We start from the raw sequence: 126,058 nt of genomic DNA on the forward strand, positions 1-126,058 counted from the left end.
GCTGGTAAGTGTTTACATTGGATTACCAGCGCTGGATCACCAGCGCTGGATCCTCTACACCCGAGACAAAACGGGAGTACGGCCAGCGCTGCAAACAGGGAGTTGCAGCGCTGGTGATGCCCTGCAGATGTGTACACCTTCAAAGTTGCAGCGCTGTAACTCCCTCACCAGCGCTGCAACTTTCTGATGTAGACAAGCCCTTAGTCTCTAAGGTGCCACAAGTACTCCTGTTGTTTTTGCAGATACAGACTAACAGGACTGCAACTCTGAAACCCATAAAAGAGAGAACGTCAAATAATGTTTATTGAGATAAAAACCATAGAACTATGTTTAAAACGTCTTGATTGTGTTAATGTGAAATCCCACTGTTACTAATTACGGCTTATTTCTGATGGATAAAGTTTTAAAATCAAATTTTACTTTTTATCATTTTTTTAATGCTAGTACTGGGTGAAAACAGACTCCTCGGTTTCACTTCTGTTTGATCTGGTTCCTCTCTTTTGCTTCTCAGGTGTCCCTAACACGGTTCTGTCCTGTGAGTGTGTCTGGCACTTTAGAGAATAAATGTGACAACCCGGAAGATTTGGGGTATCAAAGGGACCCTAAAATGTAGTGGCTAAACTAGAAGTCACTCTAAGCAGCTTTCCAGGAAGGATAATGTTAACCATGAATACTTTCTTGAAGAATTATTTGAAGGAAGCACTCATACAAGAAGCAACAATTCAGTATTGGAAGGATACACCTGGTAAAACTGGTTTAAAAGCCAAGCTTTGCTACCCTTCTCAGTTTCACAACTCATGATGCTAGGATCAGAGTAGAGTCTTTTCTGACTAAGCTTTCCCCTTAAGCCCATCCAGCTAAAAATTATGGAAGTCAAATCTTTTTAGTACTTTATCTCAAAGCCTTAATCCTACAGTTTTTCTTTAGAAATATTTACTGTAACTAAATTTTTAGTATACCAGTAACTAAAAGAAGCATTGTCTAGTTAGAGCAAGAGACCTGAGTCAGAAGTCTTGGGTTTTGTTCCTCTAGCACTGACTGACTATCTAGCCTTACACAACTCACTAAGAGTCTGATTTTCAGAAATGCTGAGTACCTACAATTCCCATCAAAGTCAATGGAAGCTGCAGATACTCAGCATCTTTGAAACTTTGTTTACTCAAGGTACAAAGTAGGAATAACAAGACTTCCCAAGCTCACAGGGGTGCTGTCAGGTTTAATTAATTAGAATTTACAAAGCACCTTGAGAACCTGTGATAAAATTCAAAAGGTTGTGACTATTGTAGAAAACAAATGTATACACAAACAAAATTAAAAGCATGCAAATATTACTAATATGCACTTATATACTCCCTTTCATCTGACATTTTTTCCAATTGCTATACAAACAATTAATTAAGCAACACAAACCCCCTGTGAGATGAGTGGTTAGTAATGGTTTTATCTGACTGATGGAGAAACACACAGAGAGAAGTTAAGTGATTTTTCCACAGTTGCACCATAGGTCAATGAGAAAGCGAGGGCTTCTTTCCTAGTATTCCTGCTTTAATCACTGCCAAACTCCCTTGTAATTAGAAATAAGCTACAACCCACAATTCCTATAAAAAGGAATTATTTTACCTTTCTTAAGAGGAAAAAAAAAGAAAAAATAGTTAAAGGACAGTGATCTTACTGACTACTATACTTGTCAAGGAAAGAAATGAATCACAAAGTGATTCAAACATACTGAGATGGTTATACTATCTAGCCATTGTTTCTCTGAAAATTGCTTATTGCTCATCTCAGTTGTGGGAGCCTGACATAAGAACTTTTCAATAAATATAAGTTTTCTTCTTTAGCCATCTCTGTAGGTTGGATTCTGATTGCAGTGGTTTCTTTCCTTGGAAGGTGTACTAGTCACCTTGTTTTTGACAAATATTAAAGTGCTTTGTCATCTATTTTTTCACAGTAGGCATGGAAGTACTGTTTATTATATTTTTATAGGCTTTGGAGGGCTCATAATTTATGGCCATCTTCTAATTGCAAATATAAGGAGGGGCAATTAAACCAGATTCTATCCAGTTTATTCTTCTCATCCTGCCTTTAATCCTTTTTGTTTCCTTCCTCAGTGGGCTAGGGGTTATCCTTCATACTAGCTAAGCTGAGAATGACAGCATAGTCTTTTTGTGACACAGACTGTGATGCTACCAAAAGGTAGCTACCGAGGCAGAGTAAGCAACCAGCTTGACCTGAAACTAGCTATGAGGTATCCTCTGGTTCCTTTGGTGAATGATTTGACCTTTCCTCTTCTCTTTTTTTGGTTTTGTTTGCCATTTGGGTTGTTGTTGATCCTACTGATTATCTGGCTTCACCTTTTACTCAAAGAAGGTAAGTTTTACGGTCAGATGGATAAATGCTTTTGTATAAAGGCTTTAAGTATTAGCTTTCCTTTTACAGCACTCTGCTAGCTATTTTTAGGCTAATGCAGCTTGTCTCCTAAAGAAACTAAAGGCTTTCTCAGTGCAGCAGGTTGTATGTGGAAAATCAAGCTCAATATAAGATGTTTTATCAGTCAAGAATGTCTAGCTAGAAGGACCTGTTATTAATGGTGGATTCTCTTTGTTAATCTTTGTTTCAAAAGCATGGTTTAACTTAACAAAGTTGTGGAAGAGTGTTTTGTGGATTTTAAATGAAGATCCCCTCCTTTTTTTGAGGTAAAACCTCAAATATTATGAAGTTATCTCATAACTATTGGGTATTTACTCTTCTCCTCAGTCACTTATGATATTATTTAGGAGTGCCAGCACTGATGCCTTTTCAAATAGTACAGGGACTGAAAGGAAGCTTTTGTAAGGGAGAAAAGTGTTTGTTTTCATTTATTGATGTGTTTCCCTTCTCTTTGGGATTTCCCCTCTTGGTATTTTTCCACCTTCGCATATATCAGTGGCTAACAACAGGCTTGCTGATGTCCCTGAAGGAATAAGGCATTGTTAGTTCTAACCTTGGAGTGTAATTGACTGGATTAGAGCACAGGAATCAATTCTAGGCTCAGAAAGAGCATTTCTCCCTTGAAGGCACTGCCTTCAAAGAGAATAAAGTCTAATGTAAAGCATGTCTTCAGCTCAAATTGATGCAATTTGCTTTTCTTTCAGTTGTGTAAGGCCCAGTCCTGTACTGTGTTCTGTGGGAATAGTGAGAATGGACTTTACTGTACTGTGTGGCAGCAGCAGAATGAGAAATACTGGTATCTAATGAGGATGATAGTCTCCAACCATCCTTTAGCCCCTTGTGTGTGTGCACAGACACCCACATGTTATATTTTTACTTTGAGTCCCCCTTTGCAGAAACTGAGATTCACCACTTTATTGTCCTGTAGATACAGATTTGCTGAGGGAGGAACCTGGGAATTTTTGGATCCCATTGCTAGACTGCTGTGGGACAAAGACTACAACTGGTATTGTCTTGGTCAAATCAGGGCAGATGACAACCATATTTCAGTGCCCACTGGTTAGTTACCATGTAAGTAAAGTCCTGTTACATGTGCCCTGAAGCTTACTGTTATGGATAATATAACTGAACTGTGGAAGTGATTGAAAGGTTCAGGGCTTAGGGGTGATGGTAGCACAAAGTTACCTGGGTGGAATGGAAATGCTGCTGAGGGCATGGCCTACCTGTGTGCATATATGTGTATTTATATAATGGTCTGGATATGGCTATACATACATGTTCAGTTCATTGCCATTTCAAATTATTCTGTGTGGAGGAGTGGGTATGCATAAGCTGCCCCAGGACAAGTGACAGTTTTCATTGGTACAATGCATCTAGTGGGTTGCACTGGTATAGCTACATTGATGAAGCTACACCACCAGTATAAATCTCAGGGCAGGTCTATGCTACAGCTGGGATTGATGCTCTGATATCGATCCACTGGCGGTCGATTTAGAGGGTCTAGGGAAGATCTGCCAATCAATAGCAGATCACTCTCCAGTAATCATATTAGTTTAACTAGCGTGGTGTGGAATGTTTCGTATTATTTTTCAGCAGTTAACTTTGGAGTCAGCACAACTGTGGGAGAGTGAGATGGATTCTACTCATACCTCAAGAGAATTGCTCATTAAACTCTAGGGTTACATTTGTTCAGTCTCATAGTAAAGTACAAGTGTGTAAGAGCCTAGATTGGCTTCCAAAACCTCAACTATGGGTGGTGATATGCTAGAGGTAAGAAACCCCACTTGACTCTCAGACCCCAAGTTGAGCTTGTAGGACTAGCACTTAGAGAGGGAAAACACATCTCTAACTTGTAACCTGAACACATTTGAAATTGTAGAGTAATTTTTCACAGCAGAGCCATACTTTAAATGCAGCTGCGGTACCCTAATACTTAACACTTCTGTTCTTTTTTTTTCCCACCCCAACCCCATACAGTTACTTTACATTTAACTAAAAAAAATTGTTTTCAGCCCAATTGCCCTGTGCCAAAGAAATAAAGAAGCCATCTTCTGATCAGTCTGATGACAATGCAGACCCTAAATCTGAGAATGAGTCCACAGGGAATAAAAGCTGGAGTGAGATGCCTGCTGTGGAGTTCCAAAAGGAGATGTGGATGAAGGCCCCTATGGGGCCCAGGCCGGCTTATCTGAGTTCAAAACCAAGAGTCCAAACAAAAGGCCTCTTTACTGCAATCTCAGATAGCCTTGTCCCCTGGGCCCATGACAGACTATGTCGCTTTGAGAAGAATGCCCTGTATAACACCACAACGGTGAGTGGACCGGCCATACCAGCTCTTTATGCAAGGGCTGTTTTTGTGTGTGTCTTCTGGCTGTCTCTTCCTCCCCACCACTTCAATCAAACTCAGATTCTGATTGTTTAATCAGCAGGGCAGAAAATAGCATTTATTTGTGTCTGTCCCATACCAAACTCTTCTCCATTTCCAATGGTTCTTGTTCTGGGTAGTAGTTAAAGGTGCTATGTAAGGACACACATGAGTGCCTTTATATATTAAAAAATATATCCTGAGCATTGCAGAGCTGCTGTAGTTCAAAAGACAGACACAACACGTAAACAGTAGCTTTCATTGTTTTAGTTTTCTCAGTGATTTGATTCAGCTAAAAGACTACATTTGTGTATACAAACTCCCTTTGATATAACATCAGCATGTAACTTTTGAATGTATTAATATAGTTTGTAAAGCTGTTCTAGACTCCAAATAATGAAATACATGTAAGTCTAAAAATGACAGATACAGACTCTTCCTTCAAAAATTATTTTGCCCTCTTCACTTACTTGACAAGACCTGAATTCAGGATTCTCCAATTTCCTTGCTAATATTGAAGTCCCAAGCATCTAACTCAGAGCACTTGATGCAGTGCTACCTGTTCTCTAAGTATTTATGATGTCATCCACTCCTATGGGGTCTTGGCATGTCAGCAAAGTAGGAAATATCTTTCAAATGCTATAAAAGCCTGTTATAAAGTACATGAATATAAATCTTCTGTTTATCTTGTTTTATGTGTGTTGATCCTGCAGTTGGATATCCACTGACCTCAGTGGGGCTCTTCAGGGGTCTGTGCACGTGGAGTAGCATGGGGACTGGGGATTTAGATCAGTTCTTTGTTATGTGATTTAGAGCAGTTCCTTGCTATGTGCCAGGTCTGCTGGGGGAATGTGGGGAGAGAACCAGATGCTCATTGTGGTCTTAGACTTTTTATATCCCATTGGAAATGCCATCAGTTTAAAGAATGTCTTCACCAGGAAAAATCTCTTTCCCCCTTTTTCCTGCTAGCTACTGTGCACCCTGCTTCTTTCTCTCATCTGGAACTTTGGCTGCCAGTTGCTCGAGATCTCTAATGTCCTGACAATTCAGCGGCTGCTATCATCTCTGGTTATCTGGACAGCTCAGCTTTTCACCCTGCTGAGAGAAAAGGTGGTGAAAATCTTGGATTCCCTGAGACTAGAAATCAGAGGGCTGTCCGCTTCATTCACTGGGAGGAGATACGAGAAAACTGAAGCAAAGTGATGCAGCAATATGCATGGTGGTTCCAAACTGGAGAACTACATTGGCGTGCAAATAAAACAAGTGGGGATGTTGCCACTAGCAGTAACCTATTCAATGTCCTTGAGAGCTGTTAGTGTGGAGCAGACACATAGGAATTCTCTAATCTTGACTATGTGTTCCTTTGTTTTTTTCTTTTCTTTTAATCTACACACAGCATCCACACACATATCACAACTGGCTTCCATGTGGATAATATCAAAAAACCAAGTACTGTCAGTTGAGCTGATGCCTTTTGCCAGCACCAAGCTCTCATTTCAAACATGTAAGGCAAGGAACGTTCATTGATTGTTCAAGCACAATTACGCTCCAGTGACAGAAAATAATGGTTCATATTTCAATCAGCCCATTGTTTTTCTGGTTTCCAATTTGTAAGATCCCAAATGTTAGAGATTAGCAGATTTTTCAGTTCCCAGCTCCTGAGAAATGGAACAAATCTACCTTAGATTGCTAATGGGTTCATTGCTGCACAATATACAGAGACAGTGGACACAAGACTTCTCCATTCCTGCCCAGTGTTCCTGGTGCATTCTTTTTAAGCACTTAGCATCTTGTGTATATGATGTCAGGTTGTGCCCCAAAGAGGTACATTTGTACTCAGAAATTTAGGTGCAGGGACTGGAGGGCTGATGAAAATGGGGAGAGACACTAATTTGTGCCCTTAGGGAATACCTGATAGACACATTATAAGCAGAAGGGACATGACTTTGCACTGAGGTCAATAAGTTCTTGACAAATCTTTGAAAGGGCAGCAGATTACAACCACACACAAGCTGTATCATTGTTCAGCAATCAAAGCATTCACAGAGTTTGAAAGAACCTTTGTTTTTCCTAGAGAAGTTCTGTAAATAAGTTGCCTTGCATAGAAGTACATGAAAAGACTGCAGAATTATTGTATTAACCTATGCTGTTGATGCAGCATGTCTTGAGTGTATGTTGTCGTCTCCTAAGACACTCATAAAAAACAGCTATTACATTTCCTGGGACTTCTCTGGTTGCTAAATTCTAAATAAAGCATGTGGAAAACTACACAAGATTGAATAAATAGTTTATTTAAGAAGAGTTTACTTGTCATTCCTCAGATGGCTGCGGCTAGTTAAAGTATCCATGCCTGGAAGGTGAATATAGGGCTGGGATGGTTCTCCTTTTAGAACACTCCAATGAAGATGAGTAAAAGATTTTGCCTCACAGTTTGACCATGCTAAATCAGTGCAGTCACAGTGGGAAAGTGACTGGAAGAAGGTCTGTTCTCTCTCCCCAGTTCACAGTGGTGTGTATGTACCAATCACTGGCTTGGCAGGTGTTTGACACCACAGTCTCAGGAAGATGGGCCAGCTTAAATATTTAAGATAGGTGCCAGTGGAGTGGAACGGTAGTTAGAACCTGCTACTATTTTTAATGTGAGCTGTAGCTTCTAGGTACAACAGGGGGTTGTCTGAGCTTTCCTGATCTTTAAATGACTGACATTTCTCACTCCTTGAAGTAGTAAGTGAAACTTACAAAACAGATTAGGCAATCAAAGGTACCCATACAGATTTGAGCTCTAATGGTTCACAGAAGACTAAAGCAACATTTATGTCCATTTCATTGGGATTTCACCCTTATTCTTCAGAAGAGCTCAGAACCAGTAATTACTCTTCTGTCTGTTCCAGTGGAACATGAAACAGTAAGAAGGAGAAGGAATGGAAGGAAATATTCCCCTTGTTTCTGTCAACTTAATTTTTTTGTATTCTTCTATTCTAACTAGTTCATGTTCCACTGAAGCAGCAGAAAAGTAAATATTGGTAGTGAGCTCTTCTCTATTGCCAGTATATACCCGAGTCCTGCATGCCCCTAGTTATTTGAGCAGTAGCTTCATCTGACCACAGAACCACTCCCTCTCACAGCGGGCTAGCTGTGAAACAATCAGATGAATAGGAGTCCCCAAGACCACGGTACGATTTGCATTGAGCTGGTTTTGAACCTTACTGCAGATGCTTTCCAGTAGTAGAAGAAACATAGATTTAGAGTAGTGGGTTTGCATAGGTCTTTATTATAAAGATGATCCTAGTGCCCTCAGTTTCCTTTATTGCATTTTTCAAAATTAATGTGTATACACCTCACTGCTGCAACTTTCAAGTGAGCTGAGCCCCTTTCATGCAGTATTTCACCATTAGACATCTAAGTCCTTTCCCTTATCCCAAGCACTATTGAGCTGCTCCTCCCACAAAACATTAAATTTGCAACAGGAACAAAAAAGAAAATAGAAAATACACAAGAGGCAGAGCACTTATCCTATACATTAATTATCTCATCTCAGATTGGCATAGGAATGAAGGATAGTTGGTAAGACTGTTTCTCCTAAATTCTCATGCACCAGTGCAAGTCACTGAAGAAAACAAATGATGTCTTTGCACACTGAAGGCCTTCATCCGGCAAACACTGAAACGGGCTTAAGCGGCTGCCGGCTCACCTTGAATATTTCTGCAGTAGCAATCACATATTCAAGTCCCGAGAAACTGCTGGGTGCGAGGCGGCCCGGGCCAGCCCCCAGAAGCAGCAATCAGCAACATCCCCAGGTGCCAGAGCCTAAAAAAGGTTCGTAGTTAGCGAGCTCGCTGTGTTTGAAGATAGCGAAGGGAATTCGTCGCTTTACACGAAGAAGTAGTTTCTTCTGCAATAAGGCTAGTTTTGCAGGACCTGATCTCCTTCCAGTTTCACTGAATTGCACTTTTTTTTTTAAACCCAAAGCAAGGCAATAGCTACCCAGCCCCTGTTCCAAGCTACTCTCTCTGACCAAGCGTATTTCCCTAACAGCCAGGAAGAGAAATGGGAAACGCCGTGTTTCAAGTGGGGGATAGAGAGCAGCTTTTCCTTGACCCTGCCCAGGCTTCTCCGTCTCGCTACTCTTCCCTCTCTTGCATGGATCGTGCCTTGAACTCTCTCTGCCTGACTCCACCCCTTCTCCCTGCAGCCCGGCTCCTTTCAAACCCGCCCAAGCCCCTCCTCTCCTGCCCAGCGCCTGCAATTAGAAGCCGTGGGGGAGCCCAGCCGGACCCGCGGATTCTGACGTCGCTGGTTCTTGCCGAGCCGGGGGTTCGCTCCCTTCCTACGCAGGGTTGCAGGCCAGGTTCCCTACAGAGGCAGAGCAGGTAGGAGGGAGGACCCCTGGAGAAGCGATTCCTTTGTGTCCCTAGCAGCCGCTGGTTCCTAAGGCTCCCGGGGAGGGGAGCGCAGCTGCAGGGTCCCTTGGCGGGGCTCGGACGGGTCGCTGCGCCCCTCGCCTGGGCATTGCAAGCGAGGTAGGGAGGCTGTGGGCGCCGGGGATTGCTCTCGCTGTCCAGGGGACCTAGCAGTGAGAGGTTTGCTTTATCCCCGTGGCTATGACCGAGGGTGGGTGTGGGACCCTCTGGGTGACAGCCCCCATTAGTGATTGGGGGTTTTGCAACACCCGAAAATCCCCAGTGCGAGCCTGCCCCTTCTTAGGGTGACCAGATAGCAAATGTGAAAAATCGGGACGGGGTGGGAAGTAATAGGTGTCTATGTAAGAAAAAAAATACCAGGATTGTCCCTATAAAATCAGGGCATCTGGTCACCTTACCCCCGCCCTATGGTCCAGGCTTGTTCTGTGAAGGGCTGTAGCGCTGGCTGGGGACATGGCAATGGTGCGAACAGGTGTGTGTGGAAGACATCTAGGAGTGGGAATGCTTAGTTCAGCCCTTTCGGGCGAGTGAAAAGTTGTGGGAACAGTGGGATAGGGGACACCTCCCATTTTTACTCTCTCCCCTACGCACCAGGCTTGCATATTTATAGGATCTGTCTAATCGTCCGTGTTGATGGTGTTGCATAAGTGGTTGTGCGGTGCAGCTGGACCGTTACACTGCTGCGTGCCCTGGAGATTCAGCTTCTCTTGTCATGTTGGCCAGCGAGCCCTGTTCCTGTTTGCTCTGAAGCCCCCTGGTGTTCCCGGAATGTTCGCTTCCCTCGGCCAGCAGGAAGAGCGTTTCCTGGCCTGGGCATACAGCGTGTGTGCACCCACACGTGTGTTAGCAAGGATCCTGCAGTTGGATTCTTGCCCAGAAGCTCCTGGCTCACCCACGTGGAGATCCCTTGACTCGGGATCATTTGCCTGGATCTAATTGCCGTATCTGAGCCTAAGTTAGTAAGTCTTGCTTTGGGTCATGGTAATTTCTAGCAGTTGCCAGTGCCACCACAGTGATTTATTTTTAGTGATCTTGGCAAAGCACGTTTATAATGAATGGATGGATAAACTATTGCTGGTTAAAGGGCTCCTGAAATATTATCTCATAGTTGGGTATTTAATATCTGCTGCATTGGATTGCTATATTCTGTTTTTTAAGGTTGGTGGGCAAATAAGTGTGTGTGTGTGTGTTTGTTTGTTTCCTGGTCACTGAATCAAAGATGTGCAGAAATACCTGAATATAATGATGTGCCACCACCTGGCTCTACTAGAAAGACAGAGGATATTTAGGCTCAGGCTTGGATTTGAAGCTTATTTTCGTAAGATTTCTGGCTGCATTCAAACAAGGTCCAGAGAATTGGTCCTTCTGGCTTTGGATTCAGCCAAGAACCAAAACTGTTGGCATGAAGATTCAAATCTGAACCCTTTTCTCTGTGAAACATCAAGAGTCTTGATATTTTGGCTTTGGCCCAGCTGCATTTCCTACTGGAAGTGAAGTATTGTGACTCCATCTTATCAGTTATTTCCTCTCTCTTTCCAAATATTGCATTTAGTTCTTAAATTTTTTCCTTCCATCCTAATAACTCCAGTGCCTGCCTCTGCTACTGCCTATAGCTTTGCCAGACAGTTACACGCTGTTGATGCAAGTGTCAAGATTCTTTCTAGTTTCACTGCTTCCCACAGGTACCTGAACAGTAGTATGTTATAATTTTACTCTGTTGCTGCATGCAAGGGCTACTTTATAAGCAGAGACACTGCAGCTGTCTGTGCAGACTCAGGAACTGATGCAGAACCTCTTCGGATCTGGAAGGTTATTTCTGCATTCCTGGGGAATAGAAACTTTTTTTTTTTTTTAAATAAAAGCTGCAGACATTTTTGGCTTGAGCTCCATTACTCAACAGGGTATTCTATTCATCTCTGGCAAGTCAGTGGATTGTTTTTAAGCCCTTTGTATTGTAATACCTAGGATGTTCTCCAAACTGAAAAGTTTGAATCTCTGTTCAGGTCTGCCGTTTGGGGATCAGTTTGGAGTAAAGGTTAGTATATGGTGGTATATGAGATGAAGGCTGCTCTTGAGCCTAAAGCATAGGACTAGGAATTGTGAGACATGAATTGTGTTCCTATATCTACCACAGGTGCTATGTGTGACCTTGGACAAGTCACTTAAGTTCTCTGTACCTTGGTTTTCTTATCTGCAAAACCAACACTTCACAGGCATGTTATGAGGCTTAGTTCATGTTTGTGAAGTGTTTTGAGATTCTCTTCTAGAAGGTACTATTGGTTTTGGGATGAACAGATCTTTAAAGGTGTCCTTGGAGCTCGGGTAACTGGAAAAATTGGAAAATGGTCTCCTGGATCACTCTACTTCTATCAAGGAAGAAATTAAAATGGCATAATACACAGTGCATGTGTGGGGAGAAGGAGTGTGAATAGATTGTATAAGTAATTTCTGTTTGTTCTTATAAAAGCTAAGATGGTATTTTATATAGGAAAATTGTGATCTGAAAATGTTATTGACTTACCACCAAATGCTATAGATAGATAGAGCAGAGCATTCATGAAAGCTGAGAAATCTAGCTGTAGTAGTATCACCTTATAACCCATTGAATTAAGATGGGGGCTGATTAATTATGATTTTCAAAAGTAATTTAGATCCCTTAATTTTTGGCTACTTTACTTAACACTTTTTTAAGGAACTTGGTTCTTAAACTTCTGAGCAGATGCTTTGTGAAAACAAGATCCTTTTAAGGTGTCTCAAGTCTGACACCAAAATCACTGATCAATTAGAAAATCTTAGGCATTGCCTTTATTTGCATAAGGATTCTCAGCCTTTGAAAACAAGAGCATGCAATTATTTTTTGTGGTTTGCTTTTAAAAATACCTCAACCCCCCTCACACTCTTGTACCCAGTTGGCCTTTAAAGAGGCATAACTTGTTGCTAGATGCATATTCTATTGTATCAGTGGATAACTTAATTCTTTTTCTAACTGACTTTTTCACATGGTATAGTCCTCAAGGACACTCCAGGGTGCTTAAAAAAAAAAGTTATAATGAAACAACTAGGGCTGTCAAGTGATTAATAGTGAAATTAATTGCGATTAATTTTTTAAAACAATATTAGAATACCATTTATTTAAATGTTTTCTACATTTTAAAATATATTGATATCAATTACAACATCAAATACAAAGTGTACAGTGCTCACTTTATATTTTTGATTACAAATATTTGCACTGTAAAAAACAATAGTGTTTTTCAATTCACCTCATACAAGTACTGTAGTGCTTTTATCATAAAAGTTGAATTTTATTTACAAATGTAGAATTATGTAAAAAACAAAACTGCATTCAAAACAAAACAATGTAAAACTTTAGAGCCTACAAGTCCACTCAGTCCTATTTCTTGTTCAGCCAATTGCTCAGACAAACTTGTTTGTCTACATTTGTAGGAGATAATGCTGATAGCTTCTAGTTTACAGTGTGACCTGAAAGTGAGAACAGGCATTCGCATGGCACTGTTGCAGCCAGTGTTGCAAGATAGTTACATGCCAAATGTGCTAAAGAGTCATATTCCCTTCATGCTTCATCCACTATTCCAGAGGACATGCATCCATGCTGATGACAGGTCCTGTTAGATAACAATCCAAAGCAGTGCAGACCGAAGCATGTTCATTTTCATAATCTGAGTAAGATGCCACCAGCAGAAGCTTTATTTCTTTATTTTTTTTGTGTGGTTTGGGTTCTGTAGTTTCTGCATTGAACTATTGCTCTTTTAAGACTTCTGAAAGCATGCTACATACCTCCTCCCTCTCAGATTTTGGTAGGCACTTCAGATCCTTAAACCCTGGGTTGAGTGCTGTAGCTGTCTTTAGAAATCTCACATTGGTACCATCTTTATGTTTTGTCAAATGTGCAGCGAAAATGCTCTTAAAAAGAATAACGTGCTGAATGGTCATCCAAGACTGCTATAACATGAATGGCAGAATGCAAGTAAAACAGAGCCGGAGACATACAGTTCTCCCCCAAGGAGTTCAGTCACAAATTTAATGAACACATTATTTTTTTAAAGAGCATCATCAGCATGGAAGCATGTCCTCTGGAATAGTGGCCAAAGAATGAAGGGGCATACGAATGTTGAGCATATCTGGCACATAAATATCTTGCAATGCTGGCTACAAAAGTTCAGTGCAAATACTTGTTCTCTCTTTCTGATGACATTGTAAATAAGAAGTGGGCAGCATTATCTCCCATAAATGTAAACAAATTTGTTTGTCTTAGCGACTGACTGAATGAGAAGGACTAAGTGGACTTGTAGGCTCTAACATTCTGCATTGTTTTATTTTGAGTGCAGTTATTTTTTTACATAATTCTACATTTGTAAATTCAACTTTCATGATAAAGAGATTGCACTATAGTGCTTGTATGAAGTGAACTGAAAAACATTCTTTTTAATGTTTTCACTGTAAAAATGATTGTAATACAAATATATAAAGTGAACACTGAACACTTGGTATTCTGTGTTGTAATCAATATCAATATATTTGAAAATATAGAAAAAGTCCAAAATATTTAATAAATTTCAATTGGTATTCTATTGTTTAACAGTATGCTGTGATTAATTGTGATTGATTTTTTTTAAATCACAATTTTTTTTTTTAGTTAATCGCATGAGTTAACTGCGATTAATTGACAGCCCTAGAAACAACATAATCTCCATTTGAGTTGTGTGGTAATTGTCACTATGCTATGCATGTGTCTGTTTATAGAGTATAACTTATATATATAATTAGTTTATTATGCAGAGAAAACCCAAACTTTGCATCCTTGAAGGGCAACTTTGTTTCAATTTATGGTATTTTAGGATCGGAATGAATTCATTAAGTCTTTACCTGCTGAGACTAGTGATGTAAACGGTTAACCAAAGTTAACTGTTAACCCCAGCAGCCCTGCGTTGGGCTGGCAGGAGCGGCCCCAGCCCCCACTGGGCTGGAGTGGGCCGCTGGCAGGACCCCACCCCCAGCTGCGCCAGCTGGACCCCAGCCAGATTGCCTACAGCCTCCACCATGCCAAGACCTTCCATCTACCTCAGTTAATGATTAACTGGTTAAACAAAATCGTTTAACTGGTTAACTTTTTAAACGGATATTTACATCCCTAGCTGAGACTGCAATTTGTTGAGACACTTAGTGCCCTCAACTGAAAGTGAAGGAGAGTGCGTCATCATCAAACATGCATAATCTACTGAGGATCCTTGCACCATCAGGAGTGACCATTGTTGAAGGAAGGTATAGCTCAGCATTTTACATGCTCATGTTCAGTCTTGCTTCATTTGGTGTTTGTGGTAGTTTTGCCACTGAGTCCAGTGGAAACAACATGTTTCTCTGCTTAGCAATATTTTGAAATGCAAGATGGGTTTTCATCTCTTGCTCCGAAGTTAATTTTTAGGTCCACAAGTCTTCACTGGCATGACAAATGCAGGTTATAAGTTGCTAAAAGTGTGTGGTTGAGAAAAAATATAAACAAACAAAAAACCAATTCCCATCAGCTATCTGGTATCTGCTGGAGATAAGTATATCCTACTCAGGCTATGGCTACACACTGTGTGATTGAGGATCTATCTCTTGTGTAACTTTACATTGGTGTCTGTTCCTGAACGTAGTGGCAGGATATGATGTAGCACAGTTATTTGCATCCTTATCCTAAAGGAGTTGTGGAATAACTTCAGCTGCAAATGCTTGTGGTAACATCTGTGCTTAATGAAAAGCAGCCATCATTATTAGGCTCTTTGGACCAGCCCATTTTCAACTGTAAATTACACCCAAGACTTTTTGGTAGTATTCACTTTGCCACCAGGAGGTGCAGTGACAGCAGCACAGTTTACACTTCAGTCAGGAAGATTTTTGGCAGTGACGCTTTGATTGTAAATCTTATTTTCCAGGTTTTTGATGGCTTGGATTAACTGGCTGGAGAAAATTGCAACAGGTTGAAACAGCAGACATGGATTCATGCTGGGAGCAGTCCTTATTTTGGCTAACCTAAAATCATAAATAATTGTTTGGTCTTTGTTAGATGTTTACTGTGAGATGTACTGTTGCTTTTCTGTTTTGGCCAGATATAACTCAGAACAAAAGAATGCAAATACAAAACCACAGATTCACACTTCTTTTTTTTTCTTTTTTAATTTTGAGATTGGAAAGGCCTAGTGCTTGACCATAAATTCAGTGTATTATGGTTCCAAATGAAACATAGGTCTCTTATTTAACAAAGCACATATTTAATAGGGGTGAGATTATCCATGTGCTCATAGTTCAAACGTGTGCCTATGTGGTTGATTGAGTTGAAGTCCTAAAAATGTTTTAGTAATGATACCCTGTATGAGCCATGTTACTAAAAACACCTTAATAAATCAATATGACATCACTTTTTAACTATCTTACTCACTGTTGGGTTTTTTTTGGTTTTCTATGTTACTTGAATTCATAGCTATTTAGAAAAATTCTATCTTCAAAAAAAGAAAGCTGAGATTTTAACTGGTCTATCTTTTTTTTAAAGTGACGTCTGCCTAGGATACTTTTTTCCACATCATAGTATATAAAACATCTTTCTTCTTAACTCTTTTTTTCTAAGGATTTTGTATCCAAATTAATAACTGCTCGAGTTATTCTAATCTGTCAGGAGCATAAACATGGTTTAATTTTCTGTAATAGCCTTTGTTACGTTAATTTAGTTCTCCCTTTTTACCACGAGCATAGCTTACAAAAGAGAAGAAGCTTTGTTAACTTAAATGTTTATTTTTCTACTTAACAGAGCCATTACAAAGCATGGTAAGACTGCTAGCTAATTAAATCTGAGCAATATGAAGTATGGAAATGATCAATTAAGCTAATGATTAGTCTGTGTATAGTAATATACTTCCTTTTACAGTTCATAGATGATTTTAGGAATAATCTATGCATTGGCTTTGGTATTGAATTGTACATGACTAAAGGCAGGTCATAACTGCATACTTGACAAACTGTAGCTGCAAAGTTCTTGGGGAAGAGCTGGTCCATGTTGCCTGGAATAGTATTAACTATTGGCAGATCTAATAAGTTCTCATAGTTGTTATTGACTAGTATAAAGATTCTTTCTTTCTTTCTTTCTTTCTTTCTTTCTTTCTTTCTTTCTTTCTTTTACGTTGGCTTTCAGACTGGCAGGGTTATGGTGGATGCTTGTGAAGACAAAGGAAATTGAAAGCTAGCATAGTTTACAGAAGAGTCCAATCCCCAGGGTAGGTTACTCCACGAGTGTGGAATGTTTTCAATTTTTTCTTCTTCTGAAATTTTGCTTTATCAGCATAGGAGTTCTTTTCTCTCCAAGATAATTGTTTCCATCTGAATAGCATTTCTGTCAGCTATTCAGCACTGGAAGCTTAGAAATCAAGCAGTGAGGCAGTTAAACTTGGGTCTGCTTCATGGCAGTGGAGAACACTGTCTCCAAAGTAATATTGGAAGACGTACATGTAACACATCTGTGAAGCGTGTTATGCATCCCTTTGTGGCTGGCTCACAGAGAAATAGTTGCCCTGCTGCTCCTTTTAGTTAATGGATTTAGTGCTTCACCTCGAGTTGGAAAGACCCATGTTTTGATGTTGGGGGATCATTATACGCACATCAAAAACATTCATGCAACAAGTTGACTGTCAACTGCAGTACTCGGTGATGTCTTTCCTCTTCTTGACAAAATTCATGTCAAATTCCCCCAGTCAAGGGAATTTTAGTTGCAGTGAAAACAACCCTTCTCCTCCAATATGTTACAGGAATTTTTCTAGCCTTGCCTCATGGTGTGCTGTGAAACAATTCCTGTAATGTGAAAGTCCAGCATGATGGATGGTTTTTCTTGCTCAGAGATGGGAACTGTTCCTGGCCTACTCATAGACTCTAGGACTGGAAGGGACCTCGAGAGGTCATCGAGTCCAGTCCCCTGCCCTCATGGCAGGACCAAATACTGTCTAGACCATCCCTGATAGACATTTATCTAACCTACTCTTAAATATCTCCAGCGATGGAGATTCCACAACTTCCCTAGGCAATCTATTCCAGTGTTTAACTACCCTGACAGTTAGGAACTTTTTCCTAATGTCCAACCTAAATCTCCCTTGCTGCAGTTTAAGCCCATTGCTTCTTGTTCTATCATTGGAGGCTAAGGTGAACAAGTTTTCTCCCTCCTCCTGATGACACCCTTTTAGATACCTGAAAACTGCTATCATATCCCCTCTCAGTCTTCTCTTTTCCAAACTAAACAAACCCAATTCCTTCAGCCTTCCTTCATAGGTCATGTTCTCAAGACCTTTAATCATTCTTGTTGCTCTTCTCTGGACCCTCTCCAATTTCTCCACATCTTTCTTGAAATGCGGTGCCCAGAACTGGACACAATACTCCAGTTGAGGCCTAACCAGCGCAGAGTAAAGCGGAAGAATGACTTCTCGTGTCTTGTTTACAACACACCTGTTAATGCATCCCAGAATCATGTTTGCTTTTTTTGCAACAGTATCACACTGTTCACTCATATTAAGCTTGTGGTCCACTATGACCCCTAGATCTCTTTCTGCCATACTCCTTCCTAGACAGTCTCTTCCCATTCTGTATGTGTGAAACTGATTGTTCCTTCCTAAGTGGAGCACTTTGCATTTATCTTTATTGAACTTCATCCTGTTTACCTCAGACCATTTCTCCAATTTGTCCAGATCATTTTGGATTTTGACCCTGTCCTCCAGAGCAGTTGCAATCCCTCCCAGTTTGGTATCGTCCGCAAACTTAATAAGCGTACTTTCTATGCCAACATCTAAATCGTTGATGAAGATATTGAACAGAACTGGTCCCAAATACTGTCGTGAATTCTGCACTGAGACAAAGAAGAAATAAAACTTGGGCTATTAATTAGCGAGATGGCAATGGCTATTTTCACTTCCCTTCTTGCTCTCGTTTCCTCAGTTCATCCTTTGCTTGCTGTCTGTGTATTTCTTATGGAAAACGCCTACAGAAACTGAGAGAATAATTTCTATAAAACCCTGGAATTTAATGGTGGTATCTTTTCTCTGGATTGGGAGGAATGTACAGCAGTCAGGGGAAGGTCCTCTGTCAGGGTTTCCTCCCCACTCTGAACTCTGGGGTACAGATGTGGGGACCCACATGAAACCCCCTCTAAGTTTTTTATTTCTACCAGCTTAAATTTAAAACTTCCCCAAGTCACAAATTCCTTCCTTCCCCTTGGTATCACTGCCACCACCACGTGATTTAAACAAACATTCACGGAGGGCCACTTGGAGCCCTACCTCCCCCAAAATATCCCCCCAAGTCCTTACACCCCCTTTCCTGGGGAGGCTTGAGAATAATATCCTAACCAATTGGTTACAAAGTGAGCACAGATCAATCCCCCCCATGGGTCTCAGGGAGATGTATTTTCCCTGCCCTGGTTCTTCACTGACCCAGAGAGAACAACGGAACCCAAAACAAAAACCTTCCCCCACAGATTTGAAAGCGTCTTCTCCCCTTATTGGTCCTTTTGGTCAGGTGCCAACCAGGTTATCTGAGTTCCTTAACCCTTTACATGGTAAGGAGGGATTTTATGCTACCCTTAGCTGTATGTTTAAAAGACAGGAAACAAAGGGTAGGAATAAACTGTCCGTTCTCACAATGGAGAGAGATAAACAGCAGGGTACCCCAGTGTTCTGTTCTAGGATCTGAGTTGTTACTTTGGTGTTTTGTTTTGTTTTTTAGTAGTATTCCCCCTCCAAGGATGTTAAATGTAATAACATTAGAGTCGTCATTATCAAGCGAGTCAGCTATAGTTACCTCTTGGTCCAGATCCTGTGCTCCACTTAAGACTAAATCAAGAATTGCCGCTCCCTTTGTGGGTTCCAAGACTAGCTGCTCTAAGAAGCAGTCATTTATGGTGTCTAGAAATTTTATCTCTGCATCACACCCTGAGGTGACGCATACCAGTAAATATGAGGATAGTTGAAATCATTATTATTGCACTTTCTACTTTAGTAGCCTCTCTAACGTCTCTCGGCATTTCACAGTCATTGCTGCCATCCTGGTCAGGTGGTCAGTAATATATTCCAACTGCCATATTATTTTTATTCAAGCTTGGAGTACATAAGATGCCATGGTAATCTGTGGGGCCTGAACCTAAGACTAGTGTAGGGCAAAAAATGGGTTATTTTGCATAGAAAAAATTCAAGTTTTCAGTGAAAAATCAAACAGAATACTTTATCTGAAAACAGAAACATTTAGATTCTGAAATTCCACTGCAGTGCCTCATGGGAGTTGTAGTTTGAGTGCCTTGTCCTTTTTTTCTCCTCTACAGGCTGGGCTCGCTGATTGGACAACATCTCCCAAGATGCACCAACGTCTCCTTTGTGAAGGAAGGTTGTGCATCATGGTGGTTGGAAGGCCACGATGCCTCATGGGAGATGTAGTCCAGTTACGGAGCCCAGCCTATAGAGGCGAAAAGGACCATGAGGCACTCAAACTACAACTACCACAAGAAACTGCAGTGGCATTTCTGAATTTAAATATTTAGCTTAGCTGAAAATCCCTAATTTCTGACAGAACAGTTTCAACCAGCCACACCCAGACATTAAGCCTCAGGCCTGGTCTACACTGCATGTTTAAACCGATTTTAGCAGCGTTAAACCACTTTAACACTGCACCCGTCCACACAACGAGGCCATTTATATCGATATAAAGGGCTCTTTAAACCAGTTTCTGTACTCCTCCACAACAAGAGGAGTAGCGCTGAAATCGGTATTACCATATCGAATTAGGGTTAGTGTGCCTCAAATCAACAGTATTGGTCTCGGGGCGGTATCCCACAGTGCACCATTGTGACTGCTCTGGACAGAAATCTGAACTCGGATGCACTGGCCAAGTAAACAGGAAAAGCCCCGCAAACTTTTGAATTTCATTTCCTGTTTGCCCAGCGTGGAGCTTTGATCAGGACGGGTGGCGATGCAGCCCAAATCCAAAAAGAGTTCCAGCATGGGCCGTACGGGAGATATTGGATCTGATCACTGTATGGGGAGACAAATCATTTGAAAAAAATCTCCAGGCTATGATAGACAGAGGCCACTGCAGGGACTCAGCACAGTGCTGCGTGACAGGCATAATGGAAAGCCAAAGAATCAAATGGACGCTCATGGAGAGTGGGAGGGGGTACTGAGGACTCCAGCTATCCCACAGTCCCCGCAGTCTCCGAAAAGCATTTGCATTCTTGGCTGAGCTCCCAATGCCTGTCGGGTCAAACACATTGTTCGGGGTGTTTTAGGGTATATGTCATCAATTTACACACACACACACCCCCGGGAAAGAAAAGGGGGAAAATCGTTTCTTGATTTTTTTTATATGTCACCCTATGTCTACTGCATGCCGCTGGTAGACGCGGTGCTGCGGCAATGAATAGCAGCATCCTCTCCCCTCCCCGGTGGCAGATGGTACAATATGACTGCTATCCATCATCATCATCAGCAGCAGCCCATGAGTGCTCCTGGCTGGCCTCAGATGAGGTCGGCCGGGGGCGCCTGGGTAAAAATAAGAATGACTCCCAGTCGTTCCCGGTAGATGGTACAGAAGGGCTGGTAGCCGTCCTCATCATAGCAACTGGGGGCTGAGTTCCATCAGCCCCCCCCTTCATGTCTAAAGAAAAGATTCTGTACTGCCTGACTCTCATAGCAGCGGGATGCTGGGCTCCTCTCCCTCGCCACCCTTTAATGTCCTGCCTGGACTATCATAGCAGCTGCCTCCCCCTCATTTTATCTCACTAAAAAGTCAGTGTTTCTTATTCCTGCATTCTTTTTTACTTCATCACACAAATGGGGGGGGGGAACACTGCCACGGTAGCCCAGAAAGGTTGGGGGAGTAGGGAATCAACGGGTGGAGTTGTTGCAGGGGCACCCCCCGTGAATGGCATGCAGCTCATCATTTCTGTGGGATCTGACACGGAGTGGCTGTGCTCTCTGGTTCTCTGATATATACTGGTTCTCTAGTACACTTGCCCCATATTCTAGGCAAGATTGACTCTGGTTTTAGATACAACATAAAGGAGCCCCCATTTTTGTCTTTGCGCCCCCAGCCGACCTCAGCAAAGGTCAGCCAGGAGCACCCATGACAGCAGCAGACGGTACAGAACAACTGATAACCTTCATCTCATCGCCAATTTACAATAGCACAGTAAACGGTACAGAACGACTGATACCCATCTCTGCTACCTTGCAAAGGCAAATGAGTGCTGCTGTGTAGCGCTGCAGTACTGCCTCTGTCAGCGGCATCCAGTACACATACGGTGACAGTGACAAAAGGCAAAACGGGCTCCATGGTTGCCATGCTATGGCGTCTGCCAGGGCAATCCAGGGAAAAAGGGTGCAAAATGATTGTCTGCCGTTGCTTTCATGGAGGAAGGAATGAGTGATGACATTTACCCAGAATCACCTGCAACACTGTTTTTGCACCATCATGCATTGGGATCTCAACCCAGAATTCCAATGGGCAAGGGCGACTGCGGGAACTATGGGATAGCTACGAGATAGCTACCCGCAGTGCAGTGCTCCAGAAATCGATGCTAGCCTGGGTACATGGACGCACACCACCAAATTATTGTGCTTTGTGTGGCCGCATGCGTTTGACTTTATACAATCTGTTTTACAAAACCGGTTTATGTAAAATTGGAATAATCCTGTAGTGTAGACGTACCCTCAGAAGAACAAGCCGCTGCCAGTAGATATAAATGACTAGCTATTTTGTTTCAGTAAGAGGCTTCTATAGTTGTGGGACTTGCTGTACTTGTCTGTCTAGCCCAGAGTGGGCAAACTACGGCCCGCGGGCCACATGCAGCCCATGGGACTGTCCTGCCGGTCCCCAAGCTTCTGGCCTGGGAGGTTGGCCCCCAGCCCCTCCCCTGCTGTCTCCCTCCCCCGCAGCCTCAGCTCGCCCCACCGCCAGCACAATGCTCTGGGTTGTGGGGCTGTAAGCTCCTGGGGCAGCACAGCTGCAGAGCCCAGCCTGACCCGGTCTCTGAGCCGCATGGGAGCGGCAGCATGGCCCAGCTCCAGCCAGGCAGCGCGGCTGTAGCGCTGCCAGCCACTGATGCTACAGGCAGCGCGGTAAGGGAGCAAGGAGTGGGGGGGTTGGATAGAGGGCAGGGGAGTTCAGGGTGGTGGTCAGGGGGTGTGGATGATGATGGTGGGGGGGGAAACAGGGTTGAATGGGGGCAGGGGTCCCAGGGCGCTGTCAGGAATGAGAGGAGGGCTGGGATGGGGCGGCAGGGGTTGGGGACAGGGAGTGGGAGTGTGTGGATGGGGTAGGGGTCCCAGAGGGGCCATTGGGGAGCAGGGGTGGATGGGGCAGGAGTCCCGTGGGGGGTGCAAGATAGGAGGTGGGGGCTGGGCCACGAACCCCTCCCCTAACCAGCCCTCCATACAATTTACGAAACCCAGTGCGGCCCTCAGGCCAAAAAGTTTGCCCGCCCCTGGTCTAGCCGCTGCTCTCTGTTGCAAAAATGACCATTTCACTGGTGCTGGGTGTACATAGTCTGTGAAACACTTGCAGATGAAAGATGCAACATAACTATCATCACTTGGATATTAATTTTTGTGATCTGAAAGAGTTTGTGGGTTCAAACAAGTGGATCCGTATGAGACAGTCCTTTCTGATACGTAGTATTCTGGGTGTGTCTGTGGTTTCCTTAGGCCAACATAGCATTGCAAATACCAGTTTGGTTCATCCTGACAGTGAAATCAGAAGCAGCCCACTGAGAGGCCTCGGTATGCGGAACAAATTCTTTCCGATACAGAGAGCTTTTATTTTTGGTATGTCTGCATCTTTATGAAGTAAAAGTAAATTCTCTAAGAATGGGGATGTGAGCCTTTTAAAATAGTAACATTTGTTTCAGATGTGGTGTGACTTACCAAAACCGTCCTTTCATTGTTGACACGCTAAACAGTATGAGGAGCTTAGACCTAAGGGTCCTGATCTAGATTAACAAATTCTAAGGCCAGAAGGGACCACTGTGATCCTCTAATCTGACCTCCTGTAAAATACAGGTCAGAGAACTTCCTCAAAATAATTCCTAATGATATCTTTTTAGAAGAACATTCAATCTTGATTTAAAAATTGTCAGCGATGGAACTATTTAAAAAGAATTCCAGTGGCTAAGCACCTTCACAGTTTAAAAATTTTGCCTTATTTCCAGTCTGATTTTTGTCTACTTTGAACTTCCAGCCATTAGATTGTATTCTACTTTTCTCTGCTTGACTGAAGAGCCCAGTATAAATATTTATTCCCCATTCTGTTGCCCACTGAAGTCAACGGACTGCCTCGAATGGCTGTGGATCAGGTCCTTATTGTGTAAGGGAACCAGGAGGCTTTTTGTTTTAACTTGTGTCCTGGGTAACCTTCAGTTCTGGGGGCTGCAATATTCTCACAGGGCCATTTGTCTGTGAAGACCTAGTGTGTCTTTCAGCTCCCCCTCCCCACCCCAGCCTCTGAAAATCAGCCCCTAAAGTTATGTCTACACTGCTATAAAAAACCCACAGCACCACGTCTCAGAGCCCAGGTCAGTTGGCGTAGGCTTGCAGAGCTCGGGCTGCAGGGCTAAACATTTCAGTGTAGACATTTAGGCTTAGGCTGAGGCCCAGGCTCTGAAACACCCCCACCCTCTTGTGGGGTTTTGGAGCCTGGGGACCAGTCCAAGCCTGAGTGTCTACAAAGCAATTTTTAGCCCCATAGCCTAAGCCCCATCAACCTGAGTCAACGGGCCTGGGCCAGCTGCGGCCATGCTGTGGGGGTCTTTTGCAGTGAAGATGTACCCTAAGTGACTAGCTTTAAGCCACAGAGAAGTTAATGGCAGAGCAAGAACAGAATTCCACTTAATTCCAACCTGCCTCACCATGTATTCAATCTTTAGTTATAATCCAGGAGGTCTTCTAGGGAGAAACCAACAAGACAACTTTATGCAGAAAAATCAGGGGAAGGATGCCTTTCACCTCTCTCGGTACAGCTATTACGTGCCGGCCACAAGGTTCCTAGTCCAGTGCCATGTCATGAGTTTGGGGATAGATGGCTGTGCTGCTTGAGTAATATCTGTATTGAATTAATGGGAATTAACTACCAGAGAAGTCTTAGAAACAAAGAAGCCTGCCATAAGTACATGGCAAGGAAAAATGATCAAAGTTTTTTATTTGCTGATTGGTTTGAAATGTCTTGAGTTAGGAACATGATCCTCCCTCCACATGTGCCAATGCAGTATTCATCTTGTATGTATCTGCACACTGTAGCCTAATTTTGTTATACAGATTGACATCTAAAAATAAAAAAAGAAAGTAAATATACTAGTGTCCAAGAAAACCTGGAATATAATTTCTGCATTGTAAAAGTTGAAATATAGCATTGTGGCACTATACAAGTTAATTTTCTGAGGTGGAGGATGGATCATTATAGATAGATAGATCTGTGAAGAAGCTGTCAATTAGCTAATCAAGATTTTGTTTAGAGCTGCGAGAAGCTGATTTGTAATGCTCTGTAGTGAATAGGGATCAGTTTATTCCAAGCACCGCTAGCTCAGTAACAGATGGCCACTGTATAATGGAATTGGAAGGATATCCTTTTTGGGCAACAGATAAACAAATACGCTGATGAAGGTTGTTTTTCTCCGCCAACGTAAATCTCAGACAATGTTAATGTTTGAAATCACAGCTAGCAAGTGGAAGGAAATCCCTGACTACCTTGTGGTGGAAGGTAGGCATGAGATTGCTGCATATACATCCCGCAGCTGATCTGAAATGCAGCTGCTTGGCTAAAGCTCCATAATCTCTGGACTTGTTCCAGTGTGTACACATGAATGTTAAAAACAAGGAAGTAATGGTAACCGCTCTGTTTCAAAGGCAGCATTTCCTCTGTAACTAGCAGGAGAGATGGGTGACTTTTGGGAGCAGTAGAGGAGATAATTGATGCCTTTAATTCAAGAGTCTCAGGGCTCAATTCATTGGTGCCCCCGGTTTCTTTCTGCCAAAGTAATGGAGCTATAAAGTGGTCAGATGATTCCAGCACAGGGAAATACCTCAGCACCTATAGAGTTGGTGTAAACAGCTCTATGCCAGCCCAAGCTCAGGAAGTATATTGGGAGACAGTGTGGGTGCTCAGGCTTCTGGTTTCCAGAACAGCCCCTAGTCTGGAGCCAAGTACAACTAGTGCATACCTCAATACTGATCTTAACCTGTAACAGGAGCCTAACCAATTCTCAGCACAGAAGAGGCTCGAGTGGTATTAAAACGTCTGCTAAGTGTGACCCCTTCCCCCCTGCCCATTTGATGTAATGGAGTTCTCCTGACTTTGAACAGTACGGTAACATTGTCCAAAATATAGTGTGACAGAATCAAAAACATTCTGATCTGCAGCAGGAATAAGAACTTCTCTGATTTTGGTTTAGTGTGTTACAACTCTGGGTTTTATTTTCTAACCGCAGTAAAAGCAGATGGTCCTTAGCATCGATCTTTGCTTTGGTAATTTCTGTTCATTGCAAAACTACTTTCTGTAAAGAATTGTAAAACAAAATTGGAGCCAAACCCTGCAGTGGTACTAAAGAGTGCTTAGCAGAATCCCCAGCAGCTTGGTTTGAGAGAGATGGTTTTAGCTTTTCAGACCTGAAACATGACACTCAAGTTCTAGCCTGAAAGCAGGTGGGGGAAAAAAGCTGCAAAAATAGCATCACGCTGAATGCATATTTCACTCATTTTGGGTTTGTCCACACATCCCTCTGCTTTAAGGCAGGTTAGGAGCCAGAGACAGGAGTGATTAAGTGTCTGAGTTTGCATAGAAGTCATGAGTGGAATGGGGTGTGTGCTAACACATGCATCCTATAACCCTTTGCCTTTAAACCCTTTGGTGGAATGTCCCTCCGTTGGTCTGACATGCAGAGGGCTAGCAAGGTGTGACTTATGGATTTTGGAGGAGACAAGATCAGAGTGTAGAAACTGTACCTAGTACTCTTCTGGCAACAATTTTCCCAGCACATGGCTGGATGAAGCTTGTAAAGCATCCTTCGCTACATGTGAACTCTTCAGAGCGGGGGCCACATCTTCAGTATACAGCACCTAGTACAATGATTGTGATTGGAGCCTCAGGATACTACCACATTGTAAATATGAAATAATAATGAAGGGCCTGATTCTCTTTTCACTTATGCTAGTGTGACTTTGTTGACTTCAATTCTGTTCTTATGTCAGTAGTAATATAATCGGGCCTGAAGTGTTAAGATGGATCCAGAACATAACACTTACACACACATTGTAATAATTTGACATAAGTATATACAATAGGGAAGTGCCAGGGAGATGCTTCACTAAAAGATTTTTAAAGGGGGAGGTAACAAACTCAACTGTTTGTTCCCTAAACTATTTTTAAATTGAGCCACATAAAAATCCCCAAGAACTTTCTTACCCTCGATGGTAGAAAGAAATGGACTTGGACTTGGATTAAAGCTGTTTTTTTTTTGTTAAATAAAGCCAGTGAGCAATCAGGCCTTCCCCTACCTTCTGTGTCTAGATGTTCTGTAACGTGTGTGTGTGTGTGTGTGTGTGTGTGTGTGTGTGTGTGTGTGTGTGTTTTGGATGGGTCACAATCTGCAGAAATCATTGTAAGTTGTTTGTGAATGGTTGGATGAATGGTTGCTCATGGTTACGTTGTAACCCTTGCATCAGGATTTAGAATCTTGAAAACATGTGACAGGGCAGTTGATGGGTCACAAGAAGACATGATGCTCAAGAGAGAACACTCTGTTCACTAGGAGTTGCACACACAACTTCCCCAAACTACTGCCCAGGCTCAAGTTTGCACCACCAAATGACAGTCATTGCTGTGGGCTCTTCTTAAGTAGCAATTATATTTAGTCAGGGGCAGGTTGTCTGAGTGTGAAGCAAAATTGGGTGTTTTTCTGCTGTATGAGTGAGTGGTGGATGCATAGCTTTGGGCAGAGGTACTTCTGTATACCATAGAGTGCTGTGAGTAGCATGTGTTTTAGGAGGACCAAAGGGATGAGGCTTGAGGATTCTTTGTTATGTAGATTTTGTTCCTGTACCTGGTGCATTTTGGGGTTGTTGAAACACTGTGGGGTAGGTGCTTCAGCACTTTAGCTGAGAACAGGGATTCTGGATAAGACCAAACAGGAGGCAAGGCATTGCAGGGTAGAATTAGGAGGGCTGGCTGAACTGGTGTGGCTATAATGCCTGTGATTTCCTATCTGCACCATGGAGAAACAGTTGCAGAGTACAAATGTCCATCTGGGACCTGAGCTAAAGGCATTCCCCTGGGTGTTACTAGCAACACTTCTAAGACTGTTGGGACAAACTTTGTTTGCGGATGTATGGTGAAGTACAGGTGTTGTAAGCTAAAAATACTCCAGCCAATGGCTGGCTGCACTGTCTTATTTTGTCTACTGTAGGATTTGTAATGTCTCCTGATTTTGTGAATAAATTGGCACCAAGAATGATCTGTATGGATACATTAGTCTTGTAGAAGCTATTTTCAATCCATGTGAAGTTCTAGGGCTCAATATATGGAAATGTGACCCAATTCACAAAGCTGTCCAATAGCCTTTGTAGGTGCCACTTGCACAGCACCATTGTCTCTAATAACTGTGGACCTCATCCTGCAAACATTTATTACTGTAAACAGTCCCTTTGTCTTCAATTAATGTTGTCTTCTGACACACTAGTAAGGGAGAGATTATTTCTGCTGCTACAGGTTCTGTGCAGCTCTGTGCTGGTGTACAGGGACTGGGGGAGCATTCCAATATAGGCGGAGCTCCTGGCCAGTCCTAGTGTGCGGGAATGTGCTAGGGGTGAGGCTGTGGGCAGAAGAGGCTTGTAGGAGGCATGAGGGAATGGAGTCCTAGCACAGAGCTCTGTTTCCATTCTGAATAGCAGAATTATGCCGGGGCCACACCAGTTCCCAACTAATCCCGAATCCCAGAGCCACAAAAATGGCTTAATGCCACATTTATGCTGTCCCTTCCACACCCAGCTGTGCCTGAGTGTGCTGCATTTCCAGTAGGGGAGTAATCACACCCTAAGTGTCTGAAGTTTTGCACCCTAGATCTCTTTAAAAATCATTTTGAGTAAGCACGTTATGCCACTACATCACTCATTGCTGGTAAAATAAATACGTGAACTACTTAAAGTCACTAGTGCAGAAGAACTTGAGGTTTTACTAAACTCCAGTACATACTAAAAAAGCCTTTTGTCAATGGGGGCGTAAAAAAAGAGCGAGAGAGAGAGAACTTGGCTATTACTAGTACATGATATGGTGCCTTGCCAGAAAAAACAATAACAGGGGGGTCACACAAAACACTGGTAACATTAAACATGACCAAATAATTGCTTCTCCAAGGTTACTGTTTGTAAACTTGGCATGTAAGTCACAAGTGCAGTCCTACAGCAGAAATGAGCATCCCATTGCGGTCAATGCAGAGGGCAAGGAAAGGGAAGACATTGTAAGGTAAAGGAAACACCACTTGGCTGCTGGAGGAGACATCTGTGAACGTAGATTTAAAAGATTTGTAACCTTTGAGCACAACACAAAGTTCACAATAACATTTGAACACAATAAAACATCCGAATGGAGTCACGCACATGTAGAGGAAATATCCATTGTGAAGGACATGCTTTGCTGCTTAGAACTGATGGAGTATAACGCTTACTAGAGCTGACCTGAAGTTCAGATAGTACAATTATGATAACATGCAGGATTTGTGAACCAAGAAACCAAATCACTGCTATAGCATATCTATCTGTGTAATGGATGTGTGCTCATTTAAATTTAATCTAGAGATACCTGAAATTCAGGGTGTGGCGGGGGGGGGGGGAAGAAGGTTTAGGAGGAGGGGGGAAAATTGTAAAATGATGCTAAATTGTATGGGATGGAATTCTGTCCCCTTGTCCATCTCTAGTACTTCATACAATGTCTTTCATCAGAGAATCTTAAACAAATTAAGCTGCAAAACACCACTGTCAAGCAAGTATTTATTTCCATATTGCACACTGGGTACAAACTGAAGTCTAGGAAGCTCAAGTAACTTTGCAACACCACACAGCCAGTCAGCAACAGAACAAGGAGTTGTGGCTTCCAGTTCCTTGCTCTAACCTGTAAACATGTGAGGGATGCAGGATGATGCACGTTATGCGACTGTGGACAAGAAAGTAAAGATATGTGGGTTCTAGTCCAGCCTCTACCATTGACCACCTTCTGTGTAGCCGTGAGCAATCATTTCACCACTCTGTATCAGTTTTCCAACCTGTAAATTGGGACTAATAGTACTTGTTCTCCATTGTAAAACACTTTGGGATTTATTGATGAAAATAGCTATATCAGATCTTACTATTATGTCGTCTCTCTTTAAGGTCTTCACTTCACTTCAAAAACTAAATTCTGTATTTCCTCAGATCACCTATGCAATGTGCCCATCTTGACTTTCATTAAGATCAATGTAATTCCATTTATCATTTCCCCTAAAATATCTTGAAAAATAAAACTAGAAATTCCACTGAGTGATGTTTTTGGATTGTTGAGGTGGGATTATAAAGATGCTCGGTTATTACGAAGTGATTTGTATCTGATGTCATCTTTCATAGCCCCCTCATGAAACTGGTAGCTGTATTGTGAAAACCACTGTTGCATTCTTATTGCAGGTACCGAGAGCGAGCTTGTTCCAGCTGTCATCCTAGCAGCTTCTTTTTGTGCATGATGCAAGGATCTGTCTGGTTTTATTGAAGACCTAGTGTGGTCTTTAAACTGAGGCAACCAAGTTGTCTTTAACTGCACAGTTTTCAAAGGAAAAGGGTCAATATGCTAAATATGATGCTGTCCTAGGTCAGTCCCAAATCGCTATTGACATGAATGGCAAATGAGGAAAATGAGTGTAAATCTCAGTCACATGACTTTTGCCATAAAAAAAGAGTTGTATGACTAAGAAAACAACTGAATTCCTCCTCAGGGGCCTGCTCTGGCTCCCACTGGATGAATGGCAAAATTCTTGTGGCAAGGAAGCAGGCTGCAAGTTTAGACATGTAGCCTATGCTACACCAATGCAACAGTAATTGTGCCTTTGTGTACAAAAATTGGCTGATATTACTTGGAGAGGGTTTCCCCAGCAAGCTTCTAATTTGCAGGCAGAGGACAAGTGATGCAGTTAATAAGGCAGCAGAAATAAATAGACTTCTTTTTTGGGGGTGAGACTATGGGCATCAGTGCCCTGGTGAAACTGGGAATATTGTCAGGAGATGAAAGTGCCTCCAGCTCCTCTGAATTGGAAACAAAACCCTCCCTTGCTTTTGCAGCACAATGTCCTTTTAAAGCTCTGTTCTTTACTGCAGAAGGAGGGAATTTGCAAGAGCTCTCAGAGGACAAGCTCTGGGGGTGAGTGGCGAGGGAGTTAAAGTTGTCTGCACGTACCAGTTTATCTGCTTTTCAGTAGACGGAGGACCCTGTTGACAATGTTAGTAGATGAATGTATTCTCTCTCTTGTTTGGCACTCCTGTCATAGTTTGCTCAGCAAAGAGAGGCTGGCTGGTATCCAAAACCCCAAACCAGTGCAACAGCATTTTCTTCAAAAAACAAACTAGAGAGAAAAATAAAACAAAGTCTGTGTCCACAAATACTGAGAGCTGGAGGTAACCTTGGCCATGATAATGTCTGGGTGCTTGCCTGGGAGCTAATTTTCTGTGAGTCCTGAGAGAAACAACATTGCTCTGGAGAAGCAAATTCAATTTATATTATCTCTTTGTGCATTATTACAAAGCAGAATGATGGCAAACGAAACCAGCGGCTGGTTTGGAACAAATGAACAAGCTGCAAGCTGTTCTGAATTGCAGAAGGGATTTTGGCACCTAGATAAATTTGTTTTAAAAAATGCAGAAAGTGGTAAGATTGAAGAAGGGTACAATACACTGAGTTTGTAAGAAGTAGCATTTGCTTTTTAAAAGAAGTATCCTGACTTGAAAGTTTGTGCTAGTTCTTGTGTCTGGGCAGTGCTCACAATGAAATATCTCACTATAGTCTTGTTGAGAGATTCAGCCCTCCTCTCTGTGGTTAGATTCTCTTTATAATCCCTGTCTGAATATTTCAAATAAAATACAGTCACTAGTTGTTGCTTGGCTGGCTCATTTTGGACAATACACAACCTTGCCAACCCTAGAGCAACTGATCCCACATTTATGCAAAAAAGTGAAGCTACGTGTGCAGCTGTGCTCCTTCAGAGTGGTCATGGTTAGCTCTTATTGAATTGTTAACCCTATGGGATGTTTGGAAAATGCATTTACTCACAGTAAGTTGAGCTCATGGTCACCATCCAGCTGTTGCTGAGATCCTTGTAATTACTGGGTAGGAAGTAAACAAAATGTCTGCCTTAAATTTCTGTGGTTCATGCTGAGAAGCAGGGCAGCAGGAGAAGAAATAGTGGGTCCATGTATAGCATTGCCCCTCCCTACTGCTCTCTACATCTGGGTACCCCTAGTGTCTCAAGTCTTATAGCGAGGGGGGGAAATGGAATGAGGGTTTAGAATGTGCTGAGTTGAGAGCTGGAGCGCGAGTTCTGCAGGCTCTCTATCCAGGGAAATGAGTAGTGGGCAGCCAAGAGTAGTGCAAGCTTTCAACACCACACTATGTGAGTGAGTCCTAAACCTGGTGTGGAGGGGGTGGCCTCTAGGGAGAGAGGGTAGCTTGGTCAGTTCTTGGCTACTCTGCAGAGGTGACCAATTATGTTGGCATATTTTGTGATGTGGACTCTTGTCCAATATGAACTGTACTGAGGCTGCTGCACGGAAATTGGATATTCGGTCATTATGGTAAGGGGCTGAACGTAAAGGGTGGAAGGTGCTCTGACCAAGTACCAACACCATCCTTGTATTCTATCTTCAGAAGTTACAGGCAGCATTTCATGTCATCGGGGGGGGGGGGGGGTGGTGTTCAAAGGGCCACCATCTATTTGTACCAGTATTGAAAGCTACCTGACAGACTGCTAAAAATATGTTTAGCATGTTAGATTGGTGGCGCTCATTCCACTCTGCCATCAGGTTTGTATCTGTCTTGAAGGTACAGCTGGAAGGATGTAACCTGATACAAGATATTGTATGCCATTAACTTCTTTACTGTTGTCTGTTCTTAGTTCCCTACGGGGCCGAGTGGGGTGTGTGTTCAACAGCTAGGTAAACAAAGTCATAACTTGAAATCTATTTAAGAGCTGCAGTTTTTTACAGACTTTGAAAAATGCCCTAGAGGCAGAAACTTGTGCAACTAGGTTAGTAAATAACTTCATTCATCAAAGCAATAGTGGCTTTTATGTATTCGAGCTTCCTTCTATTGTTACAGCTTTTCCTTGGGCAGTGGAAATGGTTTGGGTGGCTTAAATCTCATCATTTACAGTAGTGACTAGACATGCATTTGTTTAGATAAACTTTATTGTAGAGCTGCTTACAACTGAATGGAGAGTTTTGGCCTGAGTGTGAAATGATGTCATTAATGGGGCCCAAGAATGATGATTGCAGAAATGCATTCTCTTAAATGGCGTATGAAAAATGCAGGAATAATAAAATTTGGTGTTGTTTCCTAACAGCTGTTTTGCAAGTGTTCTGGTTCCTAGAATGGATGACTGAAACAGGAAAGTAACTAATTTTGAGTACAAACTTCCAAGCAAATGTGCATTCGTGCACAAGTTCATCAATTTTTGGTGGCCTGAAGTGTCACCAGAAATGAATGCTCAGTACAAACAGGATTGAATCAAATTCAAGAGTGCAGAATGTTTTAAAATAAATGTACAAAGTTGGGTCTGAACTACTCGCATCAGAATTTAAATAAGCTCTAGTGGCAAAATATTATAGTGAATGATACATCAGCCCAATACAAGGTATGGGGCCGGAAGTGTATGACTCCAGTGGATTTTTGGTGTAGTATGAGAGAAGACATTTGGGGAAAAAAATTTTCTTTTAGGTCCTGATAATTGTTTCTGTGTAACACCCCCTCCCAGTACAGCTGCGCCCACCGTAGCCTCTAGCATATATACTCTCTTCTACTTACACACACTCGTACCTCTTTGAATGCCCCACCCCGAACCGTATTGTATTTGGAAAGTTGCGTGTGATTAAGAAATAGAAATACAGGTTGCAATTCTACCTTGGGTAGCAGCAATCATGGAAAGCTTTAACTCAAAAGGAGAATGTTTTGTTTGACAAAGGTCTGAGTAAGTCAACACGGTGGGTTGTAAAGGAAAAGGTTCTTCAACTTTATATCTCTCAAGCCTGGTGATGGCTATGTTAGGGCCAAAGGTACTTTTATTACTGAAATATCATTGATGTTGTATGCTAAATCTGAATACAATATTTGAAATTCTGGGCTTTTGTGTACAGATTTTCTGCATTTTTTTCTTCACTATTAACTCTTTAGTTCTCATGTGACACTTTAGAGCAGGGGTAGGCAACCTATGGCACGGGTACCGAAGGCAGCACACGAGCTGATTTTCAGTGGCACTCACACTGCCCAGGTGCTAGCCACCGGTCTAGGGGGCTCTGCATTTTAATTTAATTTTAAATGAAACCTCTTAAACATTCTGAAACCTTATTTACTTTAGATACAACAATAGTTTAGTTATATATTACAGATTCATAGAAAGAGACCTTCTAAAAATGTTAAAATGTATTACGGGCACACGAAACCTTAAATTAGAGTGAATAAATGAAGACTCAGCACAGCACTTCTGAAAGGTTGCCAACCCCTGCTTTAGAGGCACACTGGGGAATAGCAGAAGAGGTGAGATAGTTGGTCAGATACTGCTGAGATCACTTGGAAATGCAGAGCCTGCTCTGCAATGCCTCTTCCTGCCCTCTTCTCCATTTCCCTATCCTGCAAATTTTCTTTTCCCCTCTGCCCACCTCCTATGGTATGCAATCTAATCCTGCTGTGTGCAGGCAGCTCCCAGCTTCTGCTCTACTTTCAGCTGAACAGCACAGCTACAACTGCTGATAGTGTGGTGAATGGACAGAAGTAATTTTGGGTTCCACTGCTTGTCTGTAGCTCTCACTCCACCCCATTTTCCCCAGTTGCTAGTGTATTCCCTGACCATCATGCCTTTTAAAAAAATAATAATAATCAATTGCAAGATTAAAGTTTATTTGCATGAAAACAGAATCTGCGCTGCTTTTCTGAGTCATCTGCTCCTGCTATTTATTCTTACTTGAAGTTCTGATCCTCTGTTTGTCACATAACAACATGTAGGTGCTTTAAAGCAGATTATGAATCCACAAATGGAGGATTATGCCCTCTGATTTACAGTCTTAGGCTGGGATCAGATTGGGTTTTATATGTGTCATTGAGCAGGCTCTCACCTGCTCAGTATTTGGATTGAATCCTCTGACTAAAAGCCAGGTGGCTACATGATGTAAAGTAAGGTTGGCGACTCACTGAAGGTGATGCTTTCCCCTCTGGGTCAGCACTGAACTGATGCCCCAGCATAGCATGGGGCTGCGTGAGGTGCCATTTTCCAGATAAAAAGTAAAACCAAGATCCTGACTCTTGGAGGTGCTATAGAACCACAAACCTGGGAGCTCTGTTGGGTCCAAAAATATCTCTGTAGCTGCTTTACTGCTGCTGGTTGGTTACCAATAAATAAACCTCACTGTTACTTTACACTACCCCAAATCACAACTATGCCTCTGTATCTAGAGCCCTGCAAATCTGCGGATATCTGCGGATATCCTCATCTGCATGTTTGCAGATTGTGGATTGGATGCAGGTACAAATTTTGTATCTGTGCAGGTCTCTATCTGTAGCATCACTCTGAGAACAAGCAGAGACTCGGATAATCTTATCTATCCATCACACAGGCTCATCTCATTAGGGACTACAAAAACTATAATTACTTCTTAATCTTAATAAGGATGTGTAGATGGATAGATAGTGTAGCTTGAGGTTTCTCCTGATCTCTGATGAGGAGCAAGGGGAAGAGCTAAAATTACTTTGACTTACGAAAATGTTAAGTCCCTAGTGTGTGTTAATGGGCACTCTGTAAAATGTAAATAGGAGCCTTAGCTTGGAATTTCCAGGCTTTCTAACTTTCATGCTTTTTTGAGCAAAGGACCTCATTCTCTTATGGGATTTCAGATAACGTGACAGACTTTCACCCTTCGCTCCAGGTAAACACTGTCTTTCACTTGGGAGCATATATGAAGTCTGAATGGTTAAAAGGTGCTCTACAATATCTGCTGTTGCTTCTAATGGCTTGTCTTCACTGCCAAGTTAACTGGAGTGGTGCCCTTAACTTGAGTCCCATGTCCACGCATACTCTTAACTGAAATATGGTGGTGGTTTTTGACTCAAGTTGGCTGTCCCAAATAGTGGTATAGGCTACCGCTCAAGTTAGTGCAGCCCGTCAGCTTCTAACATGACTAATCAGCAGTGTGGGTGCAGGCTAACACCACGTACCCAGAAAGGTGTTGGACCATCTGAAACTGTTCTTGCAGAGCTCATCCTGTAGGAGCAAAACTGTCCGAGGAATGTAGCCACAGAGATCTTGGGGGTTGCACATAAGCTTACCCGGAGGCTTCAGCCCTGTGGGGCATGTGCAGTCTGCTTGAACCTCCTGGTTATCTGAACCCTCTTATTGTGCCCTTTACACACACTGTGCCCCCCCCCCCCACTCCCTTAGTGAAATCAGGGTTTACTGGTATTGGCCAATTCGTCTGAAAACATTTTGTGCAGCATTAGCAAGCCACTAAGCAGCTACTCCATGTTTTGAAGCTGGAGTCACCTATATTGTTAACAGCAGAATCCCAGTGCTGGGCTGCACATATGACCCATTCAAATGCTCTCAGAAGCCAGAAATGAATCCTTTGTTTTTTCCTTTTGGCTTCATCTTTTTTTCCGTCTACAAGATGCATGACTGAAGATGCACGTGAGGGGCCTGGTTCTGAACCCAATTTGGCTTTATACCCATGTAATCCCCCTGACTTCACTGGAGAGATTCCTGATTCTCAGTGGTGTGAGATCAGAATCAGAACAGTGGAGCTGCACCCAGAGCACAAGCTCAGCAGGCGGTGTGACTTTTTTTTGGAAAGCATTTCACATGAATTATCCCCCTCAGATGCCAGCAAGTCACCAACTTTAATGCAGAAAGGAATGAATACAGGATAGGCTGAACACTTTCTCCCAGTTAGCCCCATACAAGATATGGAGCAACTCTGAGGTGCATACATGTTCCCCTGTTGTTAAACTCAGTTTTGAAATGTTGTGCACAAGCTGCTCTGCTCCCAGGAATTAAGTTATATAACCAAACTGAAACATGTTTCTGTTTCAGTACATCGTATGTACTCTAAACTCTTCCATTTTGTAATTTACCTGGTTGAACTATCATCTTGTATAGTCACAGTCCGTTTAAAAACCCAGGATTGTGACGCTAGTTTGTATTGGATATCCTGCAGACAACCTGTATTATTGGAAAACCTGTTTGGCAAAGGCAAGACACGTTGAGGCTGCCTACAAGTGCTGAGAGAAGGCATCTGTGGGGTGTGACGTGCCCTCTGTTCTTTCAGCAATGGTAGTTATGTGCACTTGTTGTCTTTCATAGGAATTTTAAGGGGGAGCTGTGGAGGGATATTCTAAAAGGCAAAGAAAAGGCTGTGAATTTTACAGCCTGTGTCAGAGCACCATGCACTTGGCATGAGGCCTCTCGTGGGACAGATCATTGAAGTCAGTGGAGCAACTCAGGGAGTGATGCCAGTTGACATCCACTGAAGATCTGGCCCATTGATTACAAATTGTTCTCGCTTTGCAGGAGTATATGTTTTGTAATAGCATCTCGTGTAGTATTTGGGTTCAAGTGGAGAATTGAATTCCTTTCCCTGGCTTTTGTGGGTTAGCTAGATCTGTGATTTTGGTGGTTGGCCTATTGGTTTTAATTTGATAGTACTATGTGTAATTTATCTTTTACTGTTGTGAAAGCCATAGTTAAGATGGCACCTAGGCTTTTATTATACCCTCCCATTTTCACATGCTCAGCAGCGTTTGAAAACATTCTCCTGTCTGTCTTGCATGTTTGAGGAAAACCCTTAATCTGCAAAAAGGTGGGGGGAGGGATCCTTTTAAAAACAAACTTGAAGATGTTTTATGTTCAGATTTAACCCCTTTTTTGAGTGCTTTGTGATCAGTTGAAATGTTTTGGGGACTAGTCTTTCCTGTGAATAAACAAGTCAAACAGGAGTTGTGAGACAAAACACAACTCAAAGGGGCACAGCCCTATTGCCTGTCCTATAGGAAAGCAGGTCACCTCACACTAACAAGACAAAAATTAGTGAAAATCACTGCTGTAAGCAAATCTGCTCCCTTTGTGTCTGCACTCAGATCTATTGAGTAAGATGTTACTATCTTACATAACTGCTCTTCATTTGAGTGGTCTTATGTAGTTCATGAAGACTTTCCTCTCTCTTCAGCTGACCGTTCCTTGTGTGGAATCACTGCAAAATTAAAATAGAAGTTTATTGATTTATTTTTTTTTAATTTTAGTTATGAAACAAATCTGTGAATGTGTGGGAGGGAAGTCCTGGGAGGAGTGGTGTGTGCTTCGGTGTAAGAAGCTGAAAGAACTTTGTGTAGAATGCAGTGTGTGCAGCCTTTATTTGGTAAATAGAAATCAGTGACTGTTTTCTGTGATAGGGGGAACTTCACTGGGCATTGGATCAGGCTCTAATTGAGCAAGTAAGTTGACATCTCTCAGCATATATTACAGATGTGAGAGTGCTCCAGCTTTGGGCTCAGCTACTTTATTCTTACTCATAAAAATAATATCTAATAAACAACTAACATTCATTCTGTCAAGCTCCAAGAATATCAGAAGGACAAATTCTTCAACAGGACAGAAGTGAGAGCAACTTTTATACTTTTAGGACAACTAGAAATGTTCCCCTCCTAGCTAGTATTAATGCCAAAGCAACAGACTTACTGAATTCTACAATTGGGCTGGGGTGAAATTCACCCAGGTGCAGGGAATCTGCACATAGGAACTGAGTGAGGCATGGGGCTAAGTTAGCCCTCTGGAGGGACGGCAAAGTGGGCAGAGTGCCACGTGTTGCTGCTATGGGCCATATTTGCCTGCAGTGAATCAACTAGTGCAGACTGGCCACTAGATCTAAATTTATGGAGATCCAGTAGTTAGGAATCACCCACATAGGGTCTGTAGTTACAAGTACACAGGTTGGAATAGTGGCTGTGTTAATAAGTAGAAGGAATCCATAAATGAGATGGCCTTAGCACACTCTTGTTTTAAATATTGAGTCCTTCTGAGGAAATTCCATTGGTGGTGCCCTTTCTCTTGACCCAATAATAAGGAGAATGACCCATAGTTAGTGCTAGGAACATCAGAAAGGTCTGTTAGTATTTGACAAGCCTCACATGGCTTCACTGAGTAAATTTCAAATGTGATTTTATTTTTCTATAAGATTTGCAGTGATTTTGGTAACTCAATGTTAGTGAAAAGACAAGGAGCAGAAAACAAACATTGAAAATCAACCAGGAAAAATCTCAGAACAATTGAGGATGGAAGGTGGAAAGAAGAAAGCTAATGAGGGAATATGACTGCTTTATCCTTTCCCTCTCTCCCGTCATATATTGCTTGTCTTAAATGAGTTTTGGGCCTGGGATTTGCATCTTGCCAAATGTTTCGTTGCATGTTGTTGTTGGTACTACTGTAATGCAGTTAACACTGCTCTTTATGCTCCGAACTCATCAGGAAATAGGTTCAGAACAGCCATATTACTGTCTTTCTCCTCTTCTCCAAGAGTTCTTGGCCTTCAGTTTGTGCACTTGTTAATGAATTATATCTACCAAAGGTCAGATGACATTTTCATTGGGGTTACTGAAACGCTAATATATTCCAGTCTGTGGGGACCCTTGGTACAGTTCAAATGGATTGATTGTTCACTGCTACTTATGTCACTCATGGGAGTTACTTTTCACATGGTTGAGATTTTAGTTATCATTTAACCAGCCCAGGTTTGGGCATGTTCCCTATCTGATTTGCATCAGTTGTGTGGAAAATGGTAGAAAGAACAATTTCTCTAGATCTAAATACATAGCAACACAATTTTCAAATGCTAAAAGTTGGTTTCACTATGTCCTTCAGGTATGTATTGCATTCCCAGCATAGGACAGATGATTATAGCTCTTGGACGGGCTGCATAGCTGTATATTTAAAGTCACAGGTATGTTTACTATGATTTTATTACATCAGTCTGGCTGGGTGGATAAGAGGAGGAGGAGGGAATTACCATCCAATTAGCAGAGTTTCTGCAGCATGAGTAGGTGGTGCTGTGGTTTTGCTTTCTTTGCAATCAGCTGCAGATGTAACACAAGGAATAACAGCAACTCCCTTGCTCTGTGACTGTCAAAGGCACACTGATGGATTGCAGCTGCTGCTGAAAGAAAGCAAACATTGATTCCTCTTGTAACCAAGACCATGGATAAACTTGGAAAGCCTGGTTCTGGGTTTGCCAGAACTCGGATCCCCAGACCTCAAATTGTATTCCATTCCATCCAGCCTTCTTCCCATTCGCAGGTCTCTGGCATTTGCAGGTATGGAGTGCTCACATTTGAGTTTCTTTTTTATTGTGCATTTCAGTTTTGTTCAGAAAGCAGGATGTAGAGGTAGAACAATATTGCACCCCAGTAGAATATACAAATGAGTGGAAACAAAGTGAAACCCTAATGGGGAATATAAACAAGAGTAGTTAAGAACTCCTTTAAAAACACACTTTGGCCATCTTGATCTTCTTCCACAAATTCTCATATAGCATTTTAATTTAAATCAGTGTCACATAAGTACGCTTCTTGGCTGTGAGTTCTTGTATGAAACAGAATAAACCTTCAGAATCAATGCAAACTTTATAAAAGACGGGGATGAGGAGCAGGGAGTGGGAAGCATCACAGCGGGCTAACTTACAGCCTTTGAAAACTGCCTTATCCAAGATTCAGAAATAAAATGGCATTTGTAATCACTTGTCAGTGAAACTGAACACAGGAGACGGGAATGGTGTGTTTTTGTACAATGTGTAGTGTGTGTATTAGTCAGTGAGTCTGTTGCACTAGTTTAGAACATAATTTATTACTGTTTTATGTTTGACAGAGTTACTCTTGTTTTGATCTGCTGCATCATATCAGAGCATCTTTTACTGGATTCAGCTAGTTAGCTAGCTTACCACTTTGTAGCTGGACTATACACCAGCTGGAAAGGGATCTTCTATGTAAAAATCATGCTTCTGTTTGAAAATGTTTTATTGTTAGAATGAGCAGGGTAGATTATCACATTTTCCTGTAAACCCTTTCAGATGGATGTTTCTCTGTTTTCAGTTTGTTTACTTTTGAAGTTCACAGTACTTTGTGTGGTCTGTTTTGCTGTATAATCTGTCTTTCTGAGTCCTTCACATAGCAACAAAGGAGGAAAACAAAAAACAAGTTTGTAAAAATGGTTGGGGGGTTACTACTTTAGTTTCCACATTTTTAAAAAATGAACTAGATTCCAAGTCAGCTCAGCAGTATCTCTTTGCGACAGTTGAGGAGCTTCTTTTAAGACAATTGGCTATTGAATATTTTGAACTCTTGGTATTTTTGAAAAACCACTTAGCCACCTGTTCTTAATTCTCCAGACTGCCAACATAATACTTGTATTGCTCAATCTGAAGGTGCTGGAGTAGAAGTAGTTCTCATTAAATCCATACAATAGGTTGAAAGCAGAATGCCAGGTGTTAGAAACACTGTCAGGTCCAGCCATCATGTAAACTACTTAACTCTTGTATAACTAATCTCTCTACAGTAGTCTTATAGACATAGAATTTGATTGCTGTAGAGTGAAGTGATGTTTGTGAAATGATGTGCCGAAAATCCCAGTGTTCATATTAATTGTTTTTAATTATCCATTGTTCCTGCAGTGGTAACTATGCAACGTGTATTGGATAGATATCTTAATGACAATCATTTTACCCAGTACGGGGGGTCCGTGGTATATGTCTCCCCCTTATCTGTTGTTTCACCTATCCATCGCTCATCAATAGGGGAACATGTTCCCGTTTGTATCGGTTCTGATCCTCATGTCCGTTGCTTTGCCTTTTGTGTGGCTTTTCTTTGAATGCTTCCCCTGGTGTTCAGGAGGCGCTGGGAGGGAGGGGAAGGAGTGGGGATGGGGCATGCTCGGAGGATGGGGTGGAACAAGGCAGGGTGGGGGGCTATGGGGGCAGGAGGCGGCAGGGTGGGCAATTATTTCTTATGGGGAAAAATTCCCTGGTATCTGTCGTTTCAGTATCTGTTGCCCTTTTCAGGAACACAACCCCAACATATACCCGGGACCCTCTGTAATGGTATCCTTGCAGGGCCGTCCTTAGGATTTATGGGGCCCTAGGCAGTATTATTAAACTGGTGCCCCTGTGCCGGATGGCAGCCCAAGCTCACAGCCTGGTGGGGGAGGGGGAGGAGGGACTTGACAGCAAAGGATAATGAGATGCCTGGCCTGCCTCATGGTGGCGGAGAGTCACAGTTCCCCGCAGAGACTTCCATGCCCTCTCCCTCATGCAGAATGGACATGAAGAAAGTACCTAATTAAAAGCACTAAAATTTGGGAATAAAAAATGTCAGTCACAGGTTTTTTGATATGCCCTGAAGTTTGTCAGATTTATTTGCAAAAACTTCATAGTAAGGGTGAGTCAGCTGTCCTGCTGAAGACACATTACATGTAATGGAATACATGATGCAGCTCTTCTCTGTTTTACATTTTCTTATTCAGCATTTCTAAGTTGAATTTATATTTTAAATGTACTCAAATCTTAAACCAGCATTCCAGATTATTACATATTTAACTCACTGAAACAAAGACATTCTTTTAAATTAATCAGAGAGGTTTAGTGTGTTCATAACAATGTTCATTGCTTTTAGAAAAAGGGAACAGTAATTTACTTTGTGTGATCTCCATAACAAGAGACATGGTTATGAAATTTCACCAACTTTAAAAAAATATGTTTCCAAAGATTTTAGGTATAACAAGGATTTTGTCTTACTAAGGTACTGATTTTGCTGGAGGGTTCTTTTAAAACTAGTTCGTCGGATAGTCAGAAGTAAAGAAAGGGAAACTCTTTGTCCAGCTATCTGGAAGGGAAGGACTGTTGTCCCTTTAAGGGCTCTCTTCAGTGGGGAGTGGGGAGAGAGGTGGTGAAGGGATGGACAGAAAGGACAGGAAGACTTGGAAGCACTTTTTTTTTAACTATAGTAATTTAAAATGTGTATTTTAGATAAGGGAGGTCTTTTGAAGGATTTATTTAAAAAACTGTATGTCTGAAGATCCACGCATTTAAGGCTAAAGATGATTGTGCATCTAAAACTCTATGCAAGCATTTTTTAGAAATGTGACTTTATAATCTTCACCAGCTCACTAATGAAATATTTTTAAAGCAAATTTTAAACTAAGGTCCTGTAGACTGACATGTTCTGTGTAAATATTACATTAATGCACAACTACTTTTGTCAGTATAGTCAGAAACTGACAGTATAAAAATTTATTTGGGTATAAGCTTTCATGGACATTGGATGAAATGGGTTCTAGTCCAAAAAAGCTTATGCCCAAATAATTTGTTAGTCTTTGAGGTGACACAAGGACTCGTCCTTGTTTTTGCTGATACAGACTAACAGGACTACCACTCTGAAACCTGTCAGTATATACCTTGTGGTTGGCAAATGCCTGTTAAATGTTGAATGTCTCTTTAACAGTTTCAATGTTGTGCTAATAGATATGGCAGGCTGGAGGTTTTTTCACTTTTAACTACTAGATTCCCTCCCAAGGAAGACTCACCAGGCTAGAGCAGCCATCTGTGGGAGCCTGCATGAAGGGTCAGAACAGGGATAGGAAAACAAGAGGGTGGACACTAAGACTTAGTGGTGCCCCAAATTTTCAGGCGCCCTACGCAGCTGCCTATGTTGCCTATGCCTAAGGACGGCCCTGTATCCTTGTTACCATTCCTCTCAAGCAATCTTGGAAAAGAGCTATTGATCCAGCTTTCCTTCCCTTAGTGCACCTCCTCCTATTACTTCTAACCCTTCTATTTAAATCTGTCAGACAAAGGCCATGTGTGAGTATTGGTGAGTTCCCTATTCTGCGTGCTGGAAGCCAGCTGCTTTGCATTCTCTTAGCTCTAGAACTTGCTTAGTGACATTCCGTGAGATGACCAACCTGCACACAGGAACTGTTCATGCATCATGAACCATAGTGAGGTTAACCTGTCCTTGGCAGTTGCTTTTGCTAAATGTCTGAGAACAGTTACCAAGCTGTGGAATCTTCTATCTCTGTGCAAAATTAACATTTTTTACTATTTCAGCATATGCCTCTGAAAAAGTGAAATCAACCCAGCTATGTTCCTCTGGGTAAAAAATGCACACCCTTGAGCCATGTAGTTAAACCAACCTAACCCCACAATGTGGAGCGTGCTCGAAGAATTCTTCTGTTGATCTAGCTACTGCCTCTCAGGGAGATGGAATCACTGTTGTAGTTAATCCCAAACTTTAACCATCTGTGAACCCTTTTCTCGAAAATGTCAAGTCTCACGAGCCCCCTCCTAAATATGAATATTTCCAGGGATTTTCTCCTCTACATGCGTATAATTCATAAAAGCAGTGATCTTGGACATCTAAAATTTGTTTTTATGATATGCTTATTACACACTATTTATTATTTATCGTTACAGTAACTTTATTACATTATGAAAACGGCAACACTCTTACAAGATGTCACTTTCGTCGCTTGTATCGCTTTGAATAAGCCTATTATAAGACAAAGCTCCTATGTTTCATCAAGGAGTATCAGATGTGAAACAGCATGAAGGTATTTAAGACGCCAACTCAAAGAGTTCCTCCTACACAAGCATTCAGGTCTTGAGCAGTCCAGGCAAACAACACACGTTACAACAAAGCTTAAACTTGTTCTTCATAATAATTTTAAAAACAATAGTAGCTGCCTAATTAATTTTAAAAACAGCAAAAAATATCCACCTCCCTTTCCAGTTCTTATAAGGAGTCTTGAAGTTTAAATCTCCTCAGTGTGATAGATCTGCTCGCTTTGAAATGCGTAGCTCTCCAAGTTCAAGGGCTCTGGGCTGCTGGCCCCGTGCTGCCTGGGGTCCCTAGGGACAGCTCTGTCCACCATTAAGGAATTTTTTCCTGAGAACCCCCTGTAACATTTCGTGAACCCCCGTTTGGGAACTACTGAACTACAGCAACTGGAGGATCCCTCCTGTCACTATAGTGAATGTCTACACTGAAGCACTACAGTGGTGCAGCTGTGCCACTCTATTTAAGTGTAGACATAACCTGAGCAATCCAAGTAAGGAGCTTATGTTTCTGCCCTTGCTGTTTTCCACTGTCCCTAAATCTCTTAAGCATGAAGCTTAACTTGATCCTTCAGTGTATCCTTCTGTGGTCCTTTTTTCGATGATTTTTTTTTTTAAATGCTGTTGGTCAGTAGTTAATTCATGTACCTTCCTTTTAACCTCTTGCCAATTGTTTCCCAGCATTCCTGAGCAGTAAACTATGCTTATCTATTCTGTCTGGTTTAATGCACAGTGAAATTGGCCAGCTTCTAGAATGGGTTGCAACAGGAAATGACTGGCGCTGGTGAGTTATTTCATAGTAATTACTACACCGATTAAGTAGGTGTTCAGCTCTGGAGTAGTTGTAAGGCAAATTAGAAACGCACTAACCACATGTGATATGTATCTTTGTAATTTCAAGGAGGGCCTTTCTTTAATAAACAAAGGCCCAAACAGAAAATTATCCTTGGCGTACCCTCCTAGCACTCTTTGCCTGAGGATCTCAAAGCATTTTAACACACAGACTGGTTTCCCCACAGAGACAGATAACTTGTCCCTGTACACATGGGAAGGCTGAAGTACACAGAGGTTAAGTGTTTTGCTCAAGGTTGCACAGCAGAGATGGAATAGAAGCAAGCTCACTTACTCTACACAGAGGTTCACAGGTTGGAGCGGAAGTCTGAGAGTTAGGATATCTTGATTCTCTGGCTTTTGCCAAATGACTGAAATGCTGTCCCCCAGTTACCTTATTTACCTTATGTGTGATGTGAAGTAGATCATCATTACTCCCACTTGTGGGTAGGATGGTGAATAAATCATAGTTGCTTGTGTGGTTGCATAGTGAATAAATTGATTTTTAAAAAATCAATTATTTAATTAGTCTTAGTTTAAGCAAACCTGCATTTAGTTATTTAAAATTAAGTTTGAAATTAACTTATGTTAAGTCCAAAAATTATAATTATTAAAATAATTTCAATTAAATTCAGAAAATAATATCAAGCAGTACATGTTTGTTGCCATATTTTAAACAAAGTCAAAACAGTGAACTGATGGAAGAGATTGAGTGTGCCAGCGTTTGACAGCAGTAACCCCTTTTGGTGGTAGAGAGAACATTTTCTTCATTCCAGTTTATTCAACTAGTTAAATCCAATTGAGAGTTGAGAAAGCAGGAAAGTTTGTTTTTTCTAATGCAATCTGTGAATAAAAAATAGGCATGAGCATATGAAATCTACTGAAATCTTGAAGGCTATAGTGGCCAGAAACAATCAGTTCACTTTGCTAACTACAATCATACTTCCTTTTGTTTAACAAATCACTTTTAAATGCAAAACGGTCTTGATTTTTTTTCTTGCGTATTGATTTTTTTCTTGTGTATCGATTTATGCTTAAGGTAGTTTTATTTAATAGTGATGTGCATATCTCCTGTTTCCTTCACCTCTAATTTGGTTATTTCCTTTCTGCACCACCACACCCTGGGTGTGTAATGGTAGCTTTCTTGGGATGTAGCCCAGAAAGGAGAGGACTGAGGTGCAGTTTCCCAGGGCTCAGGTAATTTAGCATGAAACTTTGACTTGCTCTTTCATTGGCATGGCTGAAATGGAAATAGAAATTGGAGCGGATTAGATCTGGAACAGAAAGCATTTTTTGTTGCTTGGAATGCAGCAGTACAAGTTGATCTGAGGATGCGCTTATAGGCAAATTTAGCTCTTAGGCCTCATAGTTCACCACCTCATGTAGACAGTGGCAAAATTACTACCTTGCCCTATGTTCTCTCCCTGCTCTGGGCAGGGTTGTGGAGTAAGAGACCAGCAGTTGGAGCATGCTCTCCTTTTCCTGGAGAAGACTCAGCCAGAGCAGGGGAGAATTGCACAGATGAGTCAGTGCACGTGCTAGGTATGCCAAGCCTGTGGAACACTTATTGTCTAAGGAGGCTCTGTGTGCAAATGAAGAAACTGCTTTACAAGTACCGCACAATACTATATTCAGCTGACAGATGGAGGCAGTCAGCGAGCATTGCACTCTTATTTCTGTTGTGATGAGGGATCATCAGTGGGCTGCAAACATGCTGCCACAATGAAAAATGTACTTGACATCAGGATGAAGGCAGCTGAAGCAGAGAATGCCAGCTCCAGAGCTGTTCCCAATGTAGAGGAGGCCAATGCTGGAAGCACTGTCATGTCTCTTAGCACAAACTATAATCCATAAGGCAGATGGTGGTAATAAAATCTAGCTACTGTTCTAGTGCCTGAGAGTGGCAAGTCTACATCTTATGGCCAAGCATCTTGATAAAAAGTATTTTGACAGAAGCATGAATGCTGAGCTCCCCTGGGCTGTGGATCACCTGCATGTAGCATGTCGGGGGAGGTAGGTGCAAAGCTGGCTTAAAGCTCAGCTTTTGTACTGCTCTGCACTGGTGCCTCTTTTCTGCAGAGCTGATCGCACTGTGCTGAGTTAGAGAGTCTGGAGGCAGCTCTAACTTTCACTGGCTTCAAACCGCAAGTAGAGGATCAGCATAGCCAGAGGCAGGGGTGGCAAACTTTTTGGCCTGAGGGCCACATCGAGTTTTCAGGAAATTGTATGGAGGGCTGGTTAGGGGAGGGGGTCATGGCCTGGTCCCCACCTCCTCTCTGCCCCTCCTGGGGACTTCTGTCCCTGATGACTCCCTGGACCCCCATAGCTGACTGCTCCCTGCTGCCCCATCAAACCCCTTTTTCTCATTTCTGATGGACCTCTGTCCCTCGCGGCCCCATCCAACCCCCATGCTCATTCCTGACTGACCCCCTGGAACCCTTGCCCCATCCATACGTCCCTTTTCCCTGGCCCCTGACTGCCCCTTGCTGCCCCATCCAACCCCCCCCTTTCTGAGTGCCCCTGGACCCCTGCCCCCATTCAACCCCCTGTTCCCCCCTGACTGTTCTGACCCCTATCCACACCCCTGCTCCCTGACCACTACCCCAAACTGCCCTCTATTCAACCTCCCCTGCTCCCTGCCCCCTTACTGCATTACCTGGAGCACCAGTATTTGGCAGCACTACAGCCGCACTGCCCAACTGGAGCCGGGCCCTCAGAGCACCAGGTCAGGCCGGACTCTGTAGCTGCACTGTCCCAGGAGCTCACAGCCCCACCACCCAGAGAATTGCGCTGGCAGCGGAGCGAGCTGAGGGGGAGGGGGAACAGCAGGGAAGGGGCCAGGGGCTGTCTAGCCTACCAGGCCAGGAGCTCAGAGGCCGGGCAGGATGGTCCCACAGGCTGGATGTGGCCCATGGGCTGTAATTTGCCCACCTCTGGCCTAGACTAGAGGAATCTTGACCCTGCCCCTTTTCCTTGAAATGCCAGCAGTAGAGGAAGGGCAGTATGGATGCCCCTACGCCAGCTATGGCTTTGAAGGCTCAATCTTGCGCTGGGTTGATCCCCTCTGAGCTGATTATACAGGCATTAAGGCCAGACTCATTAGTGATGTGGTGTAAAGTGCTAGCCTTGCACCCAAAAAACTGCAATGAAAGACTGAGATGCCGCCATTAATTCAGGATTCTGTGTATATAGAGTGGTCTGTAGTGGGAAAAATCGCCTACAAACTTTCTTAATGCTGTGTCCTATTCTTTGTTCTGCTATCAATTTTAAATGGAAGTTGTTACCAATACCTATTCCTATTCTCAGAGGGATGCAGTGGTTGCAACTTTTACTACTATTGCTATTACTGTCTTCACGAAACAATCTCCAGGACCAAGTCAGTCCAATTCCCACTAAAGTAAATAAAAAGATCAGGGCTGCTGGGTTGTTTCATTGCTGTGTAGACTTCTGGGATTGGGCTGGAGCCCAGGCTCTACGACCCTGTGAGGTGAGAGAGTCCCAACCAGGCTCCAGCCTGATTCCAGAAGTCTACACAGCAATGAAGCCGCCCCACAGCCTAGGTCCCGTGAGCCCATGTTGGGTGGGGTCTACTTGCTGTGTAGACATACGCTTGGAGAAGTTGAACTTTGACAAGGCCCATGGTAAATTTAAAAAAAATCATTGTTCAGGGTAAAGGCTATCAGTACAAAGATGTCATTTTTATCTAGAAAGTATTTGGAAAATATAAAGCAGGGCAACATGAGCGTATGTGCAAAAAAAAAAAAAAGCAAGGTGGGTGAGGTACCCAATTCTTTTACCAATAGAAGTTGGTCCAATAAAAGATATTACCTCATCCGCCTAGTGTCTCTAATATCCTGGACCAAGTTGGCTACAATGACCCTTCATACAAAAAAAGTGAAGTACTCTAAGACGTATCAGCTGAGACAGCCCCGAGAAATAGACGGGTTCCAGCTACTTTTGAAGACCCTCTTTCTGCTTTCCAGCAATTTAGTCTCTGGAATGAGATTTTTGTGTTTCTCTCTTGTATGATAGTGCAGTGTGAACTTGTTAACCACTGATTGGATTTTATTCATAGATTCAAAAGTCAGAAAGGGGACCACTGTGATCTAGTCTGACTTCTTATATAACGCAGGCCGGAGAACTCCCAAAAAATAATTCCTAGAGCAGATGTTTTAGAAAAACATCCAATGTTGATTTAAAAATTGCCAGTGATAGAGAATCCATTACACCCCTTGGTAAATTGTCACTATAGTTAATTACCTTTACTGTTAATTTTAACACCTTATTTCCTGTCTGAATTTGTCTAGCTTGAACTTCCAGCCATTGGATCATGTTATACCATTCTCTGCTAGACTAGAGAGCTCTTTGTCAAGTATCTGCTCCCCACGTAAGTATGTATAGGCTGTAATCAATCACCCCTTAGCCTTCCGTTTGTTAAGCTAAGTTAAAATAGCCTTGGCAGGAATCCATCTTGTACAAGGTGATCCTGTCACAAATGGTGTTTTTTCCTTTCCTTCTTGCTGTTCTTTCTCCCTTTTTCCTTCAAACACTGTAGGAACAGTAGTTACGTTAGCAAGGAGGCTGTTTCTTCTTCCTTCGCTCCAACAGTCTAAATCGAGAGGAACGTAACTTGCTCTGTTTTAGTGTTGATGCCTATTGTGTTGGTATGGGAGATTTGAGTTAGATTTGTTTTAAAAGCAAGTAGGAAAATGAATCAATTGAAGAACATCTGATTTTATTTTGTATCCGTGTATAAAATACTGGTTAGCAGGTGGCTGTCGAACACTGTTTCAGAAATAGGGTACACTCAAGGCATAGTAATTTGCATACACAAGCTCTTGTTTTAAGGTGGCCAGATATCCTGATGATAGGGGCGTTGTCTTATATAGGGAACTATTTCCCTCACTGTCCTGATTTTTCACACTTGGTGTCCGGTCACTCTATCTTGTTTGCATATGCAAATGTTGTCCGGGTTTGAGGTACCTCATCTGAGATACAGTTGAGAAGTAATATGGCCTGGACTACAACTAGGTTATGGACCTAACAATTGCACCAACCTTGTTATTGGGCTATCAGCCTCTCTAAAGGGGTAAGTTATATTGTCATGCTGTCAAACCTCAGAGACAATTGGTAGCATTAATTGAGGACAGTGCTTTAAATCAACTGAACTTGTTGTTTACAACGGACAATGAAACCTGTTTTTTTAAAGACTTATACTTTTGCCAGGACACTGATAGTTTAATCTAAGCATTGGGTAGCTGGCAGCCAGATCAATGTTGTAAATCCAAGTGACCTTTTGTGCATTGAAAATCTTTTATTTTTAATTTATCAAAAATCTGTATATTTTTTTTCCAAAAACATTTAAAAATTTCTGAATCAAATGAAACAACTTAATTTCCTTCAGGATCCCCTTCAGCTTCTCAAATGAACTACCTTTGTTGGTTCTTGAGTGTATCTTCGCTGTATCGACAGAGAGCTGTAAGAGATTCTCTTTAGGGTGCAGGGTACAGGAATCTCTTAAGTGAAATTCTAGGGCCAGTATTATGCAGGAGGTCAGACTGTGGGATCACAGTGGCCTCTTCTGGTCTTAAAATCTATGAATATACATGTGAATAAACCAGATTGCTTAAAGTGGACTATTTAAACATGCTGGCCAAGAATCTTTGCTTCACTAAGCTTCCTATCTCACTGAGAAGGGGGAAGTGTCTGGGATGGATCTGTGCCATACTGAACTCCAGTGTAGGGTAGACCAACTTAGATGATGTTCTTAAGTTAGGTGGCTATGGTATGGAGGGGCCATATGACCACTGAATGCTGTCTATGCATTATACTCTGGCTGCAGCCTTTCCCTGCTAACCATATTCTATGCTGGTCATGGCATGGAGGTGTGTATCCAGGCTCTGTAATGGCTTACAGTTCCCCTATAATGAGGGGACTGCTTAGCTGGCCAGACCTAGCTACTTTTCAGCCCTTTCGTGTAGCTCAGGTCGCAGAGCAAAGGGATCCAAATGCAAAGGAGAATCTATCCTGTTGTGAGCCCCTATCAGCTGATCTGTTCTATGTGCAGCCCTGTTTCAGAACTCACTTGTACGCCTCTTCATTAGGATTTGTACTCATGGTTCCAGGCTGAAACTTGGAAGCAAATTAAAGAGGACTTAGTTTCCCACTGCACGGGCCTCCTACGTTTCCTTTAATCCTGCGCTCCTGTGCCAGCTGATTGTTTGTTTGTTTTTTAGAGGTTTTTTCCGACCTTGAGAAATAAATTTAAGGCCAACAAGAGAGAAGCTTCAATTGTTTCCTCTAAATTAATAGCCTATCCAACTAATGACAATCGACCTCCTTCCCCTCTCAAGACTGGTTCTTATTCCCACCAAATGTGGTGTTTCTTAAAACCTGATTTTGTAGCACTGCACCCTGCTGACTCCTCCCTGGCGGTTAATACATTATGTTAGTTTTTGTTTTAGTTCAAACGCACTCTTGCCTGTTGTCTTGGGGCCAGGAGTCCCGGGCTGGCGCGTCCGGGAAAGACTTCTAAATGAGTGATTGCTCTTGCATATCGGGGGAGACGTCACCATCTCCTGCCTGTTCCCACCTTGGTTAGGTTTGGAACAGTTTTAAGTGGATGCTATTTTTTTTGGCTTAAACTGGTAGCAAGTGTCCCCTTTGAAGTAGTTCTGCCAACAGGAGGAAACCTTTTTATATGCTCGATGAAAGAGAGGCAGTCTGAGGAGTTCCCAATACAGAAAGAACACGAGCAAGTGGGGAGAAGTCCAAGAGCTAATACCCATTGAGAGCAGCTCTCTGGATGGAATGATCCAGTGCTAGAACAAAATGAATACACAGCAACACCGTTTTCTTATTGGGTTCAGAAGAGCTTGGGTTATGTGAGTGTTTTACGATGCACTTTGTTTTGTGTTTGTCAGTGTCTACTAATTAAAAATGAACACTTACAAGCCACCAGATTTAGGAATAAGTGCTGCTGGAGAGAGGGGAATCTTTTCTTTCCAGTGGTGCTGTAGAAAGCATTTCTTTCTGGTCCTCGTAGCCTCTTGAGAGAGAGAGTGCCTTTAAAATTCATGTCATTCCAGATCTGATTGCCTGCTGTCCCCCTCTCTAATTTCTTACTATCACAACACTTGGCCCAGGGTTGACCTGAGCATCATAGGGGAGGGTTAGTGAGATGACATCCCCACTGGTAGGGCACACTCAGACACAAGCAATGCTTTGAATCAGAGCAGCAGATTCTTCCTCCTCCTGACGCTGGTCATCAGGAAGCTTGATCCAGTCTGCTTCATTCCATCTACAAGCTGGCCTTGCCAACCAGCATGACATTCTTCACTCCTTCCCCAATCATCCACAGAGATTCCAAAGGATACTATGTCATCTTTGCAAGCATCCTCAAATCTCCACAGCGGTCTGCCTCTCTTTCTAGGCCCATCACGAGCTTCAGAGTACAGTGCACTCTTTGGGATCCTGTAATCTGGCATTTATGGTAAACATACCAAAAAAACTAAACAGCTTTCATATCAGATGCTTGTGTAAAATTCTTCGAATAAGATGGCAAGACAGGGTGACAAACATGGAAGTGTTAAATCGTGCTGGTATGTCATTTGTGGGAATGTTGATTAGTAAGTAAAGTCTCATGTGGCTTGCATATGTCAAGTGAATGCCAAATCATGTGCCTAAGTCCCATTTTATATTCATGCTTTGCTGAATATGGATGGCTTGCTGAAATGGGCTAAATGCAGTGTCCTCATTGTATCTCTCACCATGACTCATTCAGCTTTACCAACGTTGGTGGCCTAATTATCGTTTTGTCTGTTTTTCCCATAACGATGTTACCACGGCTTTTCATGTTGCCCCTTTCATGCCAAATGCCCCCTCTGAACTGATCCTTAAGGCTGTGTCTTTCCCTCTCCCTGATGCTTACAAGAAATTGGCTGTAGAGATGGCTGAAGAATTGTCTCCTCTTTTTCCCCCTTCGTTTGTTTCATGGAGAAGGCTGGATTGACATGGCTCACATCACTATAGAATAGTTTCTTTAGGAGGATTAGGGTTAGGAATAAAAAACAATATCCACAAAGGAGTGACTCCAGCTGGTGCTGCTTCCTTGCAGCTGGTTCTTGACTGAATAAAGACCAGGGGAGAAAACCCTGAATCAAATTTGCTGTGGGGAAAATGTCAGGTGATTGGCACTGTAGTACAGCTCTGCCCTCCAGCATCTTCCGCGGCTATGCTGGTTTCCAAACATCATGGCCTTCAAGCCCTTGGGCCTAGTCATTATCGCTTTAATCCTACAATACTTCCGGTTATTGAAGCAAAGTGAGGAGCATATTTTATCGATGATATTAACCTCTATCCTGGAGATCTGTGCTAACCCCAGAGTGGTCAAGGGTGCATTGCAGTATCCTCACACTGTCTTGGTCTGTGCAAGAAGATGCAGATTTCCTTTTTGAATAAACATCTAAGAGGTATGTATGATGGAATCAGAAAGCATAGATCTTCTGCCAAGAAGACTGTCCCACTCAAATCTCTTAATGGAGACGTCATTATTGATGATGGCAACAGTGCTCCACCCAGTGTTGCATCAGTTACAAACTACTTGCACGAACCATTGTTTTTGAAGCAGTGCTAAGCAGATCCTTAGATCCAGATTACTGAAGAGATCAATACAGAGCCATCTATAAATGTGCTGAAAAGGTAATCACCTCCCTAGCATCAGGGAAGGACACCAGGGAAAAAAATGGAATTCCAGTTGAAGTACTGAAACAAGGAGGAGAAGTTGTGCTTGAAGACTTGCACAATGCCTTGCTTGCCTGCTGAAGGGAAGGAGGAGTACCACAAGACATGAAGGATGCTAACATCATAATGCAGTATATAAAAGGAGATTGGAGTGATTGCAACAATTACAGAGGACTTTCTCTCGTTAGTGTTGCTGGTAAGGCATTCAGATAGATCACTTTTAACACCGAATAGTGAGGTGGCAAAGTTTGCAAATGATAGAAATCACTCGAATTAAGTCCAAATTTGACTGCAGAAAGTTACAAAGGGATCTCACTAAATTGGGTAAATGGGCAAGAAAATGGCAATGAAATTCAAGGTTGATTAAATGCAAAGTAATGCACTTAGGAAAACCATAATCCCAGCTATATGTACAAAATGATGATGAGGTCTAAATTAGCTATTACCACTCACGATAGATCTTGGAGTCATTGTGGATAGTTCTCTGAAAACATCTGCTCCACGTGCAGCAGCAGACAGAAAAGCTAACAATGGTAGGAACTTTTGGGAAAAGGATAGATAAGAAGGCAAATATCAAAATGCTACTATTTAAATCCATTTTATGCCCACACCTTGAACACTGCATGCAATTTTAGTTGTCTCATCTCAAAAAGCCATACATTAGAATTGGAAAAAGTACAGAGAAGGGCAACAAATGATTGGGAGTATGCAACAGCTCTCTTACGAGGGAGATTAAAAAGGCTGGCAGTTCATCTTAGAAACTAAGGCGGGGGATATGCTGTCTAGGGTCAGTTACATTGGATACCTGATCTCTAGATAAAGTTCTGAGAAGGCTGCCACCACAGTCAGCTGACTAAGCACTTGAACACCAAGATATGGGTCTTCCAGACATTGTTTTGAGCATGCTTCTGTATGGTGCAATACTTGGAGCACCTAAGCAGGCATGAGAGAAGGTTAAACAGCTTCCACACCTGCTGTCCTCGTTGTATTTCAAAATCAGGTGGGGGAACAAAGGCGCCTGATAGCGAAGTACTTGAAAAAAGGAAAATTCTTGTAGTGAGTCAGCTTTATCTTCTGGCCCTGCACCTTATTGCCTACATTATCTCTTGCAATGACTGTCCCTTTAGAATTGGATTTATTAGCTACTGTGATGCTGCAGCATGACATGCAGCAACTGAACTGGTTTGGCACTTGCACTTTGTTTTTCAAGATGAAGGGTTGCCATGAGTGTGTGGTTTTAATCTTTTATTATTATTATTTTTTGTAAACTTGCACTTCACTAACTTGATTTTTCTAGCCAATTGCTTTGTCAAGTTAATTTAAAAAATCATTTAAGTGTTTAAACTTTTTGTTTATGGTTACAGTTTGTCTGAGTGAACTTGGTTATTCCACCTACTCTTTGCTTAAAACATACAATCTCCACTTCCAATCTAAACTGCTGTTACTCGTGTAGGTTACTGAATGTTCCTTGCTCACTGTCCTCACAGGGATAATCTTATAAATGTCTGGAGTCTGAAGCTAACTTGATGCATGCTTCATCAGTCACATATTTAAAGCAGCTTTAAACAGTCAATTTTGTTCTTTAGAAAATAAAAAGAAAACATGGTCTTTAGATTAGAGAAACAATTGGTCTTTAAATCTGTTTGCCTTACAGTAGTGTGAGAGGAAGGGTGGTCCAGTGGTTAGTGTGCAAGCCTAAGATTTTAGAGGCTTGGGTTCAAGTCCCTGCTCCATAGCAGACTTCTTGCCTGACCTTGAGCAAATCATTTAGCCTCCCTGTGCCCCAGTTCTCCTTCAGTAAAATGGAAAGGATAGCAATTCCTAACCTCACAAGGTGTAGGTAATAAATACATTAAAGATTGTGAGGTAACCAGATACTACAGGTCACAGAGATACTTTAAATAGGGCACCCAATCAGGGAGCAGTGTCCCATTTATGCTAAATGCTGTACAAATGCATAATGAAAAGATGGCCCCTGCACCAGAAAGCTTGCAGCCTAACTTGACGTGTGATGTCAGTGGAATGGAACCCATGGATGTCTGTGGGCCCAAATTCAGTGAAGAAAATGGTGGTATCAGTTATTCATCAGGTGTAAATAGGTCAGAAAACACCAGATGTTCTGAATTTTCTGGGGTTGGGGTGGGAATGATTGTTAGTGTAATTAACTAACAATGTGGGGCTGGCTCTAGACATGGCATCATATATTCAGAATTGTGTGAATAAATGTCTTATACGGTCCCCCCACAGGGCAAGCAAGGCTGTTGTGTCCTCAAGTCAGTGTCCAGATTCTCTTGTACACCTTATATTATGTTCTGTAATAGGATCCAATGTAGAATCAAGTCATGTGGTTTGTGTGTGTATGTATATTAAATATGATTACTTGTGCATATTTACATATCCAATATCTGTGTTGTGTATACAGAAATATATTTCTCTGTCCTCTGACTCCAATTTGATTTCACTTTGAAGAGCTGTGAGCTGTCATTTGTTTCTCCAGAATTACTTCCTTGGTGAAGCCAATGACCACTGTTTAATGAGAAACGTATCTTCTCACTGATGCAAGTGTTTGACCAAGTGACCATTACTTCATTTGAATTGCGATAGGGGAATACCAAGCAGAAACTACTCAATTTGGGTCAATGGGGAAGAATATTTCTTTTTTCATCTCCCCAACTCCTACCGTAATATGCTCATTTCCTCTTCTTAAGAGCTGGTTATCAGATCCCTTTTATGAGCATTTCTCCCCTTTCTAGGGGACTTGCCAAACATGCAAACACTAATCTCTTACTTTGTATTACTCTGACAGTCACAACTTTCAACAGCTGGGGAGGGGAAGCAAACACTCATCAGGGGATGGCTGGATGGTCTAACAGGGCTTTACTGTCTTGAACTTCTCTTTCATGGAATTATAGCAGTGCACCCTTTGTTCAGTAAGTCTCAGCTGCTTTGGTTCTCTTACTATTCCCAGTATTGCCAGTCCCAAATGTTTGTACAAACAACAATCCATGAGTTGAGTCCCAGAAATCATGACTGGCTTAAACACAGAGATTTAAAAAAAAATTGGGGTAAAGACTCCTTTTGCCTTTTGGTTTTTGAGCCTTTTTTAGGTTTTTCCCTTGACCATGACTTTTTTTTTTTTAAATGAAAGTTGAGTTTCTGACATAATCACGTGACTGCAAGAGCTGTCACTTCAAGGAGAAGACCAAACGTAAGACTTGTAATAAAACCTCGAGTTGGCAACACTGATTTTTGCCTGCAGAGCCTAGTTACAGCTCTCTGAAATGCAGAGTTTGATAATGGCAAAATCTCTGTCACGTGACATAACACAGAGGTTTGGAGTTATTGTACTAGTTGGTAGGTTACATGGGGCTAGATCAGGTTATATAGCTTGTGGTAAAGTGAATGGTACTCTCATTTTTTGGTTGTCTCCGTTGCATATATTGCTTGAACTACAAAAGGTTTGCATTCTGAGACTGGAATGATTTAAAATCATTCTTTTCTTCAAGAAGTTTGGGAACACCTCTGAAAACCAGGCAAGTGTCAATCAACTGGTGTAGGGACTGGGGCTGAATGCAGGTTCTGTAACTATCAAGCTGTCAAAGCTATTGTGAAAAATCTAAGTTGCTCTTGCTCACTTTGAGTGCTGTGGCAGTGTTAATTCCTAAATCCTCACTTCTGAGACTATGCTTAGAGCATTTTCTATTCTCAAAATACATCAAGTATCTTTTTGCTTAAAGCCTAATAATCTGCTCCTCAGCAGACAGCTGGAGGGTAATTCTGGTCTCCATACTGGTGTCCTAAAGCTTGTCCATGTGGCGCTGACTAAGTGTACCAGAAGGATGTGATTTGTAGAGCGCTCTAAAGTCCTGTACTCTAACTGCCCCATGTAGACTCTGCTGGCATGTTCTAAAAGGTACCTAGTTTGCACTAACGTAGTCCCACATTCAACAGGACTGTAGCTTTCTTCAGGGAGGCCTACAGCTTAGCTGAACAGAGCTAGTATGAGATTTTGTTACTCCTCACTTACACTGACAGGAGTTCTATATTAGGTCATCAGAAGGACAGTCCAAGGAAATTTGTATTGTTACTACTGCCACTCACTTCATACTGCATGTAACTAGACTAATGAGCTTGTTTCCAGCCTTCAACCTCCTATTATCGCTAAACAAAAACAATAGGACGTCTCACACTTACCTTTATTTGGTTGTTGCAGTCATTTAATCATGAAGTGTTGACTTATTCTCATTGAGCACGAAAGTCGAGCCCAGATATCTTGATTTATTTAATTTATTTCCTTCCCCTCTCCTCAGCAGAAGTTGCCCTTGCAAAATGAGCCAGTTTCCTCAGAAGAGTTCTATGGAGCCCCCATTGTCAGAGTGCATGAATTCCAGAGTAGATTCTTTGGACAGTTTGTCAATGGACAATTTTTGGCTGGAGGTGGAGAACATCAAACAGAGCACTGAAGCTGAGCAAGAGGAGTGCAACCTTGCAGATGTCAAAACCCCAGAGGGTAAGTCACTGGGAATATGGGTGGAAGGAGCAATGGAGAAGAAAATGTATGTTGTTGGCAAGGACCAAATCTCACTGGGTAAAGTTTTGAAAAGTACCTTTGTACTTGTCATTTTGAACATGGGATGTAGGCTCCCAAGTCATTTAAGTACATAGGTACTTTTTGATTTTACTTGGATTCCCCCCCAAAACAAAAAAAATCATCCTATTAACATTTTTTGGGGGGAGAGGGGTAAAGGGTAGAGGCAACTATTTGGATGGGGAGAAAGGCAAAAAGATTCTGGGGTGCAAAAGGAATTGTGCAGCATGGTTTCATTTAGAATTAAAGGACAAATTTTTAGCAGTGTGAGTGATTAACCATTGGAATAAACTACCAAGGGAAGTGGTGCCTTCAAGATGGGGGTCCTTTATGAAAGATTAGATGGGAGCTCAAGGCTCAGATTAAAAGGTCTGATAGGCTGGACGCGGCCCACGGGCCGTAGTTTGCCCACCCCTGGACTAGATCTAATAGTCCCTTCTGGGTTTGAAATCTACAAATTTCCCAATGACCTCTTATTTTCATTCTCTTTGGAACTAGTTTCTCCTTGCAGTCAGCGCAGCCCACTAGATGGCATTGTAGCATGAGCTCTTCAAAGCTTTGTGTAGCGAAAGAGAGCACTGAATGTTTTTTGCACATCATGAAGTGCAAAGGAAGAGTTTGGATTCCAGACTGTAGTTTAAAGCACTGCTAAGGCAGCATACACTGCAGGGCATGTTGTTGGAGCGTAGCAAACAATAAATAACTGTAACAGAAACAAACTGAGGGCTATGCACAAAAGAGGAGCTCCCCAAAATGCTGACGCAAATGAAAAATATCCTGATTGATTTTTTTTTCCTGAGAGGAAGTGGTCTATCTCCTCTGGAAAAACTAATCCTAGAACTCCCCCACAGACTGTCAGCCGGGCACTTGTATTTCATCATGCATGTAAGATGGCCAGGACCCTTCTGGTTATTTGGCTCTCCTGGTACTCCCAAAGCCCCTCATAAGTCCTTCTGAGACACTGTGTGGGGAGGAAGATGGCAACTTTCTCCATGCCTCTGCAATTGTATTTAAATCACAACCTGCTCATCGTGCTGCCTCCCCAGTGCTCATGGTTCACGATCTTCAATGCTAGCAACTGCCCCAGCTGTCCAGTCACAAGAATATAGATTTAAAGGGGCATTTTTAGTAGCAGGTTTTTTTTTTTCCCAGAGAGAATATGATAAAATAAGAGGTCAAGAACTTGTGCGTTGTAGAAAGCAGTGCTGGGCTGCCACTAAACTGAAGTTACAAAGATTGTGAGATTGCTGAATCTCAGAAGTTCTTTGTCTTCTGCCCAGCTTGAAGCTGAGTGACTTTGCCATATGCCTAAGAAAGGAGTCTGTGCAAGGGAAAACCCTCTCCTCTTACAGCTTCTCTAAAACTTTTTGAAACCCACGTGTCAGAAATTTTCCCTTAGCTTTTGGGATTACAACATATATTAGTCCAGTGCAGGATGGGCTAAATCTCTTTAGGTAATTCTGGGTAATGTTCCTTTTTTACTACTATTTTTGGCTAAATTACATCTCAAAAGGTGTGTTCATGATGATCAGTGTTCTCTTTAAATTCCCAGATCCGTGTGTTTCCCTCAGTTACATATTTCCCTTCTCTCCCTGGGAATGTTTTGTCTAGCACCTACGTAGCTTGGATCAGCCTTGAAATTATTCTCCAAATTCAATCACCGAAGCCAGATTTTCATGAACCTATGTACTGGACAGTTCCTTCCACTGGAGTTTCCCAGAGAAATAACCAATCATACTTGCTTCCTTGTATGCCAACGGTAAATGTAATTTAGCCCAAGGCTATTAAATGGAAATTATTTAGATGAATTATATCCAAGATACTTTTGGATGCATCAGATAGGCCAATAGGTTTAATAGAAGACCATAAATCAGATACCTAATTAGCTGTGTGTCAGTTTTTTGTTTTCTGTTATGATTGGAATTAGAAACTTTCAGAGTTGCAAAAATTACACTGACATTTCTCCTCATCACCAAAATTTAATAAACGGAGGTCCTTTTGTGCATGCCTTGCTCCCACTGACTTCAGAGGTCAGGATTTTTGTCAGAATAAGGTGTCTAGTGCAAGGCTCTTTAATTAGATTATGACTCCAATCCTGCAAATACATGAGTAACCTCAAACACCTGAGTTCCCATTGAATTCAGTGGCGTGAATCATGTGCACAGATGTTTATAGGTTTGGGGGTTTAATATAGAGCAGGCTGAGGGTTTGGTTTTTTTTGTGTTTTTTTTGTTAGCCATTTTTGCTGGAAAAAGTGATCTGACAAAATGGGAACTCTCCTTCCCCTCAATTCATTTTATTGATCTTTTTCACTGGGGGGAGGGAATCTTCCTGACCAAGCTGAACCTCAGAATAGCAAATCTAGGCTACAAAGCAAGTGATATTTGTTTGTTCTATTTTCGCCAAGTTAAGAAATAAGGTTTAGCGTGGAAAATATCTTGCAACTGTGACTCCATAATGAGCTGTCTCCTCTTTCTTCATTATATAGATTCTTTTACTTCAATATACTACTTTTTAAGGCTATGTGATGAGGTGTTAGCTTTATCCAGTTGTTAGGTGAATTTAACTTCACAAGGCTGGGGTACTTCCTATAAAAACATTTAACAAACATATGGTATAATAGATTTGACAGTCATGGTTTGCTTGAGCAGCTGTCCCAGGAGAGGAAATATCAGTTTCTGTCAGAGGAAGAGCATGAACAAATATTCGGTCTTAATCAGTTCAATAGTGATTTTTCGACCATGTCTGTAAATGGATAAGTACAGAATGTCTGTGACCCTCCCTGTAGTGAATAAATGCAGTATGCACAGACAGAACTGAGGAAGAGAGGAGGTTGTATGGCATACAATGTATTAAGGCTGAAGCTACACATGACTATGCTTGTCCTCAGAGTTCAAACAGCTGCCTCGTTCACATAGCACTGTCTGACCTGCTCACAGAATGAATTTATGCAGGAAAAATATGCCAAGTCCTCAGACTTGATTCATTTGCAGAAGGGGAAAGAGTTAAGTTTTTGCAGATAACTTTATGGATCCTGACTTCTGAGAGCTTCACTTTGGACCCATAAAGATTAGGCCTGAATAGGGAACGATGTGGCATTAGCTGCCCCAAAGAGGACTTGGTGGTAGCAGGGCCTACCTTTTCTTCCCATGGCTCAGTGGAGCTGTCCAGCTGCAGAGAGGAGTTGGTGCAGCTTTTGTAATGGGCATGTCCCTCCCAACCCTAATTGATAAGCCCAGTCTCTCCTGGTGCCCACTGAGGTGATGTGGCTTGGATCCATCCCCAGCCCAGAGCTGTGGCTCAAAGCCCTCTAGTTTTCATAAATCAGTAGTTCAAGAGAAACAATCCTTGAGGGACCCAAATGAAGTGAGCTGTTGGGATTTATGGCATGTCTGACTATCTTTCTAGCCCTGCTTTGTCCCTACTGTATCTGTTAGTTTGCAGTGTTACCCTGCTTTCTCACAGACACTGCGTTTCTCCTCATCCCTTGCCTCTCAGAGGGAGAAGCCGAAGCTGAGTGGCTACAGGATGCAGGCCTCTCTGACCTAATTGGGGAGGACACGTCAGAAAATGACAACATAGTGCTGCTCTCCACCTTGACCAAGACCCAGACTGCAGCTGTGCAGCGAAGGCTGGATACTTACTCGCGGTCACGGCGGAAGAAGAACAAACCACCTGTGCGCGATGTCAGAGACATTTTTGGTGTGGTCAGCTCTGAGGTATGTTGTTTACTGACTTCCAGAATATTTCCATGCGTCCTAGCAGCTGCTTTGGCTTTCTGGCTACGTGGAGTTATATGACTGTGAACTAGCAACATTTCACCTTTGAGCCTAAGCGGAAGTGTATCTTGCAGAGTTTTATGCCTCAGGGTTGCAGTAAAACAGTGTTCTAGAACCTGAGGATTTAGAGACTTCACTCTAGTCAGCGTAGCGCTAGCGAAAGGTAGCAGAAGGCAGCTCTTTAAGTCTGAAGACCTCTCTGTAGCCACAGAACAGGAATGGTATGGGCAGCAGCAATACAAGTTTTCCAGCTACTCTTCTGCCAATATGCCTTAACACTTCTCGCAGTGAGGGGCTGTTTCAGTGTCCATAGCCTTCCTGCAGACTGCCAACAAGCATCTTGGTTAATGTTCTTTGTGGTGGGGATCTTTGTGGTGTTCGATATTTGTCACCTATGTATTGGAGAAAGAACCGCTTTCCACAGCTTGCAGCACCAGTGACAACTTGTTAACTGTGTTGGCCAGATGTGAATTCACATGACGTTGTTCCATGTATGACACACAAAAACATTAGTATTTTATTTGTATTCCAAAAGCACTTAGAGGCTGCAGCAGAGATCATGGCCCCAATGTATGCGTGTACACAGTCCTCAGAGAGCTGAGAGTCTAAGCTGACAACATGGACACAAAGGGTAGGAAAAAGAGGTATTAATTCACAATTTGCTATGGAGTTTGGGGCCAGTGCCTAGTCAGGAGTGAGAGAATGGATCATAATACAGGCCCTGTTTAACATGTTCCTGAACTTATTCCCATTAAAGTGGAACATTTGGATAATTGCTCTCTTCTAATTAATTTACCTTCAGAGACTTAATAGTATCAGTCTTATTAAACAAGCATTAGGCAGGATAGCACAGTTCTTAAACCTACCTCATTATGAGCCCTGGAAAGTGGACTTGCTAGTGAATTCACCCAGGGAGCTTATACAATAGAAGTTGCTCAATTCCTTCCTTTCCACTTGGTGGTGCCTTTTAAAAATTTGGAATACTCATTTACAAGCTGAGCCTAGCCTGGTGTCATCCTTATAACTCAGACCTTTTGCAGGAATGAGCTGTTCCTTCATACTTCTCCAGATGACCTTTCTGATAGGTTTCAGTTGAACACACTAATAGTATACATGATTGTTTAAATACATGCTGGAAAAATAAACTAGTGTCTCCATAATATAAGGCCGGAAACCAGTGGCAGATGTTAGTTGTAGCTTTCTCACTGTTCTTAGATTTAGATAATTCTAGCGTGCTTAATTGCACGGAGATAGGGTTATGAATAATCCTGTGCAGACTGTTGTTCATGCACAAGTAGGTAACAGCACACATGTAGTAATTTTGCACGTGCAACTAGGGTGACCAGATAGCAAGTGTGGGAAAAATTGGGACACTTTTTTTGGGGGTGGGGAGGTGGGAGGGTAAAGGTGCATATATAAGATAAAGCCCCTAGTATCACGATGACTGGTTACCCTATGTGGAGCTACAGTAACTGTTTGAACTCCAGGGCACAATCTAGTTGCTTGTCTGAAAATTTAGTGCTGAATGTTTTAGTTTTGACTTACCAGCAACAAATGTAATGTGATCCCATTGGCTCTTCTGAAATGCATTCCATTTTCCATTGCTCCTAAAGCATTTGCCGAGCTTGTAAAGATCAGTCTCCTTTGTGCATTTGATACATTGCTAATATTTGCATTTGATAATCCATGCAACTGAGATCCAACTTCTTGCTTTAAAATACTTGGTATACTGTGTGCACATTCAAAGATACCAAACCTGCTTATTTAAATAGCTTTTAACTTGATAAGAAAACAGAATGTTCCATCTCATTTCTAGCTGTAAACCAGATTTCTAGACGCCATTTTACAGGCTCTGGTTAGAGCCACTGGAATTATTCATGTTTTCTCTGTCTCAGTATTGTTGGACTTCAAAGCTTTGCAGTCATGTGTTTACGATCCCCAATCATTAGCAGAGTGTACTGGACAGGGTGAGCAAAGTTAAGAACTGCAAATACATTTATTTTAAACCTAGCTGTTTGAAAACTTGTTCCTCTTTTACTGACTTGCCAAGACCTGAATTCCATATTCCTGGGTTGTCTTTCCCTTTATTGGAAGGGAAGATGACATCATAAGCACGTAAAATAAAAACGGCAATTAATCTGTTCTCTCTGAGTGTTGCAATACTCTCCTCCATTGCAAGGGAAATACCAGATTCTTAATTCAGGTCATTAAAGAGCAATCAATGTATTTATTTGTAATGTTTAATTCTTCCTATTTTAATGCTCTGGGATCATAAACAACCTGCATAATGTGTTGATTGGTACCTTTTTACAGACCATGATCTAGAGTCCCATTGATTTCAGTAGGCTTTGGAGCAGGCGAGTTTTTTTTTCCTTCACAGAACATCTTGAATGCTGAGCCAACTTGTGCCCTCCAATGCAAGTATGGGTTTTTTTCTGCTGAAGATTATGAGAGCCCTATACAAACAAATATACTTAGCATGTCTTACCTTCCTGGTACTTCCACAAACATGAGCGATCACAATATCCCTTTGTGTGGTGGTTGAATGTTATTCCCACTTTACCTCTGGATGCCTCAGTTTTCTCATCTGTAATCTGATTTTTTTTTTGACAGGCACATAGGAAGTTCACTGCATCCTGAGTTTTGAACCCAGATCCCCTGAGTCCTAGTCCACTGCCTTGATCACAAAACTTTCTCGCTCAGAAAAAAGTCAGTGCAAGAGGCAGAGGGTAACAATTGAAAACCTAGTCCTATGATCAGACCCTTGCCCATATTCCTGTTCCCCTTTAGGTGCACATATCCTCCTGTTTCTGATGCTGTTCTTACTGTGAATTCTAGGTGCCACATTTGAGCTAAGGAAAGTATTATGCCCAATAGATATGTCAACGGTGAGAGTTATCCTGCAGTTTTACAGTCAGTGAGAGTACAGCTGTTGACTTCAATAGGGGCAGGTTCAGGGCCTATGAAGGAACCACTAGCACTCCAATGTATCAAAATCAGCAGGGACTCTTATTTGCTTCACAATGACAACATTTCCTTATCTGAGTTCTCTAACAGTGTTGTGGTGTGTGTGTGTGTGTGTGTGTGACATTGCAGTCTGCCTTGACCTCCTATTTGCATCTCTGAAGCAGCATTTTTAGTCCTCAAAATGACTTGCTTTTCTAGCATAGCTTTTCACACATGTGGATGCACCCATATTGTTGTTCACCGAACAGGCATGCCAGGCTGAAAAGGACCATGGTGCTCTGACATCAAGCTGTGTGCTTGTTAGGTACAGGACTATAGTTGCTAAGTCACTGGGCCAGCTATACACAAGGTTAATCAGTCGCGTGTTTTGTTGAAGAAAAGAAGTAAAATCTTTCTCTGCACCTGGGTGATTTTACTTATTTGCAGTGGCTCAGCATAGGTTCCTTATTCTTTATTGCCAGGTTTACTAGACAGTAAGGTTGCAATTGGAGCTAGTCAGAAAGTCTTAATTAAAGTGTTTGAGGCAAAAAACTTGAATGAAAATATTCCTTTTCCTGTTTCACAGCCAGCTTTGTTGACCATGGGATTTTTGTCAGCATGTCCTTCGGCGATGTCTGGATTACACTGATATTTTAGACACATGGCACTTCAGGGATCTATATGACTTGTGGCAAAGAGATGTGTTGTAAAGCAGACAAAAAGGAAACGTGTTGCTTAGTCTGTTTTAGTGCATTTTCATCCATGTAACTAAATGGCATATAATTGAAGAAAGTGACTTCTCAAAGGCCACCATTCCATGGATGGATCATGCTGTGGGTGGATGTCACAGGAATTATTTGAATGAAAACTGACTGCTGATTGGTGCATTTTGACAGTCAGTTAGAACACTTAAACTACTGTATAAAATGGGGCCAATGAGACTTCCTGCATATGTCCATTGACACCTGAAGCTGTGAAAGAGTAAGAATTGGTGATTTAACAATGGTGTGAGTGTACGGGTTATGGAGGGAGGGGCAGGGAGAGGAGTTCTAATTACAGGCTCTGCTGCAGAAGAAAGTAAGCTATAGATACTATAAAACAAAGATATGTACATTGGGGTTTGTGAAGTATTTTATTTCATAGCAGTTCTTTAAGTGATTGTCACATCCATGGCAGACCTTGCAGATTTCAATTCAACTGAATGGCATTGTTATAGCTCTTCAATGCTAGAGAGCAAGATAGTTTGACACGGTAATTTTTACCAAAACAAGGATGCCCCATGTTGGCCGCTGATCTGCTCTGCATGTGGCATATTATGTTCCATCCTTTTTTCTAGGAGAAGGTAGTGGAGATGGAGGAGTCTGACAAGGATTGGTCTCAGCACAGTGTGGAGACTTCAAACTGCACTCAGAAACGTAAGGCAGTTTTACTGTATTGTAAACTTACAGTGTGTCATTGAGGTTTAGGAAGGGAGCATGTTTTGGGAACAGAGCATCTATGATCAGCTCCTTTTCACAATATAAAAACACAAGCAAATATCCCTCAGCCCTCTTTAGCAGCAATGAAAAACTAAGAGCTGTACCTGCACCACTTCCATCCAAATCTCTTCTCTTTATAAGGGATTAAAACATACACGTGAGATGTAATTCACACTATTTAATTTTTCTCTCTTTTCACATATGCAAAGGCCAAGGCTTAGAACTGTTCAAGTTTCGGGTTTTCCTAATAGATCCTTGGTTTAAAAAAAAGTCAGGAAGTTCAGCGCTTGTTTACACTTTCAATTAGTAACTGACTTTGGAGTCAATCTGGCAAACACAATATTCAGATAATGTGCAACTACATACATGTGTTGACCTTTTGTTTATCATCTCCTACAGCAAGGAAATTCCTAGGTAGGGCTAAAAATCCAGGAGGGACATGTTTCTAATCTAAGTTCTTAAATGGCTTTGCCTCCAGTATTAAAGTTTCTGAGAAGAGTATATTATCTTTTTGTAACACCTATCCTGTGTACTACAATATCTAGGTCCAGTGCCATCCGGTAACAGCAGAGCATTTGCCTAGATTTTTAACCCAAACATTTCATCTGTCCTGGGTTTGCCTGATCTGCCCCAATGCTCAAATAGTGTTATGTGGTGTTAGGTTTTTTAGAGGATAGAGTTTGTGGAGTAGTATCACGTCATTATGGACTTGGGTAGTTGCTACAGATTATGAAAATATTAGAGATTAACACATGCTATCATACCAAAATCAATTGTGTGTCTTATTTAAGAAGTTGTCCATCTAGACATTCATTCATTTCAAGGTCATCTTAGACATTTTGCGTGTCACTGACCTGGTAGATTGTAGCTATAATACTATGACTTTAAGCCAGGCTGCCGTGTTGAACATGGACATAATACTGTGTGCTAACAAACCTTGCCCAGCTCAAATACCCATGGATGTTACTTGTTTATGATGGCTCCACAAGTCTTGCACTTTAATACGCATTCCTAGGTTAGTTTGCCCATGTATCCTCTTTGCTTTCCAAACTTCCTCAACTAAGATTCTTCTATCCATAGCAGATTCAAGAGGACTCCAGGATTTTTCTTGCATGCTCAGAAGCCCTGGAAAAGAGGAGATATTCTGTACTGACATTGCCTACTCGGAGCAAGCAGCCATTTTGCTCAAGGGATCATTTCTACGGGAGCCTAGGAAGATAAAGGATGAGAGTGCTCTGACTGTAAGGGCTTTAAGGCATTTCTACCCTCGGAACCTGCTGAGTTTCTCTCTTATAGAGAGAGCCTTGGGAACTTAGTTCATTTTGTGTTTTCAGGATATTAAATAGGTTAGACTTCTGGGTAAGCATAGCAGAACTGTGTACATGTGAATGTGGGAGTTTGTGTGCTTGTAATGCAATGATAAATAAAAGGAACTGTGTGGTAGAAGTCGGGAAAGGAGGTACCTCTGCACCAAATCTTGGTTGACATAACAACTACAGTTCTGCATTGTTGGTGTCTGAGACACTTGCGTTTCCTCTTTTCACTGTACATTAGAGGAAGGATAATAACCAGACCCAAGGTATCGTGTTGGGGAATTTTGACTTGCATAGGAAAAGAGACTCTGTCAAAGCCGAATGAAGCTATTGGGCCCCTTTCTAAATGCTGCAGTGGGTGGGGATGGTCTTGTGTACTGAATTTGCCTGACAAAATTGGGATCGCAAATAAGGCAACAATCAAGGAAAAGCAATGCTGAAGGAAGTGAGCCCTTCCGGAGCATAACAAATCCCCTTATTTATTTAAAACACACTTAGCATTTATTTAAATTATCAGCATGTCTTGTATGCATCCGCCCTGAAACTAATCTGATTTGAGTCCCATCCAAACTGCTGGTGGTGCATTTTGACGCAGCAGGAAGCTGAGCTACTGCATTCAATCCATTCTGCTACACTATTGAGAGCTCTGGGTGCAAAGCAGGCTGCAGCATGAAACTTTACAGCTGCTAGGAAACCTGCAGTTTAGGACTCTGGGGAAACCACAGAGAACGTGATTGCAATAGTGGAGACAAGAGGCGGTGAATGCCTGGATAAGAACTTCCCTGGAGCTGAAGCAGAAGTTGTGGTATTCCTGGGCAGTGGTTTGTGGCTGGTGAGAGGCAGAATTACAGCCATAAGAGTGATGGAAGGAAGTTGTAGGGACACAAAGGAATTCAAGACACACAAGAAAATCAACAGAATTATCTGCCTCAAACCTTACAAACTTTCTTCTATTCTTTCTCCCTAGCAGTTTAAGATTCCCAAGGGCAGGCTGGGAGTGACCCGGATAGGAGACTTATCTTCACAGGACATGAAGAAGATCCCTACATTGGCCCTGATTGAGCTGACAGCTCTCTGCGACATCCTGGGCTTGGAGTTAAAGAGGAACAAGGCAGCCAAACAGAAGGCAAAAGGTCAGTTCTATCTCAGTTCTTGTGATCAAAGCTGGACAATGGGTCTCGGTAACGCTAGACTTCATTGCAGACTCCCTCAGTCTAATAAACATAAATCCAGACTAAAGACTATCGAGATATGCCAGACTTGCACAGCGGTCACTTGAGATCAGAACAGGGTCCATGTTTCTCACTGCTGCTTTCTGTGGGTCTCCCCTATACCCTTGCTCTGCTAACTACTGTTGTAGCTTCTGTTCCTCTCTTTCCTCCAACAACTTGGCTATTGATAAAGTGTAGTTCTTGGTTGCAATAGAAGAAATGCCCCTTTGGTGTATAACCGTAGTAAAGAATTACAACATGTATTGTCCTTAATGCAGAGAATCGACTCTTTGGAGTTCCACTCAGCACTTTGTTGGAAAATGACCAAAAACTCATCCCCAACACCAAGGTCCCTCTGATTCTCCAAGCAGTAAGTTACCTTCAGAGTTCACTTGCATGTGATAGCTCCTTGGCCTTGAATCATAAGCTGGAACAGCTGCCTTCAGATCTGTACCTGAGAGCTTTCTGTTTCCCTTGTAGTTGCTGTCATGTTTGGAAAAGAAAGGGCTTGACACTGAAGGCATCCTGAGAGTTTCTGGGTCCCAGACCAGGATTAAGGTACAGTTGTTTCGGTAATACTCTAAACATGTCAAGTGATCCTGTTGCATGAGCCTGATGTATGGTATCAGCCTTATTTAAAATTATCCCCACTCACCGTGCCAACACAATAGGGAAAACTCACTGCTGGGGAGCCTGCTAGTAAGTCTACGTTGTGAAGCACTCTGCAGTGTCTTCATTGTTGAGAGGTTGCCCTGTGCAAGATTCGGCCCCCCCGTTGGATTCCCATTCTGTTTTAGTGAGAGTGATGGGGTATTTCCTTCTCATACAGAGCCTGGAGGAAAAGCTGGAAAGCGACTTCTATAACGGCCTGTTCCACTGGGATGAGGTCCGCCAGAACGATGTGTCTGGCTTACTGAAGAGGTTCATTCGAGAGCTGCCCACCCCTCTGTTGACAGCCGAGTATCTGCCAGCTTTCGCTGCTGTGCAAAGTGAGTCCTTTTCCAAGCAGCCTGGCCTTAGCAGCCTTGGTTTATTCAAAGTTCTGTTGGTCTTGTGATCTCCTATTTGATATGTGCCACATAAGCTTTTGTGTTCTAGACAGATGTGAACTAGGATCAGTCAAATAAATACGGACACCGCACCCAGTGTGCTGAAAACACTCGATTCTTTCTTATTTCCAATAGTGTACGAAAGTCGTTTGCATGGCACTCAAGTATCTCAATAGCATTATTTATTACTGGTGTAGGGGCCACAATTCAGATCAGGGCCCTGTTGTACTAGTCATGGTACAAACATATGGTAAAAATTATCATCTAAGATAAGACCGATAAAGGATGGGAGGGAAAATAGAGGCACAGAGAGTAGTAGGTCAGACAGTAGTAGGTCAGTGGCAGAACCAGGAATAGAAACCAGCTCTCCTGAGTCCCAGTCCTTTGCGCCCCCCCCCCCCATTGAATCACGATGCTTCCTCCCTAGCCTACCTTAACACATGGATTGCACACCTTTGGACAAGACCATGCACAGACACTTCCCCCCCCCCCTTTTTTTTCCTTTCTGGTTCTCAGAATAAAACATGGCTTTTGTTTCAAAACTTGTTGCTGCTATAAACATAGACGAATGTGGAACCAGTTCACTTTTCAGTCCATCTAGTGTAGTGTATTTTTTAAGTCCTGCAGCTGTAGTGGAACATAAATGTATTATTAAATTAATTTTTATTAATACTGTCGAACAAAACTCATTTGTTCCCTACTTTTTCTGTACTTATAGTCTCTCTGACTCTGGAGAAAATATGGAGTAGCGGTTGGAGCCCATTCTAGGAATCTGATTTCTTGGGTGCTGCGAGTGGCTTTGCCACAGAGTTGCTATTTTAATTAAAGCAAATTGCAACCTCAGTGCTTCTGTTGATCCATCTCTGAAATGGTTATAATCTGTCTGTTCACAGGGATGCTGTGAGCTCAATTAAGTTTTTGTAAAACCCTCTCACGTTTCTGTAGTGCCTATCCTAGAATCGAAATAATGTACTGAGGTTCACTGGAAAAATTTACACTCAGACTTTGGAAACTAATTGCCATTTTTCAAAAGTGACATTAGCTTTTGAAAAAGAGTCAGTCTGACTCTCATCGAGAGTCAGTAGGATTCAGGCTTTTAAGGGCTAGTCTACATGGTGCTGCAGTTTGGACTTTGGGGGTGTGAACTGTAGAACACTCTAACTGCCGTTTGTAGACCTACTGAAGCAAACTAAATACAGGGCACTTAAAGCATTCTACAGTTCACACCCTCATAATCCAGAATGGAGTACCTTGTAGACAAGCCCTAAATCACTTGAGTGCTTTGGAAAGTTTTACCCCTGCGTTTTGCCCACATTAGTGGTATGTGTTTCACAATAGGGCGCCAGCATGTTCAGAGCTCTGATTCCATGTGGGAGCCAGGTGAATTTAGATGTTTAACTAGACTCAGATTATTTTGCATGTATGCTTTTACTGTTTGATGGGACACAGTACATTCTCCCTACTGTAGATATCCCAGATCTGAAGCAGAGATTGCAAGCTCTCAACCTGCTTATCCTGATTTTGCCAGAGCCCAATAGAAACACCCTAAAGGTAATAACCACCTTCTACTGTATCAGTTAGTTGTGTGAGAAAATGTGAATCCTTCCAGAGAACCTATGTCTTAATACCTCATGTAGAGAGAGGTATAAGCAATCTGGACTTATTCTTTTGATCTCGCATCAACTCCATTAACTGGTCTAGGTGTGGATGCCTGGGGCCAAACAAACTCCTGTGTCAGTTCAGTGAGATTGCCAAGTTTAAGCATGCAAATGCAGGAGCAGCAGGAGTTATGCCTTGTCAGGGTATATTTTATGCCCATGTTTGAAAATCTGGCTTTTCCTATTACAATAGCCATTGACCAAAGTCTCCTTAGCTCTTGGATACCAAGATGCAGCTGATCTTTGTGATTCTTATATAATATTTGTTTAAAATGTAGAAAAAAAAATGCTGCAGAAATTCTAACTTTCTGCCCTCTACAGATCAGACTGGATTAAAATCCCTTTCTCACCTTTGTAGCTAATTTTAAACAAGAGAATGTTGTTTCTGTGGCAGTGCAGGACATTTGAATTTTACGTTTGTTCCCTAGCAGTTTGGGGACCCAGATGTCAGGAGTACTGTAGAAACCACGTCTTTAATTCCCACAAGTATCTCCCAAGTCTCTCGATAGTGCCGCCTCCAGATGATCGAAGTGCTATATCTGCATAGTCCTGCAGAACTATTGTAACTTTAAACCTCCGGCTCAGTTGGTCAAAGATCTAGTGTTCTGAGGCAGCTTGGATGGCTTATGGTTTTGGGTAGAAACAGGAGACTCTTGTCTGTTTTGTCTGAGCGAAGCTTTGAATTTTGAGGGGTTTTTGGAATCTGAAATTCAGAGTGAATTCCAAAGGACGCAGCCTGCCACGAGTCAGGGAAGAAGACCTTGCCTGCCTTGTGCAAATCTTGTTGTCTTTCCTGACTTATGGATTTGACGCCCCAAGAGCCACCACCACAGCTTGGTACAACTAATTGATGACCTCCTTAGTGCTAGGACCTGACCACCAAGCCCACTTACACTTGTGATTTGCATTCAGGTCTCCAGAAATGAAAAGCTATTGACATTAACCAACTAAGCCACCCAACACTTGCCCAGTCAGGTTTGCTGAACTGTGCACAGATGTCTTGAAAACACGTCTTTCTCCTTCTTTCAGGCTCTGCTGGAATTTCTCAGTAAAGTGGTTGCTAGGGAGAAAAAGAACAAAATGAATCTCTGGAATGTTTCCACAGTCATCGCTCCGAATCTCTTCATGCATAAAGGACTGGCGAATAAGATTCCAGAAGGGAAGGAGAAGCAGCTGGCAGAGGGGGCAGCCGATGTTGTGCGGATGATGATCCATTACCAAGACTTGCTTTGGACTGTAAGTCACATGGCTGACTGTTGGGTGATAGCAACCTGTGCATTAACCAGACTGGGCTATAACTCAGAAGAATGAGATAATCCTGGAGATCTTAAACAAAATAGAGCTCTGTAGACAAAAGTTATTTGGCTAAACTCTCTTGTTGTCTTTGCTGTTTTGAAAGCACATAGGCAAAATACAGAACGTTGTTTTTAGAGGCTTTTTCCTGTTTACAATAGAAATCTTTGAAAGTCTCACTGATTTCTCTGCAGGTGACCTTGCCTGTGGATGTGATGTGCACAAAGCCACAAATCTTCCCTTTTTAAGAAAGAAACAAAGCCCCCCAAAAGTCCCCTAAAGAGCAGTGGACATTGCAAGAGTAACTTTTTGCAGATGCCCTAGGAGGCATTCCACTTCCTCAGGGTTGAAAGTGGGTGGGGATGTGCCACTCCATATTCACCATGTTCTCCTTAACCCCATCAACTCTTCAATGTAGGAAAAACTTACGCATGTGCCAGTGTAACTGTCAACATATATTGGAGCCCAGTGCTTTCCAAGTATCTTTATAGAATGACTGTCTAGTCCTTGAAAGTATCCATCCGCACACCCACCTCCATGGGTCTGTTTATTGGTTTGTTTTTATTTCCCTTAGATTTCCTCTTTCCTGGTAGCTCAAGTGAGAAAACTGAATGAGAGCAGCAGCCGGAGGTACCAGTTCTACGACAGACGGATCAAAAACTTGCTACGGAAGATTCACACAGACAAGGACAAAGTGGAGAAGAACCAGGCAGAAGTAAGTAAGCTGAAACCTCTGAGGATGGGGCTGAATGAAGATTTCCCATTAAAGGTCCCCTCATGAATGATGAGTATATGCCAGGGGGTTAAATTCTCTTTAAACAAAAATTAAAGAGAAACAGACAAAAACATTACCACAAACTCCTCGAAAATTCGTCTCACTGGCTTGCAGCAAAACACCCCCATTTCCCTTACTAAACTGTGCCGATGCTCTGCCCGAGATGCCATGTGCTCTCAGGCGTGTGCGTGAGGAGGGAAATCTGAAATGTTGGCAGTCGAATCTTGTCTTTGACACAACTGAGGATCTGGCTCTGTATGCTCACAATGGACATACTGGCTTATCTTACTGGCTTTTATTACAAGTGCCAGCTAGAAATCCTAGAAACTTAGAGATGAGGGCAGCAGCTTTCAGGTACCTGTCTGTCTGTCTCTCCTGCCCTACTTTTGTGCTTCCAAACACTTGTTCTGATCAGTAGGGTTGCATGACACCAGTGTTAATGAGTAAAGGTGCATGCAGTGGTGCTGGATATTAGCAAACAGTAGGCCCATGTCTAGGGCACATAGGCAGTGAGATATCACAAATAATAATAGTGATTCACTTCACTTGTTTCTGTACCACTTCTTTTCCCAAGGGTGCTGACAGACCCTATCCAAATTGTTTAAAACAACAGTTAATAAATGGGAGCCTCTCTTTTTCCTTTTAAAAAAAAATGCCAAAGTTAGGAAGCGATGTACAGACTGAGGTGTACTTGCAAATTTTGGCTTTTACTATTAAACAATTGGAAACCACAAATCAATTAAACAAAAGGGACGGGTCACTCTCAAATCCTACATTATGCAATGCATGTTATCACTATTGAAAAGCTGCTGCTTTATAGAGTTGGCAATTATCCATCCAATATGGAGCAAACAGGTATAATTTAAGCAGGAAGAACTGTGTGGGTTGGGACATCCATTATAAAACCTTTAAAGGACTGTGCAGAGAACGGAAGTTCAGTTTTTATGAAGGATTTTGAGACTGAAATTTTTGCTTTTGTTCTCATTAGAACCAAAACTGAATTTTTTTTAAAAAATCAAAATGTTTTGTTTGGAAAATGCTGCAGTGGGGCATTTCAGTGCTTTCAGAAACCCCCTCCTTTTTCAGTTTTTCTTTTAAAATGAAATTCAGGCAAAATCAACCCAATTTCACTAAGCTTTTCCATTTCAGTGGAACTGACTGTTTTAGCTACCTCAAAGTTTCTGTACCGGCTTTAATGCCCAGACCATTCATGACCACCAGAGGGCACCCACACTTAATTCTATTCCAAAGTCTATCCAAGACCAACAATTCCATCCTTGGCTACAGTATTAAAACAAAAGTCGATCTCTTTAGTCTTCACCGCTTTTAGACAGTTCTGTATTTTCACATCTCAACCTGGTATAAATCCCATCAATGGGCCATTGGATTTGTACTTGTACATGATTTCCCACCTCAATTTAGAAAACTGGCATCTCTCTTGTTCTAAATTGTCAGTATCTTTCTTCTAAAATCATTTCCCCCACCACCACCTCTATTTTTAGCCTTCCAAGACAGTGAAAGTACAAACATCTCTGTTACTGAAGGATTCACTGGAGGTTCATCTGAACAATGGAACCAAAGCTGCTGATGTCCTGAGGCAGTTTCAGAAACACCTCAGTCAGAATGGCTGGAGTATTGTCAACAAAGTCAGCCTCATCAAACGGTAAAAGGCTCTTTCTTCGTTATAAGCAGACAGAGTAGTCCAGTTTCCATATGTTTTCTCTTGCAGGGGTGGGAGACTGGCAAGGGGAGAGAGGTTATATAGTGACTATATTCAGTGACTCTGGTTTGCTGTTTTAAACCTTTTGAAGTGTGTTTGGGAGGGGGAAGAGGAAACCCTCATCTCCCTTTAAATTGTGACTGCGTCATCGTATGGGCTTTTGGGGATGTGGAGCAGTTGTTGGTCTGCTGCCCTCTGGGTGCTAGCGAGCAGGTGAACTGTAACAATATGTGCAAAATCCTCTTGGGGAGGAGGAGTGGATGCCCTTTGGGGGGGAAAGGAGGGAGGGAAACGCTTATTGGCTTCCCTTTTGAAGTTTGCAGTAAACCAGGAGAGGTGATGTCAGCTTTACTTAGCAGCCAAAATATCACCCTTTGTGCTAATCCGGACAGTTGCTTATATCTGGCAGTGTTTTCAGGAAGCACACACTGATGCATCTCTTGCACCACATCCCTAGGCAGAGTATGTCCAGGCTTAGGAGAGCAGGAGAGAAAGCAATCAAAGCTGTCACATTAGACTGGAAAGCATTATCACTAATATCCCAATGGCCAGCTGCCTTCCCTGCCAAAGGCTGCTGCAGCGTTCCTTACACAGACGAGTGCTGCTCAAATAGGCTGTTGGTCCAAGGTGAATGCTGCCGATAGACATTGATTTTTGTGCCTTTTATCTTCTGTCTGAGAAGCAAGTCCTTTGCCAGTCCTTTGTGGGTCTCGTAGCAGTGAAGAATGTCCATTGCTTCAGTCTTGATTCTTGGGTGATCTTTTCAAGAGTTGCACTCCTAGAGAGTGAGGGGAGTCTACTGCCCTATGCCCTGTAGCTTCTCTTACCCCTGCTGGCCTTAGAAACATGAACCACTGAGCTGGATGTGATTGTTCTGGCCTGCCTTGTACAATTACAATGTTATGTTTCTTCTTTTGTCTCCTGCAGTAATGGTGCTGTCGAGTCGATGAACCTGCTCCTCTATGAAGTAGGCGGCAATATAAGTATGTCAGATTGGATGCTGAATAGCTACAGATCTCTTCTTGGTCCTGGGGTATTAGTGGGGAATTAAGAAAGGAAAGTCTGACTGTGGGAGAGGGTTCTGATAAAGATGGAGCAAACTGTACTCCCCAGGGGTGAAGTTCACTCAAGTACACAGGACCCATATGAAATCCTCTGCCACTTAAGCTGTTTATAGAGGCCTTGAAGTGGTTATCTAGACAATCCAGCTTGATAGATAAAGGAGTTATTTAAAAATGGGCCCAATAAACAGTGTTAAAGCCCAGACATTCCAAAGTTGTGGTCAGCTCCCCTTGAGAACAAGGCCATTTGGAACAATGGGAACTTGTGGGTGCTGAACTCTTCTTAAAAGTGGTCCACTTGGCGCAGGTGCCTACAGTAGAGATCTCTTTAAAATGTGACCCTAAAATAGTTACACTTTCTAAAGGAACTTCCCTGAAATGCAGCAGAACTAGGTACTGTGACAAAGTTCCTCCTCTGCCTTGGTGGGTCCTGCGCTTATTGGCAGATTTGTTCACCTCAGTGATCTTCCCCTCTTGTGGAACCCACAGTCTGGGTCAGCTCCTCCTGTGTCTGATCAGGAGTTGGGAGGTTTGGGGGGGGGGGAACCCCACCCACCCTCTACTCCAGGTTCCAGCCCAGGGCCCTGTGGATCGCAGCTGACTGTAGTGCCTCCTGTATGACAGCTACAACTCCCTGGGCTACTTCCCCATGGTCTCCTCCAAACACCTTCTTTATCCTCACCACAGGACCTTCCTCCTGGTGTCTGATAATGCCTCTCCTCCTCAATCCTCCAGCTGTACACTCTCTCAGTCTCAGCTCCTCGCCCTCTTGCTCCCAGCTCCTCACACACACTCCATCTCCTCTGGCTCCTCCCTGCCTGACTGGAGTGAGCTCCTTTTTAAACCCAGGTGCCCTGATTAGCCTGCCTTGATTGGCTGCAGGTGTTCTAATTAAAGTAGCTGTCTCCACTGCCTTCTAGAAAGATCTTAATTGGCCCCAGGTGCTTTGATTAACCTGGAGCAACTGCCATTTGGTTACCAGGGCACTAGGGATTTGTTTAGCCTGGGGCTAACATACCTGTTTCTCAGTACTTTACTGTAGCCATCTGGCCTTGTCCCATCGCAGTATGTGTCTGCTTCTTTTCACAGTGATACAAAGGCTTTTCTGGCACTAATTCTGAATGACCTGCAGAACTTGCTTGTGGTTTTAACCCTGAGTTACGCAGACATCCAGAGCAAAGCCTTTCCATCCTCTGCCATTGTCTAATTCATATACAGGTTTTCTAACCAAACCCAGCTTTATTCTTGTGAGTCCATCTCCATTGTACACCTCATCCTGTTTAAAGACTGAGTCTGCAGCATTAGTAAAATGAACCTGTTCCACAATACTATGTACAGTATCATCATCTGTTAAAGGAGAAGGCTAATGCTGCTGGAAGGCTTGCTCACTAATGAACTAGTAACAACCTGTTTGGATTTTCTTTCCGTGATAGCAGCTGGCTCAACAAATTCAAGGTTCTAGTTGGGTCACTGCTTGTCTTGTGAGGACTGATAAGGCTTGTTATGGTATTAGGAATCTTTAAAGATGGTCTCTGCTAATGAGTACAGAGGACATGGAGGTGAGGCAACATGGACTAAGCACAAAGATGGAGTTTCTGTAATGCCCACCTATAAGCTACAGGATTGTCAGGAGAACAACTCTATCTACCAGAAGAGGTCTATCTTTAACACTTCTCCATTATAGTATCAACAGAAGACAAGGGACTCTGCCTGCTTGATAGAAGTAAATACATCCCTTCTACCAGATCCAAAGGCTGCAAGTGATCTGTATGAAGGTCTTTACCAGCACTAAAGTTCTTGGATGTTAATACTGTGTTACGGTGCCTTTATTGTGATAAAAGGCCAAAGCTAGGACTGAGGGTGGTAGGCTGATTCTCTGTAGTGACTGAAGTTGGCAACAAGAATGTATCTGTTCAGGATCTTTACCAAATCATATGCTGGTGGATAGACCAGTAAGTACCCTTTATTCTAAGGGACACTGTCAACTTACCCCAGAACTTAAACACACACAACACTGGGGGAAATTATTCATGATCTAGAATGAACTTAATTTTTTTGTTAGCTGCCACTTCTTTATTAAAAATACACAGAACAGTTGGCAGGACAAATTATTGTCACATGTAAGTATTAGAGGGTGAGATGTTTAACCACATGCCTTTCTTTAAGCTCATGATATTGACTTCAGTGAAAAATACTCACATTAGACACGTGCTTATTACCTTGCTGAGTCAGGGCCATAGTAGTTAATACAGTTGATAAATTGCTGCATTACTCCTAATGCTTCTATTCTCATCTGCCATTTCTATATGCAGCAGAACTGTGTAAGGAAAGTAAAAGGTAATCTGATCTCTGGATGATTTTAAAAAAGAATAGATGTTGATTTCTGAAACGTTGCATTGGAGTGTGATGAAACCCAAAGACTCATTAGTGTATGAGAACCAGAAAGTGAAATTGACTGGAAACACGTGAAAATTACAAATCTGGCTTTTAATTGAAAAAAGATGAAATAAACAGCGTAGACTGTGAAAGCTAAATTTAAATAATGCAAATTCTGTCATCTTTATAAGCTAAGGTAGCATTAGTAACCCAGGTAAGGAAATTTCGTTATTTTAAAAACTGTTTTTGTAAAGGGAAGATCAGGTTGTAACCCATTTCTGTGCTTAAACTTCTTCAAAACCACTGCCTGCACACTCAGGCCATCTCTAAACTCAGAGTTGTACTGCTTTAAATACACCAGTATAGTCAGTGCTACAACATCTCTAGTGGGGTGCAGTAATTTTGATATCGCTTGTTTCTGTACGGGAAAGGGAATAATTATACTGGTAAGTCACTTTTTTATACCAGTATAACTGTTCACACTAGGACTTTTACCAGTATAATTATTTCAGTAAAAGAAATCACACCCATAACCAAATTGTTATACCAGTAAAACTTTCTAATGCAGGCTAGGCCTCAGATCAGATTCTAGCAATGCACAAACAAGTGATAGAACTTCATACGTGCAAAACCCATCACCAGCATGGAGGTAGAATTGTTTCTCTCATATCTGCAAGCATTAATGGTCCTGAAGTGATATACCTATCTCACAGAACTGGAAGGGACCTTGAAAGGTCATTGAGTCCAGTCTCCCACCTTCACTAGCAGGACCAAGTACTGGTTTTGCCCCAGATCCCTAAATTGCCCCCTCAAGGATTGAACTCACAATCCTGGGTTTAGCAGGCCAATGGTCAAACCACTGAGCTATCCCACCCCCCTAAAGTGCATGGGTAAAGTTGCATGTTCACAGATGAAAACCAGTTCTTCTTAAAACTTGATCCATGATGAGTCTACTTCTAAAAACAAGGGTAGCTATTACTGACTTATGGAACTTGTTTGCTCTAAATAGCTATACATATATATTTAAAGTAATTTGAATAGTGTTACACACAGGAAAAAGCAATAGCTATGGGACTGAGGTGCAAAATTTTAAATTTTAAATGTGTGTGTTTTATCCAACAGGTGAACATTGCCTGGATCCAGATACATATCTCTTAGACTTGTACCACATCAACCCTCATGCTGAATGGATTATAAGGCAAAATCCGTCCTTTCCCCGGATACTCTAGGGAAAACACGAGTGAAAATACTTTTGTTTCAAGATTCTGGGCGGGAGCAGAAAGCTAGAACTTTTCTTAATGAATGTGACGTCCCAGAATGGAGGAAAGTTGTTACTTTGGAGTGAAATAAGCAGTGTTGGTTTGGAATGTGTTTTACTTTTTCAGTTACAGCAGGCTGAAAAAAAGAGAGCATGTCAGAGTTGGTAACCAATGGAATTCAACATTAGGTCACAGAATCCAGAGGGTGTGAATACTTTTAGTAATGCACCTGCAAGCAGAGCTTCCGAGAAAGTGGGGGAGAGACCTGTCCTGGAGCAAGAACCTGGTAGAATGTCTCTTAATCCTTTTGGGTTTGCATTATTCTTTATTTTGACCACGTCCTCATTCTGGAGGAGAGAGATGGTCAAATCAACTAGCACTATCAACGGTCTAGTCTCCTTGTGTTGCATGTGTTAAGTTTCATGGACTTTTCACTGAGTGTCACATGTACAGTGCTGGAAGAACTAGACTTGTTTTCACCCCTGCCCCCATTCCTCAAGTCTCATGGTTTCCCTGAAAAGTGTTAGGATACTTTTGGTTTTGTTTGTGGAGGGATGTAATGAGTAGCCAGATATAAGGAGAGGCTTGAATCTTCATGTAACATCTACAGTTAAAGCTGCACGCAAGAAAGTCATTGTTTCCAGAAAAACATGGACTTGGTATCAGCTCTTCTCAGAGGGACCAGCTGATAGAAGAGACATGCCACGGAGGAGCTGCTTGCCTGTCCCTGCACATGTACTGTTGGTAATGCACAGTGGAAATCATAATAGATACACCCAAGGTGTGAAGTGCTCCAGTACTGAAAGGAAGACCAGCATCTAGTTTTGCTGCTTGATCATCTTTGTGAAACCTCCAGGGTAAAAGGTGGCAGAGGAGAAATTCTGGAACAGTATTTCAGGAATTTTTATTATTGTATTTCAAAGAACTTCTGTCCTGATATAGGGGCCAAACTGGGCTTGGTTTGGATGAGTTAGATCATATGTTAAAGCCTACAAAATCAATATTAATGTGAGGCTTAGTCTGACCTGGCCACAGCTTCTTATAGTCCTTGCCAGGGTAAAGGTAATCTAAGTGATGTATGGAGATCATCTTTGACTACAAACTCCCTCAGGCTACTGTGAGCACCGAATTGGGCTCTTTTACACTGGCTGCAACCTTCCATGACTCTGGAGTGTGCATGCTGTGGGTTTGGGGAGAGCCCAGAATAGTTACGGCCTGTCCGGTAGCATGAACATCTGTGTACTGGTTTCCTTAAGATCGAAACTGGAATGCAGCTCTGGAAGAATACCTCAGAAGTGTCACTGTCCTTACAGTGATGCTGAAATCCCTAAAGAATGAGGGAGCCCACTATACACACTGGTAGAATGTGGAATGTGCAGCAAAACTATCCGTCTAACTGTACCCCCAGCAGGCAATATAATGTATTTTAAACATTCATGTGGCACAGACAGGGCTGTCCTTCAAGTATACTTCAGAAAGTCATCTTCTGCCTATCCTTATCCACCCTGGAGACGATCTCAGTATTATTTATTTCACTAATTGAGTTGTTTCCATTGCCATCTGAATTGATCCTCTTTCCGGTTTTCTCAGGCTGATATTTAGCTGTTGCTCTTCCCTGTCTTAGAATCATAAAATTTCTTATAAGAGCACTTCAGGTATAGATTTCTTTTCCTTTTTCCATCCCAGTTAAATTCTTTTGAGAGGATTAAGATGCTTGAGAAACAGCTGAGCCATATTCTGTTTAATTCTTCTTAGTCCTGATGTCGTTTCTGTATTTACGCTGCGGACTTTTTAAAATGTTGTCTATATGAGAATGTCTGTCTGTTTTTTGATTGTTTTTTAGATTAAAGCTATGATGTGCAGATGCACGGATTTCAGGGATCATTAATTTCATTTCTTCCACTCTCTTGATCCTCTTTTAAAGAGCCTAAATAACAATCTGAAATTGTAAGTGAAGATGTTCAAAAGTGGCTAACGACTATGGTGCCTCAATTTTGGGAGGGGGGAGGGGCTACTTACGTTACCTTAGAGGGGCCTGGTTTTCAGAGGCAGGATGCTTCACAACTCCTGCAAATCAGGCTGCGCTTAGTTTGGGCCCTCAAAACACAAGGGCCACAAATTACTGGTCACTTCCGAAAATCTTGGCCAAAGCGATTGTTATGAGCATTAGCAAAAGATAAGAACAAAAACACAGTGGAGATTTTCAAAACCATGAATACAGTATTCTAAAGTAATAGCTGCTGCTGCATGGTGTCATATCTTTGGATACCAGGGGACCATCTCATGAATAATGTGAGAGTTAGAAGTATGTAGAGGAGCCATTCATGCCCTCCTATTACAGGTGTTCGTACTGTAAGATGCACTCCTGATAGTTCTCGATCATGGGGCTTGCTTTTTTTTTTTTTCCTTCACTCATAGGCTAGTATCCTAGGTGGCTTTATTTATATATTCAGTTGGTTTTCAATGTAAAACTAGTCTAGTGACATTTCATAAGTCATTACAATATCTTTCCATTGGGAACTGGAGCAGAGCAGTCCTATCAGATACAAACAAATGACCCTCCCCTCCCTCCCAAGCCGATAAGCAGCCGACTTTGCATTCCCCCTTTTCCTAACCTCAGCGCGGTTGTTCAGAGAGATGGCAAGATATGAACGCTTCAGAATGTTGGGAAATGCTGATCAATTGGTTGCTGGGGGTAATGATTTAGAGTTATCAGTAGGAGGGTTACTCCACATCTTGGGCTAATTTTTTTTTCAAAGTTTTCAAATCTGGATACAAAATGCATGCCTCATTTGCATGCACAGTTAATTTAACTGAACATTCAAATTATCCTCATCCATTTGCAGATACAACTGTCTGGCTTGTGCATGCAAATTACAGACGTTTTGTGCACTTTTTTGAAAATTTGACATGAAATTGGCAAGTATAATAGTGTGCTTTGAGACAATAGCAGCCCTTTATACATGAAAGCAAAAGGCATTGGTGAACGTTGTGAACAAGGTGTGCTTGTTTTAAAAAAAATATATAGTTCAAGGTACAAAGACGGACAGCAGCAGCAGGATAGTCCAAATTGCAGTACAGGACTCTGCTTGCTTTGGTATGAGGAATATTTTATAGTGCTATAACAACTATGCATTCTGATTGGCTACAAGGGCTAGAGAGTGGGGACAAAGGAAAATGCTACTCCATCACTTCTTCTATAAAACAACTCATCTCTGTTTGGTTTCTGGAGAAACTCACCAAATGTGAAATAAGTGCTGTGAAAAACAAGGTTAGAGGGAATATCTCATGAGGCAAATAGGCTAGGAATATAAAACTATATTCAAATTGTATGTCAAACTCCTCATCTCTGTCCATAGAATTGATGTTCTTTCATATTTACAGTTTCTTAATTTTGTAAAAAAGACCAAGTCTGGTGAGGCTAGAAAAATGTCACCACAATGTAAAAGTTTTGTTTTGAATGTTAGCTTTTATTAACTTTTTGCAATATTTTAATGGTGTATTTAAAATCCACTTAATCAATAAAGCAACACAGAATCATAAGATGTTAGATAAATGGATTTCTTATGTCCCATGTTCCAGTGGCAGGATATGAAATCCACACTTAGGATGGGATAGCAACTATGAGCTTGACTTGACAAAAATACATTCAGGCTACTATATTTGTCTACTGGAGATACTAGCCTATGTTCTGATCTCAGTTACACACTGGATTTATTAAAGTCATTTGAAGACAGTGGCCCAGATTCAGTCTTGGTGGCATACAGTGAGTAAAACCTTGGTGCATTAATATTTGCAAGATTAGGCTATAAAGAGACAGATCCTTGTTCTATTGAAGGTAATGGCAAAACTCCTATAGATGGGGCCAAGATTTGGTCAACCAGAGACTGGAATCAAAATATCAACAATATATTTTTACAGATCGTGAAGTGAAATTATCAATATTACAATAAAACCTATTGACTGTAAGTCTTAGTACTCAGTGGCAAAAAGACCAGTCAAATTTAACTTTTTTTTTAAGTGACTTTTGACTTTCCCCATGTCTTTAGTTCCAGACATTGGCAAGATGTACACAAGCTTACCAACTTGTCTCTGTCTTCCTTGTGGTATGGGATCTGATTCAAACTCTCTGTAGATGCTACCACCTCACTTAGGATGAGAGACCCTTCAGACCTATTTTCAGGAAGTGATGAGGTCTATAACAGAGCAAGATGGCCATTTAAAGGTAAATTGCTACCAGCACACTTGTAGGGCCTAAGCCCTTTTAAAACTTGGACGAGTTGTATGACTGAGAAGGGAATCGTGTGATGGCATGACTCCCACTAAGTAAGAGGAAGATAGGGAGGGCAAGATGTACCTGGGAGCAGGGGTGTTGGGACAGTTTTTATAGTGGGGATACTGAAAGCCATTAAACAAAACTTTACACCCTATATATGATGGAAACCACTTAAAGCTGGGGGTGCTGTCACCCCCCCAGCACTCTTGAGTTCTAGCACCCCTGCTGGGAGCATTTCCACAGCTGGACCTGGGAATGGAAGAACTGAAGGGAACAGAAGCAGCTGCCCCAGAAAGCACTAATTGGGGACTGAAGGAACAAAGAAGTGTGTGCAAGGCAGCCTGGAGGAAACAACCAAAAGGCTGGGGAAAGGAAGCACCCAAGGAAGGGGTGGAGTTTGGACTCGAAAGCTGGCAGGAAGGCCTGGAGCTATCTGTGGGTCTCCATCACAGGCCTCTGGAAGACACCCTTAGATACAGGGTGGGGGGGGGTTTCTGAGGGCCAAGGAGGAGTGTGCCCTGCATTGAGATGTAAGGAGCTCTTGTTCTGGTGATGATTTGGGGCAGGAGGAGGATGGTCTGGGCTTGGACAGATGGCACAGTATGGGGATGACACCTGCTCTGTGCAGTTGCTCTTCAGTTAGGGGATCCCAGGCCAGGGCTGTGGAAGAAGGGGGAGGAGCCCCCCAACATCCAGTCCCTGCAGCCATGGAGAAGAACTTATCTCAGGGATGGGCAAGAACTGGTGTTAACCCCTATCTTCAGGAGAAAGAGACTCAACCCAGGAGGGAGAGGGATGGTTTTGTTCAACTCGTTTACTTTGGGAGAGGATCCTTTTGGTTTGGCCATGTGTTAAAGCACCCAAAGCATCCTACCAGCTGGAGGGAGACACTGGGCCACAGGGGGAAACCGAGGCATGGCATACCTGATGAGGTTCCAAGTAAGGTCTTGTAACAAGGAAGGAAACCAGACTGCTGATTGTTTCATTTCTGAGCCTTATTGTCCTGTAACGATCTCTATGGCTTGTGTTTGGAAATGAACACTTCAGCCTTCAATGACTTCCCTTGTCTTCTTAAGGCCAAAAGGAACCAGCTGGGTTGGGAATGATCCGTGTGTGTGTTCATTCACAACTCCTAGTTCCTACCTCTGCCACTTGGTCACTTATCCACTGTACTAGGCTGGGCTGCTCTGTCACCAGTGTTTCCGGACAATGAGACGCATGGCCAGAGACTTTAGGTTTCTTGATGGACATCCTGACCTAACCAAGAAGAGGGTGAGTGCCACAGGCCCTAGAAAGGCAATACATGTTCATTCACCTACAACTTCCAACTAAAGACAAAACCCCTCTATCCTTCCGCCCCCCACCCTTCATTGGGCCATGTCTGTGGTTACACATAGTACAGAATAGTCCGGCTAGTGGTTAACAGCCAATAACCAATTATTAACTAAGATTAAGGGAAGCTAAAGGTTTCACACATTATCCGTGGAATGAAATTATGATTAGTTGCTGTTTTATTGCTGGGTGCTGCAATTGCCTAGTGTTTGAGCGGTGAAATATGCCCAAAGCCCAAAGTTGTGTTTATATAAAAAGCAATAGCAGTGGCCACAGGATTATCACTCTAGATCAGGATTCCCTAAGTGATTTTCAGACGAATGGAATGAAAAACAGTCCAAGTGGTTTGAGGCTGCTTTTCTCCTTTTAAGTATTTCAGAGGGATTATCTGAGGAAAACACCAGTTTATCAAACTCAGTCCACCCATTCATCTTCCACATTATCAAAGTGCTAATCTCTGTCATTCCCAGGGGCATTTTTGGATTGATCATTACATGGCCATCTTGTCTGCTCTGAATAAAAGCCCAGTATTTATTTTGTATACTGTTCACAGTGAGACGTGAGATGATAATTGGAAATAGCATGCGAGAGCTTTGCAAAATGTTGGTTAAACAGATTTATATGAATAAAGTGGAACTGATTTAAATGTCAGCTATTTTAAAAAAAACATTTGCCCCAGGACAAAATCTGTGTAGAAGTACAATGAAGTCTTGAACAGGAAGAAGCTCAGTGGCTGAATGAAACTTTAGCACGGTGAGATGAATGCTATAGAAAAACAGCCAGATAACAGAACAGTTCTGCTAAACAAATGCATTTGCTAAAGCAACATGGATAATTCATAGCAAATATCTTATCCATCACACTTAGATGCTTCCCCCCTCCCCCTTTGCTACTTGCCTGTGAGGAGTTTGACTTTCTCCCCATAAATTTATTCACCAAAAATGTCAATTTCTACAAATTCCTGCCAGTAGGTCATGATTTTCAGGAGAACTATAAGCTTTAAAAACGTTTGATTTGGGATACATTTTTGTGGTGGTGGTGGTGGTGGTGACGGTCTGGTTAAAACTGGAGGTTTCCAGAACAAACACACAGGGTTATGAATTGAAAATTCTTTCTGCAGATATTCTCAAGCAGCCTCTGAGGTGTGGGGGAGGGGAACACCATACAAATGAAAGGAACCCCCAAACCTAATTTGGGAAGATTGTTAAATGTGTGGTGACACCTTGTACATTAAGACATGATTAATAAAGCATAAATTCCAGTGTTGGTCTACATTTTTCACTGGGTTTTAATGTCTCGGGCAGCCGTTGATCGGATTGAAGTAACATGATGTGAAAGTCGTTTTGTGCATCCTTTAGTGCCATAAAGGTTTATTCTTGGATTGTAGGACTGTCCCAGGTGCGCAAAACTGATGCATTATGGCCAACCTCTTAAACCGTAGGCCACTTATCAAGGTCCCACTAAAGATAATGCAGAGTTGCAGTGGCTGTACACCACATAAGGTGGTGACAGCAGAGTTGGCAGCTCTGGTTTGCATAGTTTTCCCCGTAGACGCAGGTTTTCAGCTTTCTGAAGTCTATGGGGAACATCCCTTTGGCTGTCCTTCCTTGTGAGGTGGGGGAGAGGGAGAAGGCAGCTTCTTTGTCCTTCAGCACCTGGAATGGGCTGAGCTCCACCACTCTGACAGGCCCAGGAGCATGCCTGAAACACTTGTCCTTTTCTTCCTCTGTAGCTGGCTCTCCAGCACCTCCTCGCAGGTTCCTGACATGGCCCTGTCCCTGGGCTGGAACAGCAGGATGAATAAACTCTCTCCTGTTATCCCCACCCCATGGCTTGGGCAGGGGATGGAGGTGAGATTCCCAGGTGTCCCAGACAGCACTAAGAGGGGACTGAAGGAACAAAGAAGCTAGGGATGGAGCAGAAAATCCTAGTGCTGAGGAAAGCAATGAGAATGGGCACATCTGGAGCATCTGCCCAAGTGTTTGGGAGGCTGGGTAAGGGGGAGGCAGATTAATTCATGGGGGAGTGTGTGTGTATGTGTGTGTAATATATATAATATAGCAGAGCCACCCTGCACCCACAGAACTCTGCCAGAGAAACCCTTCCTATAATATCTGTGTGTGTGTCTATAGAGAGAGAGCAGATTATATTATAGGGGGGGGGTTCTCTGGCAGAGTTCTGCAAAACCCCTCCTTCCCAGCAGACTACCACAGGCACCCACTCTTGGGGCAGGCTCCAGCAGTTGCCCCCTGTCTCTAACTTGCATGGGATGGGGCTTCCCTAGGCCCTGACCTCCATTAACACTGTGGGTGCAGGGTGGCTCGGCTATGCTGTACCTACTTCAGGGCTCCACCCTGCTTCAGGCATTCACAAGCACTCGCTCTGCAAGCTACCTGCCGTGAGCATGTGGCACAGAAGCCTCTAGTGGTCAACAGGGGAAGTGGCAAGGGCAAAATTCCAGAGCTGCGTGTGTTTTTCTTTCAAGACGTTGAGAGCCCCCTATCTGCCCTAAATGGCAACAAGACTGAGTACAGTACTTGGTGTGATGGTTATGCTGGAGCTTTTAGCTCCTCTCCATTGGTGTGGGAGAGCATGAAAACCACTTTCCCAATCACGGTAATCACTCTAAGGCCTTTCCTTGGCTAGGCGGTTGTCCTGAATATAGCTAGTATGCTACATTGGTGCAACCACTAGAGTAGCTGGACAAAACCGCTATCTGCTTTGGTAGCCTTTATCTCTTACTTGAAACCCTACAGTAAGCTCCACCAGTACCAGTAGTGTTGTATTGATACAGCTACTCCAACCCTTGTAATTGAGGCAAATCCCCTGCCTAGTTAAATTTATGCAAATTCAAAATCTACTGCCTCTCCCCCCTGCCCCAGGAAGACACTGATGGACTGGGGGTGGGGGGAGAGAGGGGAAGAAAGGCCCAAATACCCATGCCAGGTTATTGGAGAAGCTCACAAATTTGCTACTTTAATTACTAAGAAAAAACTGGAGGGCTGTGAGGTGATGAACTCCATAAATAATCAGTGTCTCCTGCTGTCTTGGTTCGCAGCTTTTCTTATGTGTCAGTGTACAGCGAAGAAGATGCTCTTGGCCTGTTCTGATGACTTTGTGGTAAGCTGTTCTCTGGACACAATAAGAGGCAGCCAAAAAGGGAATAATTGGGTATTACTTATAACAAACCAACAGAGCTGGCTGATGAGCTAGATTCCAGTTTTCAAGCAAGACAATTAAGGATATTGCATTGTTTTTTTTTCAAAAGGAGAAATAGACATGGGGGTTCCCTAATAACCCTCCTGACTCTGCATCATGTCCTTAGCACATATTGTTGTGTGTTGCATTTATTATGAGCCACTTGTTATTATCCCTAATTATTTAGCTGGGGGGAGGTCTCTTGCTAAATGGCGAATTTGTGACTTGATGAACACTCAGCTGCCTGCATTTAAGGTAAAATTACTGTAATTAGCAAATCGATCAAGCCTGGCTGCATTTTGGCTGCCTGTGACAGAACAAACGGACTGAAAGAGCGTTATTTAGTTGGAAAGTGGGGAAGAGGTTTGCAAATTTCAGGAGTGGCATACACTGCATGAATTTAAAGCTTTTCACATGTTGGTCTTAATGGCAAAGCTGCATAATTGTCTTCTGTTAAATTTGTTCTGCAGCCATAGAACCTTGAATTGTGGTCCCCCCCTGCACTTCTCCACCTGCCCCAGCTCACCCAAGCTAAGTAGGGCTGAGCCTGGTTAATAGCTGGATGGGACACGTCCTGCGACAACCCAAGGTGCTGCTGATTCGGTAGCTTACCTGCTTCCTACTGAATCATCAAGACATCTGCAAAATTCATGTTCACTTCAGTGGCAGCAGGATAAGACCCAGAGGTTGGTTTACATTTAGGTATTTAGATAGGCTCTCTTCTTCCCTCTTCCCCAATTGCGCTTCACCCTGTCTTTCTAACAGAAGTTGCAACATGGATCCCCTTTCATTTAATCTCCTCTGCAACTCAACAAACCCCATCTCAATACACAAGCAGAGATTTTTTTACCCTGAAAATGAAGACAAGCCAGATGTTTATGGGGTCCACTAGGCTCACTGATATTGCTATTTTGTGTGTGTGTGTGTAAACATTCCAACATTATGGTGATGAGCAGCAGTAGAAAACCCTAAGCTCGATAGAGCTGTGTGCTTTCTTTGCTGTCAGAGAACAGGAAGTACAGTGTTTACCCAGACTGCTCTGTGATTGCAGGTAAAAGATCCCTGGAGATATGCACATCGCATCCTAACATGATCCTTTCAAAAGAGATGAGAAATTCATGAAATGGAACAAATACAATCTCCTTCCTTCTTGTGGTATCTTCTCTCCTACCAGAAAATGGACTGTCTGGTGGACTGCAGAGAAGCTGGGAAAAGACAATGACAGCTCTGTCCAGGACAGAGGTGTAGCAAGAGGAGATGGTATCTAATTAACTGGCCTTTCTAAGGAGGAAGAATATCCCTAGTGCGTTTCCCTATTAACAATGGGATTGGTAGTGACTATCAGATATTGCAGTAAAAATTACAAAATGGGACCATTTCAGTATAACCTGGGAGAGCCGGGGGTGCGTGGGGACAGACAAGGTGTGGGGAAAACAATGTATGCTGTCCTGCTGGGGACAGCATTCACCTGTTTGCTGGATCTGTTTCTCCAACTGCAGGATAGTCAAGAGAAATTGCATCCATCCATGAATGGAGTAAATACATTCAGAACCAAACTTATTCTAACATAGCATTTTTTAAGGACTTGATTTTTGTCTTTAGGTGTCCTTCTCCATATTAGTGCATGTATTAGCAAGGGGGTGTTTGAACTACATAACCTAGAGGCAAAGGCTCACTCTTTCTCCTCCTCCTGGTTAGGCTATTATTAGAAAGGTTTCTGCTCCCTGTTTCTGTTCCACCATGAATATAAACTCTAGCCTTGGTGAATTAGGACTATTGCATTCTATAATTAAACAAAATCCTCTTGGTCTTTGGTGCAGGCAGCTCGTCATTTTGCAGATCATGCTTGTTGATTTGCTCTTTTATCCCCTCTTTTCTCTCTCTCATTCTGTGTCGCTGTCGTCCATTTTGAAAACTAGCTATATGTCAGACATTTTGCCACTCTTCTCCGCTGCTGTCTGTCTGTCACTTTCTGTTGGGCTTTTCCTGTCCAGGCTTGAGAGGCATCCATGGTTGGAGGGGATGTTGAATCACTGCTGTGACTGTCACATACATGCAGGGAGAACCTGTGTTGAACCGTCAAAGGCAGAGCCAACAGCATTTGAAAGCTTCATTAGCCAGGCTTTGTTCTGGTTCAGTGCAGTCAGGCACACAGATAATGCCTTGAGTGTTATCAGCCATGTGCAGGCCTTGGTTGCATAGCAACCCAGATTGGTCTACATTACCCATTTTCCGGGAGGAAAAATGTACATCATTTTCTTCAATTTAGCCTCAATGCAAATAAGAATTTATTCCTGGCTACGGATCCTTGGTTTTTACTTTTTTAAAAAATGTGATGCCAAGGAGACTTGGTTCCATGTTATTGCACAGGCACTAATGCACATTAATTTATTTGAAGGGGTCAGGCACTCTGGAGTTCTCGTTTGTTCTTTTAACAGCTATTTTTCATCTCTTCTTTTCAATTTTGCAGAAGGTTGGGTATGTGACAAGGGCTGGGACTTGTGTCATTCCTCTCAAGCCAGATACAAGATCAGGTCTAGAGAAATTCCTTTCTTGTATCATGTTATCTGTCAGCGAGGGGAAAAATGCCAGGTTGACATCATTTGTCTAGTTCAGATTGTAAAGCTATGGAAGGTGGAGCATCTGCTGGTTAATTTGCTTTGTTTTGTACCCATTTTGCAGGGCAGCTCTGGAGGCTGAAGTCTTTTCTCTCAGGATCTGTTTGTTTGTTAAATGTTTTTCATGACATCTAGCATGATATAGCCTTCATTTTTTTTATTGGAATTTTCTCTGTGTTACTAGAATACAAAGAATTTGAACTGGTCCAAAAAAATGAAAACTTATATGTAGGTAAAATTTAGACCTTTTCATTCTGAAGTGTTCAAAACAGACCTGTTTCTCAGTTTAACTCCTTTCCCTCATTTTTTTTCAAGAATATTAAAAACGTATTTAGAAAAGCCTGGCAAAATAGCTATTGAAATAGTTCATTTACCATTTTTATAAGCGCAATTTCTCACAAAAGTACATATCTTTTGTGAAAATCTCATTCTTGAATAAAGGCTATGTTTTTAAAGGAAAATCTTTTAACTGGAAAAATTTCCAAAAAGTCGACATAGTAGTGCAGAAAGGTAAGGTTGGCATAAGACTCCCTCCTTTCCTCCTCCCCGCCAGTGTGTCTCAACCCTGATGTGAGAGGCAGGAAGAGAGGTGGTCACTCTTCATAACCTGGTCACTCTTTGTTGACTCTTCTGAGACTTGCCAATATGTGGCTTTTGTCACTTTTGGACATATTTAGTGGGGACTGGACTAAGACCCACTAACTCACTTCTTACAGGCCACTGATATTATTTCAGAAATCCAGGAGGTGGGGACTGGGTAAGGTGACCAGACAGCAAGTGTGAAAAATCAGGATGGGGCTGGGGGGTAATAGGAGCCTCTGTAAGAAAAAGCCTCCAAAATCAGGACTGTCCCTATAAAATCAGGACATCTGGTCACTCTAGGACTGGGTGAAAGGAGGCTGTCAATGATTTTTTTTGGAGAGTAGAGGGGAGTTTGAGGTAGTTTCACTGGGTATAACACTATCCACTTCACAGGAGTAGCCATCACATGCTGGCTTCACAAGTACCCACACTCCGGTCACTTGGACATCCCCTTTCTACACCTTGCTGGTGTGTAGGAACAGATGTGGAACACAGGGATTCTCCCTCCTAAAGGCTTTGGAGCTACTGAGTGTTCAGAGCTCATCTGGATCATCCTTCTAAATCTGTGTCTGGATTCACTATTCCCAAGCCATGGCACTGCTTGTAGGAATGTCCCATCCAGCTGCCCTTCATTCATTTGTGCAATGCATGGGGACCCTTTTTTAGAAATGAACTTGCTTAGATTGTAGGTGCCTTGAGGCAGGGTTTGCCTCCTTCCTGTGAGGGTACAATGTCTAGCAGAGCCTGATAGGGGACTTCTACTTGCTACTATAGTGCAAATATCAAATAAGAAATGCCACCTACAGAAGGTGGCTTCTGCACTTCTGAGACTGAAGCTAGGCAGTGGTATTGGCTCTGTAATCAGGAAATCCACTCAGAACTGCCCTGTGCCCAGCTCTTCTTTTAGTGTAGGCCATCAGCTGTTGTCTGGCCATGTTCAGACAGTTGTTTCCACCTATCTCAGTTGATAAAATCAGAGGGCTGATGATCACTGCACGGACAACGTCAATAAGGTTGGATTAAGCGTTACATAAAGTTTGAGGCTACTAAAGAAAGAAAATGCCTTTAATTTTTTTTTAAGCATAGGCTGGTGCATCAACTAGTAAGAGAACAATATATTGTGCATCCCCTCTCATTTCTTTACCCATGTCCTTTTCACACTAGTATTCCAGTATCGAACGATAATACATTTTCCTTTCTCATTAGTGATGCAGTTTGCAGATTGATTCAGATTAACTAGGACCCTCACTGTATTAAACACTTTAAAAGAAACGCACAAGAGCTTAGGGATGTTCCTGAAAAGCAATTTCCTCAGGACCGAGCAGTTTAATAATAACTCTAGAGTTGGTGGCATTCAGGCTCATTTATTTTAAGCTACATTTCCAAACCATGACGGGTCCATAATAAATAAACAAGACAGTCTGGCAGATTTTGTATGGCAATGAGCTAGCTTCAACAGAAAGAACCTATGTGGTTCAGTCCACAATGCATCCTTGCAAACATGCTTGTCAATGCAGAGAATAATGGGGATTTCAGGGAGAAATAATCAAGAGACCATTAACTCTTTACCTTGAGTAACTACTGTCACCAATATTGCATTGCTGAGGGTATTAACAGAAAGTAAAGCTTTGGGGAGGTGAGTGGCAGAGGGAAGCAAGAAATTAGAGGAAGTTCTGCTCCTTGAACAAACTCATAGCTTCATGTTTCCTATAATAGTGAAACTATGCCCCCGAGTATTCATCTGGATTCTTCCTGTAGCTGAGTCCTCTGCAGAGCCAGGCATGTAACCTCAGGCAGTTCTTTGCACCTGAGACCTGATGCCAATTCAAGCAATGAAAAAACACACTACAATATGTTTTAAAACACTTGTTTAAAAAAAAATCAGATCAATATCCCACAGGAAACAAAAAGGGCTCTGATACTGTCTGTGAAAAAGCCTTTACAAGCCCTGTAGGATGTTCAATAGTTGGCAAAGGTCTTTGGGGAAATTATAACACCATGCACTTATTCCTTCTTCCAGCTATGGCTATCCAAGCACCGACATTAATGTATTTAGCCTCTGACCCCTTCTGTGATGTTTGTATGTTTTGTGAGCTCCATTTTAGAGTCCAGAATAAGCTGAGTAAGCAGGCAGGAGCACAAACGTGAAGTGTCTTGCCGAAGATCCCACCCTAATGACAGTAAGTCTTATACTGAGATTGTGAGCTCTTCAAGGCAGAGACTGTCTTTTATTGTGTTTGTACCATGTCTAGCACAATGGGGTTGAGGCATATATTATTTATAATACATAGATAAGTCAATAACAGAACTTGGAATAAAAGGATTGTGTTCACCCCACTTCATTCCTGAAGGGGTTAAGGCAGCTCAGAAAGGGCTAATTAGCCTAGTAGGTTGCACCTGAGAGGAGAATTTGGGCTTGATTGACAAGCACTAATTGAAGATGGGCAATAATAGACAGAGGCTTGTCTAAAGCCAGGAAGTGACAGCAGAAGGGGCTTCAGTGTGGAGGTTGGCAGTCACTCTCTGGGCCTAGTGAGGAGAGAAGGAGGAAACCCAAGTGAGGACTAGGAACCCTGGGATCCTGACCCTGAGGGAAGAGGTTTATTCAAAGAAGTGGTGGAGAAAATGCTCAGGGAAACTACTATGAGGCTTCTGGTGCTATAGACTTTGGCTGCTGATTGTATGTCCCTGGGCTAGAGCCCAGAGTAGTGGCTGGATCTGAGTTCCACCAGCCACTGGGAGAGTGGCACAGTCTTGAATTGGAAGACTGACTGGAATGGTACTGGGACAACTGGTCTGGTGAAACTTTGATACCCCAGAAGGGGAAGTGTCCTGGACAGAAGGCCAAGGCATGAAGAAGAAGGGTCAAGTCACAAAAAGAAAGTACTGTAACAGAGAGAGAGAGAGAGCAAGAGAGGTTGTGGCACGAGTGACAGAAGGAAGGGAGGATCAGACTGGGAGGAGCTAATCCCCAGAAGCAACTACAAGGGGATGCACAAGGTGAGTGTTTAAAAAAAAAAAAAAAAAAAGTAAGTATATAGGGACAAATCAGGAAGGCTCAAGCACAAAATGTGCTACACCTAACTAGGGACATAAGAGGCAATAAGAAGAAGTTCTCTAAATACATTAGGAGCAAGAGAAGGATGAGGGAAAATGTAGGTCTACTATATAGTGGGGAAGAAGAGCTAATAATAGATAACATCAAGAAGGCTGAGGTGTTTAATGTCTATTTTGCTTGTCTTCACTAAAAGGGTTAATGGTGACCAGATAATTAACACAATCAATATTAACAAAAAGGAGGAAGAAACACAAGCCGGGGGGAGGGATAGCTCAGTGATTTAAGCATTGGTCTGCTAAACCCAGGGTTGTGAGCTCAGTCCTTGAGGGGGTCACTTAGGGATCTGGGGCAAAATCAGTACATGGTCCTACTAGTGAAGGCAGGGGGCTGGACTCAATAACCCTTCAGGGTCTCTTCCAGTTCCATCAGATAGGTATATCTCCATATATTAATAGGGAAAGAACAAGTTAAAGGATAATTGAGATGTAGTCAAGTGGACAGGGCCTGATGAAATTGATCCTAGGGTTCTTGAGGAATGCTCTGAAGCAATCTCAAAACGATTAGAAATTATCTTCAAGAACTCATGAAGATAAGGAGGACTGAAGAAGGCAGAGGACCCAGAGAATTATAGACAAATCAGACTTACATCAATCCCTGGAAAGACACTTTAAAAAATCAGCTTGTAAGGTTACAGGATAACAGGGTTCTAAGGAATAGCCAACATGGATTTGTCAGAATCAATCATATGAAACCAACCTATTTCTTTCTTTGACAGGGTTACTGGCCTAGTGGATGGCAGTGGGAGGCTGTAGGTGCAATATGTCTTGATTTTTAGCAAGGCTATTGATGCAGTTCCATGTGACATTCTAATAAGCAAAAAGAAATATGGTCCAGATTAAATTACTATGAAGTGGGTGCATAACTAGTAGAAAGACAGTACTCTAAGAGTAGTTATTTAATGGTTTACTTTCAAAATGGGGGGGGGGAGATGTATCTAATAGAGTCCTGCAGGGGTCTGTCCTGGGTCTAGAACTAGTCAAGATTTTCATTAATGTCTTGGATAATGGAGTGGAGAGTATGTATATAAAATTCACAGAGGACACCAGGATGGGAGAGGTTGTAAGTACTCTGGAGGACAGGATTAGAATTCAAAATTACCTTGACAAATTGGAGAAGTGGTCTGAAATCAGGAAGATGAAATGCAATAAAGACAAGTGCAAAATACTACACTCAGAGGAAAAATTGAAGACACAGGTACAAAATGGGGAATACCTGGCTAGGTGGTACTGCTGAATAGTATCTGACGGTTATAATAGATCACAAACTGAATATAAGCCAACAATATGATGCAATTGCGAAAAAGGCTAATATAATTGTGGGGCATATTACCAGGAGCGTGGTATGTAAGATGTGGGAGGTAATTCTCCTGCTCTTCTCAGCACTGATGAGAATTCAGCCGAAGTACGGTGTCCAGTTTGACACATTGGAGGTTTTTAGATACAGCTGTTTGGGGCAGGTCTAAGTATACTTGGTCCTGTGTCAGCACAAGGAAATGGACTAGATGACCTTTCAAGGTCCCTTCCAGCTCTACATTTCTATGACTCTGTGTAGGGGTTGGGAAATTTCACAAGTTTCCATTTGTGGCATTTCCTTCTGAATCCTCCTTGGTGGTTGGAGGCTAGTGGGAGATAGAGAACCCACATTCCTCTCTATGGAGTATCAGCAGCTCATTTTTTGTCTCTTGTCCATAAGCTAGTCAAGACAATAAACTAATTTATTCATTTTCAAAATTTATCTGCCAGATAACTTCTGTGAATAACTATGTTTAACTTGTGCCAGAGCTTTTCATTCGAATTCAAGTGAAGCTGGCTAGTTCTGACCGGACATATGGGTCAGATGGTGCTGCTTTTGTTTCTGATGGTATGAACATAACTCCTTGATTCAGATTCATGCTGTGACTATCCAAACTTTCTTTCCACAGATATTCCCAAATGATAATTTTACTAGAAAAGAAACAAATGAAGGAAAACTTTTTTTTGGAGCAAATATTTCTAGAAAAGTTAGGTATTCATTAGTCCTATGGGTAACTTTTTGTAAGTATTACACAAATCTGGAAAAATACTGTGTGTTTGTACTTCAGACAATGCTACACATTCAGTATGCAGCTTCTACAGCTTCCTAGTTAGACACTGGAGACCGTTTTTGTATAGTCTACATCACTGTAACTGGGAAATTACAGCTAGAAGATGCAACATGTTGCTTGTGTTGATTACTGCTTGTTGTATAACTAAGTTTCTTGCTCTGAAAGCCTTGGTAACAACTCTCCTTTGGAGCAATTTTGGTGCTGAAGTGATCTATTCATCCCAGGACAAAAGAGGAAAATTATCTGGATAATGGAAAGAGACTGGCTTCTGATAGCATTTTATAACAGTTAATTCCATGTGCCTGCCAAGGTTCTTTATGTTCCTTTCATGATTCTTTTCAGAGTCTATATACTCAGCATGGAGGGGAGAGAGAGGGGGAGAGAGAAAGAGAGAGGGGGAGAGAGAGATAGATAATCAACATCAACCTCGAGTACTAGAGCAGGTGGCTGAACTAAACCCTGGGTTCTCCCCCTTCTCTCCCACCAAACTCTGGAAAAGTTAGGCTCTAGTTCAAGTGTGTGTATGTGTATTAGGGGTAGGCAACCTATGGCATGGGTGCCGAAGGCGGCATGCAAGCTGATTTTTCAGTGGCCCTCACACTGTCTGGGTCCTGGCCACTGGTCTGGGGTGCTCTGCACTTTAATTTAATTTTAAATGAAGCTTCTTAAACATTTTAAAAACCTTATTTACTTTACATATAACAATAGTTTAGTTCTATATTATAGACTTATAGAAAGAGACCTTCTAAAAATGTTAAAATGTATTATTGGCACGTGAAACCTTAAATTAGAGTGAATAAATGAAGACTCTGCACAGCACTTCTGAAAGGGTGCCGACACCTGATCCTCATCCCTTATTTAAAAGCAGCCACTATTCTAGGAGACTGGAGAGTAGCAAATGTTGTACCTATATTTAAAAAGGCTCTTGAAGTGATGTGTGGAATTGAAGAACAGTTTGTCTTGCATCTGTATCTGACAAACTAGTTGAGGTAACAATGAAAAGCAAAATAATAAACACTTGAAAGCTCATGATTGGATGGGGTCTAACGCCCATTTCGCAAAAGAAATGTGCCAATAAAGGGGTGAATAAAGGAGAACCAGTGGACATAACTTATTTAGATTTCCAGAAAGCATTTTGACAAGGTCTCCAACAAGGTTGCTGAAGAAGTTAAGTTGTTATAAGGTGCGAGACAGAGGTATTGTGATGGATGAAAATTGGCAAGGAAACAAAATGAAGAAATAGGAATAAATGGTCAGTTTTCAAGGCAAAAAGGCTAACAATGGGTACCTCAGGGTTCTGTGTGTGTTCCTGTGTTTTAAACTATTTATTCATGTGTGGAACTGGGAGTAGTGAGTGTGAGTAGTGTGGTAACAAAATTTGCAGGTAGCACAGAATGATTTAGGTTAGTTAGGAAGAGAGAAGACTATAAGGATCTAGGTAAGGTAGATGAATGAGCAAAAACAATGGCAAATGAGGTCCAACATTAGAGGGGAAAATGTAAACGAATCCCACATGCTACGGGGTTCTAAATTAACTGGATCAGCCCAAGACAGGCATCACTGGAGACAGCTCAATGAAAACGTGTTCAATGCTCAGCTGCAGTCAAAAAAGCTAATATTGAGACACATAAGGAATGGGATGGTGGATAATAGAGACTATCCTAATGCCTTCATGGAAATGAATGGTCTGGCCTCATTTGGAATACTGTGTGCCATATTAGCCAAGAAGGATATTGTAGAGCTAGAGACGTTCACAGAAGGGCAACAAGAATGATCAAGGGCCTGGAAAATCTTTCATGAAGAAAAATCATCTTGATATTTCCAATCTTTCTTAAAAAGGAAACTTGATCAAAGCATTATAATGAATGGTCTAGAAAAGGTGGACTGGGAATGTCTGTTCTCCCTTATAACAAGAACAAGGGGTCATTCAAAGAATTTTAAAGGTGAGAAGTTTAAAACCAAAACATTAATTATGGGCCATGCACCTTGAAACTGTGCAACTCATGGTCACAATGACTTCCTGTGACAAAGAACTTTAGAGCCAAAAAGGGTTTGGACATTTATATAGATATCAAGAATATGCAGAGTTTATTTATTCTGAAAGGGATATTAGCCCTCATTCTTCAGGGCTAAAATCAACCTCTAACCATCAAAGATGGGTGGGGCAAATAATCCCAAATCTGCCTGCTGCAGGTTCCTTGCACCCTCCTGAAATATCTGCCGCTGGCCACTGTCAGCAATTCCTATGCTCTTGTGGTCCCTTAGAAGGTAGAGGCAGCTGAGAAGAGGCATTGTAGTGTGCTCCAGTTATGGTTTCCTCTTTCTTCCCCTGTCCACGTGATCCCTATGCCAGGGATTGCAGGGAGCTGGTGCAGAGCTGTTGTGGCAGCTCTACACCTGCCCTGGGAGCTCCTCTGCCTCCCTATCATAAATCTGTTGCCTTTAAGGCCCTGTTACACAGATGGCCCACCCTAAGGCTCCATCAGGGTGGTTGCCTTGGGTGCCAACTTTTAAGGGCACCAAATCATCATCTGGGGGTGGGGGAAGAGGCACTACATCACTTGGCTGCTTGGGTGGGGGGAGGTGTATGAAGGAGGAACACCACAAATGTTTGCTGCCCTGGGCAACAAAACATCTGGGCCAGCGCTGCATTTACTCAGCTGGAGCAGAGGAAAAGAGCCTCAGGTCAATGGAGAATGAAGGTCAATGTATCTATTTGTGGAGGGGAATGAGAGGTTGCTTTGTCCTTTCTTCCAGGGAACCGAGGTTTTCTAGTCTCATGCTTACCACCTCTGCTCTTCTCATCGGATTGCTGTGGCATAAGGACACGATTTCTTTCAGCCTGCATAAGCTGCCATTTGATTTAAAATACTTTTTTGTGAGTTGTTTGCACTTCACCATGCATACTGGGAATCTATTCTCTCTGTTCTGCATTGCTAAGTCTCTAAGGAGGCTTCCCACAAGAGTGTTTCTATTCTCCAGACTGAGGAGTATGCCGGCAACAACAGCTGCACTGAAATCAGAGAGATTTCAGCAGCTGGATGAATTTGTATGTGGACTTCTCATTTCACAGGTTGAAAAACATGGAGTTCAATGTGGGAAGGGAGGGAGAGGAAAGGGAGGGATGGACACCTCACAGACCACTTGTGAAGTGAAAGTGATGGGTGCAGAGTGTGGTACCTAGCAATGGGGTGGATAAGGAGGTAGTTCAATGAAGATGTCGCTACCCACTCTGTCCAAGTTATCAATATATATCACCCTAGGCATATTTTTTGCCTCCAGGTAGTGATCCACCTGTGACATCCAGTGAAACCATTAAAGTACAAGAGTCTGCACCTAAAAATAATAGCATAATTCAGAGACATAACATTTTCTATAACTCTATTCCTGACACTAGGACCTGTTCCAAAAAAATAAATTTCTGACCTTTCAAGAGGCAGTCCAGCATAAAGATAAGATCTTTGCCCCTTTCTGCCCTCCTTCCCGCTCCTTTCTATCCTGAAGTTGTAACCTCCATGACTGACTGAATCAGAACTCTTGGCAAATCTCTGATGGGCACAGCTAGTGCTACAGCTGCTAAGCTAAAGAGATGGAAACATAATTCACCTCAGACTCCAGTCCTCTGCTTTCCTCCATTATTCTGTGCACACAATTATTTTTCCCTTCCTCTTGCAACTGTCTGTACAAAAAGCGTGTATGTATATGTGCACCTATGTGAATCCATAGCATGTGTGCAAAATATCTACACAAATATGCTGGTTTTGTATGGGGGGGAGGTGTATTTACTTATTGTGCCTAGTGTTCTAATAACTGGGTTACATGTTTGCACTGATGGGGATTAAATGGAAAGCATGAGTTATGCTTAGATCCCTTCACCCCTGTCAGGCACGGATGTCCCTCTTCCCAAAGCCACTTCTGAGTCATCACCTGATGTGTTTGGCTGTGGGGGCCTTGACTGAATCCCCAGCATAGTCAAAGGGCTGGAGCACAGCATACTATGAAGAGATGCCCCCTAACTATTCCATCAGGTGGTTTAGGAGCATGCATTGCCAACTTTATTTTTTTTTTAACCACTAGAATTTCAAGGGACACTGCCATGTTGTTTGGAATCTATAGTTAATATTGCTTAGAATCTCTACCAATTAGTAGAGTGGGCCCTCTTGGTTCCAGGGGAGCAGAGCAGGCTGGGTAAAGAGAAACAGCTTCTTAACTACAATGTAGATACTTAAATTCAGAGCCATGTGGTTTTAGTAGAAGGCAGTGTGAACCAGTGGATAGGATGCTGGACTGGCAAGCTGTTGATCTGGGTTCTGCTAAGGACTTAATCATTGAGTTGATATGTGGTGTTAACCAAGTTCCTTAGGCCTGACTTTTCAAGTATAGGTCTCCTAATTTTTAGGTGCTCAACTTGGCCCCTAACATTCTTTATTTTCACAGCAGAAGTGTGTGTGGGAGGGGGAGAAGTAGGGTTGGTGGCTTACACACACCCTGAAAAGCCCTTTCTGCCCCAAACTGGAACTAAGGAAGACTTTTGCCCCAAAGCAAAATGCCAGTTACAGGTGTCCATGCAACCTGGAGACTCTAGTCAGACTGATGGAAAATAAATATGCAAAACATGGTGGTTTTGTCCCAAAAGCAGGTGAAACCTTCTGGTTTTAGTTGAGTTCAGCTCCGAGACTTTAGTCCCATCTACATTCTAATCCTTACATTTGTTGGGGGAACCAAGTTCAGACACAATAATCATTTGACATGGTTTGATTTCCGTGCAGATTGGACCAGTGTTTTACTCAAGTTCCCCAAATCATACTATTAACCTTCAACTTTTGCAGGCCCATAGCTATGTATGGGAACATGGTTAATATATGGCTTGGTCTTGTGTGTGCTGCCCACCAAACAGTGTTGAATTACATTTGGGCCTGCCATGTTGCATCCTAATGGCCCAAGAAGATGGGATTTTTGGCGTTGTTCAGACATCTCATTTTAGTTTAAACCAGAAATTCAAAGCACAATTCACAATGAGAACGCATAGGAACTGAAGCCATGCAACAGCTTGTATGAATTATAACAAGGAGAAACCACTGAATTTTACACACATTTGCCACATATATACATGACTATATTTGGTTTTGATTTCCCCCCACCCTCTGCCTTCGACATGACCTCTCAATTGTCGTCGTCAGCAGCAGCAGAGAAATCTGCAGGCTTTATGCCTCTGACTCCAGAAATAGCAAAGGATGACTCATTTCACCTCCAATGCAAGGATGGAGGGAGAGACAATACCATCCTTTCCTTCAGTCATAAAGAATGTAAGTTACTAAAGAAATCCCTGAAAAAAGCTCTGTGGGTCTTTTGCTGGTGGCAAGGGTGGCGAGAGATGAAAGGGAAAGAAGATGCATGATTGAATGTTGTCTCATGTTTCATTCAAAGCAGTGTGCGCTTGTAATAAATTGACAAAGCAGCTTCTTCATGTATTCAATATCATGATGAGGGAACCTCAGAGAGATTCTGAGATAGGATATTCTTCAAAACCTAGGAAGTTCTAATGCTTTACTGAACCAACCACAGTTCTTGGATATACAATAAGAATCTCAGAACAGCTTTTCTTAAGTAAGTTTTAGCACTTCCTGGTTTAACTTGGGCTACCAATGCCATCAGCACCACACTTCGAGGTCCATTTTGGATGCTTTAGATCTTCTGCTGAAGATTCTAGTACTAGCCTCAGTTGGAGACAGGATACCAGACTAGATGGACTACTGGTATGTTCTTGATTTGCTGTTTCTGCTTCTGGTCTGGATGCTTTAGAATGTGAAAAAAACAAAACAAAACAAAACATACAGTAAGCTGGAAAAAGTTTAACCAGACTCTTCAGAACCTCAGAAAACTTTAGCTGAAAGTTAGTGTAAAGGCTGCATATGAACAAAGTGCCAGCACATTAATCTAGAGGAAAAACATATGAGTTTTATTGTGGGAAGAAGATAGCTCAGGCCCATCTTTAGGCTGTGTATTTCAACTAACTGTGGAGAAATACTGCTCTGGATGCAAACTTTACTGGCATAAAGATAAGGATGGACTGCAAAGGATTCAACAACTCGAGGATATAATCTAGAAAAACAGGAATCTGAGTATAGTACATGGGGGAACTTGGGCAGTAACAGACTAGGGTAATACGTAGGATATGACTCATCTTGCCCTTAATTTAGTTTTGTTGACTTCAGTGTATTCAGTCCTGATTTACATCAATGTCAGATCTGATCTGCATACAAACGTACATTGAAAAAACTAAATTGCTCTTCATTCAGAAGTTTAGGTGCAGGTCTGTGTGTTGCTTCTCAATTTTATTTAAGCTGGAAGCAAAATCAAAATAGGACACTCAAATAAGAGTGTCCATCCAGGTTACTAAATTGCTTTTAATTCACACCATTGGTTATTTCAGTCCATGTTTGTATGCAGAACAGACCTTGCATTGGTATAAATCAGGAGTAAATACAGTTTGTATTGGCAAACACTAAATGACAGAATCTGGCCTAAAGAATATAAACCAGTCATTATTTTGGGTTAGGGACTAGGGACTTTTGGTGAAAATTTGTTTTCCTGTTCAAACGATATCTGACTAAATGGGGAAGTCTTCAGAAATTACAGAATCAGATGAATAACAGGCTCGATTTCAAAGCCTCTCTAATAAAAGTATGTCTGGAATCTTGTGAGAAGCTTCAGAAAAGGACCTAACACCTATTTTAATAATAATATAAACACTTAGCTATGGAGCATGGAAGATCAAAACTAGTTAAATGGCGGGATCCAGGCTTGAATCCTATCTATGTGCTATCAAGACCAAGAAAGGACTGACGTACATGCTTAATTCAAACTAAATAGCCTATGAAACAACTTCCCTGAGGCTAATAATAATATCAGGAGAAATGAATACAGGGATGATTGAATACAGGATACACTGATGAGTGAATATGGCTATAGATACATATCAGGCTAGCAGAGATGGGCTAGTATTTATGGCAAGCTCAGAAGACCCAATCAATCATCTACCCCGAGAATGTAATGTAGTTAGAATCAAAACAGCGGCTCCATTCCAGAAGCTATATATGGCACATTATAAGCCAGTAAATGCAAATAATCAATCAAAGGCAGCAAGCAAATAAAAAGTGTAATATCATCAAGCAATAATTCACAGCTGTGGATATGAGTGATAACCTTAAATCTGCTATTTAATTAATGGTAAGCCTCTGACACCATGGCCATGCAAACCTTCTCAGGCCTGGTCTACACTACGAGTTTATCTCGAATTTAGCAGCTTTAAACTGAATTAACCCTGCACCCGTCCATACAACGAAGCCTTTTACTTCGATATAAAGGGCTCTTAATATCAATATCTGTACTCCTCCCTGATGAGGGGAGTAGTGCTGAAATCGGTATTGCCATTTCAAATTAAGGTTAATGTGGCTGCAATTCTAGGGTATTGGCCTCCGGGAGCTATCCCACAGTGCACCATTGTGACCGCTCTGGACAGCAATCTGAACTCTGATGCACTGGCCAGGTAGATAGGAAAAGCCCCCCGAACTTTTGAATTTCATTTCCTGTTTGCCCAGTGTGGAGCGCCGATCAACACAGGTGACCATGCAGTCCCAGAATCAAAAAAGAGCTCCAGCATGGACCATACGGGAGATACTGAATCTAATCTCTGTATGGGGAGATAAATCTGTTTTTTCAGAACTCCGTTTCAAAAGACAAAATGACAAAACATTTGAAAAAATCTCCAAGGTCGTGATGGACAGAGGCACAACAGGGACTCAACACAGTGCTGCATGAAACTTAAGGAGCTGAGACAAGCATACCAGAAAACCAAAGAATCAAATGGACGCTCACAGAGGGAGAGATGACTGACAACTGTAGCTATCCCACAGTTCCCGCACTCTCCGAAAACCATTTGAATTCTGGACTGAGCTCGAAAAGTCTGAAGGGTCAAAAACATTGTCGTGGGTGGTTCAGGGAATATGTCGTCAGCCCCCCTCCCCTCTCTCCCTCTGTGAAAGAAAAAGGGGAAAAAATCATTTCTCGCCATTTTTCAATGTCACCATATGTCTACTGGATGCTGCTGGCAGACGCAGTGCTGCAGCGCTACGCAGCAGCATCCCTTGCCTTGCCTTGCGGATGGCAGACGGTACAGTATGACTGATATCTGTCATCGTCATCCCGTGGGTGCTCCTGGCTGGCCTCGGTGAGGTTGGCTGGGGGCACCTGGGCAAAAATGGGAATGACTCTAGGTCATTCTCTTCTTTAAGTTTTGTCTAATGGACATTCAGTCCTGCCTGGACTATCATGGCAGCTGGAGTCTTCTGCCACAGGCTGCTTTCCCAGTCAGCAGCACTGTGCAGTCAGATACTTAGACCTCTACGTTTTGCTGCAAATAAAAAAATTAAGCTGTCGTTTAGAACTGTCCCCCAACACACACATCCTGGGACGTTTCTATTTTACCAGTGTCAACCAAAGGCTCACACACAAATGGAGATTCAGTCCTGCCTGTGCTTCTGTCCTAGTGCTTGTCACAGATTCCCATTTTCAGCTATAGGCTGAGCAGGTGCAAAATGGTGGTTCACTCTACTGTGCTGTAAGCCAACCGCCCTCCCCTCCCTCCTTTGATCTCCGCTTGCAGAGGCAATAAAGTCAATGTTGTTTCTTATTCATGCATTCTTTATTACTTCATCACACAAATGGGGGGATAACTGCCACGGTAGCCCAGGAGGGGTGGGGGAGGAGGGAAGCAATGGGTGGGGTTGTTGCAGGGGCACTCCCTAGACTGGGATGCAGCTCATCATTTCTGCGGGATGTCTGTGGCTCTAACCCACAGCGGCCATTTGCCTCGCTGGTTCTTTAGTAGGCTTGCCTGATTCTAGGTAGCACTGACTCTCCATTAGACAAAACTTAAAGAAGAGAATGACCTGGGGAGTCATTCCCATTTTTGTCCAGGCGCCCCCAACCGACCTCACCGAGGCTGGCCAGGAGCACCCATGACAGCACCAGATGGTACAGTATGACTGGCAACCGTCATTGCCAACTTCCAAAGCAGCAGACGGTACAGTAGGGCTGGTAACCATCTTTGCTAACTTGCAAAGGCAAGGGGATGCTGCTGTGTAGCACTGCAGTACCGCCTCTGTCAGCAGCATCCAGTAGACATACGGTGACAGTGAAAAAAGGCTGAACGGGCTCCATGGTTGCCGTGCTATGGCATCTGCCCAGGAAATCCAGGGAAAAGGACAAGAAATGATTGTCTGCCGTTGCTTTCACGGAGAGTGGATTGACTGACATTTACCCATAACCACCCGCAACAAATTTTTGGCCCCATCATGCATTGGGATCTCAACCCGGAATTCCAATGGGCAGGGGAGACTGCGGGAACTGTAGGATAGCTATGGGATAGTTACCCACAGTGCAATGCTTCGGAAGTTGATGCTAGCCTCAATACATGGACGCACACCGCCGAATTAATGTGCTTAGTGTGGCTGCATGCACTTGACTTTATACAATCTCTGTTTCCAAAAATAGGTTTCTGTAAAATCAGAATAATCCTGTAGTGTAGATATACCCTCAGTTTAGTTATGGTAACAGCCAGAGTAACAATACCCTTTTTTATTAACTTGTAAAGTGAATTAACCATTCACTGATCTCTCATCCAAGGCTGTCCAGAAGCAGGTGCAAAAATGACAACTCTCTATAATGTACTCTTCAGCCGGGTGCTTCTTAGATAAGCTCGGGCTTTGATGGTTTCAGATAGTTGGTGTCACTGTAGAGAAGACATTAATTGATACCAGGGTCATAGACCAATCTAGATATTCTGGGTCACCTTTGTCTTCCTGCATGGTCAGCGTGGTGCTTCTTCCTCTATAGGGTGGAATTCGCAATGGTCTTGGAGTAATCTTAGCCTGCTGTCCTCTCAGTTCACCAGGATAGGGGCAGGAGAGCCATCTACATGGTCCTAAATCCATATTTATGCATAACTTTAGGCACCCATGTTTTGAAATGTTAGCCTACCTGCCTGATAGCTAGGTAGCTGTGTGTGTGTGTACAGACCAATGACTTATGCTTCTCCAGTTTTGCATGCCCCTTATGGACCGAAAATCCACCCCTATCTGTGCACTGACTGCTATATACATCAATAATTATAATAAAGTTTTATAATTCTCCTTATCACTAAAGGAGTGACTGTAAACTTCAAGCATTCAGAAACAAGCTGTTTCCACCACATTCTTCTGGTTTTAAAAAATGACCTTTGAATGAAATGAAAGTATCAACAGAAAACAGAAATGTAATTTATGAAATGTTAGCTCAGATACCCTTTGGGAGGAACAGACCTTTCCCTCTCCCAAGCTGACACATTACTGTGGTGCCTGGATCAACACAGGCACAGTTAAAGAGTCAATTAAGAAAAAACTGTGTGTTTACTATCGGATGGATTAACTTTGTGTTTTTGAGCAACTGAGACTATTTATACCCTTGTCATTCTCCCTAAAGAAGCACTATAATCAGATGCACTATGGGCTTGATTTTGCCTGGTGAACATAAGAATGGCTGTAATGGGTCAGACCAATGGTTCATCTTGTTGCCTGATCTTTAGATTATGTATTAATTATATTGATTACTTAAGAATCCCTAGTTATCACTTTGAGGGTTGAAAGGTTCTTGCCCCAAGATCAGGCCCAGTTAAATTTATTTAAATTTAATAGTTTAATATTTAACTTATGATATAGTTGGGAACCCCAATGTGCACAGTTGCAACACTCTGACCATAGGAAGTCTTTTATATTTACAAATATAGTTTTTTAATACATTTAGCACAGTCACGAACACCTGCACTCAGTAAGGTAGATAGAGATACTACAGAACATACATCTGCACAACCATATACTCACACCATCTCCTGTAGAACAACCTGAAATGTTAGCCACCATCTTCTTCATCACCATCACCTTCCCCATCATCACCAGTGGCCATCATTCTGGCACCTTCCAAGGACTACATCTGCCTCTCCTACTGCCCCTAGGCTGTGATGCCACTTTTATAATATGCTTTGCTGATGCCATTATGTTTGATGCATATTCAGTAGGGTTTTTTTCCCATTTCCCTTATTTGTATTTCCTCACCTTACTAATGTTGGAGTGTCTTTTTCCTATAGGTTAGTATATCAATGATTTCCACTTATCATATACATCAATTCGTTACCATGGCCCTTTTGTCGTTAGGTATCACATTTGTTATTTCTGTCCTAACCAGTTATTTCAGTTTTTTCCAAGTTGTGGTGTACCTGTTAAGTTTAAAAGGGTATGAACTTAGGAAGCCCCTGTGCCAACCTACTTCAACACATCCTCTATGTTAAATGTTGCAGCTATATATGGACCTTATGCTTTAACTCATTACCATCTGTCTAGGTCCCAAACATATATATACTAACTTTGCCTTCGCTCAACATACAGGATGTGGCCTGTAAGTCCCCTAGTTTACAGCCAAAATATACTCTAATACAGGGGTAGGCAACCTATGGCACAGGTGCCGAAGGTGGCACACGAGCTGATTTTTAGTGGCACTCACACTGCCTGGGTCCTGGCCACCAGTCCAAGGGGCTCTGCATTTTAATTTAATTTTAAATGAAGCTTCTTAAACATTCTGAAACCTTATTTACTTTACATACAACAATAGTTCAGTTATATATTATAGACTTCTAGAAAGAGACCTTCTAAAAAGGTTAGCATGTATTACTAGCACTCAAAACCTTAAATTAGAGTGAATAAATGAAGACTTGGCACACCACTTCTGAAAGGTTGCCGACCCCTGCTCTAATATAAACCTATTATAATGAAACAAATAAGCAAACCTGTAAGAAAATTAGAAAAGGTATATAGGCAAGGAAACAGGCTAGCCTTAGATGTATCTCATGTACCTGTTAGGTACGTCCGTTCATTGCCAGGACACTTCTGTGGTTGACTTGTACCCATGGTCAGAACTTCCCTTTAAACTCATTTTCAGCTCCCCAAATACTTGGTTTTCTGTTGGGCTGTTTGTGTGCAAAGTTCATCTGTTCAAAGTTCATAGCCTTTTAGCCTTAACTTGCTGAAGCTAATGTCTTACAGGCCTGTAGGTTTCTTGCATTATTGCTGAATATAATGCAAAGCAGTGAATATAATAAAGGTAAGCTAGCCCACTGGGCTACTGTCTAGCCCAGTATCTTATCTTCTGACAGTGGCCAGATGCTTCAGGGAAGGAACAGAACAGGGCAATTATGAAATGATCCATCCCCTTGTCCATTCCCAGCCTCTGGCAGTCAGAGATTTAGTGATGCCCAGAGCATGGGATTACATTCCTGACCATCCTGGCTAATAGCCACTGATGGACCTATCCTCCATAAACTTATTTATTTTTTGAATCCATTTATACTTTTGGCCTTCACAGCCTCTCCTGGCAACAAATTCCACTGGCTGACTGTGCATTGTGTGAAGTACTTCCTTATGTTTGTTTTAAACCTGCTGCCTGTTAATTTTATTGAGTGACCTCTGTTTCTTGTGTTATGTGAAGGGGTAAATAATATGTTTTCGCCACACCATTCATGATTTTATGGATGTCTATCATATCCTCCCTTAGCTGTCTTTCTCTTTTCTAAAATGAACAGTGCCTTTTAAATCTCTCTTCATATGGATGCTGTTCCATACCCCTAATCATTTTTGTTACCCTTCTTTATACATTTTCCAATTCTAATCTCTGTTTTGAGATAGGACCAGAAATGCATGCAGTATTCAATATATGGGCATCCCATGGATTTATATAGTGACATTATGATATTTTCTGTCTTTTTATCTATCCCTTTCCTAATGGTTCCTAACATTCTGTTAGCTTTTTTGATTGCTGTTGCACGTTAAGCAGATGTTTTCAGAGAACTAACCACAATGACACCAAGATCTCTTTCTTGAGTGGTGACAGCTATTGTAGACCCCATCATTTTGTATGTATCATTGGGATTATGTTTTCACAGGTGCATCACTTGAAATTCAATGTTGATAAATGTAATCTGCCTTTTTGTTGCCCAATACACCCAGTTTTGTTAGATCCTTTTGCAATTCTTCCCAGTCAGCTTTGGACTGAACTATCTTGAGTAATTTTGTATTGTCGGCAAACTTTGCCACCTCACTGTCCACCCCCTTTTCCAGATCAGTTGTGAATTTTTAACAGCAAAGGTCCCAGTAAACATCTTTGGGGGACTTCACGAGTTACCACTTTCCATTATGAAAACTGACCATTTATTCCTACCATTTGTTTCCTATCTTTTTAACTAGTTACTGAACCATGAGAGGACCTTCCCTCTGATCCCTGAATAAAGCATGTTGAAATTTCTTCAAGAAGCTACTTCATCAGAAAATGGAACTTTTTGTGGTTAAATTTTTGCAGGGTTTTTTATTTTGTGTGTGTGTGTGAGAGAGAGAAATTATTTTCCAACCACCTGTAGTTCTTAGCACTCCATGAGGTGCTGTGCACCCTCCTCTCCCATGGAAGTTGGTTGGAGTTGAGGGTGCTTAGCACCACATGGTGCAGCTCAGGACCTTGTAGCTCTAGCCCTAAGTCAGGTTCATATTGCCTGAAACATTCCTTCTCCTCATATTGTTAAGGCACAGAAATTGTAAGTGCTGTTAATTACTTTGTGTATCTTTGTTTGTTACAGGGCTGGCCTTAACATGTACAGGGACCCAAGCAAGTGGTGGGCCCCAAAGCCAGAAGAGATAATGGGCCTGGAGCTACTTTCCCTCTGGTCCTGCTACCTGAGGTGAAGCTAAGCAGTCACTTTACCTCCACCTCTGGGTCCTCTGCCTATTGCCAGATGGGGAGATCTGGTAGAGAGACTTCTACTCCTTTCGTCCTGCTCAAAGAGAGGGCAGACATACCTAGTGAGCTGCCAGTTTGCAAGGATCCCAGCAATTCATTTGTGCTGCTTGGTATTAACCTTTGAAGGCAAAGGCTGAATATATCCACCCCCTTGGGATTCTAATGTGGGTGTCCAGATGTCCCTGTTTTATAGGGACAGTCCCGATATTTGGGGCATTTTCTTCTATAGGCACCTATTACCCCTGACCCCGTGTCCCTATTTTTCACACTTGCTGTCTGGTCACCCTATTGGGGAGTGGGCTGGATGTGAGTTAATTCAGTGCTGTTTTTGTTCTTCTCTCCCTTCTCCTCCAATGACCCTCCCTCTCTTCCCTGTGTCCCTCCCCTTTCTATGCTCTTTAAGACCCTTCCCCAGGTCCAGATGCAAGCCCCACTCTACTCCCAGTAAACAGGGAGCTTTACGCACTCTGCCCACCTCTTCCTGGCCACCAGCTCTCTAAAGATATGTCTACACTGGAATAAAAGACCGATGGCACAGCTACAGCTGGCCCACATTAGCTGACTCCAGCTTGCAGAGCTTGGGATGTGAGGCTAAAAATTGCTCTGTAGATGCTTGGATTGAAGCCCAGGATCTGAGACTGTCCCCCATTCATGGTGTCCCAGAGATCAGGCTCCAGTCTGAACCTGAGAGGAAATAGGACTACGGAGGGTGTTGAAGAGAAGGTTGGGCATCATAAGTAACAGCCAGTGTACACAATGGAGCGGCCCTCTAAGGTGGAATGGGGGCTGGGGATCGAAAATGGTGTCAGCAAATGGCTGCAAATGATGGTAATCATTTCCAGGGTGCTGTCTGACAGAGAACAAAGAAAGCTTTCACTCTCTTCATAGCCTCGTGCAAAGAGCCCTGGGTTTTTATCTTCATTACCGGCCCAGGGCTCCGGTGTAACAATACAAAAACTAAACAGCCTCTCTTTGAACTTCCAGGCAAGAACAATGCAAAAAAGAGCAGGGGAAAATTATTTATTACAGAGAAAATTACAGCACTTTGAATAATGAGGAAGCAAATGCAGCTGAGGGCTCAAATTGAACCTCCATTATGTGTGTGATTAAAGATAATGCATGAGGGAAAGAGTCACGGAGGAGTATGTGTGCTAGAGTTGGGCAGTGAAAGACTGAGCAGTGACTGCTGCTGGTCTTGTGTTGGCTTGGTCCTCATACTGCAGTCAATAGTGTTGCTACACAGAAATGAAACTGAAGCTCTCTGAGATCTTAAGCTTGTCCTGTGCCAGCTTATTTGGGGACTGAGCTTGTAAAATGCTGAACACTCTCAATTCCCTTTTAAATCATTGAGTACTAGATACCTCAGAGGTGGCTAGCAGCACCTTGCAGCATTAGGACCCTACTGGAATTGCTGTCTCTGCTCCCTGCTAGTGATGAGCAAGGGTTCAGTACATGGGTTTGGGTCAGAATAGAATCCATACATTCTGATGCTTATCAGAAGCTTCTCCATATTATTTGAATCACTCGAGCCTGAATAACTAGACTGAAAAAAATTCATGAAAATGGAATTCCTTGGGAGGAGTCTGGCACTTCTGCTGTCAGCCAGAAATTCTGTGAGCGTAATCTTTACCAAGGAATTTTGACGCTTTGATTCCTAGCCAGAGCCCAGAAATGCAGAGTCAAAAAATTGTTTGCGTGTGTGTGAAAGAGAGAAAGAGAGAGAGGAACAAAAATCTAAAATAGAGCCAAACCTCAAATTGGGGAGAATGTCTGGAGGATTGTAACTTTAGACCAGAAGTAAATACAATCCTTCCATCAGCAATCTCAAAATACAGAAAGGACTGTTTAGTGATTATGGCACTGGACTGTGGCTTGGGAAAGCTGGGTTAAATTCCTGGTTCTACCACAGACTCCCTGTATGACCGTGGGCAAGAATCTCTCTGTAGTGCTGTCCCTCCTGTGTAGAAAGGGATAGTAATCCCCCCTTGGGCTGCCTTGTGTATTTAGATTGTAACATATTTGCGACAAGGAATCTCTCTCTCTCACTGTGTCTGCACAGTGCCTAGCACAATGGGAACCAATCTCATTTGGGGCCTCTGGGCTCTAATGTAATATGAATAAATCTTTGGGGGTGGGAACCTAAAAAAGGTATAGGTATGACCTTCTCACCCTGGTGAGCACTTACCAAGACAGTAGCTTCAATGGAACTATTTGTTGTGAGTAATGGCTCCACAGTGTCTTCCTTGACAGTCAGCCTCAAACGCGGGTCCATCTAAATGCTTAATATTACCCTGAATTAATTCTACATTAAAATATATAAACAAAATCATTCTCAAGAGCAAGTTCTCTAAGGACAACTTCTACTGTTGGTCAATTAAATATTTAGTATCTGATAATCATTCCTATTTATCTTGTACAAACAAAATTATTAATTTTTACATAAAAATCCCCTCCACAATCCATGGGTCAGAGATAAGGGTGTTTTGTTGTAATGAAATATGCATTCCTGTATACCTAATAAAATGTATTTGGGGGTTAGACTAGATGACCCTTGCCGTTCCTTCTAACCCTATGGTTCTACAATTCTATCATTTTGTGTAAGATTTATAGAAGTCCTCAACTTTTCATTTCCTTGCCTCTTGGTAAATGATGCAATAAATTAAGTATGCTGTTGTCATTTAGCAAACTTAAATGATTTTGAATTAGTCTCTTGGGTGTTTAGAATTAAATAAAACTGCTTTCTTTTTGAATCAGAGAGAATTCTGTTCCTGCAGGACAAGAAGAATTTTAATTCAACTTCTATTTGTTTGACTCAAACCCTTTGTAATACTCATTTCCTCATATCATTGTAGCGCTCAGTTTTCCCACCCTTCTGACAGGAGCTGAAAGTCATGCCTATTCCACCTCTCTTCAGAGCCCTAGTGCCCTGCTGTGGGAATAGCTGCTATCAGCTGCCTGCAGTGTTCTGCTCCAGGCTTATCTTTCTGGGACACAGAAAGGTCATTGTCAATTACTAATCAGCTTGGAGTCCACAGGCCTCTGAGAAACATCCACAACATCCATGCTACAGGCCTGTTCCTTCTTTTTTTCTTTCTCTTTTTTTTGCAAAACTGTTCTCACTAACAAAGGAAACAGAGCATCCTTTGCTCCTTAATTTATGGCCATAATTTTGCTAACCTCAGAAAACCAAAGCACAGATTTTAAGTGATCATTGCCTCTCTGGGTTGATATCCAGCTGAACTTGTCTTAAATTAAATGCTACCATGTTTCAATTAAAGTGTAATAATACAGCTACTGTATGTTAGTGGAATGGAACATTATTTTTAAGGACAGATCTCCCACTGACAGCAGTAGAAGGACAATTTGCACTATAGTATTTAGTAGCTTGCATGATTGGTCCGCTAGTCTTCGAACAGTATGCTGCCACTTGTAGCTTGACCTGTAGCTATGCCTAAAGAAATCTAAGGATGGTCTATCTGCAGTTCTTAGTGCATTGGTATCTAAGAGCTGAGGAAGATACTAGCAAGGGCTGAGAGTAGTGCCAGAGAATGCCAGCAGCCTTTCATCAAGTCCAGGCTGCATTCTCAAGGTAGCATTCTCAGAAAGGATGACCAGGCCCATATTTTCTAAGAAATGTATGGCTAAGTGCTTGTGCTCTTAGGCATGCACAGGCCAGGGGTTGTGTGCACAATGCTCTCATTTAGATGTGCACATGTAATCAGTGTGTGCACAAAAGTGCATGCACAGTTACATCAACACATGGACCATGATCACTGGGCAAAGAAAATGAGCAAACAAGCTCTGGGAAGAGCTGCCATTGCCCCCAGAGATATGGCCAATATTTTGATTTTGGATCTGGTGGTGCCCCTTGAGATTACAGGCTTCAGCAAGCAATGCACTGTCTTGATCTACGTACTGCATGCTGGGATCTGTAGTTTGTGCAGGCTACAATTCCACAGCGAAGAAAAGGAGGCTGCAATCTGCTCCATTTTGTGGATATTACATTTTCCCCTAGGGCGCTTGGCAAATTGTTGATGAGATCCCCATGAATGAAGATCAGTTTTCCAGAAGAGGGGACACTTCAAAATCTTCCCATGATGGGATTTTGCCTTGTGACTGGGGTTTTTTTTTGGACTGGGTGTTCCAAGCATCTGTCCCTTTGCCCTTTCATACCTTGTTGACTACTCAGTTGTCTTGCACCTGATACAAACAAACAAGACCAAAGAGGCAATAACCTCCTCTTTTTTTTTTAATAACCCTTCCTCTGATTGTTTCTGCTACAAGCCAATCGGGTGTGAAATTGGACAAAGGTTAAATTGTAGAGCTTCCTTTGCAAAGAAAAGATTTCTGACTCCTAGCCCGAGGCAAGGATATCTAACTTGAACTGCTAGATTGTTTATTAGGTCCTGGGTTTTTCATGTGTGAAATGTATCAACAGAGTAACTTCACCACACTTGTGCCATGCAGGGAGCAAAAGGTTTTGATTGATCTGTGTAAGTGTAATTTAACACAGTCTGGTAACCTGTTACATAACAGTATGGACTTTGACATTATTCAGAATGTCAAGCAATAGATTGCATTTTACATTTCTATTGAGTGATACAAGGGAGAAACACTGTGTGTGTGTGTGTGTGTGTGTGTGTGTGTATGTGTGTGTGTGTGTGTGTGTGTGTGTGTGTGTGTGTGTGTGTGTATTCCCGTCCCTTACACTCTGTCACTGTGAATCCGCAGTAGTTCAATATTTCCTTCAGACTTTACACAGGTGTACAGGGGTCAGATTTTTGGCTCAGTGACGATATTCATGTGAATGTGTGCATATAGGATGTGTGTTTCTCTTGACTTCTGGCACTTGCGTTACTAGGTCTTACTATCTACTATAGCTGCCCCTGTTTTGTTGGTGATTATGAGAATCTGCCCTCAGTTATATTCATGCAAGGTTTCCCCTACTGAAGTTTACACAGTAAACTTAGCTAACTCAGAGCAATATTGTGAAACCCATGTGTAATGGCATGTCTGCTTTGGTGTGATGGGTACAGGGGAAACATAGAATCATAAGACTTTAAGGTCAGAAGGGACCATTATGATCATCTAGTCTGACCTCCTGCACAATGCAGGCCACAGAATCTCACCCGCCCACATGGAGGGTTAGGAAAGAACAGATTATCTAGGGTGTGTTTAAATTTTAAACAGTAAACAATGTTCTTGTATTTGCTTGTGACTGAATAATTACAGCTAGAATTTCCCAGCACTTGAGAAGCCCAGTGGTTTATACATTACAGCAAGGGCATGTGACCATGACCACTTTTCTAATGTACTTCATGGCAGCTTTGTTAGAGTTACAGGGCAGCTGCATTGCTTCCTCCTTTCTGGTCTCTCTAAGGGAACCCCCCTCACTTAAGTCTTAGGCCTGTTGCCTTTATCTGTCTCTGGGTGGAATAGGACAATTCTCCCACTTAGACCAGGCACTGAGCTACTGCACCCTACGTATCAACCATTATGATCAGTCGTGTTTGATTGAGTTTGGGCACCTGGGGTTCTTCATGTTGGCTGTCTGTGACCAATGGTGGACAGTGACCAGGAAGCCTTTTTAAAACAAAAGTATTGTTTATTTTAAACTGTGTTTGTTCCCACTGCTAGAGGAAAAAAGGATTGTAAAACACTAAGAAAACTCCCACCTTTTCATGCTCTCTGTGTATGTATATATATCTCCTCAATATATGTTCCATTCTATGCATCCGTGGGCTGTAGCCCATGAAAGCTTATGCTCAAATAAATTTGTTAGTCTCTAAGGTGCCACAAGTACTCCTGTTCTTTTTGCGGATACAGACTAACACGGCTGCTACTCTGAAACCTGTAAAACACTAGACAGTCTACCCACATTTATCTTACCTAAAGTCTTATCATCCCATAATGGTGACCTAGGCAGGCCTGAAGACACCCTAGCGGGGCCCTGTGTCTGGTTCCGCCAAACAACTAGTATCTCTCTTGAGATAGGTCCCTTTCAGTCCTCCCAGAGTTTTTTTTGTTCTTCTGTGTTCATGGGCCTCACTCTACCCTGGTCCAAACTACTGGCGGGAGAGAAGGCAGAACTATCAAAGCTAATAGTTCTGGCCTTGTCCCTGAACAACTGTCATGTGTTTGCTGCGGGGTGGCTACCCTGAACCATTTTCTTCCTTCCTGGTGTGTTTTTTTTTTCTGGCAACCTCATATAGAGCTAAACTAGTATATTCAGACAGTAAATATCTCAGTAACCAGGCCAAGGTAGGATATTGATAAATGATTACAGAATAGCTTCAAACTGGCCACAAGCTTGAAAAGACAAAGACTCATTACTCATGCAAGTATCATTCACTTGAGCAAGTCACACAGAAGTGAAATATCTGTCCTCTGAATGTGTCCAGTCCCATTGAAGTCAATAGAAATACAAACACTAGTCTAGGGGAGTGAGGGATGCAGAACTGAGCCCTATAAAAGAGAAGACTGCATCACTTCTGGACAAGTCCCAGGTGTCCTATTGACCGAAGGCTGTTCAATTAAAACAGTTGGGAGCCCAACAGAGCCCTTAATGATGCCAGAATATAAGACACATTTTGGAAGCAATTATGATTCTTTGTTGATAACATTTCTGTCTCCTCCAATGAGGTCTGTTTCCTTCATTGCTGTCTGTACAACATATGCTGATGCAACAGAAAAACAATTTTTGCCTTCATATTGAGGATTCAAATAAATAAAAGGTGTCATGATCTGCCCTGGGAGAGGTTGGGCTGTAATTGAGGTTATTAGCTTTGCTTTTTTTCAGACAGCAGAGCAGGCAACAAGCCAACCCCATCTCCAGCAGACAGCTTCTTCTGCAATCACTTCATTAAATGCCTCCCATCTCAAACTCAGCCTCCAACCTCTCCCTCCTCCCACCCTTTTCGCTTTCTTCCCCAGGCTGCAAATCCCCTTCTCACCAGGGAGCCTTTGAAATGGCAGCATGTCTGTTTAAAAATAAAATGAAATTTTAATGAGTACAAAATACCATCCTATTCATCAGATGTGTGAGCGGTGGAACGAGGAGGGGGAAAAGGAGGAAGGCACAAGGAACCTGGGAGAACGTACAAATGTTAGAAATGCAGGGGTCAGAATGACCATCATCTGTTTTACTGGGGACTGTCATTTAATACAGGAAAAACATATTTAGAACATGTTAATTTGCCAGCTTAGCTTTGAATTGTCTTTAAATGGCAGGGGACAGAGAAGACTGAAGGCATTTGTTACACCCTGTACCAGGACACACAGGCATTTGTCCCTCCCTAGATGGTTCTGGTGTGACCACACCTTGAATATTGGATTAACTTCTAGACCCCTCTGCCAAGCATTTCAAGTGTAACTAGTAATTTTTGGGTGTCCAACTTGAGACACCATGAAGGAGCCTGATTTTTCAGAAAGTGCTGAGGATACAAGCTTCTGAAAATTCCTTTATAGAATTGCAAGCTGGCTGGGCACCCAAAATCATTAATCGCTTTTGAAAGTCTTGAACAATGTGAGAGTGGAAGGAAAGAGACAAATTCCTCAGAATAAGTTTTACAGCCAGCTTCCACAGCAAGTATTATGTCTAGCATTATTGCATCCAGCATGACCTCACAAATTAGACTTTGTGCAAAAGCTAGCAGTGTATTTGGTTATGATTTGGACTGGGTTTGTCACTTTCTCATCTCTTCCTCTGGAACAAAGCATTGATGGCATTTTGATATTGGTGTCTTGTCACCATGATACTGAATCATCATGTAGCTCTACTGTGTTGTGATGTAAACTCATCTGGTTACCTGATATTTGTCTCAGTGGTATTCAAATGCATTAGGAAATATCTGGGATATCACTTGCAAAATAAAAAATGATTTGGAAACTTTAGGCCAAGTGTCCACCAAGCCTAGGATAACATCACTGCCAATGCAGAGCCTGTGGAGAAAAATAACTGGCAGGAGGTTAATAAGTCTGTGGTAGAGTTCCTATGCTAGAATAATTCCAGAACTGGGGTATTGTCTGTGATATATCTACAGTGCTAATTTTGCTTGTAAAATCCCATCTTCCTTCAGTGTCATCATCTTGGATTTAGCATCTAGTTTGCAAAGCTGGAGTTAAAGTCTATTAACAGCTTCTATACTAGAGGAGACTAAAAAGATTAGGGCTGCAATTTACCCTCTCCTGCAGTATAAAAAACAGAGGGCCACCTAATGAAATTACTAGGCAGCAGATTTAATACAAACAAGAGGAATTTCTTCTTCACCCAATGTGTGACTAACCCAGGGAACTCGTTGCCAGGGTGGGTGTGATGGCCAAAAGTATAACTGGTTTCAAAAAAGAACTGGATAAGTTCATGGGGACAGGCAGTCCAATGGCTATTAGCCAAGATGGCTAGGGATGGAACCCTATGATTGAGGCAACCCTAAATCTTTGACTGCCAAAAGCTGGGAGTGGACGATGGGTGGATTGCTGCAAAATTGCTCTGTTCTGTACACTCCCACTGAAGCTCTTTTATGAGCCACTGTTGGACCCAGAATACTGGGTTAGATGGACCATAGTTTGACCCAGCACGGGAGCTTTTATATTCTTAAACGCTGTTTCCCCTGATGATTGCATGCCTATATCATATCCTTCTTGCTCCAAAGGTGGAGGGAAAACTTTAATCAGGCACAATGTGGACTAGCTAGTGACTGGATACACAGGGAAACGGTTCAGTTTTGTCTCTATGGTTTATACAGTTGCAGCTGGAACTGACACAATTACAAGGTTAGGATGGTAGAAGCAGAAACTAATTGCACTGAAGTGAAGGACCTGAGGAACTGAATTTGTTAAAGAGCATCTGATGACTCATCTTGTTAGAAAAGTCTTAGGGAATCCCAGAAGTTCCTTACCTGGCAGCCTAAATGTCTCATTACTTAAAGTGGGGGGATGTTGTGATGCATTTAAAAGGGCTCAGGTCTAGGCAGGCCCCAGTACTTTGTTCTCAGCCTGAGGCAGGAGTGATGTTTCTCTGACAGATTTCTCATCCTCTTTACAAAGAGCTGGGCAATCAAAAATCACTTCCCCTTCCCTTTCCCCTTTCTTTAGTCCTAAGCAGAAAAGATAAAACCAGAAATGTAATTTTCATCCATACTTTTATAAATCCCAGTCTTAAACTAAAGCTATGGGGCCATATTGTGTTTGCAGGGACCATTGACTAGTAACATAGGACCTTACATTCAGCCTGGCTGAACCAAGACTATGTTCTTGCCCCTGTAATTTAGTGCACACTAATAGAGGTGAGATTTAATACCTGCCGTTATTTGCAGCTGAATTTAAGTCATTTTGATTTTAAGCACCCAGCTGTACCTGCAAATCAGGCACTTAAATGTCAGTTGCAGATATACTTAATTAGGGGCACAAAAATAAGCCGGGGCTTATTTGCACTTGCAAATTATGAGTGTAAAATAGTTTGTTCAAATATCTGGCCTTTAACTACTCTACAGCTCCATTTCCTTATCTCTAAAGGAGGCTAACAGACACCAGTATCTACCTTGCCGACTTGTCATAACCCTAATTTTACTAAGACTGTATGTGGGGTAGAATGTGATCTGTATGTCTAGCATCAGGCTGATAATTAATGGGTATATCTGAACAAAAAAGAAAATGTAACTTTTCAGTGTTTCTGGTCAGTGACATTACAAAGGGGCAGCAACTATCTCCCAAACAAAATTATGCTAAAAATATGCTCCAAACTCAGGAAAAGAGCTCTTTGTGGCTCCTTTGGGCTCCTTCTGTCTATGTATCATGACAAAATCCCAGAACTCCTTTCTCTGAGAACATGCAGGTGAAATCTGGCTGCCCTATGCCATTCCTCACCCTTTTATTGATACGACTTGGACCTGCAGATCCTGTTCCTGGAGCTCAATCAATTGCTACAGGTTAAAGTGCTGTGTAAGATTTCTGGTGTGGTAAGAAGAGGCCCTGAGATATAAACCTTGGTATCAGAGGCCTGGTATGAGGCCTAAGGCCTGAACTAAAGTAATGGTCAAGACTTTGCTAATATAAAGCAAAGTTACGCTGTGAGCCAGAGGCAGGCCCTGCTCACAGAAGCTGGTAAGGAAAGGGCTGATGCTGAAGAAAGAGACATACCTAAAAGGTACTGGACACCAGATATCAGAACATTCGCATACTTGTACACTCCACACAGATAACAAGGAACAAGCTGACCCATCCCAATGACAGGGCCAAAAGGGAATATGATGGATAGAGTTGTTTTGTTCCAAACAACATGTACAAGGTGAGAGGTGGCACCTTACTATGTAGAGGGGTTGCACCTCAATATGTCAGGAGTGATGTGTAACTTGTTTGTACCTCTGTATAAGAATGCACCACTGAGTGGATGTGTTTGTCCAGCCTAGGGGGCAGTGGAAAGTCCCGCCACTGACTAAGCTGAGTCCATTGCCAGGGGGCACATATTCGTAGTATGTCCTGTAGAGTAGAGTCTAGAGGGAACTATTACTGTGCTTCATTTGACAATAAAACTGGCCCAGGTGCCTTCGTACCATACTAGAGTTGGTGGTCATTAGGGGTTCTCTCGGGGTCTGCTGTGTCAGGGATCTGCACAAAACCAGGGCAGTGCACAGAGGGAACACGTACGCAGCCGATTGATATCAACATTGAACAGAGCAAAACACCACATCGGGAGCATCTGACAACATCTGGCTCTAGAAAGAACAGGCTGAAGTGGGTTGAAGCACAGGAAGGCTAGAGTTCACTTCATTCTCTCAGTGCACCTTTAATGAGGTCCATGGGAGAATTCACATCATGAACAAAAGTGTTGAAGATAACATTACATCTTCCCTATTCATAAATATGTTGGGTGAAGGAGAAGAGAGCGATAGCTGTGACACCATCAACTACTGCATTTCTACCAGCCTCAGAAAGAATTGTCATTCAGATACTATAGTGATGGGTGCATTATAATGTATAAATGTTTTGATATCTAAAAATAGACTAGCCAAATAAGGTTGCTAGCATATTCTAAGGAACAGAGCCATACATGAATGCTTTTGAGCAAGGCTTCCAGAAATATAGCCCATTTCATTTATGTTCATATTGTTTAATTGCATGATCTGTTTGAGCAAATAGTTTACAGGCAGACTCAAGCCAACCCTCCTTCAGACTGTACATGTATCAAATATGGCTAGCTGCCTAGTGAGCAAAGGGATGCCAAGGAGTGGTATAGATGATGCTGCAGTTAGCCATATAATAGCTCAGGAGAAGTGGCTGGCAAATGCAATGCAGATTTATTTTGATAAAAAGGCTATTTTTTCAGATGAACCATTTTAAAAGCTGCAGTGAATTGTTCTTCTGTGCCACTATGATTTTACCATAATAAATTAAATCCTTTATTGACTCAGTTATATTGGGCATCTTGTTTTAATTTGCCCTATAATATGAGTAATGTATGTAATAATGTAATGCATGGTTAATATCAAGTAAGTGCATATGGCCTACTGCTCTGTATATGGACCTGATTCAAAGCCCACTGGAGTCAATGGAAAATTCCCATTGACTTCATTGCTATTTGGATCAGGTCCTGTAAGCAGAGTGCACTGCATATGTTTAAGTCTATGTTCTTATTGTCCATTAGTAGGGCAGTTGCAATGCCCTGCAGTTGGCTATTTTTTAGCATAGCTTAGTGGCTGGCTTTAAATAGAAATAGATGGAAGTGCAGATTGACAGCTGCAGTCTTGAGCTATCCGTGCTGCCTGTGGTCTTTTTTCTTTCTTTTTTTTTCTCTCTTTCTTTTTCCAGATTGATAAATAGTTAAAAGGCAATTACAATGTTAATTTGTTGTGTTAATGTGCTACAGCAGGAAGCCAAAGGGAGTTGCATGGGCTAATGCAGTGAGCCAGTCAGTTTAGATTAACAGACCAAGCTACCAGGGGAGTTCGCTGCCATTGAAAAAAAGAGGGAACACAATCAGTGTGTTATCAAGCCTGACACTGAAAATGATGCAATCACGTTCAAGTGTCCCAGAAGGACCAAGGCACTGAATAAAGATAAAGCCACTCAACCCTTGCTTTCTTCACTCGGATCATTGGGAAGGGAGGCTTATTATTAGCCAAGCAGTAAATCTCACTGCTGAGCCTTCTATTTTTGGTTTTTTTCAAGCAGTTTTTCTGTTTTGTTTTGTTGTTCTTCTGCATTATGAAAGAAAGCTGGCGAAATGCAGCAGAATGTGTTCCACCAGGAGCTAAGCAGGCCCTGCCCATGCAAAGGAATCTACTTAAAGGAACAAAGCACACCTGAAAAGCTGAGCGGAGGAATCATCTGGTTTCCCAAACCATCACACAATAAATGTCTTCCATCTGCCTTCCACTTAGCCAGCATTAGGATCAGCATCACCTGTGCATGTTTGTTGTGTTCTTAAGTACAGATTGGGGTTCACTGTGAGTGAGGGCACAAGGGGAGGGCGTAGAAGGCCTTTCCCACCTATGCTGCATACGAGTGAACCCTAACAGGTAGGAGGTATGGAAACTATGTTAGACTTGTGCCCAGAGCATTGTTAGCAGGCTGATGGGACAAAGTAAGGGTAGGTCCTCATCCTAATATCCCTCCACACCAGTCAGCCCCACTGAGGCAGCAATGTAGCTGCTCCTGCTTCATGTGTGCTTCCTCAGAGTCACTGAGGGAATTCTGGCAGAGATGGCAGAAATTCTTCCTAGTCCCTGATTTATCATGGCCTTTCCACACCTTCTTCTGCCTTACTGTCCATACTTTAACAAGGGACCACCTTTTCAATCTGTCTATGTGCTGTTCCCTTTGGTAAAACACTCCTCAGGCCCCTCTCTGCACCCCACTACTCCATCCCTTCCACATTTTTCAGCCCCCATACCCTATGTAATCAATTCCATACTCTTCCCCATCCTACAGAATCCATTAATTCCATGCATGTCTCTTCCCTAATCAATCCTCCCTTTACCTCACTTTCCCCTTATCAGAGGGTGACTGGAGGTGGGGAGAATAGGCTCCTTCTGCTTCTTGAGGTGGGTGGATCTCCCTTGACTGCTGGAGCCCTCCACTAGCTAATGTGGATTATCACATCTCCCCAGACTAGTGGAAGGGATCACATGGGACAATACATTTTGCTTGGCTGGAGGATGGGAGGACATAGCAGGATGGTCCCTTGCTGTATTGTACTAGCCTGGGGCTGAGCAGTCTGCAAGGCAGGCAGGCTGCAATGATTATGTGATTTCCATGGAGAGAGAGAGCAATTTGGCCGTATCTCTTCCTCTTTCTGTGCAGGGGATGGGAGAATTGCTTGGATTACACAGGGCAGTCCCCATTCACAGCTAGGCACCACTGGCAGACACAAGGGGAGAAGAAATGACATTGTAATACCTGCATATGTCTAAGAAAAGCCTCTCTTTATATTCTATGTAACAATGAAATGGAACCATCTTAGTCCTAAATGTGGGGTGAAAACTAAAAGAGTGTGAGGGACTGTGCACTAACGGATATAGGTTTTATGATTACTTAGGTTTGAGTATTCACAGAGAATCACTTGCAGCAGAATCCTGGCTCAATGGTACATTAATGCAACAGCCACATGCCTAGATCCACTAGGTAGGAAAATGCCCAGAAAAGTCCCCAAAGTGCCCACTGAAAGCAGGAGTTTTCCTATTGACTTTAAGGAGAACAAAATCTCTCTATCCTATTTATCCATCTATCCTAGTTAACTAATCCATTTTTTTACATTGGCATCAATCACTGTAGTTTCTGAGGATAAGTTCAGATACTTTATACACCCAAGTACCCATATGTGTGTCCAAATGTAGGGGTTTTTTACTCCATAGTTGAATTTCTGACCTGTCCTATCCCACCTACCTTTTCATCTTGAATGCATTTTTTCCTGTTTACCAAATTACCTGCACAGGAGTAATCTATGCAACAGTAAATTATAACAGTAACATTTTAATCAAATATTTTTGCCAGGATAGTCATAAACAGGTAAAAACGGCATTCTGGAAATCAGCTGACTTGATGGTAATAAAAAAATCCATTTTTTATTCAAATAGCTTGCCTTCCAAGTAATAAAAAATCATTAGCCTTGCCTGTTTGGGAAAATAGAAAGCTTTTAAACATCAATTTAGAAGCCATTTGAAAGCACTCTTGAGGCTTTTTATCATTATTCAGTAAGACGCAGTGAGAAGAACATGTGTTATGTAGCTAGTAAATGCAAGGGACAGTACTGAACTGTGGGAGAGCTGTGATGTTAGGTCTTTCTGAAATCTTTCATACTATAGAAATGGTAAATGAATAAATCTAGCAACAAATATTTCACAGTTTTAAAATATTGCATGGTATATATAATCTTTCAGGAGGTTATTAAAACACTAGTGTGTATAAATGATTTTTTTAAAGTGAAAAGTGCCCTGTCATTCTAATCCTTTGCATGCCCTGAGCTGTCCATGGTGCTGAATGAGACAAAGTGGATGAGGTGATATCTTTTATTGGAGGAGCTTCTGTTAGTGAAAGAGACAAACTTTTCAGCTTCAGGACCTGAAAAAGAGCTCTGTGAAGGTCAAAAGCTTGTCTCTTTCATCAGCACAAATTGGTCCAATGAAAGATATTACTTTGCCCTTGTCTCTCTCATATCCTGAGACCAACACAACTCCAACAACACTGCATACACGGTGCTGAATGGCAGACATGCTATCTATTTCTCTGATGGGAGGGAAAATGAAGTCTGTATAAATATA

The 126,058-nt window shown here is 42.2% G+C and overlaps 2 protein-coding genes across 11 annotated transcripts; both read left to right on the forward strand.

The window, feature by feature from the left end:
- Positions 1-214: 214 nt before the first annotated feature.
- ADIG (adipogenin) lies at positions 215-7,019 on the forward strand. 3 transcript variants are annotated; one of them, XM_030533173.1, is made up of 4 exons: positions 215-745; positions 2,365-2,367; positions 4,440-4,738; positions 5,762-7,019. In XM_030533173.1, exons 1-4 carry the CDS (start codon positions 658-660, stop codon positions 5,993-5,995), a joined length of 624 nt encoding a protein of 207 aa, XP_030389033.1. In that variant the 5' UTR covers positions 215-657; the 3' UTR covers positions 5,996-7,019. The 3 variants fall into 3 exon arrangements, with proteins under 3 accessions (XP_030389033.1, XP_030389034.1, XP_030389032.1); XM_030533174.1 differs by lacking the exon at positions 5,762-7,019 and adding an exon at positions 3,356-3,498 and having other exon boundaries at positions 4,440-4,524; XM_030533172.1 differs by lacking the exon at positions 215-745 and having other exon boundaries at positions 2,042-2,367.
- A 3,106-nt stretch (positions 7,020-10,125) lies between these two features.
- On the forward strand, positions 10,126-83,738 carry ARHGAP40 (Rho GTPase activating protein 40). Of its 8 annotated transcripts, none has more exons than XM_030533707.1 (15): positions 10,126-10,172; positions 58,028-58,224; positions 61,768-62,021; positions 66,364-66,442; positions 67,586-67,746; positions 68,786-68,951; positions 69,308-69,399; positions 69,510-69,587; positions 69,859-70,018; positions 71,547-71,629; positions 72,766-72,972; positions 73,604-73,744; positions 75,307-75,467; positions 76,452-76,507; positions 80,084-83,738. In XM_030533707.1, exons 2-15 carry the CDS (start codon positions 58,044-58,046, stop codon positions 80,188-80,190), a joined length of 1,926 nt encoding a protein of 641 aa, XP_030389567.1. In that variant the 5' UTR covers positions 10,126-10,172; positions 58,028-58,043; the 3' UTR covers positions 80,191-83,738. The 8 variants fall into 8 exon arrangements, with proteins under 8 accessions (XP_030389567.1, XP_030389560.1, XP_030389563.1 ...); XM_030533700.1 differs by lacking the exon at positions 10,126-10,172 and adding an exon at positions 39,672-39,852 and having other exon boundaries at positions 58,025-58,224; XM_030533703.1 differs by lacking the exon at positions 10,126-10,172 and adding an exon at positions 39,672-39,852 and having other exon boundaries at positions 58,025-58,224; positions 68,789-68,951.
- Positions 83,739-126,058: the final 42,320 nt, after the last annotated feature.

Source organism: Gopherus evgoodei, chromosome 14, assembly GCF_007399415.2.
Source record: "Gopherus evgoodei ecotype Sinaloan lineage chromosome 14, rGopEvg1_v1.p, whole genome shotgun sequence".
NCBI lineage: Eukaryota > Metazoa > Chordata > Testudines > Testudinidae > Gopherus > Gopherus evgoodei.

Bases quoted from the DNA above. Each gene is read 5' to 3' on its own strand.
- ADIG (XM_030533172.1), top strand. From the start codon at position 2,181: ATGCTACCAAAAGGTAGCTACCGAGGCAGAGTAAGCAACCAGCTTGAC. The intron at 2,368-4,439 runs GTAAGTTTTACG...AATTGTTTTCAG, and splicing joins TCACCTTTTACTCAAAGAAG to CCCAATTGCCCTGTGCCAAA. The intron at 4,739-5,761 runs GTGAGTGGACCG...TTTTCCTGCTAG, and splicing joins CCCTGTATAACACCACAACG to CTACTGTGCACCCTGCTTCT.
- ARHGAP40 (XM_030533700.1), top strand. From the start codon at position 39,737: ATGGATAAACTTGGAAAGCCTGGTTCTGGGTTTGCCAGAACTCGGATC. The intron at 71,630-72,765 runs GTAATAACCACC...TCCTTCTTTCAG, and splicing joins CCAATAGAAACACCCTAAAG to GCTCTGCTGGAATTTCTCAG. The intron at 76,508-80,083 runs GTATGTCAGATT...TTTATCCAACAG, and splicing joins TGAAGTAGGCGGCAATATAA to GTGAACATTGCCTGGATCCA.